Source organism: Amblyraja radiata, chromosome 29 (genome assembly GCF_010909765.2).
Source record: "Amblyraja radiata isolate CabotCenter1 chromosome 29, sAmbRad1.1.pri, whole genome shotgun sequence".
Classification (NCBI taxonomy): Eukaryota; Metazoa; Chordata; class Chondrichthyes; order Rajiformes; family Rajidae; genus Amblyraja; species Amblyraja radiata.
In genome coordinates this window covers 9,333,805-9,477,983 of record NC_045984.1, presented here as the reverse complement: position 1 = coordinate 9,477,983, position 144,179 = coordinate 9,333,805, and the positions used below count along the sequence as shown (strand labels likewise).

General features: G+C 42.9%; 1 protein-coding gene and 1 long non-coding RNA gene across 2 annotated transcripts; one reads left to right on the top strand and one right to left on the bottom strand.

The window, feature by feature from the left end:
• Positions 1 to 25,992: 25,992 nt before the first annotated feature.
• LOC116989292 (potassium/sodium hyperpolarization-activated cyclic nucleotide-gated channel 1-like) lies at positions 25,993 to 143,070 on the bottom strand. The gene is made up of 8 exons (XM_033046518.1): positions 142,310 to 143,070; positions 120,779 to 121,202; positions 83,693 to 83,854; positions 78,380 to 78,598; positions 40,982 to 41,128; positions 37,147 to 37,387; positions 34,213 to 34,377; positions 25,993 to 28,906 (listed from the first exon to the last, which is right to left on the bottom strand). Exons 1-8 carry the CDS (start codon positions 142,978 to 142,980, stop codon positions 27,978 to 27,980), a joined length of 2,958 nt encoding a protein of 985 aa, XP_032902409.1. The 5' UTR covers positions 142,981 to 143,070; the 3' UTR covers positions 25,993 to 27,977.
• Positions 61,184 to 77,739, top strand: LOC116989293. The gene is made up of 3 exons (XR_004416206.1): positions 61,184 to 61,223; positions 75,976 to 75,980; positions 77,671 to 77,739. It is a non-coding gene; the product is annotated as an uncharacterized LOC116989293 (long non-coding RNA).
• Positions 143,071 to 144,179: the final 1,109 nt, after the last annotated feature.

Genomic DNA, 144,179 nt, shown 5'->3' with positions numbered 1-144,179 from the left:
AACTCCAGATCTAGCAAATTCCTGTTATTGGCAAATTTGAAATATTTTAAGTGTTTCCTATTGTTGATGAATTTTACTTTTGGCGAATAGACACTGGAGTAATTCAGCGGGTCAGGCAGCATCTTAAGTTTAGTTTAGTTTAGTTTAGAGATACAGCGCAGAAACAGGCCCCTTCGGTCCACCGGGTCCGCGCCGACCAGCGATCCCCACACATTAACACTATCCTATACCCACTAGGGACAAATTTTACATTTACCAAGCCAATTAACCTACATATCTGTATGTCTTTGGAGTGTGGGAGAAAACCCACACAGGTCACGGGGAGAATGTACAAACTCTGTACAGACAGCACCTGCAGTCGGAATCGAACCCGGGTCTCCAGCGCTGCATTTGCTGTAAGGCAGCAACTCTACCGCTGCACCACCGTGCAGGCTGAAATGTTAAAACTCCTGACTTCAGTTCTTTAGTCTGAAGAAGGGTTCCAACCCAAAACATCACCTATTCCTTTTCTCCAGAGATACTGCCTGACCCACTGAGTTACTCCAGCATTTTGTGTCTATCATCGGTATAAACCAGCATCTGCAGTTCCTTCCAACACATTTTGTTACAAACCATTTTCTTCTTCAGCTCCTAGCCTGACCTAAGGCTGGAGAGCAGTGCAAAATGTTCCTGGGAAAATTGCAAATTTTTTTTTTTTTTAATTATTTTTATTAGAAGTACGGTAAATTACAATAATACACAACACATATATCTTAATACATTTTTTGTACCGCTTCATTTTTTTTAAGCTTTAAGAAAAAGATAGAAGGAAAGTAAAGAAGGTGCGCAAGAGTCGTGAAGTGCAAGAGAGTGTTGGGAAAAGAAAGCCCCTTAGAAAAGAAGTTAGAGAAGGAAGTGAAGTAAGAAAGTAGACCCTAGAATAGAAAGAAAAAGAAAGTAAGGACAATCGCTCTATTATAACATTAAACTCCACAGAAAGACTACCAACCAAGTCTGTTTTTGTTGTTTTACCTCCCATTGCCAGGTCCTGATACCATTTATTTATTTATTTATTTTTAAAATTACTATTGCACCTCATGCTTGTAATAGGTCCATAAACGTAGACCACGTCTTTTGGAATTGGTTTGCTTTACCTGCTAAGAGGAATCTCATCTCTTCCAGATGTAGTGTTTCAAACATATTTGATGTCCACATTTTTATTGTTGGTGTGGGCGCATTTTTCCAGAATTTAAGTATGAGCTTTTTTCCCATTATTAGCCCGTAATTGAGTAAATTCTTCTGATACACGTTTAATTCAGGGATACCTTCCGATATCCCAAACATTATCCATTCTGGTTTTGGTACCAGTTTTATTTTAATTAATTTTGAAAAAATATCAAATATTCCATGCCAGAATTTTTGGATTTTTCTACAAAAAACAAAAGAATGCGCTATGGTAGCTTCTTGACACAGACATTTATCACAGATTGGTGAAACATTAGGAAAGATTTTATTTAATTTAGTTTTTGAATAATATAGTCTATGTAATGTTTTGAATTGGATAAGCGTATGTCGTACATTGATCGAACATTTATGCACCTGTAGTAAATGATTATCCCAGCTCTCTTTTGAAATTTTTATAGCTAATTCTTGTTCCCAGTCTCTTCTAATTCCATCTGTTGTGGGTATTTCTATGTTTAAAATGATATTATATAAGTACGATATTAGATTAGCTGATTCCGCCTTTGTCTTCATTGCTTCATCCAGTAAGTCGGAAGGCATATTATGATAGTCTTTTGTGTATTTTTTCAGATTTTTTCAGATAATCACGAATTTGAAGATATTTAAAACACTGTAGGTACATTACCCACTTCTGTTGTCCACACATTCCATCATTCTCTAATCCTCATCCACTCTACATTTACCCCTCTTCTTAAATTCAGCTCTTAAAAAAATGTTCAATCATCCGCCTTGTGTTATCTCCCATTATACTTCAGTGTCCATTTAGTTGGCACATGACATTCATTAACTGTTGATTATTTAGAACAGCATCCAAAGTAATAGCTGTCTTACAGCAGGAGACTCTGCCCTGAACGTGCATAGTATGGAGAGACTGAAGCTATCTTCACTAGCCAGGATCTCATTAACTGGCCATCAACCCCCGTTATCAACTCATGCTTTTTCCGCTGTTGCTCGTGAAGCCATATGGAAGAAAACGGGTTTTCTTGTGTTTAGTTTAAAGTATAAAGACATAGCATGGAAACAGGCCCTTCGGCCCACTAAGACAACGTCAACCATCGATCACCCATTCTAACCAGTTCTATGTTATCCCACTTTCGTATCCACTCCCGACACACCAGGGGCGATTTACAGAGGCCAATGAACCTGCAAGCCCACATGTCATTGGGATGCGGGAGATACCGGACCACCAGTAGGAAACCCATGCGGTCACAAGGAGAATGTGCAAACTCCACACAGACAGCACCAGGGATCAGATCAGGCTCGAACCCTGATCTCTGGCACTGTCAGGCAGCAGCTCTACCAGATGCACCTTCGATGAAAGCATTAAATTTCAAGAAAGATTCATGCCAAAATAACTTTAACTTGCCGTTGTTAAGTCATGCAATCCTCAATTAGTCTAATATACTGTCTTTAGCACAGGTAAAAATATTTATCACACTCATACATACAGCAATTAACACATTAGCACCTTGAGTAACAAAACTGACAGAATGTTTCTGAAAATAAAAATGGAACAATTCCCATTGAAAACTCCTGCTCCTGGGACCGACGGTTAAGGAATCTACAGGACAGCCCCTCAATGCACCCGAGAGGTTGGACCATTTGACTGACCACACCTTCCTCAAGGCGACAAGTGAGGAGATTAGATACATCCAATCCCAGACCAGGGAGTAGGGGCTAAGGGGCATCTATCCAAAAAGGAACTCTTTCTGGCCCTCCTCCGAGCCGGAGTGGATAAGGAACAGATAGACAGCATTCCCACGAGCACCCTCTATGCCCTTCGGAAAATACGTTGTGAGAAAAATGGGAATTTTGGGCAGAATGAAGAAAACCCAGCCCAAGACGAGAGCCCCCTGGGATGGACCCCGTCGGTTCCCCTACACTAGGGGTGTGGCCAAGGTCCATGGTGGGTTTTCTCGGCGGCCCTCGCTCAACCGGGTGACCCTAGGCCTTATGACCTGTTACCCTCCCCGATGGAGTGGCTGTGTCCCACTACATGGCTGAGAGGATAAATAATAGATCCAAGAAAAATAATGGGTTGAACATTTCAGAAGTAAACTTCGTTTCAATTTTAGTGCATGCTGTCATCCAACTGGATGGGAAAAGTAATAGAACAATTTATAACCAATTCATGCTGCAAATTTCAATGAAAGGAAATAAATTACATTTTATTACATATTCATGATGTACTGTGCTATGTTATGTCGCATTCTATTGACAGGGTTACAGTGCATTATGAACCACAGGAAGGGAGACAGAGACAGGGGAAGAGATGGTCTTGAAGAGATAATATATCAATGGTTTGATTGTTGGACAAGGTGACCGATATGTAATTGGAGGAAGCCTTAAATAATGTGCATTAAACAGACATAATAATAATAATAATAATAATGGATGGGATTTATATAGCGCCTTTCTAATACTCAAGGCGCTTTACATCGCATTATTCATTCACTCCTCAGTCACACTCGGGGGTGGTAAGCTACTTCTGTAGCCACAGCTGCCCTGGGGCAGACTGACGGAAGCGTGGCTGCCAATCTGCGCCTACGGCCCCTCCGACCACCACCAGTCACTCACACACATTCACACACAGGCAAAGGTGGGTGAAGTGTCTTGCCCAAGGACACAACGACAGTATGCACTCCAAGCGGGATTCGAACCGGCTACCTTCCGGTTGCCAGCCGAACACTTAGCCCATTGTGCCATCTGTCGTCCCGACATAATGGGCAGCAAGTGATTGGTGAGCCTTTTTGTTAGTTTAGTTTTATTGTCACATGTGCCGAGGTACAGTGAAAAGATTTTGTAGCGTGCTCTCCAGTCCAGACTTGACGAATGGTCACATTCTTTTTTCCCTGAGGGGAGTCTAAAACTAGAGGGCATATGTTTGAGGTGATAGGGGAAAAATTCAAAGGGGCCTAAGGGACAACTTTTTCATACAGAGGATGATGGGCATATGGAACGAGTTGCCAGAGGAGGTAGCTGAGGCAGGTACAATAACAACATTTAAAAATACATTTAGACAGGTGTGTAGATAGGAGATATTTCGAGAGATTTGGCCAAACAGAGACAAATGGGGCATCATGGTTGGGATGGATGAGTTGGGCCCAAAGGTCTGTTTCCATGCTGTGTAACTACAGGACTATAACCATTTTTTTGCCACTGATCACTCGATTGCAATGTTCTGGCATCTTTTTATTACATTTCAAACTGGATTGATCTTCAGATCTGAATTGAACAAAAAAATAAAATACTGCAGTTGTAGAAAATTTGCATCCGACAACCCAGAAAATCCTGCAGTGCCAGCATGCAAGCTAAAATACAGGTATAGGCAGAATCTATCTATCTCGATATCTATCTCTATCTCGACCTCGATCTCTATCTCTCTATCTATCCTTTCTATTACATAACTAAAACTCTGATCTTGTGCTCTTCCGGTTTGCACGGTTTTTCTATTTGTGCAAAAATGGTACAAGATAGCGCTACGATTGTTTGCCAGATTACTCGTCGTTCTCCTGTGCTGCGAATGCAATAAGTTTCGTTCCGATCGGTGGTATATTGTAAAAGTTATTAAGGTTTAAAAATCTTATAAACTGCGTGTGCACACATCCCTTCAGTCAGCGCCGCACAGATTGGTCTCTTCTCCTGTCAGTCAATGCCATGGCCGGGGTGGCAATGCCCCTTCCTGCCCCACTGGTGGAGGCATCTCCCTCACAAACTCCTCTCTCCCCTCCTCACAGTAACTTGTCTATCGTCTCCCCCACCACCTGCGGCGGCCACGGTGGGAGGGGTTCAGTGGAGGCCAAGTGGAGGCTCTGGTCCCGTCTCTCTCTCACTCATCGCTCACCCTTCTACCCCGCCCACCCTCTGCGGCAATGGCGGTCCCATCTACCCGTCCCCCCGGGTCCGTCTCCTCCGCCACCGCCGTTTCGTTAACTCACACTCACGGCCTTCTCGGAAGAGATCTTCTCCACCAGCTCATCGAAACTCGTGGTGCCCACCGTGACGAACACCGACTCCATCAGGTAGGCAGGTTGGCAGGGTGGGCATGGTGGGGACGGGCCGAGCGGCAGCAGCGGGTGGTCGGACAGGACGGGACAGGCCGAGCGGCGGCTGAGCTGAAGTGGGCAGATGGAGGGAGAGTCGGGTGGTCGAGCAGTTTGCGTGGAGTTTGAGTAACTCACACACACACATGATGCAAACTGGTCCAATCAATCAATCAATCAATCAACCTTTATTGTCATCTTGCAAGCAACAGTTGTACAGTGCAAAATGAAAAGACGTTTCCCAGGGAATAGCGGAGCATCGCACATGAAATTTAAAACATTACACACATAATAACACTAAAAACAATCCAGTCCCTGACGGAACAGTATAAATAGTTAAAAGCAGGTAAAACACAACGTTAAAATACAATAAACCAATCATAAAAATGTCCGGGCAGCTGATTTGAGTGGCCAGTGCCAGTTATTAAAGTGTCCGTGCCAGCCACAGAATCAAGTGACTGTGAGTACAGAGTGACTGTTTAGCAGCCTCACAGCCTGTGGCAGGAAGCTGTTTAGCAGTCTTGTAGTCCGGGCTTTGATGCTTCGATATCTCTTGCCTGATGGCAGGAGATCCAGGTGTATGTGGAGGGGGGTGCAGTTTGTCCTTAGCAATTCTCTGAGCTTTTTTCAGACAGCGGCTCTGGAACAGTTCTTGTACCGAGGGTAGGGAGACGCCAATGATCCTCTCTGCTCCCCTCACTACCCTCTGCAGAGCCTTCCTGTCCGAGCAGTTGCAGGTGGAGTACCACGTATTTATGCAGTACGTGAGTACAGACTCCACCGTACCCCTGTAGAAAGTCCTGAGGATGTTGGTGGGGAGTGAGGCCTGTTTTAGTTTCCTCAGGAAGTGCAGTCGCTGATGGGCCCGTTTGACAGTCCCAGTGGTGTTCCTGGACCAGGTGAGGCCATCTGTAATTTGCACACCGAGGAACTTTATGCTCTCCACTCTCTCCACTGTGGTGCCACTGATGTTGAGGGGTGTATGCTTTGGCTGCGCCCTCCTGAAGTCGACAACCATCTCCTTCGTTTTGTCGACATTTAATTCTAGATTATTTTTGCCGCACCAGTCCACTAGTTGTTTTACTTCCTCCCTATACATTGATTCGTCATCTCCACTGATGAGTCCCACCACTGTTGTGTCATCCGCAAATTTTATGATCTTATTGTCCCTGAATCTGGCAGCACAGTCATGTGTGAGCAATGTGAACAACAGCGGGCTGAGCACACAGCCTTGAGGGGAGCCGGTGCTCAGCGTGATCGAGCCTGAAGTGTTCTTGCCAACACGGACTGAATCGTCAAGTCAACTGGATCTAAACCACAGCTAACAATGAATGACCTGTGGAGGAAGGAACTGCAGATGCTGCTTTTTATGGAAGGAGGGAGGGAGTGACTGAGGGTAGGGGAAAGGAGAGGGAGAGGTGAGGGAGGGATTGGGGGAGGAGAGAGGAGAGGGGAAAGATCCTGGGGAGGTGAGGAGGGAGAGTATATGGGATCGAGGGATAGGAAGGGGGTAGGGGTGGAGAGGGGGAAAGTGGGGGATGTGAGGAGAGTGGGAGAGGAGGGGGAATAGAGGGAGAGGAGAGAGGGAGTGGGGGATAGAGGGAGAGGAGGGCAGTGGGGGAGGTCAGGAAGGATAGTGGTGGGGATAGGGGGAGGGATAAGAGGGGGTTGGGACGGGAGAGGAGTTATGGAGGGGGAGGGAGTGACTGAGGGTAGGGGAAAGGAGAGGGAGGGAGAAGTGAGGGAGGGATGGTGGGCGGGGAGGAGGAGAGGGGAAGAAGAGGGAGGGTGAAGAGGAGGGGGAGGGAGTGCTGGGGGATGGGGAAATGAGTCGCGCCTGCGCAGTTGGGGGCTATGCGTGAGTGGTACAATATTGCGTTGGGGAGGCGGGTTGTATTGGGGGAACGGGTGAGTGGTGGAATATTGCATTGGGGAACGGGTTGCATTGGGGGTCCAGGCCTCCCGTGTGACAGGGACCCAACGGGTCCCACTTAGTCTAGTACTTTATAAAAATCACAAAGGTTCCCAACAAGGGTGGCACTGGGATTGGCATAGAACATACAACATAGAACACAGAACACAGAATATAGAACACACAACAATACAGCAAAGGAGCAGGCCATTCGGCCCTCAACATCTATGCTGACCATTAAGCCCATTTAAACTGTATATCTGCCTGCATGTTGTCTGCATCCCTGCTATGTAATGAGAAATTATATTTTTGGTCAGTCACCAATCAAAAAATGAAACAAAGCACGTCAATTAGTACAGTGCAGTTTAATTTATTGAATGATTGTAAATGAATGGAACTTTGCTCCGGTTTGGTTTTCTCAGCAGTGCCTTCTATTGGTGGTCTCCATTGTCTTGCTGATTTACGGCCATGTCCTGGAGAGGTTGGTGACGGGACTCCTACACTTACATCCTCCAATGGTTCGCTGTTTCCCTGAAGTGAGCTGGCATTAGGAGAATCAGACACTTTTTTACACAGAGGGTGATGTGTACATGAAATTGGTTGCAAGAGGAAGTGACTGAGCCAGGTACGAAAACATCTAAAAGACGTTTGGATGGGTATAAGGATCGGAAAGCTTTAGAGGATAAAAATTAAAAGCGGGCAAATGGGCATAGCTTAGATGGGCGCCTTGGTCAGCATGGGCAAATGGGCCAAAGGGTTGTTTTGCATGCTGTATAACTCTATGACTCTAAATAGGCCAGTAATCCTGACTTCAGTGGCTGCTAAGATTTTAGAGCCCATTATAACGGATGAGGTTTAGTACTTAGAAGTTCATGAATAAAATAGGTCAAAGTCAGCATGGTCTTGTCTGATGAATCTGCGGGAATTCTTTGAGGAAGTAAATAGCAGAACAGACAAAAGATAGTCAGTGAATGTTGTTTACCTAGACTTTCAGAAAACCACATGAAGCTGCCAAAGAAGATGAGACAAAATCTCCATTGGACACCGGGAGCGTCAGAATAGATTGTGGCATCTGTAGAACCTGTGGAAATCATTGCTACAGGCAGCAGTGGAGGCTAGGTCATGGGTATTTTTAAAGCAGAGATTGATAGGTTCTTGATTAGTACAGGTTAGTTACAGTGAGAAGGCAGGTGAATGGGTCGAGAGGGAAAAATAGATCAACCATGATTGAGTGGCAGAGCAGACTTGATGGACCAAACAGCCTAAATCTGCATCTATGTTCTTGTATTTTAGTTTCAAAGATACAGCTTGGAAAAAGGCCCCTCGGCTCACCGAGTCCACACCGACCAATGGTCACCCGTACACTGGTTCTATCCTACACAGATGGGACAATTTATAGATGCCAATTAACCTACATACCTCCACGTCTTTGGAATGTGGGAGGAAACCAGAGTACCTGGAGAAAACCCACACGGTCACAGGAAGAATGTGCAAATTCCGTACAGGCAGCACCCATAGTCAGGATCAAAACCGTATTTCTGGCGCTGTTAGTCAGCAGATCTACCGCTGTGCCATTGTGCCGCCCAGGTCTTTGACAGCCACCGACAGCACAGGTATGCTGATCTTAGCACTGACTGAGTGCAAAGTGACATGAGCATCACCGTGAGAGACAGTGAAGATAAAGGTGATCAAAGGTACACAAAATTGCTGGAGAAACTCAGCGGGCGCAGTAGCATCTATGGAGCGAAGGAGATCGGCGACGTTTCGGGCTGAAACCTTTCTTCAGACTGATAGGGGGGGGGGGGGCGGGGAGGCGGGGAGGCGGGGAGAAGAAAGGAAAAAGGAGGAGGAGGAGGAGCCCGAGGGCTGAGGTAGGAAGGGGAGGAGACAGCAAGGGTTAACAGAATTGTGAGAAATCAATGTTCATGCCACCAGGATGCAGACTCCCCATTTGGTCCTTGGTAGCTAAACATTGTCAGTCCCTAGATGTATCTGCTCTCTCTAATTTCTGTCCTCAAGCCAGAGATGTTCACTGTGCACATTGGCAATAACATCAAATAAACAAATGGCATCAGGAAAACTGTGCGAGAGTGAATTGTAACATGAAGTTTCTGGTCCAAGTTCTCAGTGGGTGGAATTTCAAAGGGAAATTATGATACACACTTCTAGATTGCAAAACAGCTTGCTCATACATAACTTGGGAATTGCTTCTTGTCTGATCCAATTTCCAAGTTATTGTGCACGAAATGAAAGGTGAAAAAACGGAAATACCTGTTTTGTAAATGCTACTGCAAGTGATATGTTAATTCTAGATAAACACTCATTGTCAGATTATGCAATTAGACGCGTCTTTGGGATGCGGGAGGAAACTGAGGCACCCGGAGGAAACCTAACGCGATTACAGGGAGCTAGACAGATAGACACAAAATGCTGGAGTGACTCAGCGGGACAGGCAGCATCTCTGGATAGTAGGAATGGGTCAAGATCATTCTTCAGACTAAGAATCAGGGGAGAGGGAGATACAGAGATAAGGAAGTGTCTGTCAGGTGTGAAAACAAGACATCGAAAGGGGTGGAGATCAAGAATAGATCATTGTTAGCCAGGAGAAAGTAATGACAGAGCAAAGAGATAAAAAGAGATCACAGGGAGAATGTGCAACTCCCTACAGACAGCACCCGAGGCTGGGGTCGAACCTGGGTCTCTGGCACTGTGAGGCAACAGCTGTGCCACTGTTGTTTCATGAACCAAATTTATGCACCAGAACCTGATTGAGGAAAGGTAATTTGATTGTCCAGGTGCACAGACTATTCATTCAAGTTAATTTAATCAGAATTCAGTCAAGGAATGATTCTTCCAGCAACAGGCGTTAGAAGGCCTTATGCTTCAAAATCTGATTTTGAGCAATTATATGGATTTGTGTGGAAACAAATTAAATTAATTATGCTATTTAAAGATAAACAGTGCACGGCCTTGTTACTTTTTTGTGTCTGTTTTACCTTGAAGATTTAATGAAATGCCAGTCCATTGTTCTCAATAGCTATCTCTCAGCAATAATCAGGCACTTGAACACGGCGCACACTGACCTCAGTAACTATCTTCTCTGCACTGTCTTTGGTTGGACTGTGGACTTTTGTTTTGAACTACTATGGTTACCTAGTATTCCAGTTATTAATTTATTATACAATTGATTAGTACCCTTTATATATATTTATCTGTGTGTTATATAGTTTACGGGCCTGTTAAGCTGCAGCAAGTAGGAATGTCATTGTTCCACGGCTGGTACATATGACAATTAAACACTCCTGATGCTTGACTGAATTATGAGACAACAGTGTTGTAAGTTTTTGAATCATAGCCATCATAATAAATGTGAATTATGAGCCAGTTAGTGATGGACTGCAGTTCAGCCGTCATGAGAGCCACTTAAAAAAGATCAACATGATCAAAGTGACAAAACAAATGGAACATTAATATGCAGTTGATGTATTAATCTCTGCCTTTTATCCATTGTTAAAGTTTATGATTGCATGTCTGTGCTTTCAGTAAACAACGTAAAGAATATAACTGGACTGAGATTATGCTTTGTGATTTTCTTAATTAATAATTAAAATGTCCAAAATGTATTAAAGTTATTTCATATGAATTCATGGTCATGTATAATTTACATGTTATAAGGATGTATTTCCAATCTCCCAAACTACCTAATTCAGGAAAAAAACGACACAAAGTGCTGGAATAACACAGCGGGTCAGGCAGTAGGTAATGTTTTGGGTCGAGATCTGAAGAGGGGTACCGACCTATCAATGTTCTCCAGGGATGCTGCTTAACCCTCTGAGTTACCCCAGCACTTTGTTTTTTTTTTTTAAACAAAGCAGCATCTCCAGTTCCTCGTTTCTACCTAATTAAGGATGTACTCCCAATCACCCAATCTACCTCACTCCATCCCTTGCACTTTTTTAAATCTGCACTTTCCTTGTAGATGTAACATTATATTCTGCACCCTGTTTCCTTCCTTTTTTTTGAACTTATGATGTACTCATGTATTGTATGGTTTGCTTGGACTGCATCAAAACAAGGTATTCATTGTGTCTTAGTACTGTGAGTAATAAACCAATACTATTTCAATATTAGACTGTTTTAATCCTTCACCTGCATCATGAATGCTGGGAGTTTATCAGCAGAAACTGAACTTTATAAATTGAAGTACAATGCTAATTTATTTTTAAGACTCTTCGAAGGGCTGCACTGTGACCTTACAATGCCAGAGACCTGGGTTTGATCCTAACTACGGGTGCTGTCTGTATGGAGTTTGCACATTTTCCCTGTGACCATGTGGGTTTCCTCCCACATTCCAAAGACATGCAGGTTTGTAGGTTAATTGGCCTCTATAAATTGTCCCTAGTGTGTTGGATAGAAATATTGCACAGGTGATCGTTGTTTGGCATGGACTTGGTGGGCCTGTTTCCACGCTGTATCTCTAAACTAATCTAAACTAAACTAAACTAAACTAAACTAAACTTAACTAGATTAGCTCACTGGGAGTCCACAGTCCTGCTACTAAAGCATCTTCAGATCACAACCAACACCTCAACAAATGGGCTAAGACATAAAAAGTGGAGATGTCTGTAAACGTGTTGCTTATTGAATGATGGAGGTAGAAAATGGATGCTGAGGTCTAGGAGTGTGGTTGTTTTTGATTTGCGTTATGTCTTATCTTTGGGCAAATTTTGCAGATGACACAAAACTTGGATGAGTGATAAGTAATAGAAACATAGAAACATAGAAAATAGGTGCAGGAGTAGGCCATTCGACCCTTCGAGCCTGCACCGCCATTCAATATGATCACGGCTGATCATCCAACTCAGTATCCTGTACCTGCCTTCTCTCCATAACCCCTGATCCCTTTAGCCACAAGATTTCCACATTGTTTTACTTCCTTTGCTTATTTCAGGTTTGTAAAATATTCAGATTGTTTAATTTAAGAGATGAGGGAGTAGGTACAGGGTTGGTTGTAAAGCTTTTTACAAATCGGATGAAGCTTCATATAACTGCAATATGCCTTTTCTTTATATGTGGCCAGGGAGTTCACTTTAGATCGCACATTCACTTGGTTTTATTGCAAAGCAGTAAGAGGTTCATGACGTCGGTGGCTGTCAAAGTTTGATGATTTATTTAAGATCTAAATTTAGCTCACTGGGAGTCCACAGTCCTGCTACTAAAGCATCTTCAGATCACAACCAACACCTCAACAAATGGGCTAAGACATAAAAAGTGGAGATGTGTGAAAACTTGTTGCTTTTTGAATGATGGAGGTAGAAAATGGATGCTGAGGTCTAGGAGTGTGGTTGTTTTTGATTTGCGTTATGTCTTATCTTTGGGCAAATTTTGCAGATGACACAAAACTTGGATGAGTGATAAGTAATAGAAACATAGAAACATAGAAAATAGGTGCAGGAGTAGGCCATTCGGCCCTTCGAGCCTGCGCCGCCATTCAATATGATCATGGCTGATCATCCAACTCAGTATCCTGTACCTGTCTTCTCCCCATACCCCCTGATCCCTTTAGCCACAAGGGCCACATCTAACTCCCTCTTAAATATAGCCAATGAACTGGCCTCAACTACCTTCTGTAGCAGAGAATTCCACAGATTCACCACTCTCTGTGTAAAAAATGATTTTCTCATCTCGGTCCAAAAAGACTTCCCCCTTATCCTTAAACTGTGACCCCTAGTCCTGGACTTCCCCAACATCAGGAATAGTCTTCCTGCGTCTAGCCTGTCCAACCCCTTAAGAATTTTGTAAGTTTCTATAAGATCCCCCCTCAATCTTCTAAATTCTAGCGAGTACAAACCGAGTCTATCCAGTCTTTCTTCATATGAAAGTCCTGATATCCCAGGAATCAGTCTGGTGAACCTTCTCTGTACTCCCTCTATGGCAAGAATGTCTTTCCTCAGATTATGAGGAGATTATCTCCTGAGGGAGAAAATAATAAATTTCGGGTGGACATTGAAAAGCTGGGATACTGAGCAAACACATGCCAAGAAGAGCACAATCTTTCCCTGAAATGTAAGGTTAAGAATTAGAATCCACCGGCTAAAGTGGTTCTTAACCTTTTTGGCACCAGTACGTGCATACGAGAACAAAATACTGTATGTGGTATGTACCTTTGTTGGGTTCCTAAACATGGGCTCAACAAATTGATATGTTATTTGTGTCCCCTTCATCACCCCCGGCAAAGCCCCAAACGACCCCCATAGGGGGTCACGACCCCCAGGTTAAGAACCATTGGGGATGGTGGATATAGATTAAAAAGTGATGCAGCTGGTAGAGATGCTGCCTTACAGTGCCCCAGACCCAGATTTGATTCTGACCTTGGCTGTTGTCTGTGCGGAGTTTGCATGTTCTCTCTATGACTACGTGGTTTCCTCCAGGTGCCCCAGTTTCCTCCCACATCCCAAATTCATGCGGGTTTGTGGGTTTACTGGCCTCTGTAAATTGCACCTAGTGTGTAAGGAGTGGATGAGAAAGTGGGATAACATAGAACCAGTGTGGCACAAAGTGCTGGAGCAACTCAGTGGGTCGGGTAGAATCTCTGGAGAAGACGGATAGGTGATGTTGTGGGTCAGGAACATTCTTCAGGGTCAGGACCCTTCGTCTGAGTCTGAAGAAGAGGTATGACCCGGACACATCAGTTATCCATGTTCTCCAGAGTTGCTGCCTGACCTGCTGAGTTAATCCAGCACTTTGTGTCTTTTTTCATAAACCAGCATCTGTAGTTCCTTGTTTCGACATAGAATCAGTGTGACTGGGTAATTGGTGGTTGACATGGACTTGGTGGGCTGAAGATCCTGTTTCGATGCTGTATTTTTATTCATGCTCTGGAGCACAGCTGGTTGCATTTCTAAGCCTCAAAAGAAAAAAAAAGGAATAAATGCCTCAGAAGAAAGAGTGGGGAAAATTGCATTAAATTAACTTGAAAGAGTCGCCACAGACTCAACAGACCAATTACTTTTTCTTAAAAGAAAAGACACTGTGCTGGAGTAACTCCACGGGTCAGGCATTATCTCTGGAGAACATGGATAGGTGACCTTTTGGGTCGGGACACTTCTTCAGGCTTTTTCTTTGCTATGCTATTTTCTGACACTTTGGAATAGTTTGATTTCTGATGTTTGCCTTTTGAAAAAAATCTAATTGAAGAAGGACCTTGCCACAACATTTCCGCTTGCACATTTCCTGCGAAATATGTGATGCACCCTGAGGCTGCAGTCTCAGACTCACCTTGTTGCGTCAGTCTAATGCATCCCAAGAGGTTGTCTGATGAATTGGCTGAGATGAAATGAAGTGTGATTAGAAACAATTGCTTGGCGAGGACTGCAAATCGTTGCTCTGACTCATATCCTTGGACTTGTAATGTTTTGAACTGTGCCCACATCCAAAGATAAACAAATTCCCATGGCACTGATAGCAATTACTGAACTACATGTTAGAGATATTGAAGATAAGAGGTGGATAGTAAACAATTCAAATTTTCCTTTTTTCATGTTTCGCTGATGTGTACGCAACAAATGTGGCAGCATGAGGAGAATTCTCATCTCAGACTACTAAAGTCAATTATTAGAATTAGTAAGCATTCAATGTAAAATGGTGATATCTAGGTGGGAACTTGGGTGAGGGAGAGAGTGGCTAGGCTTTGTCAAAGAGACTTGGAATTCTCATCAGTGAGTTGAATGCCCGAAGGGAGATCCTGTGTCCTGTGGGGAAGGGTGGTGGAACAATGTGAGTCAGGAGACCAGCCAAGAGGAAATCATAAGGTTGTAAGGTCATGTGATAGGAGTAGAATTAGGCCATTCGGCCCATCAAGTCTACACCGCCATTCAATCAAGCTGATCTATCTCTCCCTCCTAAATCCCATTCTCCTGCCTTCTCCCCATAACCTCTGACACCTGTACTAATCAAAAATCTATCTATCTCTGATAGGAGCTGTTTGAAATCTTTGTCAGGAGCTGCCTCCACTTAGAGTCATAGTCATTGAGTCATAGAGCATGGAAATAGGCCCTTCAGCCCAACTTGCCCATGCCGACCAAGCTGCCCTATCTACACTAGTCCCCCTTGCACACTTCTGGCCCATATCGCTCGAAATCTTTCCAGTCCACGTACCTGTCCGAATGTCTTTTAAATGTTGTTATATCGTCTGCCTCAACTACCTCCTCAGGTAGTTCATTCCATATACCCACCACTCTCCGTCTGAAAATGTTGTCCCTCGGGTTCCTATTGAATCTTTCCCCTCTCACCTTAAACCTATTTCCTCTGGTTTGTGATCCCCTACTCAGGGTTAAAAAAAACTGTGCATCTACTGTATTCCTCTGATGATCTTGCACATCTCTATAAGATCACTCCTCATCCTCTAGTGCTCTAAAGAATAAAGTCCTAGCCTTCCCATAGACCTGCACTTGTTCCCTCTATGTGTAATATTCCTCCTTCAGAATAGCAAGCCTTCTGTGTGACTGGATTAGTGATTCACTTATTGTGTTCCTAACATTACTGGACTGTGAGGGATCATTAAATGTAATTTGGATTCACCTGCTTTATCATTGGTGTACTATGTCAATAGTGGCCCAGTGGTGCAGCTGGAGAGGTGCTGCTCACTCATCTCTAGAGACCCGGATTCCCATTTGTTGTCTACAAAGTTTGTCTGTTCTCCCTTCGACCACGTGGCTTTTATCCTTGTGCTCCGGCTTCCTCCCACACTTCAAAGATATTCAGGTTTGTCGATTAATTGGTTTCAGTAAAAAAATGTAAATTGTCCCTAGTGTATGTAAGAAAGGGGCTGGTTTATGGTGATCGCTGGTCGGCACAGACTCGATGGGCCAAAGGGCCTGTTTCCATGCTATATCTCTAAACTAAACTAAACTGAACTAATTGCTTCCACATGCAGGCAGAAGATGGTGATGAAGAAGGCTTTTGGCACATTGGCATTCATCTGTCAGAGTATTGAATATAAAAGGTGGGACATTATGTTACAGTTGTACAAGACATTGGCGAAGTCATACCTGGAGTATTGTGTTCAGTTTTGGTCAGGAAAGATGCCATTGACCTCGATAGAGTGCAGAGAAAAGTTACGATGATATTTGCAGGACTTGAGGGCCTGAAGTGTAGGGAGAGGGCAGGCTACGACTTTATTTCCTGGAGGGCAGGAAGATGTGAGGTGATCTTATGTATGAAGTCATGAGGGGGAATAGTCGGGGTGATTGCACAGTCTTTTGCCTGGGGGAATCAAGAACCTGAGGACAAAGGATTATGGTGAGAGGGGAAAGGTGAGGGTCGTCTTTTTTGCACAGAATGTGGTGGGAAAATGGAACAGGTTGCCTGGAGAAGTAGTTGAGGCAGATACAATAACAATATTTAAAAGACATTTGGACAGACACACACGGACAGGAAAGGTTTAGAGGTATATTGGCCAAACGCGGGCTAATGGGACTGGCTTGGATGGGGCTTCTTGATCAGCATCGACGAATTGGGCCGAAAGGCCTGTTTCTGTTCTGTGTGATTCTATGACAGAATGACCTACTCTGCTATAAAGGAATATGAGAGCAATGAAGAATGAGAATTTGAGCATTATACTGCAACCTTCACATAATCTTTTAATGACATTAAAGCATGTCAGTGGTTTTCATTCTGGAACAAATTTCTATGCCTTTGTGAAATGTGAATGTGGAGCTTCTTGGTAATAATGTCAGCTCTTGATCAGATGCCTGGGGGTTCAATCTATACTGAAAGTCCATCAAAAAAACACACTGGTTTATTCCTCCATTCATTGCTGGTTAGCATGTGTGTTGGCTTACAAATCCCAATGGAACCCATTGGTTGTGAAGTGTATTTGGATATCCCAAGATCACTTAAATTGCAACTTTCCTAGAGTTTATTGCCCAGAATTTGGATGAAGTAGGCCAGTTATAGAGTCATAGAGCTATACAGCATGGAAACAGCCCTTTGACTGTCCATGGACATATTGGTATATTGGGTTAATCCCATTTGCCTTAATTTGGCTTTTATCTCTTTAAAACCTTCCAAACAAAGGTTGTAGAAACACAAATAAATTGTGTTCTAAAGATTGAATCTTCTTTTCAAGGATGAAGGTAAAATTCCTCTCAGATAACCAAACATCTCAATACGCTTCAGGGCAGGGTGACACTTTGGGTCGGGACCCTTCTTTGGATGTTGTAGGGAGGAGAGTGAGTCAGCCTCTACTCCCCACCCCCACCCCCAATCCCCCCCCCCCCTCCCCTCCTCTCTACAGTCAGCCAGAAGAAGGGTCCCGACCTGAAATCCACCCAAGATAGACACAAAATTCTGGAGTAACTCAGCGGGACAGGCAGCATCTCTGGATAGAAGGAATGGATGACGTTTCAGGTCGAGACCCTTCTTTAGACTGAAGAAGAGTCTTGACCTGAAACTTCATCCATTCCTGCTCTCCAGAGATGCTGCCTGTCCCACTGTTACCCCAGCCTTTTGTGTCTATTTTCGGTGTAAACCTGCATCTGCAATTCCTTCCTACACTGAAATCCATCCATGCATGTTATCCAGAGATCAATTTAGTTTATATTGTTTATTGTCACTTGCACTGAGGTACAGTGAAAAGCTTCAGATGCTGCCTGACCCAGTGTGTTACTCCTACACTTTGTATCTTTTATTTGGGGACAGTTTCTTCCCAGCTGTCATCAGGCACTGAACCATCTTATCAACAACTAGAGAGTGGTCCTGTGCTACCATGTACCTCATTGGAGGCCCTTGGATTATCTGACTTTATCCTGCACTAAAGATCTTTTCCCTTTATACTGTATCTGTACACTGTGGACAGCTCGGTTGTAATCAAGTGTAGTCTTTTCATTTATTGGACAGCACGCAACAAAAAGGTTTTCAATGTACCTCGGTCGGTACACGCAACAATAAACTAATCTAAACTAAACTAAACTGAACTAAACTAAACCAGCATCTGCAGGTCCTTGTTTCCAAAGATCCTATAGCGAGCAAGATAGATCACTCGACGAAAAAGACGTAGTACGGTCATGGGCAGATTCATGGGTAATTTTCGGCCCCATTTCCGTAACCGGCTTCCGTCTCCGCACCAAAGATCCCATAGCGGAGCAAAGATACTAGTGCGGAGATGGAAGCCTGTAACGGAAACATCCTCGTAAAAATAAAAGTTCTTTGGTAAAAATCTTCTCCTCATTTTCAGAATTATAATTTATTAACACAAACTGTTCCCCCGCAACAGTTGATTACACTGCGAGTCGGGTCGGGTCTAGTCGAGTCTAGTCGGGTCAGGTTACTGGAATGGATGAAAAAAAGGCCCACGTTCCGCTCCGTTGCTTACTACACGTCAGCCCATTGCATTTAGAAGGAGTGGTCTATCTTGCTCCGCTAGAGGATCTTTGCTTGTTTCTACCTCAACGAGCTTGATCTGGAAGTGATTAGACTGCTGTTCTTGGAACAAGTCCAATGTCTGATGAATAGCTTTGTTATGAAAACTAAAGATGAAGCCTACTAGGTTTGTGTGCCTCGGTGATTTTAGTAGAAAAGGACAACTGTTACAGAAGGTGCAGTGAAGGTACAGCCATGGGCATTCATTCCAAATGCGTGTCACCTTGGCACTTGCCTTTTATCTTTGATACAAAGTATGCACTATTGTACCTGCCAGCAATCTGCTATGTAGGATGTCTGAATCAAAGCAAAGTCTCTTCCATCATTGCATGGAAATTGTATTTGAATCTTTGTTACAGTGCTAAGCCAGGATGCCCATTATCATTAGCACCATATTCTGCCCCTCAAAGTTTGATTAATTTGTTCAAATAAAGAGGTGGGAAGAGAGAAAGGAGAGGGAGATTTCATCAGAAGGATATAGAAGTCCTGGTTAATTAAAAAGACGTGAAGATCCCCTCCCCCCCAGGACCATCGTGAGGAGATCATAGACGAGATGGACTTTTTCTTTGCAGCGTCAGAAGCTGATGGGTGACCTTATTGAGGTGTACAAGATCATAGGGTCATTGAGTCACACAGTACAGAAACTGCCCTTCAGCCCAACTTGTCCATGACGACCAGGATGCCCCACCTGCATCTAGCCCCGCCTGCCTGCCTGCCTATGGCCCAGGTCCCTCTAAACCTTTCATATCCATGTACTTCCAAATGTCTATTAAATGTTGAAAAGCATGGATAAAGTGAACACTCCCAGGGGAGACTATGCACAACGTGGACAAAAATCACAATGCCACTCATTACTCATTTAAAACAGGCAGATGACATGTGACATCACTCAAAACAGACATGTGACATCGCTCTGTTCATTGAGCACATCGCCCCACTCCTCTGAGACCCATTGTCACACGCAGACCTTCAGTCTGCTCATGTGTGTGACAGAGACCAGATTGCCAGTGAAATCAGAGTCTGACCACTAAAAGACAACAGAACAGCTTTATGTGACATCCATTTGTGTGCACACTATAGGTCTTGCCTGTGAGGATTGTTAACAATTCCGTGCAAAGGTGTATCGACTCCAAGGTATCCTGGCTCTGCAGAACATCTTGCGAGGACAGGAAAATGGAGGCCACCATTCTCCTTGACATCATGGATGACAAAAAGCGCTGGAGGAACTCAATGGGTCAGGCAGCACAGGCAGGAGGGATTAGTTTATGTTGGTATTATGTTCGCAACAGACATCGTGGGCAGAAATGCCTTTTCCTATGCTGTATTGTTCTATGTTCTAATTAAGCAAAAGAGGACTCATGGTCCACTCAAAACCTCCTGGTCCTCCAGCAGAAGCAACTAAGCATCACCAAGCATTTCTCATTAGCATTCTCCGTTGTCTTTGGATACCTCAAGTAAGGGCTGACCCTCATTCAATGATTCAAACCTGACTTCAGGTGCTGTTTGTGTGGAGTTTGCACATTCTCCTGTGAGCGTGTGCTTTTCCTCTGTAGCTCCGGCCTCCTCCAACATTCCAAAGATGTTCAGGGCTGCAGGTTAATTGGCCTCTGCAAATTTCCTCTAATGTGTAGGGAGTGGATGCAAAAGTGGGATAACATAGAACTAGTGTGAATGGTGATCGATGGTCAATGTGAACTCCATGGGCTGAAGGGCCTATTTCTATGCTGTATCTTGCAATCAATCAGTCAAAGAATTTCATTAGGTGCACTGGCAGACAACATTGCCATTGGCACTTCATGCAATAATCATTTGCTATACATCTGTACTAATAACAGATTTCTAAGCCAAAATATTTAGATGGGAGAGGGATGGAAAATACGCTAGTGCAGTTTGGGATGATTCATATGAAACAATCAAATCGCTGCTCACACTCCTGGGTTAAATCTTTTGTAGGTTAATGCATTCACGCATGCTCACTCACTCTCCCGCTAGATATGGGGTTACCACACTCATTTATTCCAAACTGTTTGCAATTTGCATCTCTATGTCCTCCATCTCAATCATTCACACCAGGAGACATTGAGTAAAGAAATTGGGATGGCACGGTGGCGCAGCGGTAGAGTTGCTGCCTTACAGTGCCAGAGACCCGGGTTCGATCCTTACCACGGGTGTTGTCTGTATGGAGTTTGTTTGTTATTCCAGTGACCGCGGGGGTTTTCTCTGGGTGCTCCGGTTTCCTCACACACTCCAAAGACGTGCAGGTTTGTAGGTTAATTGTCTTGGTGTAAAATTGGCCCCAGTGTGTAAGATAGAACTCGTTGGTCGGCGTGGACTTGGTGGGCCAAAGGCCTGTTTCAACGCTAAACTAAATGGAGTCGCATTTTAAAATTGAGCTGGAAAAATTGAACAATACTAATAAACCAGTGCACATTATTACACTTTATTTTTCTTTGGAATTCTCAACGGGCTTTAAATGAGTGGTTTAATCCAGCACTATTATATTTGTAACACCATTGATTTACTTCAGGCACAAACCTATCAGCAGGAGAAATCTGTGCTGACATATAAAACCAAGCATTTTATTATGGAGAGAGATGATATATTATTCCATCAAACAACATGTTAACACAAAGACCTTAAGGTAAATACGCACATTTTTACGATTGCAAGTGTTATGATAAAATTGATAAGAATATATTATTTAGTCTGATGATAAAAAAAATTCAGGAGCTAAAATTTGACCCAGAGTTGTATGCATATTTCATAACAATTTGTTTTACTTTCATTCTATTATCTGGGAAGCTTTTGGAGTTTAGGTTTGAAAAGATTATTATGTTATTATATTGCTGATAGTGGTAGAAGCGGATACTTGGTTACCACATCTCTGACATTACAACAGTGTGAATACAATTCAAAAAGTACTTGATCGGCTGTGAAATACTCATGAAGGTCCTGAGGTCGGGAAGAATGCTGATTAGAAGCAAGCCTTCGCTGAAGTAGATCAACATTGCAGCACATCTACCTAACATTAACATCACATCATATATTATATTCCAATTAAAAAATAAAGAAGTTGAGAGTATAATTTAAAAAAAATTTGAATTAGACGTATTAGAGTCAAATTAGTTAAATGTTGCATATGAAGGAATTCCTTATCTCCAGATGCATATCCATATAATGAGGCGATATTTGGTTCATTATATCTGTGTGTAAATATATACATATATATTTATGTGCGTGTGTGTGTATATATATATATATATATATATACACACACACATATATATATATATATATATATATATACACACATATATATATGTGTGTGTGTGTAATTAAACAATAGATAGATAGAATCGATATTAATGAAACCAAATATTATATATACAAAGCTAAATAAATATGGAACTTTTTGTTTCACATCTTATTTAGTCATTGTATTTTTCTCTCACACAAAGATGTTCATGTTTGTTCCTTCAGCTGGGCAGCAATATAGATTGAATGCGTGGCCACAATTTGCTCCTAATGCCATTGCACAGACTGCATGCAGTGGTGTGGATTCTATGGGCTGGCTTTATCTGATTTCTGTTCATGGTGTCTGCTGCAATGCTATGCTCCATTTACCGGTTCAGTCCAAAATAAACTAAGATATCCAATAAACAATGCTATGCAAGCACGACATAAAAGGCTGAAAATTAACTATTCTATTCCTAAAGGTCCCGGGACAGTGTTCTAAAAATTAGAATTATTACTAAGGCAGTTTCATAGTGAAATTTGTTGCTTTAACTTACTGATGCTTTGTGTATCAGCCGCATCGATCGCATAGTCCATAAATAATATGTCAACTCAGTTATTATTGTGCTGTGGAAAGTAATGAATGTCTCTGTGTGTCTGGTCATTCCTGATTCCAATATTCTGCTGGCACCACAACAGTGGTATAATAATATTGTCAGGAATAGTAGAAGTCCAATTGATCTGTCATTTTGGATAATGCATGAGATTCGAGGCAACATGGACTGATGGATCAATTGGAAGGAACAAATGACGTCTTGGCTCCAGGGGGTGGTATTAGGACCATAACTCTTTTGGATTTATATTAGTGAAAATGGCACAACTAGAAAGGATAACATCTCAGAGCTTGCACTCCTTAGAAAATCAGCTTCTATCAATCACGCTGCATCAAAATTCAAGGGATGAAACATGCATACAGACATTGGATCAAATTGTGTGATAATGAACAAATCTAAATAATTAAAAGAGTTGTCAGTAAAAACCATGGAATCCAGGTCGATTTCTTACAAACAAAATACTGTGGGGGCTGGAAATCTGAAATTAATGTGGAATATGCTGGTGACACTCAGCAGGTCAGACAGTGGGCGTGGAGAGAGAAACATTAATAATGTATTTCTCACTGTGGTACTACCTGACTTGCTGAGTATTTCCAGGATTTTTACCTCTATTTGAGCTTCAGTTAATTAAGGCCTATGCCAATGATTCAACATATCCCCTTTGAAACATAAAACACACAGTCCTGAGAAAATGGCATCTTTTCCACAAACTACACTCATCCTGTTGATAAGCCCACCTCATTAACAATAGTTTACACCTGATTCATTCAATAAGCTTTCACACAAGTGCTGCACTTTTTGTCCCAATTCTGATTTTGCCCCAACCCAATCCATAGAAGTCAAAGAGAAAATCAACATTGGAAAGCAAAATGAACACTTGATATTCTATGTGCAATAAGAAATTTAGGGGAAAAAAACACTCTTATTCTTTCATTTTCTTCCAAATGTGGGAAAAGATGTAGTATAGAAGAACTAAAGTAGTTAAAGTTTGTAGACAAAAGGAACTGCAGATACTGGAATGTCGAGCAAAACAAAAAGTGATCAGCAGATCAGGCAGCATTTGTGGAGGATAGACACAAAGAGCTAGAGTAAGTCAGCATTTCTGGAGGAATGGATAGGCGACGTTTCGGGTTGGGACCCCTCTTCAGACTTAAGTTTTGTACATTATTTTACAATTCAAACATAGAGAGCTGAGGAACTACTGGTGATTTTTTAGGTCTTAGGCATTGTTAATAAGGATAAACAAACTCTTCCCTTCTCTCCCGTACCACCCCCTCCCCGGGCACTTTCTGTTGCAACCGCAAGAAATGCAACACCTGTCCCTTCACCTCCCCCCTCGACTCCATTCAAGGACCCAAGCAGTCGTTCCAGGTGCGACAAAGGTTCACCTGTATCTCCTCCAACCTCATCTACTGCATCCGCTGCTCTAGATGTCAGCTGATTTACATCGGGGAGACTAAGCGGAGGTTGGGCGATCGTTTCGCCGAACGCCTCCACTCAGTCCGCAATAACCTACCTGAACTCCCGGTGGCTCAGCACTTCAACTCCCCCTCCCATTCCCAATCTGACCTCTCTGTCCTGGGTCTCCTCCATTGCCAGAGTGAGCAACACCGGAAATTGGAGGAACAGCACCTCATATTCTGCCTGGGTTGCTTGCGTCCGGATGGCATGAACGTTGAATTCTCCCAGTTTTGCTAGCCCTTGCTGTCTCCTCCCCTTCCTTAACCCTCGAGCTGTCTCCTCCCATCCCCCCGCCCTCGGGCTCCTCCTCCTCCCTTTTTCCTTCCTTCTCCCCCCCACCCCCAATCAGTCTGAAGAAGGGTTTCGGCCCGAAACGTCGCCTATTTCCTTCGCTCCATAGATGCTGCTGCACCCGCTGAGTTTCTCCAGCATTTTTGTGTACCTTCGATCTTCCAGCATCTGCAGTTCCTTCTTGAAAACTCTTTCAAGCTTCCTTACATTTTATGTTACAGACTGCTAACTACTTTACATTGTAAATGTAATATTGGACATGTGTGTGGCCAACATAATTGTGCAAGAAAATATATTCTATTCAGCACATACATTCAAAAACAAAAATGCAAGTCTTATAATATCTAGACCTGCAACCTTCTCTGTGAGAGTAAGAAAATTGAGTTTATTGAATGTCAGTGCAACTCCTGTGCAGGCTTTAATATTGAAGCCTGCACAATTACAGATTAGTAAATCACAGAACACACAAGGAAAGCACAATATTAGGCACAAAATCTACAAATATGAAACAAAATTTGTTGCAGAAGATATATTGCCAGCATAAACATTTAATAAAATCTCTATCATCTTACGTACCTGAAGTACATATATGGTGCTATCCATGGACTAGCAGTGTAAGGCTAAGTAGTTACTACAAGTGGTTAAAAAGCCTGCCCTTATGAAACATCTAACACCATATTAACATCGATCTGCTATTAAGTGAGGTGAGGCATTTGCTTTTGACATATTTGCATAAAAGCAGTTTAGTTTAGTTAATTAAGGTCAAGAGTTCTACAGCAATATCAAAAAACAAAGTCACTGGTTTTGGAGTATTTGGACTTCAAAGGTTCGCATCACTCATTCGAGAAATGAAAATGAAATGCATTTTAAAATCTAAATAGAAATGTTCTGTGACTGAGCAGCGGTTGTAACGCATGGTCTGCAGATATGAAGGAATTTTGAATGTCGGGACTATGTTTGAAGGTGCTGTCATTATTAATTTCCAGTGGCAATCATACAGTCAAGAATTCAATATTCTGGATAAAAATAAAATGCTTTTTGGTACTATGGCATTCTAAGCTCGGGTAAGAGTGTCAATAGTGTATTCACTTTCACATGTATAAAACCTCTTCTGCATAAAATAAATCAAACTGATCAATATATAACTCAAATCATTATACAAAAGAATTTAATTTAATTTGGAAATCACTCTTACCTTTTAATTTACGATTTTTGGATATGTTAATGATAGAATCCAAAGTTATATTGTGTAAAATCTTGATATGAATGCTCATTACCACTGCAAATGATTACCAGCTAATTTAAAAAATATTAGAAATTGTAAATTCAGTAATAATGGTGTGCGGTTTCATTCAGAATTTTCATGACAAGAATTTACAAGAATTTCACCCCAAATTTCACTGTAAATACACACAAAGTATAATTGATTACAACAAAAATGTACACCTCTACATTTGGATTTCTTTCATTATTCAACAAAATATCATACATTCTTTCATATCACACACATTAGCTGCCTATTGATTTAACATTAATTTCTTAAGGTTTCGTCTCAAGTCAGATCATGTTGTTGAGAGCCATGAATGAACGGCATTCTAGTTTAAGTATAATACATTTTATAATCAATAACCTCACAGCTGACAACACATTATAGATTACTGAGGACAGTACCATAATGACTTGACTGGACAATTTGTAAAAGTGACATTTCCCAGCACTATAGACCTGCACCAAAAAAGTGATGGAGACTTTCACATTTAATGCATCAAGGCTGCTAAAAATCTATTTATGCTACCAACAATTGGCAAACTTTGCCCAATTGTGTTTATACATTCAACAAAAATACCTACCTGTTACATTTTCTTTCTACTCTAAAGATATGGCTGCAATGATTATAGGCTCCTTAGTTTTGAGAGAAAAGCTAATATGATTGTTTTGATAAAAAATAGCTACATTCTTTGTAAAGGCCATTAATAGAGCAGCAGGATTATAAACTACAATGTCTCAGAATATTAACTCAATCAGAAACCAGAAATATCTAAATAATTCCCACAAAGTTTTAGTTTCATGGTGTTATCATTGTACTTCTATTAAAGTGATTTGACTTTAAGTATTTAACTGTTGTTCCAGTTTATTCAGTATTTCCACCATATTGGAGACACAAGGGACTGCTATAAAAAGAAAATAAACAGAAAGTGGTAGAGTAACTCAGCATCTGTGGAGGGAATGAATAAGCCACGTTTCAGGTCAGGTCCCTTCTTCAGACTGAAGACTTTGTTTTTCACCAAATTATTTTGTCTTTATAGGAATGTAAAGGATCACAGCTACATCACTGTATGCAAACTTAAAAAATTAAAAATACAACTCAAGATTATAAATTTGTTTAAATGCAATCTTATGTGCATTAACAATTATGATGTTCATTTTGTCAAAGACAATAATTGAACAAGCAGCTATGGATCTTATATCATTTTAGGTGATAAGTGATAGGAGCAGAATTAGGCCATTTGGACAATCAAGTCTACTCCGCCATTCAATCATGGCTGGTCTATCTCACCCTCCCAGCCCCATTCTCCCACCTTTTGAAGAAGTAAATCAAAGCACCTATCTATTTTCTAACAGCTTCAAATGTTTGTTGGGATATTTGAAATAAAAGGTCTCCATGGTCAGAGTTGTGCTGTGCATTTAAATATTTAGAACGGCTATTAATGCTGTACAGACTTTGTTATATTAGTAATAAAACTTCATGGGAAGTATTTATGAACTAAGTCAACACTCTTATTGCAGTGAGGTGTGCCTTTTCACCATATATACAAAATGGATGACTCAGCTAACTGGTTCAGTTGTTACTATTGCATGTTGAAGAAAAGGAATATACCAAGTTATTGTTGCAACTTGTTCATACTGCCACTTTTACGCCACACAACCGTTTGAACCTGAATAGACTGTTGGGCGATGACACCATGCACTAATCCAATAAGAAAAATGTAAGTTACCTATCGAGTGCATTCTGCTATTCAAAATCCACCAGTGCATTTTTCCACACAGTTTCACATAGAACTGCTTTTGGTCCGAATGGTACACACATTTAATCATTTCCATTTACATAACATCAGGCTTTTTTTTTAAAATCTCATAGGAATCCATCAACTCTCAAGGTACTAGTTATATACAGAAGAGTCAAAGGAAACTATTGATTTAATCTCCCTTAGCCTGTGACGCACCAGTAGATTACCATTATTAACTGGTTTTACTACACTGTACAAGGAAAAACACAACTCCTTTTTAATATTAAAATAAAAACATGTTTTCTAGCTTAGACATGTCCAAAAAAGGTTAAGGTCTGTCTGTTCTGCTGCTTTATGTTACAGCAACAATTTCCTAAAACGTTAAAATGTATTGGGCTAACAACTGACACCTAATTTTACAACAGTACTATGTTTGCAACACTGTAACACCTAATACCATAATAAGACTTTTTTTCCCTGAAATAAAAACACTCACACGGACTAATTGGTAAAAGAAATGAAAGCTAGTAACCCTATCAAAGGACTCTGAGTTTATGTACATTTTCATTTGTTATACGTTTTGACACTGAAACAATTGCACAGATTTGGAGTTTCAGTGTGACAGGAATAAGATGTGTGGGGTGTTTAATTAGTTTAGGGTGTGCAGTAACCAGCAGCGTCTCCTTTCTGGATCACACAACTGTCTGTGATTTCTTTTTGAACCTTGAATCTCTTGTTGACCGCTAAAAATGCACGGTCGGTGCCTGAAATATCACAAGTTGGAGGAGAGCCTTGATTTGCCAGGGTCCGTGTCCATAACGCACACGACTGAATCTTTCTTGGGGACGCCGGAGTCCTGCTGCGCACCTGGCATCCCCGGTGGCTGAAATATTGCGCCCATGGACATTTGGTGGGTCAGGGCCATTCTTGGTGGGACGGATCCTCGCACTGATTCCTGGAGACCTCCCGTGGCCGGTTGCGCGGATATCTGACCTCCCATTGATGATGTCGATTCTCGGGTTGACTGCGGTGGGCTCGAGGTTATTGTCTGGGAGAGATTGTGAGGCAGCGAGGGTTGTGATGCGGACAGTGGTCTTGCCTCTTGGGATAAACTGCCCGTGTGCAACGCTTGTGTGCTCTTGTGAACAGCATGGCGGTGCGATGGGCTGCATATCGTTTGCTGTGTCAGTGATAACTGTGAGCCTGATTGTGCCTGCGACCCGTAATGGAAAGTTCGACTTGCTAGCGGACTTTGGTTTGGAGGGCTGGAGACTGCAGAAGGATAAGGACTTGGTGAGACCGAGGCCAGTTGCTGCTGCGTCTGCGACTGTTGACCGGGGGACACAGAGAGTGGGCTTGCTGAACTCTGGACAGTGTGCAGCCGTCTGACTGTCCTGGGTGACTGCACACCTACAGACCCAATGAAAAGCCCTGTAGATGAAGGACAGAAGCTCATAGCTACAGCCTGCTGGAGGGTAGCAATTGCCGAACTGCTAGCAAGTTGGCCTTGAGAATTGAACATGGGCCCGCCACGAAACGGAGGGGTGAGAGACATGGCAAGAGGCTGCTGTAGTTCCACTTGCTGAACCATCTCTCTATCGTACTTCACAATCTCCTGTATAATCTCATTCTCGCGGTTGTTGAAGACTCCAGAGTTTAAATCATGCTGGACTTTGTGCAGCAAAAGAGAGTTCTTCTTTCCTGTGAGAAACAAGAAAGTACATTTTAGAATGGGTTAGACTGGGTTACACAAATCGAGCTCCAGAGACTCAGGTTCGACCCTGTCCTCGGGTGCTGTCTGCGTGGAGTTTGCACGTTCTTCTTGTGGAAACAGCATGGTAACAGGCCCTTCGGCCCAACATACCCCATCAACACTAGTCCCTCCAAACCTGTCCTATCCATGTACCTGTCTAACTGTACCTTAAATGCTGGGATAGTCCCTAACTCAACTACCTCCTCCGACAGCTTGTTCCATCCACCCACCACCTTTTGTGTGAAACCACCACCCTTTGAGTGTAAGGTGATGCTCCAGTTTCTTCCCACATATCAAAGACGTGCAGGCGTGTAGATTAATTGGCCCCTGTAAAATGTCCCTAGCATGTCAGAAGTGGATGCGAAAGTGGGATAACATAGAACTGGTGTGAATTGGTGATCGATGGTTTGTGTGGATTCGGTGGGCCCAAGAGCAAAACTAAATCTGCTGCAGAATTGTATTGTACTGAAAGGGATGTGAATATCCTCTATTTAATTAGTGGATCAACAAATTCATTTTCTAAAGTGTTCATGAATGCAAATTAAATTAACGATAAAATGTAGTGAAATACAAAAATATGTCAGGAAACAAAACATTGGTGACTGACTATCAGTAAAAATTATGCTATCTTAATTTGGATGCTGTTTTATCAGTTGCTCTTGGGTGCAGAAACATCGTTTGGGGGTTAAGTAAATGAACATTCGTAGCAACACCTGTGGATAATCTCCACCGAAACTAAATGTATCCATGTCCACTACAGTTGCTAGGCACTGTCTTTGTCCTCCCAGCAGTCTAACAGGCATGGATCTATTTAAACCACAGTCTGTTTCATTTAATTGAAGTATACCTCACCAATGCTAATGGAAAAGCGTCATATTGTCATTAAATACAACAATACCTTGAGGGTACACACAATCATATCAGTGTACAAATTCAATCTAAAAGGCTAGAGATTTAGCAACTTAAACAAATAAGTAACAACACAGACGGCACGGTGGCGTACTGTTGCTGCCTTACAGCGCCAGAGACCCGGGTTCGATCCTGACTACGGGTGCTGTCTGGACAGAATTTGTATGTTCACCCCGTGACCTGCGTGGGTTTTCTCCGGGATCTCTGGTTTCCTCCCACGCTCCAAAGACGTACAGGTTTGTAGGCTGATTGGCTTGGTAAAATTGTAAATTGTTCCTAGTGCGTGTAGGATGGTGTTAGTGTGCTGGGATCGCTGGTCGGTGTGGACTCGGTGGGCTGAGGGGCCTGTTTCCGCACTGTATATCTAAACTAAATCAGTGAACAATTCGGATAGAGACACAAGGATCTGCAGATTGTGGATTCTTGAGCAAACCACAAAGTGCCAGATAACCCTGCGGGTCAGGTCACATCTGTGGAGGATATAGATAGCCAACATTTTGGGTTGCGATCCTTCTTCAAACTCAAATTGGATACTTTTCTATGCTGTTACATTTCATATTATGATGAATACATTGTACATACAACATACGAAGGTAACTAATTTTATTACAAATACACAGAAGATTCGATGGGTAAATAAAACCTTGTGAATATCTCTTGAAACATCTTTATAAAGGTCCAAGTACATACAAGTGGTAATAAATTAAAAAAAGAAACTTGCAGCTGATTGCAGAATAGATTACATTGACAATAGTCAATACAATAAAGTGGCAATTATTCTACCAGATACTATGTACTGAAGATAAAAGACTTTGTTTATTGGTTTGAAAACATGCTACATAATAATAACAATTAAATTTGTAAATGTGTAAAGTCTTTTCTCTTTTCTGTTTTATGTGTTTTATGTGTATTTGTAATAAAATTAGTTACCTTTGTATATTGTATGTACAATGTTTTCTTCATAATATGAAATGTATCACATGTGTTTTCATGTGTTTATGTGTAAATATGTAAACTATTTTCTGTTTTAGCCAAGCATAAGTGAACAACTATAATGTCAGTATTTGTAGTATCTTCCTTATCTGATAGAAATATGTAAAATTATGAGAGGGATAGACTGGGTAGACAGTTGGAACCTTTTTACCAGGGTGGAATTATCAAAGACTAGAGGCCATAGGTTTAAGGTGAAAGGTGCAAAGTTTAAATAAGATGTGTGGGGCAAGTCTTTACATCGAGTGTGGTGGATGCCAGGGTTGGCGGTGAAGGCAATATACTAGTGGCGGTTAAGAGAGTTTTAGAAGGGTACTTGGATTTGCAGGAAATGGAGGGATGTGGATCACGTGCAGACAGATGAGATTGGTTCATCTTGATATCATGGGGGAGTGAGGGGAATGGGAGGTAGACAGCTTGGGGGAGTAAGGCGGAATGGGAGATAGCCAGCTTGAGGGAGTAACGGATGGGAGGAAGACAGATTGGGGGAGTAAGGGATGGGCGGAAGCCGGTTTGGGGGCCGAGGGGTCTGTTCCTGTGCTGTTGGATTTTCTATGTTCATGTCCCTTATTATAAACCAGTGCAGGGCATCCATGACAAGGTTGGCAGCATTACATAGTAGAGGAAGTGTGAACTCCCAGGATGAATAAAGGCAAGTTTTGTCAAAGAATTGTTAAAAGCTATTCATACTTAACAAGGATAGAAATGTCACTCTGCCTGATCAATCACCTACAATGCAAAGCAACTTGACCTTGTAGGGAGGAGCTGTAAATACTGGTTTACACTGAAGGTAGACACAAAATGCTGGAGTAACTCAACGGGTCAGGCAACATCTCTGGAGAAAAGGAATAGGTGATGTTTCGGGTCAAGACTCTTCTTCAGACTGAGAGTCTGAAACTCTAGTTTCCCTCTCCCCTAACTCTCACAGAAGAAGGGTCCCGACATGAAACGTCACCCACTCCTTATCTCCGGAGATGACTGACCCACAGAGTTTCTCCAGAATTTTGTGTCTATCTTTGACCTTGTGGGAGATTAGTCAAATCCTCAGGCCAATGAGTCTAGTCAATGAACCACATACAGGGAGACATGGAGAAGCATTGCTGCTTCAGCTCAGGAGCTTGGGGCTGACTTGGCTTTATATCTACACGATACACAAAGCATGACAGCTACAAAGTAAACACTGAAGTGCAATTGTTACTGTTATGTGGAATCAACATATATACAACTAGACCTTTTGCTGTTGCCAGGACAACGAGCCTTTATGGCCGAGTTAAGACTACATTTTTAACATCTTTGAACATAAAGTATACAAGATGGTGTGGGAAATATGGCATAAATTTAAGCTGAGAGGGGCAAAGTTTAAAGGAGTTGTGCAGGGCAACCTTTTTATACAAAGGATGGTGAGTGCCTGGAAATCCCTGCTAGGGTTGGTGGTTGAGACAGACACGATGGTGGGATTAAGAAGCTTTTGGATGGAGGGTTATGGTTGAGCAGGGAATGGAGGGATATGGATTATGCGCAGATAGATAAGAGATGGTCCAGATACTAAGAGATGGTCTTGGTGTCATGTTCACCATGGACATTGTGGGGCAAAGGCCTAATCTTGTGCTGTACTGTTTTCTGTACTATGTCTCTGACTCTTGTGTATTGCCTCAGTGGAATCTACTATTTTACACTCTTGTACTTAAGTATGATTGTGCCAATGTATAGTTAGATCTTTACTGAACAGTATGCAAAAAAAGTAATTTCATTGTACCTAGGTACAATAAAGTACCATTACACAATTGAACCATTGAACCATACCACAGATTATAATTGCCAGTTAGGCTATTTTCACACGAGGGAAGAATGTTGATCAGGACACTAGAAGAATGCAACTCATCATTGAATAATGGCATGGGTTATTATCAGGGCTTCTATGTGATGGTACGCATGGTCAGTGGTGGACTGGCCAGGGTGTCAGCTTGCCCGATGGCAAGTGGGCCCCTGATGAAGTGGGCCCCCTTTGACTCATGGCAACCAATATTTTTAGACCCAGTCCGCCACTGCGCATGGTTACGGCCTACCGGCACCTCTAGAAAGTCAAATGTTACCATTTTATTTCCAGCCAAGTGAAACTATGTTTATTAATCGTGTGCACTGGCATCTTTTGTCCACAAGAGAAAGCACTGGTTATTATTAAAGGATGTCTATTTGAAACCTCATCCTGAAGATGGAACTCTGAAAAAACAGTAATTTGTCCACCTTTTTTTCAGGTTCTGGGCTGTGCCTGCATTTCTAAATCCAAACGAAGCCAACTGCATCTTATTAATCTAAATGTACAAAAGTATGATTTCATCTGCAAAATTACTCTGATATTACTCTGATATGAAATATAAGAAAGAGATACCTTATTTAAGGCCTGTATTAAAGGTATTTTGTGCGAAATTTTACTGTAGTTTAGTTTTGAGATACTTTGGCCCACCAAGTCCATACTGACCTTTGCTCACTCGTTCACGCCAGTTCTACGTTTTCCCACTTTCTCATCCACTCCCTACACACCAAGGGGATATTACAGAGGCCAATTAACCTACAAACCCATTCGTCTTTGGGATGTGGGAGGAAACCGGAGCATCCGGAGAAAAACCATGCAGGCACAGGGTGAACATGCAAACTCCATGCAGTCCGCACCCGAGGTCAGGCTTGAATCTGGGTCTTGGGCACTGTGAGGTAGCAGCTCTACCAGCTGTGCCACCGTGCTCCCCTGATTTATTTCATTGAACGCGAAACGTTTGTTAAATAAAATCATCTTCCACTTCAATATAATAATTTTGTCTAGCTAATGATTCATCCTTCACCATTAAAATTCAGAGATCTAAAATTGAAACAGTAATCAAAAGGAAATTAAATAAAAACGGAAAACTTACCCTTTGGCTAATCAATGAATATAACAATTCAATTTCTGATACTATCTTATGCAGCCATAAATATTATGAATAATACTTTCATTTCATCAGCAATTTATATTGTAATAACTGTGGGAACAGTCAATAGCAAAGTAATTATGTTACTACCATCATACAGAACAAAAACCCAATGGTATAGACTTTTGAATTTACTGTGCAATAGTTTATCGAAACATGATGTTGTGCAAGAAGATTAAATCCTTGTAAATATTTTCTTTCTATAACAAGGCTATCTGTTGCTAGGATACAAAGAATTTCAAAGGTGTAGTCAGGAATATGTATCCAACAAGACCAAGTGATATATTTTTTAAACATTACAATTTAAAATCAAAGTCTATGCCTTCCTGGGTAATTATGTTTAGTAGATTACAAAGAAGACATTGAACAGATGTAAGGGGATCATACCATACCTATTCTATCCAGTCTATCGATGGCAACGGTCTCGAAGGCACGACGCATCATTGGGTATTCTTCCAACACCTCATTAAAATGATCCACGGAGAGAGAGTACAAACGACAATAGGTGTCAGCTCGCACGCTGGCAGTTCGCCTGCCTCTTGTCAACAAACAGATTTCTGCAAATTAGAGAAGAGTTGAACACAGTTGTAGCTTAGGGATGCAACCAAAGCCAGTTTCTGCCTAATTCCCTACCATGAGCCTATTACAGCAGTTCATAACTGCTGGGTGGCCTTTAATTAATGCTAGTAATGTGATAGGAAGGTGGGGAGTGGAGATACATAGAAAAGGGATAAGCCATTCAGCCCCTCAGGGTCATAATTTCATGTCATAGGAGCAGAATGGGGCCATTCGGCCATCGAGTCTCCTCCGCCATTCAATCATGTCTGATCTCTCTTCTCCTCTCAACCCCATTGTCCTGCCTTCTCCCCATAACCGTTGACAGCCTTACTCATCAATAATCTGTCAGTCTCTGCTTTAAAAATACCCAATGACTTAGCCTCCACATCTGTCTACATTGAGTTCAATATGAATTCGATATCGGTATGGTTTATCTAAATATTGACCCCCAACTTGATCTAAAGAGAGAACACAACTTCAAGTGGAATCATCGCTGCATTTGATCAATGGCATGATGTCCAGATTGAAAATGGATTCAGCCTAACACTCGTTAGGTCACAAGAAACTGGATTCTTGAGCAAAATACAAAGTGTTGGGGTCAGGCGGCACCTGTGGTGGGAATGGACAGGGGACATTTTGGGCTGGGATCCAACATCAGAAAGGAGAAGGGTCACAACCCAAAATGTTGCCTCTCCGTTCCCTCCATAGATGGCCTGACCCACTGAGTTACTCCTGCACTTTGTGATTTGGTCATTAAATGTCAGTGGACTGGACAATTTATATAATAATGTCCAAACAATAGAAACTTTATATAACCTTATACACGTTATATAACACTTTACATAACAGGGTTTCCCGCTGTATCTCTAAAGTCTAAACTGTCTATAATAGTGTAGGAGGCAGAGCATTGGTTCCCTTACAGGGAGGGAGTGTTCAGAACTATTAACCAAGGATTAATTTTTAGGCTCTGTAGTTATATTTTTGCTCTCTCATAAATCGTCAGTAATAAACCCCATAAAAGCAATGAATCTAATATTTGTTTCAAAGCAGTTTTTTTTAAATGAGTTTGTAAAAATATACTAATTATAGCACGATCTTACAACCCTGTGAAATAATTATTTCCTTTAATCAGCAGTAGTAGATATTGAAAAGGAAATTTTAACCAGGTTGTTTCATTTTAATTCAACTCAGATGTTCAAAGAAGTTGAAAGGAGTAGACGGGAAATAAAACATGTACAATATGAAAACCTAACTCATCTGAGTTGCTATCACTGCCGTCCTGGAAATGGTACCAAATTTCGCTACTGGCTAGAAAAATGTTCTGAGTAACAAAAAATAAAATATCATTGCTTAGAAACTGGACAGCAATATTTGTAATGCATTGGTAGAGCTGCTGCCACACAGCACCAGAGACCCATGTTTGATCCCAACCTCGGCTGTCTGTGTGGAGTTTGCACATTATCCCTGTGACTGCATGGCTTTTCTCTGTCAAGTCAACTTCATTTGTCACACACACACATATGAGATGTGCAGTGAAATGAAAGTTGCAATGCCTGCGGATTGTGCAAAAACAACAGAACAGAACCGAATCAGTATTTCCACCCATATTCCAAAGATATGTGGGTTTGCAGGTTAATTGGCCTCAGTGCATTGCCCTGAGTGTGCAGGGAGTGGATGCAAAAGTGTGATAACATAGAACTAGTGTGAACGGGTGAACGGGTGAGCGGTGGTTAGCGTGGACTTGGTGGGCCAAACTACCTGTTTCCATGCTGTATCTTTAAATTAAACTAAACTAAAACATCACTGGGTGTATTCCCAATGGATCCTCGCTATAAATCACAAACATTGTTTAAAAATAGAGTGCAACGAAAGATGCATTAAATTATGACTGTGTTGCAAGTCTTTACATTTCTGTGCATTATTCTGCCCCGGTTAGCCTGCTTCCCCACACTCCCTCTCTCACATGTAGCCCCACACCCTGTACTACTCGCCGGATGGCATTTCAACCAAACACAGCATTGCGAATGTGTTTAAGAAGGAACTGCAGAAGCTGGAAAATCGAAGGTAGCAAAAATGCTTATTCTCCCAAAAACACTTTTGGATAATTTGACCACAGACTGAGTGATTTGGACTCTGTATGAACATTCCCCAGAGAGTGATGGATATGTTTAGTGAAGTGTTCTGATGTCAACAGAAGGGCCCTTTATATGGTGCCTAAATGCTCTTTGCCTTCCAACGACTGTTAAACCAGAATGGTGCAGCTGGTAAAGCGTGAACCATGGTATCACTGCAATGGCATTCGACACAACTGCCTCCTTCATTTATTCCACTGCATTTCGTTGTCTCTGTACTGTACACTGACAATGGCAATTAAAGTTGAATCTGAATCTGAATCTGAATCTGACAGCCCTGAATGAACAAGGTTGGCTAAGGGAGGCACAAAGGCTGAAGGTGGCCGGGCGAGGAGAGGGACGATGGTTTGCCGGACGATCCGGACAAAAGCGACGGCTGGAGGCCCTGCAGAAGCCTGGGTCTCGCCTGGATCGGGCGCCGCTCCAGAAGTCCGAGCTGTCGACTCGACTTTCAAAATGGCGCTAAAACCTGGCAACTCTTGCATGCTGTCTCAGTGGACTACTTCCATGCACTTTGTACTAATTGGGGATTGTGCTTGGGTATGGCAGTACTTTACTGAACCGCATGCAAAAAAAAAGATTTGTTATAATAAAGAACCATTGACCATTGAACTTGGTTTGAAATGAGATACAGACCTCCAAAATATGAACCATCTGAGAGTTTCATTGCCTTGCTGCCCTTTGTGTGGACACTGACCACCCCATGTTGGATAAAGTACATCTTTTTCCCTATCGTCCCCTCACGGATGATATAATCTCCAGGCTGAAACACTTCGAACTTCAGTTTGGTCAGCATTGCGGTCACGAATATCGGATCGGCATTGGCAAAGAGAGGCATGGAGGCCACCAGCTTCCTGCAGTTGAAATTCACTATTTCCTGCATTGGAAGATAAAGAAGTGCAAGTGAGTCTCTCTGCTTTTTCAGCATCAGAATGGTGACAATTACAACAGCCTGCTTGACAGAACCGCGCAGCGAATTGCCTCACTGGCAAAATATCTTCTTTATCTTATGGAGACACGAGGGACTGCAGATGCTGGAATCTTGAGCAAAAGAACAAAGCAGTGGAGAAACTCAATGTCAGGTAGCATCTGTGGAGGGAAATGGACAAACAAACAAAAAAACACAAAATGTGCAGGAAGGAACTGCAGATGGTGGTTTACACTAAAGATAGACACAAAACTCTGCGGCTCAGGCTGCATCTCTAGAGAATAGGATTAGGTGATGTTTCAGGTCGAGACCCTTCATCATACAAAAAAACACAAAGTCCTATTCAGCGGGTCAGGCAGCATCTCTGGAGGACACAGATAGGTGACGTTTTGGGTTGGGACCTTTCTTCAGACTGATTGTAGTAGGTAGGTGAAAGCTGGAAAAGAGGTGGGCGTGGAACAAAGCCTGGCAAGTGATAGGTGGAAGATAGACACACAATGCTGAAGTAACTAAGCAGGACAGGCAGCATCTATGGAGAGAAGTAATAGGGGACATTTCGGGTCTGGACCCTTCTTCAGACCCGAACCGAAATATCGCCCATTCCTTCTCTACAGACATGCTGCCTGTCCCGCTGAGTTACTTCAGCATTGTGTGTCTATCTTCAGTGCAAACCAGCATCTGCAGTTCATTCCTACACAAGCGATAGGTAGATGCAGGTGGGGGTGTTTTTTTTAGTGAAAGATGGGTGGACCAAGGCTAAAGATAAAATATGAGACAAAAGAGTGTAAGATAAGGAGAGGAGGAATGAAATGTGAAGCTAGAAGAAGGGATATAAGTGGAGAGGCAGGGGGGATGGGGAAAGACAAAATCATGATTCAGTCTGAGGAAGAATCCCAACCCCCCCTATGTATATTAAAAAATACAATACAATACAATACAATCTATTTCCCTCCACAGATTCTGCGTTATTCCCACGTGATTTTTTACAATTCCTTATCTCACGTTCTAGTTAATGAGCAAAATTGTTCTCTGAGGTGATGCAAACTTGCACCTGGGAACCACTCTGATTAGATTTCAGTTGTCCCTGAGATAGCTCTGCTTGTAAACAGATTGTAAAATAGAATTCTGCAATCTATCTTTTGCTTTAATCAAGTTAGTACACTGCCAACAGTACACGTTAGTACACTGCCAACGACATGTTTAAATTATATTTTAAGTGCATATTATAACCAGTACTTTATATGTTTGGATTTTTGTTAAACATTTTACTGGGTAACAAAATGTGAGGTTGTTCAACAAAATCAAGCTTCAAATAATTTTAGAGAAATATTCATCCATCAGGTGTTTGCACGGGGCAGTGCTGGCTGCCACAAGTGCTCAGAATTGCTAGTACCTATTTAGTACGCTGTCCATTTTACATTCTGCCCGAGAGAATCTATAGTTTATAGCTCATGCATGTTCAAGAGCTAATTTTTATGAAAAGAAAATCAGCTGGGCTTTCTCAAGATTTCACGACAGAAAATTCTAGGATTCAGACTACTGTCAAAATCCCTATTTTCCATCTTCACCACGTTGATCAAGTGAAGATCAGACACTTGCCTGAAGAAAACTGCAAAGATAAAGCTACATCATGTCCTTTAAACATTGATTTGGCCAAACCAGACAACAACTGAGCGTATAATCACCTAACTTCAATGGTTTAGAGTTTAATCTGCGAACATGTCTGCATATGTTTGCACCTAATTTAAATAGCTTTATAAGTAACAGGAGTTATGTATAATTTTGTACAGATAAAATGGATTTATTTTAATCTCCATAACAATTACATCCAAATAGGATTAACCGGAGTTACTGGTCCTTGGAATATATTGAGGTTCATTTTCTAAATATTTGATATGAAATCATTAGAAAATGTTTTCAACCAAACCCATCTTACTTTTAATGTTCATGCTATTAACGAAATTTTCATTTAAAATGGTGGTGGACAATGACAGGAAAACAACAAACCCTCACAAGGGTGCAGAATATAAGCTATAATGTTAATATTTCTACTAGACTTTAGAGACACAGTGCAAACGTAGGCCCTTCAGCCTATCGAGCCCGTGCCAATCAGCCCATTACCATGTATACCAACACTATCCTACACACTAGGGACAATTTACAATTTTACCCAAGCCAATTAACCGACAAATCTGTACGTCTATGGAGCGTGGGAAGAAACTGGAAAACCCAGTGAAAACCCAGACAGTCACAGAGAGAAGGTACAAACTCTTTGCAGAAAGTGCCTGCAGTCAGCGCCACTATTCTTCCTCTTTAGAATGCTGATCGCATTGTTGCACATTTCCACCATTTTCTGCCTTGCAGTAATTACAATTTATTTAAGATCATAAGGTCATAAGTGATAGGAGTAGAATTAGGCATTTCAGCCCATCAAGTCTACTCCATCATTAAATCATGGCTGATGTATCTCTCCCTCCTAACCCCATTCTCCTGCCTTCTCCCCAGCCTCCCTTTATTGTATTCATAATTTTTTTTAAATTTTAATAAAATAAATTCTACTTTGGCCTCATATTGTAATTACCTGTTGGCTATCTATCTCAGTTGGCAGGTTTGGATGGTGCTACCTGCAATCGAACCATGCTGACTCACCCTTTCAGCTGTCAGGTTAAAAAGACTATCTGACTGCAGGAGTTCACAGGTGGCAGGGCACCCCAGAGAAAGTCAGAATGAGATCTCATTAAATTGGTACAAGGGCACTTCTGACTGTCAGCATGCCTCATACAAACATGGCAGGGATGAAATTCTCTTCAAGCTTAATTGCAGATTAAATTGATTGATTGAAAGATACAGCTTGGAAACAGGTCGTTCGGCCCATCGAATCCATGCCGACCATCAATCAGCTACTCGCAACAGTTCTACGTGATTCCACTTTCGTATCCACTCCCTACACACTAGGGGCAATTTACAGAGGCCAATTAACCTACAAACCTGCACATTTTGGGGGATATGGGATGGGGACGTGGATAAGCCTTTCCCATTGAGAGTAGGGACGATTCAAACAAGAGGACATGACTTGAGAATTAAGGGACAAACGTTTAGGGGCAACATGAGGGGGAACTTCTTTACTCAGAGAGTGGTAGCTGTGTGGAATGAGCTTCCAGTGGAAGTGGTGAGGCAGGTTCGTTTTTATCATTTAAAAATAAATTGGATAGGTATATGGATGGGAAAGGAATGGAGGGTTATGGTCTGAGTGCAGGTAGATGGGACTAGGTGGGAGTAAGTGTTCGGCACGGACTAGAAGGGCCGAGATGACCTGTTTCCGTGCTGTAATTGTTATATGGTTATATGTGGGAGAAAACCGGAGCACCCGGAGGAAACCCACATGGTCACAGATATCAACCAAGAACAGGATCTTGTTGGGTTTACATGCAATAATCAGCCGAATATATTAAGTATCCAAAGCACTATATACCATTATTTAAATGATTAACAAAAATCAATGCATACTGTATGACATGCCAGTGCTTATAAATTTCAACTTACTTCTCTGAGTGGTTCACTTAGCTCCCCCAGTATGTTATCTTCATCAAACATTTTCCCCTGGTATCGATGTTCGTAATAGTCATGAATCTTCTGCCGGAAGTCAGCGGGTAACTTGTGAAAGGACATGTACTGCTCCACTTGCTTGTACTGTACAGAAAGAAAGCCTGTCATTGGATACAGTATAGTTTCAGTCAAGCAGAAAACAGTGCTAACTAGGAGTGTCAAATTAGTGAACAGAAATACTCTTACTGGGCACAGGCGCGTATCGAACAAGCTACAATTATTTGCAGTCAGCACGTGGATAATAAGCAATGTTCCTGATAAGTGTGTAAAGTACACAAAAGAACTGGAAACCCGTGCCCGTGACCGGACTGGTTGGCGTACAACCACTAGGAAGGCGGTCAGCAGTTTCAAAGTCAATTGTCGAAGCCGACTCGTTAGTGCCAGAGGCAGGAGGAAGGCTGCAGCCCTAAATCCTCCTGCAGCGGTCTTAATGTGCCCCCACTTGCGTGTGTGGCTCGCACATCAGACACGTGAGCCACACTCGATCCCACAAGACATGAGACTGCAGAACCATGTCGTCTACGATGGGCCACCACCTCTTGATATTACCTCAGAGAAGTTGGATCTAAGTCTTCATTCAGAATTAATGGCAAATTAAAAAACTCTGAAGCATATTGCGAGGTGCCACATAATGATCAAAATACAGTGAACGCCTTGTAGTTCATTGTTCAATTCTATGATTTCTGCTTCAATCTTACTTTATAGAACTCATAAATCATTTAATATTTAAAACGTAATAATCAAACTGATGTTTGAATTGCAGGAGCCCGTTCCTATATCTTTTCCAATAAATATTGATAAACAGTAGGGCCAACCAATGTATAATACAGCAATTACAATGAATCAGAGAGTCATGATAGAATCGTATAGCATGGAAAAGGGCCATTCAGTCCAACTTACCCACACCGACTGCTAGGCGCCCTTCTGTATTTATCTTATCTCCCAACCCTTGGTCTGCAGCACACTAAGTTCATAAATTCATTAGTTATAGGAGCAGAATTAGGCCATTTGGCCCATCGTCTACTCCGCCATTCAATCATGGCTGATCTATCTTTGCCTCTCAACCCCATTCTCCTGCCTTCTCCCCATAACCCCTGGCACCCGTGCTAATCAAGAATTTATCAATCTCCACCTTAAAAATATCCATTGACTTGGCCTCCACAGTCTTCTGTGGCAATACAGACTCACCACCCTTTGACAAAAGAAATTCCTCCTCATCTTCTTTCCAAAGGTAAGCCTGTCACCATGCCTAAATGATTCAAGAAAATGCTTGTCTAGAAAACTTTTTACATGTGGTCAGCAAACTAGTTTCAGCCATTCTTTTGGCAGAGTTTTCTAGGCACTTACCACAAAATATCCATTGACTTGACCTCCGCAGCTTTCTGTGGTAAGTTGGAGCACATTGTCCCAACTTCTGTATTCGATGCCTTAACTGATGAAAATCAGTATCACATATGTCTTCCTAACCATGTTATTCATCTACCTGTGATGCCACCTTTAAGGATCTCTGTACTTGCTCTCTGAGGTCCCTCTATTCAAGTCAAGTTGAGTTTATTGTCATTTGCACAGGTAAGGTGAAGTACAGGCACGATCAAAATATTACTTGCAGGAACTTCACAGGCATGTAAGTTATATATGAATTATACTAGACAGTGAAAAGAAAAAGTGACTGTGAAAAACAAGACATAAAACAGAATTAAAAAATGAGTTTTGACTTGACTATCTTCCACACTATAAATAACTCCACCAATCTTCATGTCACATGCAAACTTATTGATTGAGCCGATCTAATCACGGAAACAGTACTCTACCATCACTCTATGGGTCCTACTGCGAAGAGAATTTGGATCAATTATTCCGACTTGTCCTGGATCCCATGGACCCCCTAACCTTTGGAACCAGTCTCCCATGTGGACTGTGTCAAGGGCCCACTTTAATCACGCCTACTGTCCTGCCCTCTTTGACACACTTTCTCTTCAAATAATTAAATCAAATTGGTCAGACAGGGTATGCCCTTGACAAAGCCCTGTTGGCTGAAAAATAGTCCCCACCTGAAACGTCACCTATACTTATTCTCCAGAGATGCTGCCTGACCTGCTGATTTACTCCAGTACTTTTTGTCCTTTTATGTATTAGCCAGCACCTGCAGTTCCTTGTTGGCCATCTCTGCTTAGTCCCTTTCTTTCCAAGTGATCATTAAGTCTCTCCCTCAAAATATTTTCCAGTATCTACACCACCGCTGGTGTTAGCCTCTAGTTACCAGTCTTTTCCCCGGTGCTTGTCCTGAAAAGGGGATCCATGTTTGCCTTCCTTCAATCTTCTGCTACCTCACTTGCATCGAGTGAAGATCTAAAAATCTCAGCCAGAGCCCCAGTAATCTCTTTCCTTGTCTTCTGCAGCAGCCTTTATTTACAGATTCACCCTAAACCTAAGATAGACACAAAGTGCTGGAGTAACTCAGTGGGTCGGGCAACATCTCTGGAGGAAAAGGACGGGCGACGTTTTGGGTCATGACCCTTCTTCAGTCTCAGGTGGCGTGAAGAGCTGGAGGCGAGAAAAGACCAGGACCAATCAAGGCGAGCCTGTCTGCCAATTATGTTTTTGTAACCACTTTTAGCCTTCTTAATTATACATTGGTATTTTAATCTTTGCTATTGTTTTCATTTGATGACAGGATATTGCCTTAGGACAATAGTGCTATATTTTAATAACCTCGTAGAATAATTGACACCTAAATAAACTGTAACAATTCTCATCAAGTCAAAAGATTCAAGTGGGGTTTATTTGTCATAGGCACCAGATATAGACAAGAACAATGACATTCGGATGTGATGAGACTTTACAGGCACATTAAATGCAACAAACACAACAAAAATAAATAATCAATAAATCAGCAGTCATTTGAGTAAACTAGACCATGCTCGAACAAAATTCAAAGTGTGTAGAGCAAAGTCCATAGAGGTTCGGTGATGAGGTAGAGTTGTGGTTAGCGTTGTCCAGGGTGGTTCAATAACTTGTGTGCTAGTGACAGAAGTGGATCTGCAATCACATATTACAATCGCTCCGCTCTTTTAAATCTATACTCCGACAGCACTTCACGTTATTCCCTCTATTATGTATCTGTACACCGTGGATGGCTCGATTGTAATCATGTATTGCCTTTCCGCTGACTGGTTATGCCCCTGTCCCACTTAGGGAACCTGAACGGAAATCTCTGGAGACTTTGCGCCCCACCCAAGGTTTCCGTGCGGTTCCCGGAGGTTTTTGTCAGTCTCCCTACCTGCTTCCACTACCTGCAACCTCCGGCAACCACCTGCAACCTCCGGGAACCGCACGGAAACCTTGGGTGGGGCGCAAAGTCTCCAGAGGTTTCCGTTCAGGTTTCCTAAGTGGGACAGGGGCTTTAGCACACAACAAAAACCTTTCACTGTACATCGGTACACGTGACAATAAACCAGACTCATAAACTCCTGATGGGAGGAACCTGGAGGTTATACTTCCCAGGTTCCTACACCTTCTTTCCGATGGTAACAATGAGAAGAGAATATGTCTGGGATGATAGGGCCATTGATGATATCAAGTACTTTCTTGAGGTAGTGCTTCCTGTATATGGGGAGGTCAGTACCTGTGATGGAACGGGCAGTGTTCACCGCTTTCTGCAGCCACCTTTGTTCTTGAGCAGTCAAATTTCAGAACCAGGTCATGGTGAAACCAATCAATATGCTCTCCACTGTACACATATGATGTAGTATTAAGCAAAATATCTAATTTCCTCAATTTTTTGGGCAACACAGTGGCGCAGCAGCTTCACAGCGCCAGAGACCCAGGTTCGATCATGACTATAGCTACTGTCGGTATGGAATTTCTGCCTGACCCTGTGACCGGAGCGTGGGCTTCCTCCGGGTTCTCCGGTTTCCTCCTACACTCCAAAGAACACCAGGTCTGTAGGTCAATTGGCTTCGGTAAGTTGTAAAATTGTCCCTAGTGTGTTGGATAATGCCAGTGAACGGTGTGATATCTGGTCACCATGGACTCAGTGGGCTGAATGGCCTGTTTCAGCACTATATGTCTAAGGTCTAAAGTCTAGAGGCGTGGGTGAGCTTTCTTTGTGGTTGCATCAATATGCAATCCTCATGGATGGGGTAGGTTTAGAGGGATAGGGGCCAAAAGCAGGCTGGTGGGACTCGTGTAGATGGGGCATGTTGGTCGGCATAGGGCCGAAGGGCCTGTTTCCACGCTGTATGACTATGACTTTCTTGATTATCTGCACAATTCAAATAGAGATTGGCTGAATGATACCCTAGGACACATTTTGTATTGACACTCTGCATTTGACACTCTTGGGAAGCAGTCCTTTTCTTATGCTTTCTGATTTTGTCACACCTGGTACCAAGACAAAATCCTACCTTATGGCAAGCAGAAAATTGAAAATTGCTTTTAATGTACCTTAATCAGCTTGCATAATTTAACTGGTGAGGTGGCGCGACCGACGTTTGCAGTGGCCTCTGCAGTCCGTCTGTCTTTTTTAAAATTTTTGTCCCGTTGAGTGTATAGTTTGTAATGGTTTATATATTGTTTTTAACTGTGTATATGTGGGGGGCGGGGGAAACTTTTAAATCACTTCCCTGTACGAGGGCCCGACTTTTTCTCTGTCGGGTCTCCGTTGTCGTTGGGGCCTAGCACCGTGGAGCGGCCTCCAACCGGAACGACCTGGGGGCTCCAGTTGCGGAGCCTGCGGAATTACCATTGTGGAGCTGGCTGGCTTCGAAGCGTGGAGATCTGTGGTGGCGCGCAGCTGCGACCTGACTCCGGAGCTTCGGAGGCTCCAGCCGCAGGCCCGGTGGATGGTGCCATCGGGAGCTCGCGGGTCCCTGGTGTGAGACCGCTTTTCGGAGCTCCCGCAAAGGCAACTTCTCCCGCCCGAATTGCGGGGTTGAAAACGACCCGGAGCGCGGCCATACATCGCCCGGCACAGCCTTAACGGCCGCGGGACTTACCATGAAGAATGGAGAACAGAGAAGAGACAAGACTTTGTCTTCCATCACAGTGAGGAGGAGATTCACTGTGATGAATGTTTGTGTGAACTATGTTGGTTGTGTGCCTTGTTAATTGTTTCTTTTTGTTGTATGACTGCAGAAACCAAATTTCGTTTGAACTTAATTTGAGGTTCAAATGACAATGAACTAAATTGTAATTGTAATTGTAGTTATTAAGATTAGTTCTGGTTCAACTTAAGGCATGGATAGTGTTCTGTAATTTACGATCTTATCAATATTATTTTTGACTATTTTATAACATGAAATATTGATAGAAATTTTTTTATTTGGTGTCACTCTTTGAGACGGGTAGGTCACGGTGCTATTTTTATACTAATTAAACCTCACTGAAGCAAATCTATTGTCAAGTGCGTTCTTCAAGCAGAAATAATGAGGCCAAGCCAGAAAGCAAGCTGGGCCATTAGAAAATGCACTCAATATAATACGAAGGATCTGGCCATTGGCCCTAATTAGCTTCCCTGTGACATTAAAGAGTCCTCACTGTTTGCATAATGATGTGCCCATTATTTGAACCTGGTAAAGTCAGTCTGTTGTCATTCAAAGAGATGGAACTAAAATCAGACGCTGAAATGGTGATAAGGCCTAGATAGAATTGGTAATGATACAGAAAGGCAGGGCCTTTGCCTTTCTAGACCTGCAGGGCCCATTTCTGCTCCTACTTCTCACGAGCATGAACATTTGTTCCTGTTTGGACACCACAGTCTTGGCACCGTGAACCAGGCCAGGTCCAGCATTAAACAACCCAGACACCATTTTGTCCCACAGGCCCACAGGAGTGCAGAGAAGATTTACGAGGACGTTGCCAGGACTCGAGGGCCTGAGTTATAGGGAGAGAACGGGCAGGCTTGGACTTTATTCCTTGAAGCACAGGAGGAAGAGGGGTGATCTTATAGAGGTGTATAAGATAATGCGGGGAATGGATAGGGGAATGCACAGAGTCTGTTACCCAGAATTGGAGAAACAAGAACCAGATGACATAGGTTTAAGGTGAGAGGGGAAAGATTTAATAGGAATCTGAGGGGCAACCTTTTCACACAGAGGGTGGTGAGTATATGGAATGTATTTCCAGCGGAGGTAGTTGAGGCACTTACTATAATAACATTTAAAAGTACTTGGACAGGTACATGGACAGGAAAGGTTTAGAGGCAGTCTGAAAAACTGTCCCGACCCAAAACGTAACCATCCTTTTTCTCCAGTGATGCTGCCTGACCCACTGATTTATCCCAAGACTTTGTGTCTATCTAAGATTAAGAAGGGTATGGGTTGAATGTGGGCAGATGGGACTAATGTCAATGGGGCATCTTGGTTGGAATGGGCAAGTTGGGCCGAAGGGCCTGTGTTCCTGCTGTCTGATTCTATGCCTGTTTCAGTCCAGGCAGTGATAAAACCTTCTTTTGCTGCTGCAAAATGTCATGGTTCTCCTGTCCTCAAATTAGGCCAAAGCAGGTTGTGTTGAGCTGTGTCTGGGCAGAGTGCCTGCAATGTAACTCCATCTTGATGGACATGCCTTATTCAACCTGAATCGCTGGAGAGGTGAGTCAGTGCCCTACCAGCCTTGTCACTGTGCTGCAATTCATTCAGGATTGACAGTATTAAATCTCCCAGCCAAAGCTCTGAAGATGAGGAGTTGTAGATAATTACCAATTACACCGATGGTCAGTCTTCTGTGTCACTGCTCCGCAACTCCACCTGTTGCCAACCGCCCACACATGTCTCTCTCAGAAAGCCTCATCGCCTTTTACTCTTGCTCTGTCAACCCCTCTCCTTCTAATGATAGACACAAAGTGCTGGAGTAACTCAACGGGTCAGGCAGCATCTTTGGAGAAAAATTCAGAATTATTTTTCAGAAGAAGGGTCCTGACCGGAAAAGTCACAGGAACAGGCTCTTCGGCCCAACTTGCCTGTACTGACCAAGATGCCCCATCTAAGCTAGGCCCATTTGCCCAGATTTGATCGAATGTGAACTATTCCTGTGAACTATTCCTGTCCATGAGCCTGTCCAAATGTCTGTTAATCATTGTAATTGTTGCTGCCTCAACCATTTTCACTGGCAGCTTATTTAGCTAAATTTAAAATTGTTATAAAAATGAGTATAAACATTTTCTCTGGAACACTGGAAGTTGTGGGGAGACCTGATAGATATACATAAAATTATGAGAGGCATAGATAGGGTAGACAATCAGAATCTTTTTCCCAGGATGGAAAAATCAAATACTAAAGGGCATAGCTTTAAAGGGAGGGGGACAAAGTTTAAAGGAGCTGTGTGTGGTAAGTTTGTTACTTAGAGGGTGGTGCATGCGTGGAACGTGCTGCCGGGGGTGGTGGTTGAAAGCTTTAATGGTGTTTAAAAGCTTTTGGATAGGCATATAGTTATGCAGGGAATGGAGGGATATGGGTTTTATGCAGGTAGACAAGTGATGGTCCTGGCATCATGTTCGACACAGCCATAGTGAGCCAAAGGGCCTATCCTTGTGCAGTGCTGTTCTATATTCCATTAAATTTAAAAAGATTTATGGAAAACGCGTTAGAACATTATTACATTATTAAAAACAATAACATAATGTAAAATCAATATAAATTACTGAATTTATCCTTGCCCCTATCAAGTGCCAGGTCACGAAACCCCATTCAGATACGTGAGGATTGTAGACCTCTGCCATCTCCTGGCATTGACACTGGTGGAAAGTAGCCACAGAACAGAATGACAAATGCATTGACGATTATCACATAGCTTGTCCTGGCCTGTAGACAACGTGCATGAGCCAAGGTACTCACCCGCCAGCAACTGAATGCCAACATTTCCCAATTGACAGCTTAATTTAGTTTTAGTTTTAGAGATACAACACGGTAACAGGCCCTTCGGCCCACCGAGTCCGCGCCGACCAGCGATCCCCGCACATTAACACTATCCTACACATACTAGGGACAATTTGTACACTTGTACCAAGTGTACAAACCCAAGCCAATTTACCTACAAACCTGTACGCCTTTGGTGTGTGGGAGACAACCGAAGATCTCGGAAAAAACCCACGCGGTCATGGGGAAAACGTACAAACTCTGTACAGACAGCACTCATAGTCAGGATCGAACCCCTGTCGCTGCCTGTCGCCGATGCTGCAAGCGCTGTAACGCAGCAACTCTACCGCTGCGCCACCGTGCCACCCCAAGACATTTAGACATGACCGGCACATAACCAGTGACGGTACACACTGGCAAGCTACCGGCACCACTAACGTGACACGCATGTTTATTAATCATGCTTAGCTCATGGATAACATAAATGAATGAATTTGAACCTTGAGTTAGTTTAGTTTATTGTCACGTGTACCGAGATACAGCGAAAAGCTTGTGTTGAGTTCTATCCAGCGGAAAAACAATACATGATTACAATCAAGCCATTTACAGTCTGCAGGTAGAGGTGTTTAAGAAGATCATAGTTAAAGTAAGGAGGAGTAGATATTTAAGAGTGTGAATCGACTGTAATATGTGATATGTGATTGTAGATCTGCTTCTGTGGCTAGCACACAGATAGTTGCCAAGGGCTGGGCGACATCTGGAAGCAGTTTAGACTGAGCGCTCAGTTATTATAGGGCAGCACTCAGGTGCAGTGGGTAGAGCTGATGCCTCACAGCACTAGAGACTCAGGTTCAATCCTCGAGTACTGTCTATGTGGAGTTTACACGTTCTCCCTGTGGCAGCATGGGTTCCTCCACATCCCAATGACAACTAGGGTTGTAGGTTAATTGACCACTATAAATAATTGCTCAGACCAGGCAGCAAAGGAAAGAGAGAAATCGTTATCATTTCAGATTCATGATTTTTCATTAGCGCAGAGTAGTCCTGATGAAAGATGTTTAACTTGAAACATTAACTCTCTCTGCACAGATGCTGCAAGGCCTCCTGAGTATTTACAACATTTTCTCTTTTTATTTCAGATTTATTGCATGTGCAATGTTTTGCTTTGGACATGAAATCTTGAAAAGGACAATTAAAATGCATATTTCTTTCATTATTCTGTATTTGACCGCATCGCTGTTTTATTATGGGCCAGGTTGAACTAGGCCTGGCCAGCAAGTCTATAGCAAATTTTAATAATATTATGATCTGAATATTAAGTAAATCAATAAATCAATAAAAGTGAGAACTGAAATTTTACCAACATACTGAATTAATTTTATTTACAGTCTCCATTAATATTGATCCATGATTTTAGATGATGGGATTATATGCTGATGTAAAGCAATGGAGATTTGTGGTATGTGCAGGGTCTGATCAGAAGGGAGATTGGAAATCTGATTGTTAGCAAGACCAAGAAGCTGATCGTTGACTTCAGGATATTAAAGTGGGGGATCCAGGAAACTGTCTTCATCGACAGGATGGTGGTGGAGAGAATCAACAGTTTCAAGTTCCTGGGGGTACATATTTCTGGAGATTTATCCTGGGGCAAAAGAGCGTCACAGTGGCACAGCGGTAGACTCGCTGCCTTACAACGCCAAGGACCAGGGTTCGAACCTGACTACGGGTACTTGTCTGTACGGAGTTTGTACGTTCCCCCCATGACCTGCGAGGTTTTTTTCCAAGATCTTCGGTTTCCTCCCACACCTCAAAGGCATACAAGTATGGAGGTTAAATGGCTTGGTATAAAAATGTAAATTATTCCTAGTGTGTGTAGGATAGTGTTAATGTACGGGGATTGCTGGTCGGTGCAGACTCAGTGGGCCGAAGGGCCTGTATCCATGCTATATCTCTAAATTAAACTAAGCACATGAATGCAACCACAAAGAAAGCTCATCAATGCCTCTCCTTTCATAAAAGACTGAGGAGATTCGGTGCATCGATCTTCTACAGGTGTTTGCTAGAGAACATATTGACTGGTTGTTTCATGGCCTGGGTCAGCAACTCGAATGCCCAGGAGTGAAGTAGACTACAGAGAGTGGTAGACACTACCCAGTCCATCACGTTACTCCTACTGTCCAAGGGATCTAAAGGAGGCAATGGCTGTAAAAGGCACCCAATATCATCAAAGACACACAGCCACTTGGCCACACTCTCATATCACTACTCTCTTCAGAAAGATAGTACATGAGCCTGAAAACTGTCACCTCCAGGTTCAAGAGCAGTTTCTTCCATTAACGAAAAGGTTTCTTGAACACTGCACAACACTAACCTCAGCGAAGATGATTTTCTATGGACTATGTTTTTTGTTGTACTGCAGACTTCGGTTTTTCTCTATTATGGATACCTTGTATTATGATTTATCAATTTATGGAATTTTTGATAATTATATATTTATCTGTGTATGGTTGCAATTACGGGCCTGTTAAGCTGTAGCAGGTATGAAACATCTAGTCCCTGAGCTGCATCCATCCCAAATTGATAGATGAAGCAATGACATCCTTCAACTTCATAGGCAAAAATAAATCACAATTTTCTAGAGCTAGCTTAAAGTAAAAATAGCTTGAAATAAGATTTCTCCTGATTTATAGTTTGTGCTTTACACGGTAAAGTGATAGCTATTTTCTGCTATCGATTCATTCCCAACTCAATAAACAAGCCCAAATGTCTTTAGTTTAGTTTAGTTTAGTTTTGAGATATGGTATAGAAACAGGCCCTTCGGCCCACTGTGTCTACGCCGACAATCGATCACCCGTTCACACCAGTTCTATGTTAACACACTTCCTCATTCACTCCCTACATTAGGAGCAATTTTACAGAGACCAATTAACCTACAAACACGCACGTCTTTGGGATGTGGGAAGAAACCAGAGCACCCAGCCAAAACCCATGCGGTCACAGGGAGAACGTGCAAACTCAACACAGACAGCAACCAAGATCAGGATCGAACCTGGGTCTGGCACTGTGAGGCAACGGTTTCCCCATAACCTCCGACATTCCAGACAAAACAATCCAAGTCTGCCCAAACTCTCCTTATAGCTAATACCATCTAATCTAGACAGCATTCTGGTAAACCTCTTCTGCACCCTCTCCAAAGCCGCCACATCCTTCCTATAATGGGTGACCAGAACTGCATGGAATATTCCAAATGTGGCCGAACCAAAGTCCTATAAAGCTGCAACATGTATTCCTGACTCTTATACTCAACTTGTCAGTGTTCTTCTGGATTTAATGGTGAATCCAATGATGGCAAATCAGATGCTTGGCATTTCATCAACAACTATGCATAGGAAAGGTTTAGACTGACAAGGGCTAAATGGGGACAGGTGGGACTAGTGCAGATGGGGCATCTTGGTCGGCACGGGCAAGTTGGGCCGAAGGGCCTATTTCCATGCTTTATGAGTCTGTGACTCTATAACTCACCCGGCCCTTCCAAATTGAAATGAAACACCTTGATACCACCCATTATGATTTGATTAAACCCCTGAACTTTACCAGCTGATGCATGGTTTGTGTTAACGTGCTATTATTTTTCCAGTAACATTTGGTTCATGATGTATAAACTGTGAGAGAAATGTTCTTCTATGATTTTTAACGAACATCAATTAACATTTGATTGGTTGTTCTATAGCTGCTGTCACTTTAGAAGCAATCCTAACAAATTTTCTTTTCAACCTGTCAGCATTATCTGCTGCAATCTATTATATTTGAGTTTATCTTGCAAGTATCCATTGGTATAATCTGCTCTCGTACCAAATAAATTTTGATATGAATCATACAAGGGACAAAAATTGAATAGAACAACTGTATTCACCATTTAGATACTTTCATTCACTTTTCAGGATTCAAACATCACTGAACGACTGCACTCCTTCTGGTAAAGGTTCTCCTTCAGTGTTAATGGGCAGTGCCTCCTGGGATGAGCTTCACGTTTCGAGGTGTAAATATCATTAACAATTTGTCCTAGTACAACTACAGCAATGCTGTGGTCAAGAAACCACACCATCACCTCTACTTCCTCAGAAGGTCAAGGAAATTCGACATGTTTAGTTTAGTTTAGTTTAGAGATACAGAATTGAAACAGGCCCACCGAGCCCACACCGATCATCATTCACCAGTTCCCACCAGTTCTATGTTATTCCACTTCCTTATCCACTCCGCACACATTGGGGGCAATTCACAAAGACCAATTACCATGTAAACCCGCATGTCTTTGGGATGTGAGAGGAAACTGGAGCACCTGGAGGAAACCCATGTTGTCACAGGGAGAACATGCAAACTCCACACAATCAGCACCTGAGGTCAGGATCGAACCCCGGTCTCTGGCGCTGTGAGGCAGCAGCTCTACCAGCTGCGCCACTGTCCAGTGACACTTTGTCACTGTCTCTCATGACTCTTGCCAACTTCGACAGATGCACGATTGAAAGTATCATATCCATATACTGGAATCCTGAGCAAAACTCAAAGTGCTGGAGAACTCAGCAGATCAAGCAACATCTGTGGAAGAAATGGACAGACAATGTTTCGGGTGGGAACCGTTCTTCAGACTGATAGTTGTTGGGTGGCGGGGGGGAGGATGAAAACTGGAAAAGAGGGGTAGGAGTGTGATAAAGTCTGACAAGTGATAGGTGGATGCAAGTGAGGGGAATTTGGATGGACAGGTGGTTGGAGAAAGTGACAAAGTCTGGTGTAAAGGAGAGAAGGGCTTCCCGCACTTATGCCATTTTTTTCGGCGACTTGCTGGCACCCGCCATAGTTGCAGCAGTTTGCGGAAACTTTTCAACATGTTGAAAATCCAGCGGCGACCAGAAAAACGTACGACTCTTTGTGCGAATACTCACGACCATACAGGCGTCACCCTGCGACATAGTCACCCCAAGAGTCGTACCTTTTTCTGGTCGCCGCTGGATTTTCAACATGTTGAAAATTTTTGGCCACCTGCTGCAACTTTGACGGGTGCCGGCAAGTCGCCGAACAAATCGCATAAGTGGGACAGGCCCTTAGGGCTGTCAGGTAAGGAGAGAAGGGAAGCGGAATATTAAAGCAAGAGGGAGGGGTATAGGTGGATAGGGGCAGGAGAGGGAAACGAGGTGGGATAAAAAGGAAATGAGATACTCGTGGATGGGAGATGAATGTACAAAGAAGGAGAAAGAAGCAGGGTGATTGGAAGAGAGGGAGATAGTGGGGGAAATGAGTGTGTACTGGGGTGGGAGTGAGGCACACAGGGAAGAGAGAGTGGGCAAGGGACTATTACTTGAAATTGGAGAATTCAATGTTTATACCATTGGGTTGTAAGCTACCAAAGCAGAATGTGAGGTGTTGTTGCCCTAGTTTCCATGTAGCCTGATTCAGGCAATGCAGATGATGTGCGTCCGTCCATCTGCGAGAGATGATGGTGCGGGATTGGCGTTGTCCTGCTTGGAGAGGGGAATGTTTCATCTGTGGTTGCATTTTCTGCTGCGGCTGACCCTCCCATTGCTTCCAACACGTGACGTTGTCTCTGGCCATTGGACTGGGGAGCGTGTTGCTGTTGACCATTTTGTGGCGTTGGCGCCCAGGGCCGAGAACCACATGCTGCCACGATGCTTCACACCTGCCTGGAGGTCCTTTCTCCACCTACCCTGGTTCTCAGCAGCCACTTCCCGCTTGTCAGTGCTGCCAATGTTAAAATTTGTCATGTCTCTTTTAGTTGTATCCCCTCTGTAAATCCTTGGGGAAGCATCCATTTCCCATCCTGGCCACGGCCAGAAAGGTCTGTATGAGAAGTACCGGCCTGGCCTGGCCTGCTCCATTGCCAGAGTGAGACTACATACAAAGTGGTGGAAGTGTGGCCATTTCTTTGCTCTTCTTTGTTGAGAGTGTTACTTGCCCTTGAGCAACCCTTGCCTGGATGTTGTCCAGAGTTTGCTGCATGCAGGCGTGAGCTGCTTCATTTGCTGATGAGATACAAATGGGATTAAAAATTGCCTAACCATCAGCGAATATCTACCTTTCTGACCTTGCGATGGAAGGAAGGTAACTGAAGCAGCAGCTGAAAGTGCTTGAGCAGAGGACACTGGCCTGAGGAATTCTTATAATGATATTCAGAGGGTCAACTGATCAGACTTCAACAGCCCCAACCGTCTCCCCTTGTGTGAGACATGGCTCCAGCTTTCGCAGTGTTACTCCTTCCACGGTCATCGATTTCTATTCTACTGGGATGCATCGATACTACACTCAGTCAAACATTGCCTTGATGTCAAGGGCAGTCACTCTCACCTCACCTCTGGAACGCAGCTCTTTGGTTTGCGTTTAGTTTATTGTCAAGTGTAGCGAGCTACGGTGAAAAGCTTTTGGTGCGTGCAAACCAGTCAACGGAAAGACAATACATGATTGCAATCGAACAATCCACAGTGTACAGATACATGACAAAGGGAATAACGTGAACATCCATTCATCACTTCTAGCTGAACTTGGTTGCATGTGTAGAAACAAGGAACTGCAGATGCTGGCTTACAAGAAGAATGACACAAAGTGCTGGAGTAACTCTGCAGATCAGGCAAGATCTGTGGAAAACATGGATAGATGAAGTTTTGGGTCTGGACTCTTCATTATGCACATGTGGCAGCCTTTCTTTTAATGCTAGCATCAGCCTGGTCGGTGATAATGCTTCCTAGTCACTCTTGGTGATGGACACTGAGGTCCCCCACATACACTGCATGCTGTGCCCTCGCTATGTTCAGGGCTATTTCTAATTGTTGTTTAACGTGGAGCTGCATTCATTCATTTGCTGTGGGATAAATATACTTTACTTCAGACACAATAAGCTGGAGTAACCAGATTTTTGTGTATATCTTCAGTTTAAACTAGCATCTGCAGTTCCTTCCTATACTTTATTTTACTTAAGCGATATAGCGTTTAAACAGGTCCTTTGGCCCAACCGAGTCTGTGCCAACCAGTGATCACCCGTACACTAGCACTATTCTACACACTAGGGAGAATTTAAAAAAAGCCAATTAACCTACAAACCTGTACGTCATTAGAGTGTGGGAGGAAACCGGACCAACCGGGAAAAATCCATGTGGTCCCGGGGAGAATGTACAAACCCCAGGTAAACACAAAATACTGGAGTAACTCAGCAGGACAGGCAGCATCTCTGGAGAGAAGGACTGGGTGACGGTTCTGGTCGAGAACCTTCTTCAGACTCTACATTTGTGTTTTTTTTGTGTCTACCTTCGAATTAAACCAGCATCTGCAGTTCTTTCCTACACACTATGTACGAACTCCATACAGACAGCAACCATAGTCAGGATCGAACCTGGGTCTCTGGAGCTGAAAGGCAGCAACTCTACCGCTGCTCCACCGTGCCGCCCTGAACTGGTTCAACTGAATTGCTTACATCTTAAAAGGCTGTTTAACAACCAACCACATGGGATAAGTGTGGAGACATATGTAAGACTGACAAGGTTAAGAGTCAGATATTCTTCCCTGAAGGACATGAGTTGACTTTTTTGTCATGCGGTAGTTTTTAATGTAGTCATTGCTAAGACTAATAGTTTCTTCTGCCAAATTCCAACTTAGTAAATTAATTTAAATTTCATAGGTGCTGTGCTGTGATTTGAACTTGGGTCTCTCGACTAGTAATCAGGGTCATGCATTACAGGTCTGGTAATTTAACTGCTGTGCCATCAACCGATTTATTCAATGCAGAATTAGATGTATTTCAACAATGGAACTGCTGATGCACAATCTTTGTAATTGCTCAGTGGCTTAAGATGCAGATAAATAAAGAACATTCAAAATTAAAGCGTCTGCAGGTGCAGGAAATCCAAAATATAAGTATTAAAAGTGTGAAATACTCAGCAGATCTGGCCGCATCAGTTCAGAAATTGTTTTGTTTGATCTGTAATTAATCTTAAGCAATGAAAATATAACATAGAACAGTACAGTTCAGGATCATACCCTTTGGTCCACAATGTCTGTGCCGAACATGATCAGGAGATAGTCCTTGCTGTCTCCTTGCTGTCTCCTCCCCTTCCTCAGCCCTCCTGCTGTCTCCTCCCATCCCCTAGCCTTCGAGCTCCTCCTCCTTTTTCCTTTCTTCTCCCCGCCCCCCCCCCACCCCCGATCAGTCTGAAGAAGGGTTTTGGCCCGAAACGTTGCCTTTTTCCTTCGCTCCATAGATGCTGCTGCACCCGCTGAGTTTCTCCAGCTTTTTTATGTACCTTCGATTTTCCAGCATCTGCAGTTCCTTCTTAAACACATGATGAGGAGATAAACTAGTCTCCTCTGCCTGCACTTGATCCATACCCTTCCGTTCCCTGCATATCCATGTGCCTGTCAAAAGCACCAACATCGTATCTATCTCCAGTACCAGCCTTTGGCAATGCATTCCAGGCACCCACCACCCTCTGTGTAAAAACTAGCCCCGCACATGCCCTTTAAACTTTGCCAATCTCACCTTAAAGCTGTTCCCTCGGCTCTGACATTTCCACCCAGGGGAAAAAAAGGCTCTGGCTGTCTATCCTATCTTTGCTCTTCATAATTTTAGATGCATCTGTCAAAGTCTCCTTCAACCTCTGGATTCCAGAGAAAACAAACCAAGTTTGTTCAATCTTTCCTTATAGTTAACACCCTCTAATACAGGCAGCAATCCGAGCAACCTCTTCCACACCCTTTTCTAAGCCTCCTCATTCTTCATGTGGTTTAGTTTAGTTTTAGTTCAGAGATACAGCGGGGCAACAGGCCCATCGGCCCACCGAGTCCGCACCAACCAATGATCCCAGTACAGTAACACTATCCTACACACTAGGGACAATTTACAATTTTTACCGAAGCCAATTAACGTGAACAAAACTGAAACAGGCACAAAAAGCTGGAGTAACTCAGAGGGTCAGGCAGCATCCATGGAGAAAAGGAACAGGTCACACCCCCCGTCGGGCAACCAGAACTCCTTGCAATACTCCAAATGCGTTCTGACCAAAGTCTTATAAAGCTGCATCATGATTATATTAAACATCAGATTCAGCAAGGATCAGGCAAAAATAAACCAAGGAGAAGCAGGGCAAAAGTATCAACAAAAATTTTTTTTTAGTTTAATAAATTTAACAATAATCTAAGTAATGTGTTTTACTGTAGGAACAGCAGCTATTTCCTGGGCCCCATTTATGAATCAAATTCACTCAACATATACTGTTTTCCCGGCAACATTGACCATTTTAATATGTGTGATAAATTGGACACCTTTTCAATCAGGGTTAAATTCATTAGAAGAAAATTGCACACAGTTTCATGGAGTGTCCTTGCAAGTCGAAGTCTTCTGAGCGCGTGACTGGAATTGTCGTTTGTGTGCTTTACATTTCAGACCCATTAAGACATCCTCCAAGATAAAATCTGCTTGCACATAAGTGAAAGCTTTCCTTGGGCTTATCGGATGATGACATGAAGTAATGCTTTTACCCACTAAACTATTGATCTGCAATTGGTTACCCTGCTACATGAAAGATGATGATAAGCTGGAAAAAATGCAGAAATGATTTCCGAGAATTTTGCAAGGACTCGAGGGACTGAGTTATAAGGAGAGAGTGGACGGTCTGGGACTTTATTTCCTGGAGTGTAGCAGAATGGTCTTATAAAGGTGTATAAAATTAGGAAGGGCATAGATAGGTTCAATGCATTTAGTCTTTTGCCCAGGGTTGGGGTATCAAGAACCAAAGGACATCGATTTAAAGTAAGAGGATAAAGATTTAATAGGATTTTAATAGCAACTTTGTGGTAAATGTAGGGAATGAGCTGCCTGAGGAAATGGTTGAGGCAGGTACAATAACAACATTTAAAATACATGTTAACAGTAAAATGCAGAGGAAAGGCTCAGATATGTGGTACACAGCAGCAAATGGGACCATTGTAGATGGAGATCTTGGTCAGCATGGACGTGTTAGGGCAAAGGGCCTGTTTCTGTGCTGTGTGACTCTATATCTCTACAATGTAGTACTGGTACTCGATGGACAGAAATGACCCAGGCTGCAACATAACATAACAGTAAATTGTTATATTATTGAAAAATGAATAGAGATTTACGTTGTTATTGGTAAATGTACAGCATTTGTATATATTATACCGCATAACTCAATGGTGTTTATATGCAGGGGAGAGAACACCTTGGACTTGGTTTACACCAACACCCCAGAGGCTTACAAGGCAGCCCCCCGCCCTCACCTGGGCCACTGACCACATTTCAGTGTTTTTAACACCAGCCTACAGACCACTGCAAAAACAAGTCAGAGCAGAGAGAAAACACACCAGGGTCTGGCCAGAGGGAGCGGCCTCAGCACTGCAGGATTGCTTCCTGCACACTGACTGGGATGTGTTCAGGACAGCAGCATCCTATGATGACCTCATCAACATCGAGGAGTATGCAGATACTGTAACCAGCTACATTGCTAAGTCACTGTCATTCAAACCTTCACTGCACGTGGAAATGAAAAGCCATGGATGACAGCAGAGGTGCGCTCGTTGCTGAGGGCCCGTGATGCAGCCTACAGAGCCGGTAACACAGCTGCTCTTCGATCTACCAGGACTGCACTGTTAAAAGGGATCAAGGCAGTGAAACGTGCCTATGCAGAGAAAATCCAGGGACACCTCTGTGACACAGGAGACACCAGGAGGATGTGGAAGGGAATCCAAACACTGACGGGGTACAAGGCAAGGCAGCAGGTAACTGACACCGACACTTCTCTTCCAGACAAACTGAACAATTGTTTTGCACGTTTTGATGCAGCTAACACCACACCCAAGGGGTGAGCCAGCCCCTGCTCACCATCTGACCAGCCAGTCCTGATCATAGACTCAATGGACACGCGGAGGACCCTGTCCAAGGTCAACCCGCGGAAAGCAGTCGGACCCGACAACATCCCAGGACATGTGCTCAATGAATGTGCTGATGAGTTAGCAGATGTGTTAACAGACATCTGCAACATCTCCCTTAGTCAAGCCATTGTCCCCACATGCCTCAAAACTTCCACGATAATCCCAATAGCAAGTCAGTGGAGAGGATGAAACAATGTACAGGGAGGAAGTGAAACACCTAGTGGATTGGAGCGGCAACAACAATTTAGAATTAAATGTGGACAAAACAAAGGAGATGATTGTCGACTTCAGGAGGTCGCAGCCCAAACGCACACCCCTCAACATCAGTGGCACCACGGTGGAGAGAGTGGAGAACATAAAGTTCCTCGGAGTGCAGATCACAGACAGTCTCACCTGGTCCAGGAACACCACTGGGATTGTCAAACGGGCCCATCAGCGACTGCACTACCTGAGGAAACTCAAACAGGCCTCACTCCCCGCCAACATCCTCAGGACTTTCTACAGGGGCACGGTGCAGTCTGTGCTCATGTACTGCATCAACATGTGGTACTCCAACTGCAACTGCTCAGACAGGAAGGCTCTGCAGAGGGTAGTGAGGGGAGCAGAGGATCATTGGCGTCTCCCTACCCTCTGTACAAGAACTGTTCCAGAGCCGCTGCCTGAAAAAAAGCACTGAGCATTGCAAAGGACAGACTGCACCCCCTCCACACACATCTGGATCTCCTGCCATCAGGCAAGAGATACCGCAGCATCAAAGCCCAGACAACCAGACTGCTAAACAGTCACTCCACAGGCTGTGAGGCTGCTAAACAGTCACTCCACCTGATTCTGCTGCTTTTTTTGCACTGACACTTTAATAACAAACTCTGGAACTGGCCACGTAAATCAGCTGCCCTGGACAATGTATGACTGTTTTTACTTGTGTTTTATTGTTGTTGTTTTTTACCTGCACTTTTTTTAACTATTCCTACTGTTTTTAACAGGGACTGGATTGTTTATATTTAGGTGTGAAATGTTTACGTTTTATGTGTGATGCTCTGGTATTCCCTGGGAAACTTCTTCTCATTTTGCACTGTACAACTGCTGCTTTGCAAGATGACAATAAAGGTTGATGATGAAGATGCTTTATAGATATAAAGTGTATCTGCATAAATATGGATATTGGCAGCATGGTGGCACAGCAGTAGAGTTGCTGCCTTACAGCACCAGAGACCCAGGTTCAATCCTGACTACGGGTGCTGTCTGTACGGAGTTTGTACATTCTCCCTCAGACCTTTGTAGGCTTTCTTCGAGTACTTTGGTTTCCTCCCACGCTCCAAAGACAGACAGGTTTGTAGATTAATTGGCTTGGTATAAATGTAAAATTGTCCTTAATGTGTGTAAGATAGTGCAGGGACGACAGATGGCACAATGGGCTAAGTGTTCGGCTGGCAACCAGAAGGTAGCCGGTTCGAATCCCGCTTGGAGTGCATACTGTCGTTGTGTCCTTGGGCAAGACACTTCACCCACCTTTGCCTGTGTGTGAATGTGTGTGAATGTGTGTGAGTGATTGGTGGTGGTCGGAGGGGCCGTAGGCGCAGAATGGCAGCCACGCTTCCGTCAGTCTGCCCCAGGGCAGCTGTGGCTACAGAAGTAGCTTACCACCACCGAGTGTGACTGAGGAGTGAATGAATAATGCGATGTAAAGCGCCTTGAGTATTAGAAAGGCGCTATATAAATCCCATCCATTATTATTATTATTAATGTGCAGGGATCGCTGGTCAGTGCGGACTTGGTGGACAGAATTGTCTGTTTCCGTGCTGTATCTCTAAACTAAACTAAACTAATATCACACATTGTACCCCTGGGAAGAAAAATGGCCTGTAATCTGAAAATAAAAAGGATGTCAGACACAGATCTGAGTTTCCACTCTAATTTAGAAATGTGGCTCTGGCAACAATGAAACATAGTTTTGTGGTATTGGTTGCTGAGACAATCACCTTACCATGTGAATACTGTGAAGACTAAAGGTCGTAGAGTTATAGAGCATGGACTAAGGGAGTGTGACAGAACTGAAGGTACAGCCTGCGGATGTGAGGTTAGGCTGAAGCTACATCTGTTCTCTCAAAGGAATGGGGAAGATCCAGTGGTTGAATTGTGAAGGAAGAGAGCGTTATGCCCCACCAATATTTATTCTTCAATTAATGTCAGTGAAACTGATTTTCTGATCATTATCAGAAGCCTGCTCTGCATAAATTGTAGCAGCAAGGAACTGCAGATGCTGGTTTGCACAAAAGGAGACAAAGGTTCTGGTCAAGCAGCATCTCTGGAGAACATGGATAGGTGATGTTTCGGGTTGGAAAAACCTGAAGAAGGGTCCTGACCCAAAACGTTCTCCAGAGATGCTGTCTGACCCACTAAGTTACTCTGGCACTTTATGTCCTTTTCTGCACAAATTGCTTGCTGCTATAAAGTATATTTAGTGCACACCTCAATTTCAAATATTTTTGGACAACCTCAGACTATAATATTTGATATAAATAGAAGTCTTTAATTTGGGTACACAGTGTCTTTCAGCCAATTATTCCCAGCTTGGATGTCTATTTGAAAAATTAAACTCTCAAATTTTGAATTTGGAAATAATAAATTGGAAAATATTGAAGCTGTACATTTAAAGTCCAACAGGTTAGAGAGCCTTCCACAAAAAGGGACTTGGGAGCACTGGTACAGGACTCCCAAAAAGGTAATTTGAAGTCGAATCGGTTGTGAGGAAGCCGAAGGCAAATGCAATGCAAACATTTATTTCAAGAGGACTAGAATATAACAATAGGGAGGTAATGCTGAGGATTTATGGCACTGATCAGACCGTAATTGGAGTCATTGCAGTAATTGCAGTTTTGGGCCCCATATCTGAGGAAGGAAGTGCTGGTGTTGGAGAGGGTCCAGAGGAGGTTTACGAGAATGATAATGTTTTGTTTATAGGGACAGTGCATATTAATGAACATTTTGCATGTAAATATGCGAGATTGTAGCCAATCAGTAGCTAATTTCCGTCTCTAGTCCCAGGCAAAGGTAGGTGAAGTGTCTTGCCCAAGGACACAAATCCCAGAAATGATCGGGTTAACATATGATGAACGTTTGTCGGCACTGACTGACACCGACACTTCTCTTCCAGACAAACTGAACAATTGTTTTGCACGTTTTGATGCAGCTAACACCACACCCAAGGTACTCACTGGAGTTTAGAAGGATGAGGGGCGACCTCATTGAAACTTACGGAATAGTGAAAGGCCTGAATAGAGTGGATGTGGAGAGGATGCTTCCACTAGTGGGAGAGTCTAGGACCAGAGCCCATAACCTGTTTTGTAAAAAAAATACAGTTGCAGAGAAAAAAATCCTGCAACCACTATGAGGTAGGTTGGAAGATTGGGTCCAAACCCTAACTTTTGGAAGGACCATTCAGTAGTCAGATAACGGAGGGGCAGAAACTGTTCTTGAATCTTGTGGTATGGTCTTCCCTCTCCTCCAGCTCTTCACCCCCCAACACCTACATTCAGTCCGAAGAAGGGGACCGACCTGAAACGTCACATAATTTTTCTCCAGAGATGCTGCCTGACCTGTTGAGTTAATCCAGCACTTTGAGTCTATCATTAGTGTGAGATTTGGATTTGGTACTAACATTGAATTTAAAGAACCACAATATGTAAGGGTAAATAAAATAAAACATTCTTAATTCTTTTATACCATGCCGTTTTGAACAATGGATAATGCTACATTACGGATATCTTTATATTTATGTAAAATAAACAATATTTCTGCAAAACTTGCATGGTACTTGATCTGATCTGCCAAATAATTTTGCAAAGTGGTACAAATCTGTCAACAAACGGGCAAGTTCTGGACTGTGTCTCTAGCACAGAAGCCAAGGAACCGCTGCATTGTAAGATGAGCCTTTGTTGAAATAACAGAGGAAACTCCTATTTAGCAGGATCGTGGAAAGTAAAAATGCAGCTCAGAGCAATTGTTGGGTTTGGGTGGGAATGTTTAATTATATTCAAATAGTAAGTCAAATTCCTAACTTGATGTTCCAATAGCGTGGCACAGAGGCGCGGCTGTACAGTTGCGCCTTACAGCGTCAGAGACCCGGGTACGATCCTGACCTCAGGTGCTGTCTGTATGGAGTTTGCACGTTCTCTCCGTGACCACATGGGTTTCCTCTGGGTGCTCCAGTTTCCCCCCACACTCCAAAGATGTACAGGTTTGTAGGTTAATTGGCTTTGGTAAAATTGTAAATTGTCCCTAGTGTGTAGGATAGTGTTAGTGTACAGGGTGATTGTCGTTCAGCGCAGACTCGGTGGGCCGTAGGGCCTGTTTCTGTGCTGTATCCTTAAAGTCTAAAGTGGAAAACATTGAAGATGTGTATTTAAAGTCTGACATGTTAGAGCCTTCCACAAGGTGAATGGAACGAGCTGCCGGAGGAGGTCGTTGAGGTAGATACTATCACAACATTTTAGAAACATTTAGACAGGTCCATGGATAGCATAGATTCAGAGGGATTAGGGCCAAACGCAGACAGGTGGGACTAGTGTAGATGTGGCATATTGGTCAGCATGGGCTAGATGGGCCAAAGGGCCTATTTATAAGCTGTACGACTCTCTGACCATGACATCGTCACTAACATGCATCCTTCAAACTCACTTCTTATTTATTACATGCAAGTCTTTCAATTGATAAAAAGCAGACAGAGCTTCAGTTCCTTGGCAACTCAATAACTGGATAAACTTTGATTTTCTGTCAATTGCTTTAATTTAGTATCCTCTGTAGCAAGTCTGCAGTTGAAGGTAACAGTGAATGAGGCTGGAGAATCAATAACTGTAGCAGTGCATCATCATGCAGGCTGCTTATATCATAAGATCATCCAAAAGTCTATACGAGTCTTGCTTCTGCAGTCATTTTCCGTCCACTGTCATATAATGTATATATATTTTATGTTTTTATGTGTTGTGTGCATCTATATTCCTGTGATGCTGCTGCAAGAAAGGTTTTATTATACCTGTACCTCATTATACTTTTGAGTATGGCAGTAAACTGTAAGTCGACATGTATTCAAAGCTGTTACCATCATTAAAAAAACTAAGATATTTTCCAATAATTAGTTACTTTTTCTAGGGTGAGGCATAATTTTCGATTGTATTTTCTTTCAAATGGAAACAATGATTTGATTTGGTTGTAGCAGAGGACCAATCAAAAGCAAATTGACGTTCTTGAATTCAAACATATTCCAACCACTTACAAAAATGATTACTCAGTCTATGTGTGGAGAAACTATTGGATATTTATATATAGACATAAAAGAACTGCAGATGCTGGTTCCCAAGATGGCGGCATGGTGGTGCAGCAGTAGGGTTGCTGCCTTACAGCGCCAAATACCCGGGTTCGATCCTGACCAAGGATGCTGTCCGTATGGAGTTTATACATTCTCCCCATGACCGAATGGGTTTTCCCCGGGTACTCTGGTTTCCTCCCATGCGCCAAATGCGTACAGATTTATGGGTTAATTGGCTTCGGTAAAAAATTGTTCCTAGTGCATAGGATAGTGCTAGAGTATGGAGATCACTAGTCGGTGTGGACCCGGTTGGCCGAAGGGCCTATTTCCCTGCTGTATTTCTGAACTAAACTAAACTAATCAAAGTGATTGATTGAAAGATACAGCATGGAAAGAGGCCTTTCGGTCCATCGACCCCATGCCGACCATCGATTGCCCAGTCACATGCATTCTATGTTATTCCACTTTTTCATACAGTCCCTACACACTAGGGGGCAATTTACAGAGGCTGTTGATCCTGCAAACCTGCACGTCTTTGGGATGTGGGAGGAAACCGAAGCACCTGGAAGAAACCTACGTGGTCATAGGGCGAACATGCAAACTCCACACAGACAGCACCCAAGGCCAGGATCGAACGCGGATCTCTGGTGCTGTGAGGTGCCTGCATTTGGCCCATTTCCTTTTAAACCCTTCCTGTCCATATAATCTGCCCAAATGTGTTTTAAAACTCGCAAATTATATCTGCTTCCAGAGCTTCTTCTGGCTTCTCATTCCAGATACGGACCACCCTCTAAGTGAAAAACATGACCCTGAGGTCCCTCTTAAATCTCTCCCCTCTCATCGTAAGCCTGTGTAGAAACAATTTCAGAAGCAGTTCAGGAGTGAGCTATATCAGCCATAAAAAGCAATCTGCCCAAATAAAAGGTTTTGTCAGCTTAAATAAATACAGCCGGATACAATGCTGTAACACAGAATAATTCACCCATGGGTTATTTGCTGCAATCACAGTTATTCACTAAAGGCTCCATTATCACCCATCTCCTGCCAAGGTCTGAAGAAATATATAGTACTAGTGAGGGAGTGCTGAAAACGGAACGGTTAATCACTGGCACTCTGAGGCTCTATGCAGGGATTATTTGGTGTTATTCAAACCACATATTGATAAGAGTCAATGATGAAAGTGAACTATAAATTGGATGTTGTCCTCCTTTCATTCTGGCCCTACATTTCACATTATAAACAGAATAACTTCAGAAATGTTTCAAGAATGTATTTAATACAATTGTGTACTGGCAGGGAATACTGAAAGTAATAACATCCGGATATAAATGTTGGGTGTGTAGGAAGGAACTGCAGATGCTGGTTTATACTGAACTTGGACAGAAAGTGCTGGAGTAACTCAACAGGTCAGGTACCATCTCTGGAGAAAAAGGATGGGTGACATTTCGGGTTGGGACCCTTCTTCAGAGTCCGAAGAAGGACCCCAACCCAAAATGTCACCCATCCTTTTTCTCCAGAGATGCTGCCCCTGCTTTCTCCCCCCCCCCCCCCCCCTTCTCAGTTCTCCATCAGCCCACTGTCTCCACCTCTTCCTTTCTTCTTTTCACTTATCGTTGCAGAGATAGGGGTTAGGGATGGGTGGCTAGTTCTGAGTTCGTGCAGTTCTCCTGGTGCCCTAAACGTCACAAGGAAAAACATGGGCTGTGTCACAATTGGAGCAGGATTCCCATGCAATTTGAGGAGCTCTACAGGAACCCAGATTTCGTACCTCCCTATTCTTCGTGGAGTCCAGACTCTGCATCTTTTTTATTCCCTAGCAAGTCCCGTATCTGACAGGTCTCCTAATGAAATGTTTTTCCTCACCAGTCCCTGTAATTTATTTCAGAAAAGTTTTTAAGCAGTTTGCCTTTCTTGGGGATCCATGCCAATTGATCAGAAATAATTACTCGAACACTGCTGAATGTCCAGCATGGTATCGCATCCTGCAAACTCGCAAAACAAGGGCAGCACGGTGGCGCAGCGGTAGAGTTGCTGCCTTACAGCGCCATAGACCCGGGTTCGATCCTGACTACAGGTGTTTGTCCGTACGGAGTTTGTACGTTCTCCCCGTGATCTGTGTTGGTTTTCTCCGGGATCTCCAGTTTCCTCCCACACTCCGAACATGTACAGGTTTGTAGGTTAATTGGCATAATTGTAAATTGGCCCTAGTGTATGTAGGATAGTGTTAGTGTGCAGGGATCGCTGGGCGCGGACACAGTGGGTCGAGGGGCCCGTTTCCGCACTGCATCTCTAAACTAAACTAAACTAAACAAAGCAAGGAGTTCAAAATTACATCATAAAGTATGACAACAACAAAAGAAAAGCCGTGACCATTGGAGACACAAGGAATTGCAGATGCTGGATATCTTGAGCAAAACACAAAGTGCTGGAGGAACTAGCTAGTCAGACAACATCAGTGGAGGGAAGATGGACACAAAATGCTGGAGTTAAGGGACTGTCCCACTGCGGCGACCTAATCTGCGAGTTTAGACAAGTTTGCCCTCGACTCAAACTCACAGAATGGTCGACACAAGGTCCTCAGAGTCCTATGAAGTCACTGAAACTCTTCTGCATGCTCGAGGGAAGTTCCCGAATACTCGTGGCCTCAGCTAGGTCGTGGAAAAGTTTTCAGCATGTTGAAAAAATTTCCGCAAGTAAAATTAGGTCTGCATGGTTCTTTTTAACTTGTAGTGCAGTGGAGCGGGGTCACTATTTAGTTACAGGCAGTCGAGGGCAGCCGTAGGCAATCTCCTTCGCTGACCGGGCATTTTGATTGGCTCATTGGAGTTTTCAGGACCAGGGAAAACCGACCCGTAGGTTAAATGCCCGCTAAACTTTATTATACTTCTTAAAAGTGTCTTCACTCCTTCTCCCCCCCTTCTCTCTCATTCTCTCCCCTTCTATCCCCCCCCTCTCCACACTCCCTAAAGGACTTACCGTACACTGTGTAGCCGTTTTTCCTTCCTCTTCATCGCGGGTGTGAATTTCAGACAGCGCTCCCCCGCTTTCCCTGGCCCCCGCCTTTGCAATGTGTGTGTGTGTGTGTGTGTGTGTGTGTGTGTGTGTGTGTGTGTGTGTGTGTGTGTGTGTGTGTGTGTGTGTGTGCGCGTGTGTGTGTGTGTGTGTGTGTGTGTGTGTGTGTGTGTGTGTGTGTGTGGTCAGTCGATCCAGCTCGCGGTTTCAACGCGGACGGTCGATCCAGCTCGCGGTTTACCAGGCGAGTGCCCTCGAGCATGAAGGTCGAAGACACTCTTCTTAACTCGCGGATTAGGTCGCCGCAGTGGGACAGCCCCTTAAACTCAGCGGGACGGGTAGCATCTCTGGAGAGAAGGAATTGGTGATGTTTTGGGTCGAGACCCTTCTTCATCAGTGGAGGGAATGGGCAGACCACGTTTCAGATTGGAGCCCTTTTTGAGACTGATGCAGGAATCACAGAGAGGGAGCAGTGAGAGAGATCTCACAGACTCCCAGCGCAGAGTTTCTAACAGAGGGTGGCACGTTGGCACAGCAGTAGAGCCGCTGCCTCACGGCGCCAGAGACCCGGGTTAGATCCTGACTACAAGTGCTGTCCGTGTGGAGTTTGCATGTTCTCCCTGTGACCACATGGGTTTTCCCCTGGCGCTCCGGTTTCCTCCCACATTCCAAAGACGTGCAGGTTTGTAGGTTAATTGGCTTCTGTAAATTGCCCCTGGTGTGTAGGATGCGATAGTGGGATAACGTGGAACTAGTGGTCAGGGAATCAATGGTTGGCATGGAATCGGTGGACCGTCGGGCCTGTTTCCATGCTACACCTCTAAACTAAAAAACTAAACTATGACGAGGATAACTTGTAAGTATGTCGGCATAGTTTAAGGAGTGTTTGCAATGGAGGAGTCCGAAGAAAGGTGCCGACCTAAAATGTCATTTGTTCATCTCCACAGATGCCTCCTGACACCGTTGAGGTCCTTGAGCTTTTGACTATTATCCAGAAAGTTCAAATCAGCTTAGATCATCAAACCTGCCTGCTTTGCTGCTATTATTGATGTTATTGTCAGTCCCATGGTACTTTAGACCATGTTTCTGCCACGTTAGCTTTTTGTATTGGTTCCCCTTGCCAACACTTTGTCATTGGGAAACAATGATATTCGCAGCAGGAGACAGACAGCTGCTATTTTGTAACTAAAAAATGCAACCAAAAATATCCTGCAATTAATTCAAAGGCACGTAACAAGAAAGAGAGAGAGGGAGAGAGGGGTTGGGGGAGAGAGAGAGGGGGAGAGGGAGAGAGAGGGGGGGAGAGAGGGAGAGGGGGGGTAGAGAGAGAGGGAGAGGCGGGGGAGAGAGAGGGGGGGAGAGGGGGAGAAGGGGAGAGAGGGGGGGGGGGTGTAGAGGAGGAGAGGGGAGAGAGGGGAAGAGAGGGGGGGAGAGAGGGGGCAGAGGGGGGAGAGAGAAGGGGGGTGAGAGAGGGGGGGAGAGGAGGGGAGAGGGGGAGAGAGAGGGGAAGAGAGAGAGAGAGTACAAATCAGGGTTCTGATAAGACATAATGCATTTCTAATTAACTGGTCGGTGAATATCAACACAATCACTATGTATGCCATATGGACCACGTGCAGAAAGAGGAGACTAGTTTAACTTGATGAAGGGTCGTCGAGCTGAAATGTTCCCTCTTCACAGATTGATATCTGACCTTCTGAGTATTTTTCTTAAATTCTGTTTTCATTTATTAAATTGTCACTTTGGTTAAATTTGTATTTTTGCCTTCTCTAACCAAATGTTGATACAATCTTGTTAAGATCAGCTTGCAAATAGAATCAAATACTATTTGAATTTGTCATCTCTTTGTTTACTTTAACATTCAGAACTTTTATTCTCTTTGGTTCAAATTGAAGACTTTGCCCCACTCATAAAATACTTAGGCGTGTTAGGTCCCTATTCTATTTCATGTTTTATCATGGATTTTACTCAGAAAGGCAAGAAACCAAAATTATTGCCTATTCCTTTAGTTTAGTTGAGAGATACAATGCAGAAACAGGCCCTTCGGCCCACCGAGTCCGAGCCAACCAGCGATCTCCGCATATGAACGCTATCCTATTCAGACCTGGGACAATCTACATTTATAGATAACCAACTGAATACAAACCTTGGAGGAAACCCACGCAGGTCACGGGGAGAACGTACAAACTCCATACAGAAGGCACCTGTAGTCAGGATCAAACTCAGGTCTCTAGCGCTGTTCACGCTGTGAGGCAGCAACTCCATCACTGCGCCACCGTGCCCCCGTTGTTATTGAAAAGAAGAGACTGGACAATAGTAATGATTTACACTGACTTAGCTAATAGCAGGACCATCACTGGATAAGTTCCTTACAGTTTACTGAAATGCAGTGATTTAAAAAAAAATGTTTTAGTTTAGAAATACAGCGCGGAAACAGGTCCTTCGGCCCACTGAGTCCACGCCAACCAGTGATCCCCGTACACTAGCACTATCTTACACACTAGGGACAATTTTACAACCCAGGTCTCTGGCGCTGTACGGCAGCAACTCTACCACTGCGCCACGTGCTGCCCAGTGATGTCGTAACAGTCTCGAGTTAATATTCCCTAATGCAGCCAACTCTGGTGTTCAGTATAATGAAAATGTTCCTCAAACCCATAGTGGCATTTAAAAGACCCTAGGTTAGGCATTTGGATATGCAGGGAATAGAGGGATATAGGTTATGTGCAGGTGCATAAGAGGCAGTCTTAGTATCATAGTCAGAACAGACATTGTAGGCCAAAGGGCATACTCTTGTGCTGTATTGTTCTAGGTTCCGAATCAAAACCAGATGCCTTTGCTTACAAGGATTTTATTTGATACCTCTCCATATATTACTACTGCATAAATAAGCTTCAATAAATGTGAAAAGTTTAATCACCTTTTAATGTACCCTTGATGCAGTCAGAGTATTGTTAATGCTCTATTACTGTACTCTTGTAATTAATGTACTTCTTCAGTAATCTCATGGCATTCTCTCGAGGCGGGCTTTTAAGCTTGGAAACAAAAGCTTTTGAAACAATAGTCCACTGTAGTCTGAGACAGGGGCTAGTCCAACGGTTAATTTATAGATTGCATATATGGTCAGCATGGATGAATTGAGCTGAAGGGCCTATTTCCATGCTCCACGACTCCATGCTGAAAGCTCTCTTATTATCTAACTACAGTAGAAACATAAAAATAAGTTAATGTATTCATTTGTTTTACAAATGCTGTATTAAATAAAGAAGTACATTAAATAACTATCTATTCTCTGTCGAAAACAAAATCGATATTCAACTCAGTTGGGTGACATCCAGGATTCACATTCCTGTTTTTTCATCGTTGACCAATTATTTTTTCCATTTAAAAAAAAATTGGAACCAACTCACAATTATTTTTGGAGGTTTGTTCGAATGGATCTTATTGAATTAACAGAAATGTGTTGTGAGTTTGGTTTGGCTGTTAACTGCGCTTTTTGGCAGACGGTCAGGGCTTCAGAATACAACTAAATTGATGGACCATGCAAGTGAGTGAAGTTCTCATTGGAACAAGTGGAGGGCAAGTGCAATGACACCTGGTGAATCAAATAGGGGCTCAGTTAAAAAAGATATGCTGGATTGATAATCTTATTACTTTAGATTGAGGATATGGCAATTTTGAAATGTTGACTTTGAAAAGGAATTAACATTAAGCTTCCCTCCACATTACCTCTCTCTCTTTGGCTCTCCTCTCCCGATTACAGATTTAATAGGAAGGTTAGATATACCACTAGGCTCTGCTTAGTTTAGTTTAGAGACACAGCACAGAAACAGGCCCTTCATCCCACCGAGTCCGCGCCGACCAGCAATCCCCGCACACGAACACTATTCAACACAAACTAGGGACAACTTACAATTTTACCAAGCTAATCGGCCTATAAACCTGTACATGTTTGGAGTGTGGGAGGTAAATGGAAAACCCACGCGGTCACAGGGAGAAAGTACAAACTCCGTACACAGCACCTTTTGTTAGGATCAAACCCAGTTTTCTTGTGCTGTAAGGCAGCAACTCTACTGGTGCCACCGTGCCATCCTGCCATTTAATAAGTGAACCAGTCAATGTTAGCATCCCACCTCCTTGTTCTCTGACTGAAAATCTACCAAAGTCTTGAATATACTTCATCACTGACCATCCGCACTTCTCTCACTCACTTAGACTCGAGACCCTCTGAAAAATGCAACTACTCTTCACTTCAGCCTAAATGTCTGACTGACTGTTTCTCTTGAGACCATGCCTTTTTAATGCAGCTACTCCAGTTTGAGGAAGTGGTGTCTCAGTTTCTCTCCTGACAATCCTTCAAAGAAAATCATGCATACATTTTCCACATCTAACAATAGCCCAGAGCCCTACGTGTCTTCACTGGGCCAATGAAGCTTTCTGTGCGGTTAGAAAGATTTTCAAAGCTCATATGTCTCCCCCTGCCATAGAGCCATAGAAGAGGCATCACATTCAAAAATAATAATGTAGTCATCACACACCACACACACATACACGTACACACACACACACCACACACACATACACGTGCACACACAAACACACACACACAAATATTACACACAAACATCACATACACATACACGCACACACACATGCATACACGCACATACACACACAAACATAAACACACACATGAAGACCAGACACACACATCACAAACATTTTAATATGCTAATAATCAAACTTTGAACATTTAGAGTCAGAGTCATAGAGCTGTACAGCATGAAAACAAGCCCTTCAGTCCACCTTGTCCATGCTGACCAAGTTGGCATATTGGGCTAGTCCCATTTGCCTTCATTTGGCCCATAACCCTATAAAGCCTTCCTATCCATATGCCTTTCCAAATGTATTTTAAAAGTCATAATTGTATCTATTTTTATATTCTTTAACCCTTATGGAAAAAAACACGAGTTCTCTTTATCCATGCCCCTCATGACCCTGTACACCTCAATAAGGTCACCCCTAAGCCTCATGTTCATAAGTTGTAGGAGCAGAACTAGGCCATTCGGCCCATCAAGTCTACTCCGTCATTCTATCGTGGCTGATTTATCTTTCACTCTCAACCCCATTCTCCTGCCTTCTCCCCATAACCCTTGATACCCTTACTAATCAAGAAGCTTCATCCTAAGCTTCAAAGGAAATAAAATCCTAGCTTATCCAACCTCTCCCTATAGCTCCAGCCCAGAAGCCCAGGCAGATCCTAGGGAATCTCTTCTGCATCTTTTCCTCCTTAATGACATCGCGTTTTGTGCGATTTGAATTTGTAGACTTTGTCGTTGATCTACCTTACCTGTGGCATTTTCTCCATTTGAGCACATTGTAGAAGAGTTCTGGACTGTGCTGTTTAGGGAACCTTAATCAATGTTGCCCTGCACAGTTGGGTTTAGACCATCGACAGAGGATCGGTGTAGGAGACAGTTGTCTCCACTGCACAAATGTAAAAAGCCCCTTCTCACCCCATGCCCTGCCACTCCCCTCCCCCAAGCAGATCAAATCTGAATGGTTGAAGTCCATGGGAGGTAACGTAAATTAATTGCACTTGGTTTATAAAGTATCCAAATCTTCCTAAGATTTCTAACTGAAATTAGTGGGTGATTACCTGCTTGAGGTAATCTACTTGATTAGTACAGTTATGGGAGGAAAGCAGGAGAATGAGGTTGAGAGGGAAAGATAGATAAGCCGTGATTGAATGGCGGGGTAGATTAGATGGGCCGAATGGTTTACTTCAACTCCTAGGGCTTATGAACTTGAGGGAGCTCCGTTGATTTGATGCAGACTCAGTCCACATTCTAGCTCTCGATTTGTACTTTATCTTTAGTATCAGAAGGACACATAATCCGCTTTGCAACATTGCTAATGGTGTAATGTGAATATGCCATCAATGACCTTTCTCCCCATTTTCTCTTTGAAAGGCTGTCATGCCTATATTTCTATCTTATTATAACTGAGTTCTCAAAAGGTCAGTCCATTGGATTTTTTCTGTGTTGCTTCCCCGATCTAAATGCCTCCACTTGCTCTCTGTGTTCCGAAATGAATACAAAACTCTCATTGCATACTTCCCAATTAACAAAATGCCCACTGGATTCTCAAGAAAGTAACTTTGGTATCTTTAGTTAATCCTCAAAACATACATCAGTCCAATTTAATTTGATTGGAAGACCCTTCTTATCGCTCGGTAGACAAAAGAACTGGATAAACTCAGCGGGTGAGGCAGCATCTATGGAGCGCAGGAAATAGGCAACGTTTCGGGCCGAAACCCTTCTTCAGACCTTCTTATCGCTCAACTGGTAATTCCAGAATTTCCCTGATTTGTACGAATCGGACACTCCAAGCCACTGAGAGTGTTCTTCCGACGCCAGAGTACCTTGAAACATCGGGCCCTCGGCGACTGCGGAGGCCTCAAATAGGCCCCCGACCACGGGTGGACAAGGGGAAGAGGACTGAACTTTTATTGCCTTCCCTCACAGTGGGAAACGTTGATTCTGCTGTGGGGGATGTTTTATGTTATATGTTAAATTCTATAGTGTTATGTTGATCTTATTTGTGTGCTGCATGGTAACTCAAATTTCACTGCACCATTTGGTATATGTGACAATAAATGTCCTTTGTCCTTTGTCCTCCTTTCAAAAGGACACCAAGTACTGGAGTAATTCAGCGGGTCAAGCAACATCTCTTGGAAACATGGATAGGTGGCGTTTCGGGATGGGACCCTTCTTCAGATCCACTGAGTAACATCCAGCTCTTTGTGTCCTTTTGTTTGAGCCAGTACCTGCAGATCCTTGTATCTACATAAAAACTCCTCTTACATTGTCTCACTGTTAAATATTCAGTTTGCTCTGTTAGATGTGCTAACAGTAGTGTGCTATTTCTCTCATAATCACACATACCAGTTTCAATGCTATTCCGTAATGAAACATTCCCCTTTGTACCTTTGTACCCTAGGAGAAATAATGTGCACTTTCCTGAATTTTATTTTAACCACCACTTATATACTCTACCAAGCTGATTTTGTAATGAACCTCTTGAGGTTTATTTTTTCCCTTCCAACACCTCATGTCAGGTCGGGGGGAGTCCCCCCGCCACGGGTACCATGTAATCCCGTGCTACCTGCTCCATGGTCGGGTAGTCGGCGACTAAACCGTCTCCCCCACCTGGTTTGCCAGGTGAGGAGGGGGCTGTGGACCCTCAGCAGGACCAAAAACAAGACCTGCCATAGGGCGGATGAGCTTCTAGCGAGTTAACGGCCGTCCACACTTCAATAGAAGTTGCGATCACTGTCGTACATAACATTGGAAGGAACGATGATAAAGCACACACACTAAAATCCTATACTTCCAGCGGTGGAAGTCCACAGGAACTGGAGGACAGAGATGTGTGGTGCGTCCAACACCGTTCCCGTCGGAAACCAGCACCACTGTGTTGCTAATGTATTCAATGATGATGAATGAAGGAAATTAACACCTCAGTACCATATGTGTATATGAAGATTTTGCATTAAGTTCAAATCAAGACACAAATGTGAAAGAAAATTCTTTCAGTGCTTCTTCTATTACAATATAAGCTGGTCAGCTGGTTCCTTCTGTCCAGTTTCACATCCATTCTCAAGTTTTGTCTTGTTATATGACAGGTTTTCATGTCTTGTTATAGGATAGGTTTTCATGCAGAAATGTGTGCAAGGTTACGTTGGAGCCAAGATGTTCCTAACATTGTGGAGGTTTACATGGATACCACGTCTCAAAGAGAATCAAAATCAGGCAGGGTATTCCTGCTGAGAAACAATATTCATCACTGTTTACTTACCTACTTATGATGACGTGGAAGGATGTAATTCAGCCCATCTAGTCAATGCCAGCTCGCAACAGACAATTCAATATTTCTCTTTCTCTTTCTGTTGCCCTGCAACTTATTCGCTCCCATATGTCTACCAATGTTGTCTTGCTGGTATTTTTACCACTTAACCTCGACTAAAGGGCAACTTACAGTAGCTAACCCTATGAGATGTTAGCAGGGAATGAAAGGAGCCTTTGCGATCGCAGGGTGATTGAGCACACTCCTAACATGCAGCAGCCAAGGTGAAGACATAAACCAATTCCCTGCGATGGAGAGATAACATGGGAGGACATAGGTTCAAGGTGAAGGGGAAAAGATTTAATAGGAATCTAAGGGGTAACTTTTTCACACAAAGGGTGGTAGATGTATGGAACAAGCTGCCAGAGGAGGTAGTTGAGTCTGGGACTATCCCGATATTTAAGAAGCAGTTAGACAGGTACATGGATGGGACAGTTTTGGAGGGATATGGACCAAAAGCTGGCAGGTGGGACTAGTGTAGCTGGGACATGTTGGCTGGTGTGGGCAAGTTGGGCCAAAGGGCCTATTTCCACACTGTATCACTCTATGACGTTAACAGCACTAACTGCTGCAACCCCATCACTCAATTACTCCATTGTCATACAATTGACCTTCCAACGTAAAAGTCTCTGAAGCATTGTTTATGCAAGAAACATTGGTACTATGAGTTTAATAGGAGAAAAGGGCACAATCTTACCATACACATCACACTTTCATGAAAATGTGTGATGACTTGCTATTTCACCAAGGATATTACAAATCTCAGCTACTAGTAGATGTATACAATTTTTTGAGTAAATATATAGATTATATTAATGTACACAGTTGACAGTTGTTCTCCTCCAGGCTAAGACTTTGAACGATTATCTTGTGTCATTATTTTGATCTTTATGCAGATGCCATTTTGGTTGTTCCCTATATGTGCACTGAGCAGGCTTAAAGAAAATGCCTAAACCTCCTGAAGGAATAAATTCAGCATCCGCCTTAATTGTCTGTAAACCATGTGGTTTAGTCTAGAGATACAACATGGAAACAGGCCATTCGGCCCTACAAATCTACACTGACCATTGATTACTCACACACTAGTTCCATGCTATCCCACTTTTGCATTCTACACACTAGGGCCATGGGCAGTTCACTGATTTCTGAGAGAAGTCCAAGAATTGATGTGTCAAATGGTTTCTTTACTTTCGACTTTAGACGAGATACAGCCTGTGCCGACCAATGATCAGCCATACACTAGTTCTTTCCTACAAGCCAGCGACAATTTACAATTTTATCAAATCCAATTAACCTACAAACCAATACGTCATTGGCGTGTGGAAGGAAACCGGAGCACCAGGAGGAAACCCACTTGGTCAGAGAGAAAACCTAAACTAAACTAAATAGGCAGCGCGGGGGAGCAACGGTAGAGTTGTTGTCTTACAGCGCCAGAGACCCGGGTTCGGTCCTGACTACGAGTGCTGTCTGTATGGAGTTTGTACGTTCTCCCTGTAACCTGCGTGGGTTTTATCCGGGAGCTCCGGTTTCCTCCTACACTCCAAAGACACAGGTTTGTAGGTTAATTGTTAAAATTGTAAATTGGCCCTAATGTGTGTCAGGTAGCATTAGTGTACGGGTATCGCTGCTCGGCACGGACGCAGTGGGCCGAAAGGCCTGCTTCTGTGTCGTATCTCTAGAGTCATAGAATCATAGAGTGATACAGTGCGGAATCAGGCCCTTCGGCCCAACTCGCCCACACCAGCCAACAATGTCCCAGCTACCCAAGTCCCACTTGCCTGCGCTTGGTCCATAACCCTACAAACTTGTCCTATCCATTTACCTGTCCAACTGTTTCTTAAACGATGGGATAGTCCCAGCTTCAACTACCTCCTCTGCCAGCTTGTTCCATACACCCACCACCATCAGTGTGAAAAAGTTACCCCTCGGATTCCTATTAAATATATTCCCCTTCATCTTGAACCTATGTCCTCTGATCCTCGATTCCCCTACTCTGGGTAAAAGACTCTGTGCATCTACCCGATCTATTCCTCTCATGATTTTGTATACCTCTATAAGATCTCCCCTCATCCTCATATGCTCCATGGAATCGAGACTCTGCCTACTTAACCTATCCCTATAGCCCACACCCTCTAGTCCTAAACTAAACTAAAATTAATAAACTCCACACAGGCGGTTAGGATAGTCAGGATCGATCCTGGGTCTCTGACGCTGTAAGGGAGCAACACTACCACTGCACCAGTGTGCCACCTATGTACAATATTAAGCAGACATTACCACCGGCCCAACACACATCTATCATCGTCCTACCTTTTCTTGGTATTGACGGCGGGAGGAATCCAAGGACTGGATGAGAGCAGTTGCATGACCAATGAACATGGCGTAGCAGGTGGCACCCACTATCATGCTGAGCATTGTCAGCCAGATGTCGGACATGCTCTGTGGAGCCTGCCGTCCATACCCTATGCACAGCATGTGGCTCATGGCTTTAAACAGCGCATAGGAGTAGAGCTCACTCCAAGAATCATTCTGTGCAGGAAAGAAGATTGAAAACAGTAAATCCCAAAAATGTGAAAATACACATTAATTACATTTGTTGTAGGAAGGAACTGCAGATGCTAGTTTAAACTAAAGGTAGACACAAAATGCTGGAGTAACTCAACAGGACAGGCAGCATCTATGGAGAGAAGGAATGGGTGACGTTTCGGGTTGAGGCCTTTCTTTTCTGTAGTTTAGTTTAGTTTAGTTTAGTTACAGCGTGGAAACAGACCCTTCGGCCCACCTAGTCCGCACCAAAACAATCACCCCGTACACTAGTTCCATCCTGCACACTCGGGACAATTTGCAGAAGCCAATTAACCTCCAAATCTGTACGTGTTTGGGACATGGGTGGAAACCGGAGCACCCTGTGCAAATTCCCTACAGACAGCACCCGTAGTCAGGATCGAACCCACGACTCTGAAGCTGTAAGGCAGCAACTCTATCGCTGCGCCACCGTGCCGCCCTATAGTCGTCTCTGCCTCTGTTTGCACTTTTGACATTTGAAAGTCAGAAGCCAGCCAATTATAAAAAGGCCATTGCTAGTTAACCTGATATATTAAGATATGAAAAGGTATGAAAAAGAAGATTACAGTTAACAGGAGATTATGGTCAAAGCAAAAGGCAGCCAAGAAAGGGTTAAGAGCATTTGAAAGTATCATATATCATCTTCCCGATGGGGTTACTGATTCTGGATGAGAGAAACCCTTGAGCCAGTGGACAATGTTCCCTTGGGCAATGGAAAAGGATAAATCACTACACAGAGATTGATGAATCTTAAACACTATTGTCTTTAAAGGGAAAGAAGATGAGTGCCTGGAACGTACTGCTGGAGTTGGTGGTTGCGGCAGATAAAATAATGTTTTTTAAGAGACTTTTGGGTAGGCATATGTATATGCAAGGAATGGAGGGATATGGATTATGGGCATGTCGATAAGAGATGGCCATCCTTCATGTTCGGCGCAGACATTATGGGCCGAAGGGCCTGTCCTTGTGCTGTACCGTTTTATATTCTACCGGCGCCTACTTAATTATTGATCCAAGTTTAAAATATCTTTAAAAATCCTGCTTGATGCAAACAGCTCAATGGTTTAACTGAACCAGATGCCAATGGTGTCAATGTATCAGGCGAGCTCTTTGTAAGACGTGCTCAGAGAGAAAGAAGTAAACGATAAAGAATTTTAGATGTCTTCATATTTAACGTTCTGTGAACTTTGTTTTTAAAGCAGCGTTGATTTCAACTTGAAAATGTCGAAGTCTGAACTACACAGTTTTTTTCCAAAGGGTTAACTTCAGTTGAATCAATTACAAAGTGGGGATTGGCCAATTCCAATTATCTTATCGAAACAAGGAACTGCAGATGCTGGCAACAGATGAGCTGAGGTCTGATTCAACCTGATATATAACCTGATCAGTTCCCCTGAAGGGCTGATTGATTTTTCATTTATTTTTCTATTTCTATTTTTCCATTTATTTATTTTTCGGGATTTGAGCATCAGGGAAAGGTCAGCATTTACTGCACTTCTATTACTGTCCTTGATACGGTAATGATGAGATGCCTTCTTGAACTGCTGCAGTCCTTCTAAAGTGTCCCCGACCCAAAACGTCATCTATCGATGTTCTCCAGAGATGCTGCCTGACCCGCTGAGCTACTCCAGCACTTTGTGCCCTTTCCAATTATCTTATGCTGAGCTACATTCTCTCCCCTTTGACTTGAGCTAGAATGGACCATGTTAATTTCATTGATAGAATAATTTAAGTTGCAATCTTTAAAAAAAAATTATTAAAAATTGACTATCAGGAAACGAGCTTGAACAGCATTTTGATAGCACTTTAGGAGGGTTACTGATACATGCAATAAACATCTTTGCACCACATTTAATTCATGCCTTATATTTAACGACAATATTTATATGGAGTGAATAATGTCCATTTTATTATTTTTAGATACCAAGCCTTCATCTACTTGGAAGTATTAAAGTTGATAGGACACTAAGGACAAAAGTATTAAATGTCATTGAATCTACTACCTACAATATATATGTCCAATCTCTCAGTCAAATGGGATAGAAGGTATGGACATTTGTAAATGGAGATATAATTTTTTTTTTAATCACTCTGGTTCTTGTATCCTTATGGTACAACTTTAACATTCATGCTAATAGGTAGGGATTATTTTCATAATAATGCAAGTGCTATCAGTCTAAATAATGAAATTTAGAAAAAAACTGCAGATGCTAGAAACCTGAAATAAAAAGCATTACATTATTAAATAGCAGGTCAGGCAGCATCTGTGGAAAGAACAACTTAACATTTTATTTGCACAGTGGCATAGCTGGTGGAGCAGCTCCCTCACAGTGCCAAAGACATGGGTTCAATCCTGACTTTGGGTGCTGTCTGTATGGAATTTGCATGTTCCCCTGAGACCACGTGAGTTTCCTTCGGGCACTCTGGTTACCTCACACTTCCCAAAGACGTGTGGATTTGTACGTTAATTTGCCTCTGTAAATTGCCTCTTAATGTATAGGGAGTCATTGTGATAATGGGATAACATAGAACTAGCGCGAACAGGTGATCGACGGTCAGTATGGCTTTGGTGGGCCAAAGGGTCTGTTTCCATGCTGTGTCGTTCAATCAATTTCAAGTTGATGACCCCTTATCAGTTCCTCCTTACCTTAATTTGCTTGGGTTTGTTTACTTGGTATAAGTTTGAATTGCCCCTAGTGGATGTAGGATTGTGTTAATGTGTGGGGATCGCTGGTTGGTGTGGACTCGGTGGGTCGAAGGGCCCGTTTCTGCACTGTATCTCTAAACTAAACTAAACTTTGTGTTTTTAATTTCAAAATTCATTTAGAGAGTTTGGAGGGCGTCACAGTGGCGCAACATTGGAGTTGCTGCCTTACAGCGCCAGAGACCCGGGCTCGATACTGACTACAGGTGCTGTCTATACGGAGTTTGTACCTTCTCCCTGTGACCACGTGGGTTTTCTCTGGGTGCTCCGGTTTCCTCCCACAGTCCAAAGTCATACAGGTTTAATTGGATTTGGTAAGTTGAAAATAATTGCCCCTAGTGTGTGTAGGTTAGTGTACTGGGTTAGTGTACTGGGTTAGTGTACTGGGTTAGTGTACTGGGTTAGTGTACTGGGTTAGTGTACTGGGTTAGTGTACTGGGTTAGTGTACTGGGTGATTGCTGGTCGGGCCTGTTTAAGCTGCATCTCTAAACTGTAAAGTCTAAATTACCAGTTATCTGCCATTTTCAATTATCACCATGAGAACATCTTGATGAAGGCAAATAATAGAAATCTTCAGTGAAAGCAAAAGAGGGCAAAGAGAATTAGTGATGTTAGAAATCCTGGTAAATAGTACTCAGAAGGAGTTCTCTCCTACCACTGAGCCCAACCCAGGAGGGACTATTTTAGTTTTAATGCAATGTAACATGAAGTCTGAGCTGCTGGTAGGGCAATGCGATCGGATTCACTTACTTTAATTATGATGAAGTCTCATCTTCACAGCATGGGCAAAGAAAAGTTGTTTTCTTATTTAATATTATAAAGCATGCTCTGAAGAAAATATTGCATAATTGCAGTCTATCCTAAGTCACATTGTAGAGGTAAAATAATTTGCTTGTTAAGATGACATTTTATTGCTATTGGCATTGGTCTATTGATGCAATTAAATCAGATCATACTATGCATGAGCACGATCATGCCGCACCCAAGTATAACAGGTCGTGCAAAGAGAAAAATACCAGAGTGTAGACAATAGTGTTACAGCATTGTATTGGTCCAGCTACAGAGATTATCATCAATTTGTGTTCAGGACAACCTCCTTATCAATTCCCCACCCATCACCATATTTGTTGGACAGGGACTAGTCCATCACATTGAATTAACCATGACCTGTTACAGACCTGAAGATTGGTATCAGGTAGCTTTTTAGCATTCAGTTTTGGTGCATGAAGTTATTGATTTCTCAAATCTTCACACATCCCTCCTATCATGGGGCAGCACAGTGGTGCAGCAGTATAGTTGCTGCCATATGCCCCTGTCCCACTTAGGAAACCTGAACGGAAACCTCTGGAGACTTTGTGCCCCAGCCAATGTTTCCGTGCGGTTCCCGGAGGTTCCCGGAGGTTTTTGTCAGTCTCCCTAATGGTCGAAGGTCGTTTCCGCTTCTTCTATGTTCCGGCGATTATTTCAAAAAATTCAAAACCGGCCACGACTAAAAATAGGTTGCCGTTTTAAAAATCGGTAATTTTTTAGTCGAAGCCGGTTGCGATGCTAGTTGAAGGTGGTTGCCGGAGGTTGCAGGTAGTGGAAGGTCTTACCTTCAACTAGCATCGCAACCGGCTTCGACTAAAAAATTACTGATTTTTAAAACGGCAACCTATTTTAGGTCGCGGCCGGTTTTGAATTTTTTTAAATAATCGCCGGAACATAGAAGAAGCAGAAACCACTTTCGACCATTAGGGAGACTGACAAAAACCTCTGGGAACCGCACGGAAACCTTGGGTGGGGCGCAAAGTCTCCAGAGGTTTCCGTTCAGGTTTCCTAAGTGGGACAGGGGCATTACAGTGCCAGAGACCCGGGTTCGATTCTGAAAACGGGTGCTGTCTGTGCGGAGTTTGTACGTTCTCCCCATGACCTGCGTGGGTTTTCTCCGGGTGTTCTGGGTTCCTCCCACACTCTAAAGACATACAGGTTTGTAGGTTAATTGGCTTCAGTAAAATTGTAAATTGTTCCCAGTGCAATTAAATAATATGGTGTTAATAGGATAGTGTTAATGTGCGAGGATCGTTGGTCGGTGCAGACTCGGCGGGCTGAAGGGCCTGTTTCTGCGCTGTATCTCTAAACTCTAATCTGGATTTGGGGAGGGAGACATAGGAAAAATATTCCTATTTTAAAAAAATAGAAATTGGAAATTCAATGTTCATGCAGTTGAGTTGTAAACTACCCAAGTGGAATATGAGGTGCTGCTCCTCCAGTTTGCTTGTGGCCTCAAACTGGCAATGGAGGAGGCCGAGGACAGAAGGTCCAGCCAAGATTACAAAATAATGGTTCATATTAAAGCTAAATTTCTACTTACCACCATTTTATTTAAAGACACCCAACAATCATTTGGAAAGTCTTGTAGCAAGGGCACCAGAAACTGCAGACATCCATCCCAGTGGCACAGAAGAAGCATCATTCCAATTAGATTAAATATTCTCATCACCGCACTGGCAAGGTCATAAGTCATGTGGAATATCTTTTGGCAAGAGAAAGAAGTGTAGATGTAATTACAGTCTTTGCTTTCATGTTCCAAAACATTGCGACGCAAGAGATAATTGGAAAGTAAAATGCAAATGTGAAAATTTGCACAAGTGCCATCCATAAAGCAACTAAAATTAAAATCTGGCAATTAACACCGGAGCCTTCAATTGTTTATCAGCTTAAATTAATGGGTGTTTCATTCACAAAGATAGCCATAAGCATTGATTAATTTCAACAAATTCAGATACACTAACATTACACAAAATAACAATCTCTGCAGATGCTGTGCACAATTATTTCGAAATAAAGAATACAAATTATCATATTATTAATATTACAATATTAATATTACAATAAAAATCAAATCAATATTACATGGCGAGCGAAGTAATAATATTCATTACATATATAACATGTTTCTAATTGCAACTTAAGAAAGTCTTGTAATCTTAGAGCACTGATTTATTAATCCAAAATATGAATAATATATTTATTGCAACTTTTATATTGTTTCTAAATATCTTAAGCCTGCCTAAGAAAATAATTAGAAATTCCTTCTTAATTCATATTTAAATAAATCAGACAGACAGACAGACAGACAGACAGACAGATAGTTAGAACATTTAAGAAGCATAAAGACATTTTGTATAACTTAAGTAAACTAGTAAACTCTTATATATTGCCTTGTCCCTGGTTATTATTTGCATAATCTGAAATTGAATTAAATATAGCTATCCATGTACTGACTTGCTTCAGTTTGCTCTGCAGTTTAATTATTATCCATTTTTGCCTCTAATAATTCCCACCAAATCTTTCACAATAAATATTTTTGACGTGAATATAGTTTAAAATAAAATGCCATTCAAATAACTGCTTCAATGTTTAGAAGACACAGTTATATATCAGATAGTAAAGAAAATGAATGAAAATTTACACAATGGGATTATGTTCTGCTGTAATTTCAGAAATTGGAACAGACAGTACCACGTAGGAGGCAGATTTAATTCAGCGTGAAAACATTAATATGAAGTTCAAACATTCATGACGCAGCTATATAGGACTTTGGGTCGGCTACATGTGGAGTATTATGTGCGGTTCTGGTTGCCCCATTACAGAAGAGATGGGAGGCTTTGGAGATGGTGCAGAGGAGGTTTAGCGGAATGCTGCCTGAATTAGAGGACTTCAGCTACAGGGAGAGGTTGAATAAACTTGGATTGTTTTCTCTGGAGCGTCGGAGGATGAGAAAAAACTTGATAGAAGTATATAAAATTATGAGAGGCATGGACATGGTAGACAGTCAGAACCTTTCTCCCAGGGGGAAAATGTCCAACACTAGAGGGCATAAGGTGAGAGGGGGAATGTTTATTGGAGATGTGCGGGCAAGTTTTTTTTACACAGAGAGTGGTGAATGCCTGGAACGCACTGCCAGGGGTGGTGGTGGAAACAAATATGATAGTGGTGTTTAAGAAGCTTTTAGAGGAAGGATGTGCTGGCTCTGGAGAGGGTCCAGAGGAGGTTTACAAGAAAGATCCCAGGAATTAGTAGGTTAAGCGTTTGTCGGCACTGGGCCTGCACTCACTGGAGTTTAGAAGAATGAGGGAGGACCTGATTGAAACGTACAGAATAGTGGAAGGCTTGGATAGAGTAGATGTGGAGAGGATGTTTGCACTAGTGGGAGAGTTCAGGACTAGAGATCATATCCTCAGAATTAAAGGACGTTCTTTTAGGAAGGAGATGAGGTGAAATTTCTAGAGTCAGAGGGTGGTGAATCTGTAGAATTCTTTGCCACAGAAGGCTATGGAGGCCAAGTCAGAGGATATTTTTAAGGCAGAGATAGATGGATTCGTGATTAGTACAGGTGTCAGAGGCTATGGGGAGATGGTAGGAGAATGGGGTTAGGAGAGAGAGATAGATCAGCCATGATTGAGTGGCGGAGTAGACTTGATGGGCCGAATGTCCTAATTCTACTCCTATTCCTTATGACCTTATGAGCTTAGATAGGCACATGCAAGTTCAGGGAAGAGAAGGGTATGGATCATGTACAAGCAGATGACAATCAGTTGAACTTGGCATCATGTTCGGCACAGATATTATGGGCCTAAGACCCCATTCCAGTGCTATTCTGTTCCGTGTTCTTTGAGGAAGAACAACTAGTCCAGGAATTAAATTAAGAGGAAGTAGATTTTTTGGTTCCTAAATTACAAAAGAATTTCTTCCCTGACACTGGATCCAATTCAGTGACCCTTTCACAAATTTTAATTATTAATAGATATGCCATTTCCCATTGTAACCAACGTGATCTCAGCTCAACACAAGCCACCAGTGGACATCAAGACCTTATTGAAAACTGGCAGATCTGGGCAGGCACAGCATCAAGCAGGCTGCAGGATGATTTGGTGGTAGGAAGATAGCTGGAATGTTTGAATAGGGGTGAAAAAATGGGAAGGAAGTCCAATATAGCACTGACCACTCCTCATTGCTACAAATATAATTTTCCAAGCTCCCTCTTGAGGCCCCTATTTCAGGATCACGTTATTCCCTTCATCATGTATCTGTGTACTGTGGATGGCTTGATTGTGGTCATGTATTGTCTTTCCACTGACTGGTTAGCACGCAACAAACCCTTTTCACTCTACCTCGGTACACGTGACAATAAACTAAACTAAACTAACTCTCACTTCTTGATTTTCCAGCAAAGTTGGTAATCAGGAGACACGCAAATGGCAGATGCTGGAATCTTGAGAAAAACACAAAGTGCCCGTGGAACTTGGTGGGTCAGGCAGCATCTGTGGAGGGAAGGGATAGATGATGTTTCCATGCTGTAACTCTAAAGTCTAAGCCTTTCACCGTGTCTTCGTACATGAAACAATAATGAACTTAAAAATAGCAATAAGTTTGTGATGTTGAGGATATAAGGTCACGGCTAATAGGGTGCTGAGAGTTGTAGGACAACTGTTCAAAATCCCTGTCAATTATTTGGATGGAAGGATCGACTACATTCAAGTTTGATGAAGAGACAAAGAGAGTTGGGAGAAGTAGGTCGGGAGGTGTCAGAGGATGTTGACAGTTTATATGAATGTTTGAGGACATGATCGATGGAATATAGCTTGGAAAATATGAAGTCAATGACTCTGGCAACCCCCCCCCCCCCCCATAAAAACAATATATATTATTGGTGAGGGATCAGAAAGGGTTGGTATTCAGAGGGATCTGGACAACTTTTTGCACAAATCACAGAAAGTTAATATGTGGGTGTGGCAAATAATCAGGAAGGCATGTTGGTATGGACTTTGTTGTAAGAGGATTTGAATGCAAAGGGTACTGGAATTAGTTAGGGGCATGGTGATAGTTTCAAGAACTCATAGTTCCAAGCTATATTCCAACATGCCTACCACCAAATCCTGCTTGATGCTGTGCCTGCCCAGATCTGCCAGAATATGGTATTAAGGTCTGTTCTCCATAGTATGGAAGGATATGCTTGCAAATATAATGAAGGTTGACCAGATTGTGAGAAAAGAGGTGTCAAAATGGTTAAAAGAAAATGTTGGAGTAACTCAGTGGGTCAGGCAGCAACGGTTTAGGGTCGTTTAGGGTCGGGACCCTTCTTTAGTTTGAAGAAGAGTCCCAACCCGAAATGCTGCCTATCCATTCCCTCCATAGATGCAGCCTGACCTGCTGAGTTACTCCAGCACTTTGTGCTTTGCTTGAGATTCCAGCATCCTTGTGTCAGAAAGGCTAACCAGATTGATCTGTGGGATGGGAGGATTGTCCGATCAAGAATACTGTAGTAGACTAGGCCGATGCACTGTAAAGCCAAGAAATATCTAAATTCTTATTTGATAAGTTAAATGCAGTGATGATATTTCCCTTAGCTGGGGTGTCTGGAACTCAGGGTCACAATCACAAAATAAGAGGCAATGATAAACTGTAATGTGTAGAAAGGTCTTCACCCTGTGGGGCGTGAATCTAGTGGAGGCTCCGTCACTCAGCATATTGAAGATAGAGACTAATAGATTCTTACAGAGGCCAATGAATCTATAAATCGTGTTAAAGAATTATGTTGTTAGTTAGGAAAGTGATATTGAGGTAATAGATCAACCATGATGCTGTAGAATCAGGTGTAAGGGGCTGTTTTGTCCAAGTCTGCTTATCTTTCTTATAAATGAGGGCACATGCAAAAGACTATGTTTTACTGAGTGACAGATAATGCTGGATATCTTATTATGCCACGTATCTGCACTGCCAATGATATCCCAAAGTGGACCCCACTCTTTATGGCATAACACTGGGGAAACCCAATTCAGATTCTGCACCAGAATAACACACAACTGAAGATGTCCACAATATCAATCAGGATGTAGGTCTGTATATTAGGATATCTAAACTTCTGGGTGGAAAAAATACTTTAGTTTAGTTCTTAACATTTTTCATGATTTTTATGTCTTTTTTATGCATTTTACTTAATTTCTTGTTTTATTTTTATAAGGAACATTTCTTTAAATCATTTAGTTCCACTTCAATATTTTTTAAGAGATTCATTAGACATCCGCCCAAACTCTTTAGTTCCCTTTCTGGATAGGAAATAAAAGTCCCGCAAGTTTCATGTGAACGTGCAAACCATCAACCAGCATCGAGAAAATATCGGAGGTGTGATTGGAATCCAGCGGAATCTGCACAGTTATGGTTTTAGTCACTGACCCAGATATAACCGTAAATGTTTTCCATGATAGTAATTTCTGGGTCATTGTATTAAATCAAACTTACAGATAGAGAAGTTGAAGATAACCATTTCTGATTTTACTTCGGAGTCACGTGAGGGACTACGTGAAGAACCCCGCCAGGACGCATGCGTGTCATATCGCTACACGCATTGCAAAACGTCATACGCGGTGGAAAGACGTTCCCCCGCGGCGGCAGTTTAAAAGCCGCTAATTGCAGGTAAGCGTTTACTCTGCGGTCTTTTTTGTTTCCATTTCCAACTACAGGTAGGAACATGGATAAAACAAAGAAGACAAGGGCTGCGACTAAGCTGGGGAGGGAGGACCGCGGAGCAGCGGGCAGCCAGCAACAGCAGCCGATGGCACTTGGATCACCCGTAGTGGGATCAGCTGTACCCAATGTCGCCTCCGCACCGGCCAAATCCACGCGGCCGGGCGGCAAGGCTAGACACAAAACAAACAAGGTCGTGGACTCAGCGGAGTCCGACTTTGAGCCACCGCGGGCGGCCAGCAACCTAGAGCGCTGGAGCCGAATGGAGCGGTGTATGGAGCATTTGCTCCAACGTGACAGACTCCGGGAGATGGAGTCGGGTCACTGTGGGCCCTATGATGAACCCACAGCAGTACCTTTTCAAGGGCTGCACAGTGCTTCTACCTCATCGGAGGGGAGCACTGCGGGTCAGTTCTGGGCTGACCTGGAAGAGGGGTCCGCAGAAGAAAAGACAAGTGTGCATGGGGTGCGGGAAAAAGAGAACCTACTGGACATGGTGGCCAATTTTATACAGCCGGACCAAACTGGACAAAATCTGGAGCCAAAGCTTGCTGCCAGTATAGACTACATGTCTCTAAACCAGTTACAAGAGCAGGCTGTACTGGACACCACAGGAAGACACCTGGCACCGGGCAATTGCATATCTCTGAACGATCTAATAGTTAACAACTGTATATGGAAACACATTGGAACAGGAGTCAGGAGTATGGATGTAAAATTGCAAAAAGTACTGAAATTACTGACCGCAGGGATAACAGCATTTGCCCCTACAGTGGACGACAGGGACATGTCCCAGGACCAACAAGATGCACTGGCACTATTCTGCAATACCCAGCATGAAATAAATAACATCAGGAAAAGTGCCATTCAACCCACACTGAACCCAAAATTCGCGGGACTGTGCAAACCTGGGACCACGGAACCACCCATACTCTTGTTCGGAGGCAACCTATTGAAGCAGGTAAAAGAGCTCGATGAGGAAGCCAAAACCTTGGGATTAATAAAAGGAACACCAACAAAAACCCACTACAGCCAAAGACAGCACCCCTACGCACCCACCAGCAGAACTGGTGAAAGCTCGAAGGCACGGTATTTCAAACATGAGTCTTTTTTAGGCCATGGCCCAGGCCGGCCTTCTTGGAAGATGCGGGGACCTCCAACGCCAGCCAAACCGAAAATCCAGACACCAGCGCAACAACAACAGCAGAAAAACTACAAAAAGAAGTAAACCTGCCACTGGTAACAATGGAGGTAGGTGGATCTGGTTCCCTAAAAAATATGGAGAGCATGGAGGTTGGGGGGAGACTACACTGGTTTTTGAATGCATGGAGCATGTTAACAACCGATACTTACATCTTAAGCAGTATCCAGGGATATACAATAGAGTTTATACAAAAGTACAGCCCTCCAGTTCAACATATACCAAACCGAGTGTTCGTGCTCACTGATAAAGAAAAATCAGAGGCACAAGCTGAACTGGAGCGGCTTTACATAAAAGGTGTAATTGAAAAAACTCAACACGAACCATTAGAATTCGTGTCCAATATATTTACCAAAATCAAAAAAGATGGTGATTGTCGCATCATCATCGATCTGACAAAATTGAGTACATTTGTACAATATATTCACTTTAAAATGGAAACCTTTGTTACTGCTAAACAATTAATTTCCAAAGGTTACTTCATGGCCAGCATCGATTTAAAAGATGCTTACTATACAGTGCCTATACGAGGTGACCACAGATGTTATTTAAAATTCAACTGGATGGGACAACCCTGGCAGTATAAAGCACTGCCAAATGGGCTATCATCAGCCCCCAGGCTGTTCACAAAAATTTAAAACCAGCCCTAGCATTTCTACGGAAACATAAACACATGATTATGGTGTAGTGGCCTGCTTCAACGCAACGGCGTTATTATCCATCACGATGCGTGAATCATGTTGGGGTCACCAGTGTAGTGGCCTGGTCAAGGTCAGGAAAAGACCGGACACCCGGCGGATTCAAAAGAAGCTTTTTAATTCCAGCAGTCCGAGTACACACCACGACACCCTTATCTCTACCCCTAGGGAGTCGTCAGGAAACCCCGTGGCAGACCAACGCCCCTGTCCCTCAATCGGCGAGGGGGATGATCCAAGGAGTGGCCTACCCCCCAGGGACCGCCACAATGGCATATTTAGATGACATACTCATTGTGGGCAAAACTTTGGAATTGGCCATACAAACTGTAACAGCCACAAAACAGTTATTTGAAAAACTGGGATTTATCATCCATCCAGTTAAATCTAAACTAACGCCTTCCACTACTATGGACTATTTGGGATTCACCATTGACTCAGTTCACATGACGGTGACACTACCTAAGGGAAAGGCTAGAGATTTAATAGAGGCTTGCAATAACCTCATTGACATCAGAAAACCATCCATCAGATTGGTAGCAAAAGTAATTGGTAAAATGGTGGCTGCTTTCCCAGCCACACAATTTGTACCTCTACATTACCAAAACTTACAGAGAGCAAAAATACAAGCGCTCAAAATTAATGCAGGTCACTTTGACAGACCTATGAGACTACCAATCCAAGCCAAAATGGAACTAATATAGTGGATAGACAACATCTGGCTTTGTTCCAACCCAATCATTGTCAGTAACCCTTCCATGGCACTACAAACTGATGCCAGTGCACTTGGGTGGGGAGCCATCAATACCATCACCAGCTGTGGAGGTAGATGGACTGCACAGGAGGCATCTTTCTTACTCACATTGGGCATAAACTACTTGGAAATGTTGGGTGCATTCCATGGCCTAAAGTCATATTGTACTGGGTCATTTCACCAGCATGTTAGACTACAAATAGACAATACCACCGTGGTAGCATATATTAACCACATGGGTGGAAACAAATCGATATCATGTGACAATCTGGCTAATTCAATTTGGCAATGGTGCATCCAGAGAGATATTTGGATATCAGCCACTTACCTACCAGGAAGACTAAATTTAGTGGCAGACACCAGGTCACGCAAATTTAATGAAAACACCGAATGGATGTTGAACAAAAAAGTATTTGCTGATATTATAGCAAAATATGGAACACCAGATATCGATCTATTCGCATCAAGACTAAACCACCAGATACCAAACTATGTTTCATGGGAACCAGACCCTGGGGCAGCAGCGACAGATGCATTTTCGCTGCATTGGGGGAAATTATTTATGTACGCATTCCCTCCTTTCTGCCTCATCAGTCGGGTATTCAGGAAAATACAACAAGACTCTGCGTCTGGTATTTTGGTAGTACCCGATTGGCCTACTCAACCATGGTTTCCAGTGGTACAAAACATGGTATTAGAACCATGTATTACCATCCCACATAGACCAGACTTATTGCTACATCCCGTAACAGGGGATAGCCACCCATGCCATAAATATTTGAACTTATTAATTTGTAGAGTTTAAAAACACCACTACTGCAACTGGGACTAACGGACCGAACAGCAAACATGATCTCGGCGGCCCAAAGACAATCGACTAAAAAACAGTATCTGGTCTATATCAGGAAGTGGGAAATGTACTGCATAAAACAACATCACCAACAGAAACACGAACATCCCGTCTGTTCTGGAATATCTGGCAGGCCTCCACTATGATGAGGGGCTCAGTTACAGTGCCATCAACAGCGCCAGAAGTGCCCTGTCGACTTACCTATGGCAAGGGACAGAGCGTTACTCTGTAGGGACTCACCCCCTGGTAACTAAGCTCATGAGGGGAATTTTTAATACTAATCCCCCAAGAACCAGGTACTCCCAAATTTGGGATGTAAGCATTGTCCTGAAGACGCTCAGAAACTGGTTTCCAGCATCAGCTCTGTCCCTACACAGACTGACTTTAAAAACAGTCATGCTAATGGCATTGGTCACGGCACAGAGGGTACAGTCACTGCATAAACTTAGACTGGACAACATGACTTCCTCACCTGACAATATTACGTTCCACATCTACGAGCTAGTAAAGCAGAACAGACAGGGACCAGCAGGCCTCAATATACAATTTAGGTCATACCCTACAGATGATCGTCTCTGTATAGTTAGACACCTGTCATTATACATAGAGAAAATAAAAATCCTAAGAGGCAATGAGAAGGGACTTCTGGTCAGCCACAAGCAACCACACAAAAGAGTGACGGTCCAGACCATCTCGAGATGGCTGAAACAGGTGCTTACACAGGCTGGGGTGGATACTAACATTTTAAAATCTCATTCCACCAGGGCTGCAGCTACATCGGCAGCAATACAATTGGATGTGCCTATGGACCAAGTCCTCGAAGCAGCAGGATGGTCAGGGGAAAGAACATTCCAATTATTTTACAATAAACCAGTAATGAAACCTGGAACGTTTGCAGAAATTTTTTTAAGTTCTGTAAATTAATTCAAACCCATAAAAGGATTATAATTTTGTGTTAATAAATTTTATGATTTCAATGTTGAATTCATGTCCAAATTATGTTAACACTATTCCTCCCACAGTCAAGGCAGACGTGATGCATGGACTCGTTTCCACGGCATGAAATCACAGAGCTTTAAAATCTTCACGTAGTCACTCACGTGACTCCGAAGTAAAATAGTAAGTTTAAACGAGAACTTACCAGTTTGAAGTTTGATCTGTATTTTATGAGGAGTTACGATGAGGGATTACGTGCCCTCCGCTCCCACCCTTGATCATATACTTAACTGGTATCTCTTCTCTAATCTTACTATGTTTAGTCATTACAGTTATCTGTGATTTCACACCGCTGCTTTGAAGAATGACACGCATGCGTCCTGGCGGGGTTCTTCACGTAATCCCTCATCGTAACTCCTCATAAAATACAGATCAAACTTCAAACTGGTAAGTTCTCGTTTAATCTTACTATTAAACGTCACAACTGGATAAATTCACTTGCAAGGACAGCTCCAGCAATACCCAGGAAGCTCAACGCCATAAGTTCACGTTCATAAGACATAGGAACAGAATTAGGCCATTCAGCCCATCGAGTCTACTCTGCCATTCAATCATTGCCGATCTATCTTTCCAACTCAGCCCCATTCTCCTGCCTTCTCCCCATAACTGTTGACACCCTTAAAGCCCTGACTCACTGTACGAGTTCATTCAAGAGTTCTCCCGAGTTTGCCCTGATTCGAACTCGGAGATTTACGGTAATGGCCACTCGTATGTACTCGGGGCTCTCGTGGACATTTTTCAACATGTTGGAAAATCTTCACGAGTCTTCCCGAGCTTACTGCGTTTCCCGAGTACCTGCCGTTAGCGTTAGGAGCTGGTAAGAGACGTCCCCGAGCTCCGACGTACCCGCTACGTTCATTCTACGTGCTTACCATGAGTTAGATTTTTTTTTTAAACTTAGGAGAGCACTTGAATTAGCTCGCACAGTGGGACAGGGCTATAACTAATCAAGAACCCACCAATCTCTGCTTTAAAAGTACACATTGATTTCTATGTAGGACAATGGATAGACACAAAATGCTGGAGTAACTCAGCGGGCCAGGCTGCATCTCTGGATAGAAGGAATGGGTGACGTTTTGTGTCAAGACCCTTTGTGTCAAGACAAGCAGCTTTATTCACCATCAACCATGCTAAACATTCATTCCCTTCATTACAGTGGCTCCATTGCACATCAAGAATCAAGAGTGTTTAATCATCATATGCACAGGTAACATACAAAGAAATTCTTACTTGCTGCAGCTTAATATATTTCTGCAAATTAAGCAAAGTGCAGAAATATATATACAATCATTAATAATACAATAAATTAATAATCAGTAAAAATGAGATAACCAGACCTTAATAGTCCAAAACACTTCTGTGGTGAAACTAAAACAAGGTTTATATTCGATCATAGTTGCTGAGGTAGGGTTGTGGGCAGGATTGTGCAGTGGATTCCAGGAACCTGAGGGTTGTTGGGAAGAAGTTGTTCTTGAACCTGGTGATCACAGTTTTAAGCTCCTGCACCTTCTTCCCGGTCATCACACAAGATAAAAGCATGGCCAAGGCGGTGTGGGGTCTTTGATGATATTGGCTGCCATTTTGAGGCAGTGCTTCCTTCCATGGTGGGGAGGTCAGTACCTGTGATGCACTGGGCAATGTCTGAGCAAAAAAAACATTTTCTGCAGCCTCCTTCGTAACATCTATATCTACAAAATATATGCAATTACTCACCCAGCCTACTCCAGCAGCGCCTTCCAAACCTGTACCTCTACCACCAAGAAGGACAAGGGTAGCAGGCACGCAGAAACACCAGCTCCTGCAGGTTTGTCTCTGAGTCATACCCCAACCTGATTTGGAAATACACTGTCTTTCTGTCATCAACACAGTGTCTACATCATTGAACTCCTTACCCAACAGAAGTAAGAGAATCCTTTCACCAGAAGGACAGTAACCAAAGTTCAGTTTAGTTTAGAGATACAGAGTGGAAACAGGCCCTTCGATCCACTGAGTCCGCACCGACCAGCGGTCCCCGCACACCAATACTGCCCTATACACATTAGGGACAATTTTACATTTATAGTAATACCAATGAATCTAAAAACCTGTATGTCATTGGAGTGTGGGAGGAAACCAAAGATCTCGGAGAAAACCCACGCAGGTCACGGGGAGAATGTACAAAGTCCGTACAGACAAGCACCCGTAATCAAGATCGAACCCGGGTCACTGGCGCTGTAAGGCAGTAACTTTACCGCTACGCCACTGTGCCAAAAGTCCAATAAATGCTGACCTTTCCCGAATGCTCAAATCCTGAAAAATAAATAAGTGGAAAAATAGAAATGGAAAAATAAATGAAAAATCAATCAGCATATCAGGGAACCTTGTTTGAGGTCATCTCTTGCCGGCCCTGGTTTGTCCTGTTTTTTTCCTAGCTTTAACTCCCCCCCTCTTCCCCCACTATTTCAATCAGTCTGAAGAAGGTTCCTGACCCAAAACGTCACCTATCCATTTTCTCCAGAGATGCTGCCTGACCCGCTTGAGTTACGCCAGCACTTTGTGTCTATCTTGGGAAAATAACTTGTTGCTTGGCCAATCTCATAGCCGACAGTGGCATTTTTAATCATCTTGAAATCACTACTCCACCGATATTAGCGTTAAGTGATGAATGGAACATTGTGAAGTGCTATTATGCAATATTTCAAGAGAAGATTATACCTAATTATTTTCAACCGGTTTAATCCCTCTGTTAAAACATTAAAGAAAATTGCACAGTTATTTCAAGATGGATACGAACAAACATTACGTGTGAGTTCTTAAATCAGTGCAGACTTAACGTACAGGGTGTGAATACTTTCTGCAGCTTCTGAGATGTAGACAGCAACAAATCAAATAAACAGTGCCTAGCAACAGAAGGAACACTGGTGATGGTTTTGATGGAGGTTCTGTATTCAACCATCTGTGTTCAATGTGAAGCACTTCCTGTTGTGTATCCATTTCCCAGCAACAAGTCACCACCAGAGTCACAGCATCAAGATCACATTGCACTGATTACATCAATTATATACAATATGAAGACATCATTTTGCTGCATCAATACTAAACATATTTTCAGTTTCTTTAGTCAGAGTGGTGAATCTGAGGACTTCATTATCACAGACGGCTGTGGAGGCCAAGTCATGAGGTATTTTTAAGGTGCACATTGTCGGATTCTTGATTACTAAAGGGCCTGTTCCACTTAGGCGATTTTTTTAGGCGATTTGTTAGGCGACTACAGGTGACTCAGCCACATGGTCACCAGGGTGTCGCCTGTATGGTCGTGAGTAGTCTCCTCAGTCGCCCAAAGAGTCGTAGCGTTTTTCTGGTCGCCGCTGGATTTTGTAATGTTCAAAAATTTTCGGCGACAGTCAGCGCCAGTGGGTTTGACGCCAATGAGTGTAGCTTGACTTCTCCTGACGTAGGTGCTGCCATAGGTTGTCGCCAGGTGACTACGGTTGTCGCTGGTGCTGACTTTGGTGAATTCCATTGATGACTACTTACGTCAACCTACGTCAACCGGCGACAGGCACCGGTGACTGAATTGTCTTCAGTCATCGCCGGCAGGGTCGTGGTTTGTCATAGCTTGTCGCGGGTGGACATAGGTTGTCACAGGTGTGGTCATAGGTGGACGCCCTAATGGGTCGCCGGTTGTCGCTAGCTTGCTGTAGTTTGACGTCGACGATGGTGGTAGGTTGTTGTAGCTTGTCGTAGACATTGTCATAGGGGGGGTCCAGTCACCGGTTTTTCAGCAACCTGCTATGACTATGACAGTCGCCGGTATCACCAAAAAAATCGCCTAAGTGGGACAGGCCCTTAAGGATGTCAGAAGTTATGGGGAGAAGGCAGGAGATTGGGGTTGAGAGGGAAAGATAGATCAGCCATGATTGAATGGCAGAGTAGACTTGATGGGCCGAATGGCCTAATTCTGCTCCTATAATGTATGAACTGATGAGTACAAAGACAGAAGAGCCTGGGCAACACAGTGGAGCAGCTGGCAGAGCATCAGGCACCTGGGTTCGATCCTGACCTCAGGTGCTGTCTGCATGGGGTTTGCATGTTCTCCATGTGACATGTGGGTTTCCCCCAGTTGCTACAGTTTCCACCCATATCCCAAGACATGCAGATTAATAGATTAACCAGCCTCTGTAAAATTCCCCAGGAGGGCAGGGAATGCATGTGAAAGTATAACAACATAGAACTAGTGTGAACGGGTGATCGATGGTCGGCGTGGACTCGGTGCTGTACCTGTCAATTAAAAGAATTGCTCTCAACAGAGGTACAAGAGTTTACAAAAAAAGGCAACACAAGATCAAAGTTCAAACTTGCAAACTAATCACTAAAATAAGCAAAAATTACAATTTTGCTTTGGATCACATTTAGAAAAACGTCACATTTTAATCAAGGCATAATGCAATGTTGCATTTTATCATGGCATAGTACTGAGAGCAGTACTGGAATTGCTAAATCAGAAATAATGTGAGTGTGGGTAAGAGTCTCTATAGGATTGGGGAGTGAAGGAAATGGAAGCAGATGGTGTTACAGAGAATGATGTCAGGAGAATTGGTGAGTGATAATATATGTGAGTTTGATTCTCAGCTCACCACAGCTGTCAGTCAGCAATCAGGCAATGGATGACAGAGGTGACAACTGCTCAGAGAATAAATTAATGTGATCACAGGAAAATGGTTGAATAAAAAACAATATTTAAAAAATATTTGTGCACCTAAACTGGTGCAATGTTTAAGTCGAGGTAAACGTTATTAATACCTGAGGGCCAAATTTACTGAAAGGTCATTGTTTTTTGTCAATTGTTGAAACTTACGTAAAGGCTTTGGTTTAAGATTAGATTTTAGAGATACAGGTTGGAAATAGGCTCTTCGACCCAATGAGTCCATGCCGACCATCGATCACTCATTCACACTAGTTCTATGTTGTACCAATTTTTCATTCACTCCCTAAACACTTGGAGCAGTTTTTATTTTGCATAAAGGCCAATTTAACTACAAATCCGCACGTCTTTGGAATGTGGGAGGAAACTGGAGCACCTAGAGGAAACCCACGCGGTCACAGGGTGAACATGAGGGCAGCGCAGTGGCGCAGCTGTAGAATTGCTGCCTTACAGTGCCAGAGACCCGGGTTCGATCCTGACCTTGGGTGCTGTCTGTACGGAGTTTGCACGTTCTACCTGTGGCCTCATATTTTTTTCTCCGGGTGCTCCGGTTTCCTCCCACATCCCAAAGACATCCAGGAATGTAGGTTAAATGGCACCCGTAAATTTCTCCTAGTGTGTAGGATAGAACTAGTGTATGGGTGATCGATGATCGGCGCAGACTCTGTGTGCCAAAGGGCCTGTTTCCATGCTGTATCTCTAAACTAAAAAAGGTAAGAATGACATATTTCCTTTCTTGAGGGCATTACTGAATTTTACCACAACCCAGTAGCTTCATGGCAAACGTTACTGAAGTTAGCTTTCACCCTCCTTCAAATTCCCGATTTATTTAAGTGCTTGATCATTTATTTCCAAAGCTAGGTTTTAAACTCACATCTCTGGGTCAATGGTCCAGAACACTGACTGCTAGTCTAGCAAGTTAACCTATATTTGACCACGCAGCACAGGAAACCATTAAATAATACAGCAAAACCTGGTATAATGCATATCAAAGTTAAGATTTTCACAGCATATCCACGTTCTGCAAGTCACCCATGCTTTCAACATGCCTTCACCAGGATGTTACCTGGCTTTGCAGGCATGAGTTATAGAGGAGAAGTTGGATATATTGTGCTGATTTTCTTTGCAGCATAGGAGGTTAAGGGGTGACCTTACTGAGGTGTAAAAAATCATGAGGGGCATGGATAAAGTGGACGCTCATAACTTTATTTCCAGGATAGATGATTCTAAAACTAGAGGGCATAGGCTTTGGATGAGAGGGTAGAGACTTAAAAGGGACCTCAGGGGCAACCTTTTCACTCAGAATGTAACCTATACTTGGATTGAGCTGCCAGAGGAAGCTATAGAAGTGGATCCAATTACAACAGTTGAAAGACATAGGTAGACACAAAATGCTGGAGTAACTCAGCGGGTGAGGCAGCATCTCTGGAGAGAAGGAATGGCCGATGTTTCGGGTCCAGACCCTTCTTCAGACCGATGTCAGGGGAGGGGGCTGGACAAAGATAGAATGTAGGTGGAGACAGCAAGATTAGTGGGAGAACTGGGAAGGGGATGGAGAGGGAAAGCAAGGGCTTACTGAAGTTAGAGAAGTCAATGTTCATACCGCTGGGGAGTAAACTACCCAAGCGAAATATGAGGTGCTGTTCCTCCAATTTGCGCTGGGCCTCACTCTGACAATGGAGGAGGCCCAGGACAGAAAGGACAGATTGGGAATGGGAATGGGAGTTGAAGTGCTGAGACACCGGGAGATCAGGTAGGTTAAGACGGACTTAGCGGAGGTGTTCGGTAAAACGATCGCCGAGCCTGCGCTTGGTCTCGCCGATGTAGAGAAGTTGACACCTGGAACAGTGGATACCGTGGATGAGGTTGGAGGAAGTGCAAGTGAGCCTCTGCCTCACCTGGAAAGACTGTTTGAGTCCTTGGATGGAGTCGAGGGGGAGGTAAAGGGACAGGTGTTGCATCTCCTGCGGTTACAGGGGTAAGTACCTGGGGAGGGGGTGGAAACGGTGGGAAGGGAGTTTCGGAGGGAACGGTCTCTGCGAAACTGTCAAGTTCTGACAGTTGAAAGACATATATGGATAGGAAGGGTTTCGAGGGATATGGGCCAAATGCAAGTGAATGGGACTAGCCAAATATGCTAACTTGGTCGGCATGAACAAGTTATGCCTGCACAAGGTATGAAAACTGTACAGCTCTATGACTCCATGACTCTATCTCCGTGAAGTATGTTTCCACGTGATTTAAAGGGCACTTCTGAGAATAGTCCAGATGTTGAGTCACCAATGTCCTGTGTATTCCAGCATCTGCAGCTTCTTACATCTCATTAATTTTATATTCCATTCCCCTCACCCTCATTCCTAATAGTGTTCCCGTATTCTCGCCTTTTGTGAAGCATTCACCAGGAAGCCTAAATTCTACTGCAATTTGAGCTTTGCAGTCTCTCACCATTTGGATATGAGATGGTCAGAGGGGATAGCTCTAAGGTGAGAGGGTGAAGGTTAAAAGGAGATGTGCTGGGTAAGTTTTTCACGATGGGGAGTGGTGGGTGCCTGGAATACACTGCCAGGGGTGGTGGTGAAAGCAGATACAATAGCAATATTTAAGAGGCTTTTAGATAGGCACATGGTCATGCAGGGAACAGAGGTACATGGATCACTTGTAGGCAGTAAAGATTAGTTTAACTTGACATCATGTTCGACAGGGACATTGTTGGCTGAATGGCCTGTTCCTGTGTTGTACTGTTCAATGTTTTATATTCTAATATGCTTGTTTTTATTAAAAAGTATTACCACCTTGGTTGAATTACCAACAGTGTCCAATGTCCTACAAATTGGGCAGAATGGTAGCACATCGCCAGAGACCTTGGTTCGATCCTGAATATGCGTCCTGTCTGTATGGAGTTTGTAAGTTCTCTCTGTGACTGCATGGGTTTTCTCCGGGAGCTCCGGTTTCCTCCCGCATTCCAAAGGCATACAAATTTGTAAATTGTAAATTGTCCCTAGTGTGTCGGATAGTGCTAGTGTACAGGGATCGCTGGCGGCACGGACTCAGTGGGCCGAAGGGCCTGTTTCGCGCCGTATCTCCAAACTAAACCAAACAAAAAGTGATAAGGAAAAATTTGTAACGTACAGATAAATCTTCTAATTCTTTAATGCAGATTCATAGGTTACAAAATGCCTCACAGAAATGTTTAATTCTGTTATGGCCAGACCTCAATTCCTCAACACTTTGGTTCCTGGCTCATTATTTAAAATCAGTTTCCACACAAGGACAGACGCTGGAGGTTCCAGTGTGTGCTATTTTTTATAAAGAATGAATTTACAATTTTATTAAGTGTGACACAATGAGGATATTTTACTGCAGGGGGGAAGCCAACATTTTGTAAATGGAAACCTATCTTTGAGATTAGCCAGAAAAATAACCGCTTTGGTGCCGTCTCTTAGTTAATGTAATTATCTGATTTCTCAATTCCAGACTGTCCAAGATCACAGGACCGCATAGTTGTAGAGTTAGAATCATAGAGTCATATGGCTTAGAAACAGGTACTTCACTCAAACTTGCCTATGTCGGCCAACATGCCCCATCTACATTAGTCCCACCTGTCCAAGCTTGGCCCATATCCCTCTAAACCTATCCTAACCATGTACCTGTCGAAATGTCTCTTAATACACTGTTATGCTAGTATCAGTGATCCTGGTACAACTTGAACATTGCAGTGGTTCACCCAATGTTAACATGCAGGAAGTATACAGATACAATGTGTTACCTTGAAATAACAATATCCATTGTATAGCTTGGTTACTATAGTAAACATCCCTCGGCTCTTCAGAAGAGAGTTATTAACCAACGATGCAGAGTCCCCTGAGAGATATTAGGGCAAATGAACAAACGATTTGTCAGAGGTAGGTTATATGAAGTGGCGCTGGAGGGGAATGTTGGTACAGAGTTGAGGGGACTGCCAGAGGAGAGGTCAGAGAGCATGGCTGATAATGCCATTGCAACTTAATTTTGGGAATGACCATGAAGCCAGAATTAGAGAAGTGCAGATATTTAGAAGAGTTGTAAGGTTGGAAGTGGTGGCAAGAAAATGGTGGTGGTTGAAAACAAGGTTGGGAGATTTAGAACCAAGCTATAATAAGCAAGGAGTTCACACAGGTCAAATGTAATTGGTGCTAGTGTGGATACTGGCAGTAAAATGTTGGAATGTGTGTGTGTGTTTAGTTTAGTTTATTGTCACATGTGCCAAAGTACAGTGGGAAGCTTTTGTTGTGTGAACAAAGGGTGGTGGGTCTGTGGAACGAGCTGCCAGAGAAAGTAGTTGAGGCAGGGACTATCACAACATTTAAGATGCAATTAGACAGGTACATGGATAGGACAAGGCTTAGAGGGTTATGGGCCAAATGCAGGCGAGTGGAACTAGAGAAGATCGGACATGTTGGTCGATGTGGGCAAGTTGGGCCGAAGGGCCTGGTTCCACACTGTGCAACTCTATAACTATGACTAACTAGTCAGCGGTTTCCACCCACATTCCAAAGACGTGCAGGTTTGTCGGTTAATTGGCTTCTGTAAATTGTCCCTCGTGTGTAGTATAGTACAGGTGATGGTGGTCGACAAGGACTTGGTGGGTCGAAGGGCCTGTTTCCACGCTGTCTATCTTAAAAAAAACTAAGATCACACATATAGGAACAAGGAACTGCAGATGCTGGCTTACACAAAAGGAGAGGAGAGGCAGGACAAAACATGGTAGGTAGACAGATGATTTCCCCCCTACTACAATCAGTTTGAAGAAGGGTCTAGACCTGAAATGTCACCTATCCATATCCTCCAGAGATGCTGCCAGACCCACTGAGTTACTACAGCACTTTGTGACCTTTTTATAATCCAGGATCTGCAGTTAGCTTAGTTTGGAAACAGGGCCTGTGACCCACTGAGTCCAAGCCGACCAGCAATCGCCAGTTCACATCAATTCTATCCTACACCACACTAGGAACAATTTACAGAAGCCAATTAACCCACAAACCTGAATGTCTTTGGAAAATGGGAGGAAACCAGGGCACTCGGAGAAAGCCCATGGGGTCAGAGAGAACATTCAAACTCCACACAGACAGCACCAGAGGTGTGGATCGAACCTGGGTCTCTGGTGCTGTGAAGCAGCAGCTCTCCCAATGCTGCCCATAAAGTTCCTTGTGTCTACAGTGCCTTCAGCTAAACTGGTTTAGACATAGTGACTGCAAGGTCCTTCATATTATTTATTTTCGCATATAACTTGTTTGGGCTTGCTAGTTCTCATCCGCAGTCTGCATGGTGACAAATATTACGCAGAGTGGAAAATTGAAAATCATAATTAGGCCCTGAATTTAGAAAAATAATTTATTTTGTTCACATAAAAACTAATGCATCTGAAAATGAAACTGTCAAAGTATCATCAGAAAAAGGGATTATCGTGGCTTGATGCGGGAAGTTCACTTTGTAAAAGCAAACATATTATTTTTGTTTCCAAACTTCAGCATATAACTAAACCTGGCTCTCATGCCAGTTGAGCTGGCAAACAGACTAGGCACTGTCTTAATTCCTGCCACCCCAGTGCCTGGCATACGTCGGTAATTATGTCAGCTGTGACTTTGCGTGACTTGGCACTGAAGTGTCGCCCTTAGTTTGGTATTTGAGCCGAAACTGAGTGCAAGACTCACTCTAAGACACAGCCAGGCTAAGGAGTGTGGTTTGCCTTGATGGAACAGTCTTTAGACCTTAGATTTTAGACTTTAGAGATACAGCGCCAAAACGGACCCTTGGGCCCACCAAGTCCGCACTGACAAGAGGTCACCCCATACACTCGCACTAATCTACACACCAGGGACAAGTTACAATTTACAGAAGCCAATTAACCTGCAAACCTGTACGTCTTTGGAGTGTGGGAGGAAACCGGAGCTCCCGGAGAAATGTGGTCACAGGGAGAACGTATAAACTCCGTACACTCAGTACCCGTAGTCAGGATCGAACCTGGGTCGCTGGTGCTGTAAGGCAGCAACTCTACCACTGCGCCACTGTGCTGCCCAAAGATGCAGAACCAGAATTCCATCTGCCCTATCTGGTCTTATGGCTTCAGTGGAAAAAGAACAGGGGAGTTTAATTTTGTCAAAACATTTATCCCTCAATCACAATTGGATTATTGTTTGGGAAACTCTGCAGGATGCAAATTGGTTGCCATGTTTGCAAACAATGCAAGGGACGACATTTCAAAGTCATTCATTTCAGTTCAGTTCAGTTTATTGTCACGTGTACCAAGGTACAGTGCTAATCAGTCAGACAATTCATTTCCTATAAAATCCTTAAAGCCCTGTCCCACGGTACGAGTTCATTCCAAGAGCTCTCCCGAGTTTGCCCTGATTCGAACTTGGAGATTTACGGTAATGGCCGCTCGTCGGTACTCGGGGCTCTCGTGGACATTTTTCAACATGTTAAAAAATCTTCACGAGTCTTCCCGTGCTTACCTGCCGTTAGCGAATCTTCCAGAGTACCTGCCGTTAGCATTATGAGCCGCTAAGAGACGTCCCCGAGCTCCGACGTACCCGCTACGTTCATTCTCCGTGCTTACCACAAGTTTGATTTTTTTAAAACTTGGGAGAGCTCTTGGAATAAACTCATACCGTGGGACAGGGTTAGGTTACGAAATACTCTTTTTTGTACAAATTGCTTCCTTTTTCCCCCAATTACATTATCATCTCCATAAGAAAAAAGAAAAAAAATTGATAATGCAGACAAATGAAAAGAGGGTGTTAGAAACTCATGCAAGTTATTTAGTTCAAATAAATTTAACCAGTTTTACAATATCTTGATCCTTTAAAAGAGGCTTTGTAAAGAAAGTTGTTGTTTACAATTTTCACCATCGTTTTCAAATGAATATGTCTGCTTGAGTGAAGCACGAAGCGCTGGAGTAACTCGGTGGGTTGGGGCAGTGTCTGTGGAGGGAATTCCTGTTTTTCCAAACAGAGAAACATGGGATAATGATGTATAAAAAAGATATAAAGTGCCGGCTTAATTCAGCGGGTCAAGCAGCATCTCCTCCAGAGAATGTGGCTTAGGAGGCATTTCAGGTTGAAGCCCAAAATGTCACCAATTCATGTCCCCCAGAGATGCTATCTGACCCGCTCAGCTACTTGACACCTATGTATCTTTTCCTGATTTGTCAATCTCAATTGTATCAGACAAGATGTGTAGGAAGGAACTGCAGATGCTGGTTTAAACCAAAGAAAGACGCAAAAAGCTGGAGAAACTCAGCGGGTCAGACAGCATCTCTGGAGAAAATGAATAGGTGACATTTCAGGTCGAGACCCTTCTTCAGACTGAGAGTCAGGAGAAATGGACACGAGAGTGATATAGAGAGATATAGAACAAATGAATGAAAGATATGCAAAAAAGTAACAATAATATAGGAAACAGGCCATTGTTAGCTGTTGGGTGAAAATGAGTTACAGACAATGAGACTCAACAAGACGACTTTGAAGCTGATACAACTTGGTGGGGTAGGGATAGGGGTGATGCAAGGGTTCCTTGAAGTTAGAGAAATCAATATTCAAAACAGACTGAAGAAGAATTCAACCCAAAATGTTGCCTATTCATTCTCTCCACAGAAGCTGCCTGACCCGCTGACATACTCTAGCACTGTGTTTTGCTCAAGATTTCAGCATATGCAGTTACTTGTGTCTTCCTCTGTACCCATATCGCAAGCCATTTTGGATGGCTGTACTCCATCAAATCTCATCTCTAGATCTCCTGAATTTAATTCCTCCTCTTGTTGGCAGTTACCCTATCAGCTGTTAATTCATGAAGCGCTGAAAATCCTTAACTTAACTTGTCTGTTCGTTTTTTTCATCTTTTTGTTATTTTTAGTGTTTGTTAAAAGTTTGATTTAATGTACTTCTGTTTGTTTTATGTGGGGGGGGGGGGGGAGGGGGGTGGGGATCGGGGGAATTTTTTTTTCAGGTTCTTACCTTCCCGGAGATGCGATCATTTTTTGGATCACATTCTCCGTGTTCTGCGGCCTACCATTGCTGGAGCTGGAAGCCGCCTCGGACTGTCGTGAGCCCCACCGCGGGGCGCGGACTTAACATCGGAGCGCATCCCTTGCCTGGGGTCAATCCCACCGCGGCCTAAGGACTTACCATCAAGGGCTCACAGTCTCGGGAGAGGCAAGTCGGGAAGCTCCAACGCCGCAGAAGGTTCGACCAGCTCCGACGCGAGGCTTGATCGCCCGGCGCGGGGAGCTGACAACCCCCCGATGCGGGAGCTGAACGCCTCGACGCGGAGGGCCCGAACGCCGCCGACTACGGGAGTCAAGATCATCCCGTTAACGGGGGCTCGAGGCCCCCGACCAAGGAATAACACAAGGGAAGGACTTGAACTTTATTTCGCCTTCCATCACAGTGAGGAATGTGTAGGAGTCACTGTGGTGGATGTTCATGTTAAAATGTGTTTTTGAGTCTTGTTGCATTTAATTGTATGACTGACCTGGCCAATGAAATTCCTCGTATGTTGCAAAACATACTTGGTGAATAAAATCTGATTCTGATTCTGATTCTTTTCCTTAACTTAATTGGTGATGGCCGAGACCACCAGCCAGGAGGGCGACGGCTCGGAGGAGAACAAAGTCATCCTGCAACTGCAGCCGGTCCAGCACGGCGTGTGTGAAGAAGGCGTTGAGTCGAATTGTAATGCTTTGGTTGTTTCTATGGAGACTCACACTTTTCTGAAGTTAGCAAATGGGGAAGGGATTGGATCTGACTCCATCACCATCTATGGCAGCCGGCCAGAAGACTTCCTGACGGGCTGCGGCTGTGGACTGGGAACGCGGCCAGACGCCTTTATCTTGTGGGGCGTCGACAGCGGTGAGACCTTGGCAGCAGTGAATCCTCGCGACAATGGGACTTTGGCGGTGGGGAGACTCGCGGCGACGGTAATGCCTCGTGGGGCGACCCACGTTCACTGGCCGATGAGAGCGTGGAGGACCACCGTGAAGGAGGGGGGAGAACAATGGGGGAGCCAGCGTGCCCTAAGTGGCCGCTATTTGTATACATTGGGTCCGCAGCAAAGAATTTCACTTGTCACATGTGACAATAAAGTACTCCATTCTTTCTACTTCCTCGCCTTCATTTGAGCACTTTAAACCTTTCCACTGTCCAAGCATTTAGTCCCTTGTCTCAGTGTCAATTTACGTAGGTTGGTGCCATGGTTTGTTTATCACACTCCAGTGAAGTATTTTGTGGCTTTTTGATACATCAAAGGAGGTCTATTTATATACCTTATAATTATCTTTTCTAATGATTTCAGTCACAATCAGGGTTCTGTTCTACTTATCACATTTTGTCCTGTATTTAGTACAATTTGTGCAGAGTTGTGCATGTAGCCCAGTCCATCACATAGACCGTAACCCCCTCCATCAGCTCCATCTACACTTCACGCTGCCATTCTCATTCTGGTCATTCCCTTTTCTCCCCCTTCCCGTCGGGCAGAAGTTACAAAAGCTTGAATGTATGTACCACCAGATTCAGGAACAACATCTACTCATCAGTTATCAGACTACTGAATAGTCCTCCCATAAGCTAGGGTGTAGTCCCGATCTTCCAGTCTACCTCGTTGCGGACAATGGACATTTTCTTAGTAACTGTAGTGCTGTAAAACTATTTTCTGCACTTTGGTATTTTTCTCTTCGTTCAACCTATTGTACTTGTGTATGGGTTGATTATACTCAAGCATAGTGTGATTTGTTTTGACTGGATAGCAAACAAAAGCTTTTCACTATATTTCAGTACATGTGACAATAGTAAACCAATAGTAAGACCAGGTTAAGGGGAAAAAATGCACAAAGTGCTGGAGTAACCAGTTCTATTCTTATCTCACACCTTGTCTCTTGCCTTTGTCCAACCATCTGCCTATATTTTCCAGCTATCTGCCCCCTACCACCACAATCAGTCTTGTGTCCATCTTCAGTCTGAAGAAGTGTCCCAACCTGAAACGTCACCTAACCATGTCCTCCAGTGATGCTGCTTGACATCTCTGAGGATGTCTGAGGAAGAAAGCATGCAGGTACAGCACGCAGTAAAGAAAGCAAATGGCAGGTTGGCCTTCATAGCAAGAAGATTTGAGCATAGGTGCAAGGAGGTCCTACTGCAGTTGTACAGGGCCCTGGTGAGACCACAGCTAGAGTATTGTGTGCAGTTTTGGTCTCTTAATTTGAGGAAGGACATTCTTGCTATCGAGGGAGTGCAGCGTAGGTTCACCAGGTTCATTCCCGGGATGGCGGCTCTGCCATATGATGTAAGAATGGATCGACTGGGCTTATATTCACTGGAATTTAGAAGGATGAGAAGGGATCTTATGGAAACATATATAATTCTTAAGGGATTGGACAGACTAGATGCAGGAAAAATGTTCCCGATGTTGGGGGAGTCCAGAACCCAGGCTCACAGTTTAGGAATAAAGGGTGGCCATTTAGGACTGAGATGAGGAAAAACTTTTTCACCCAGAGAGTTGTGAATCTGTGGAATTCTCTGCAACAGAAGGCAGTGGAGACCAGTTCAATTGACGCTTTCAATGAACGTAGGGCTAACGGAATCAAGGGATATGAGGCGAAAGCAGGAACGGGGTACTGGCTCAAAGGGCCGAATGGCCTACTCCTGCACCTATTTTCTATTTTGCTAGGATGTGCAGGCTCTGGAGAGGGTCCAGAGGAGGCTTACAAGAATGATCCCTGGAATGAGTAGGTTAACCTATCATGAGCGTTTGTCGGCACTTGGCCTGTACTCACTGGAGTTTAGAAGAATGAGGGGGGAACCTCATTGAAACATACAGAATGGTGATAGGCTTGGATAGAGTGGATGTGGAGAAGATGTTTCCATTAGTGACTAGAGTCTAGGACTAGAGGTCTTTTAGGAAGGAGATGTAGAAAAATGTCTTTAGTCAAAGGGTGGTGAATCTGTGAAATTATTTGCCACAGAAGGCTGCGGAGGACAAGTCAGTGGATATTTTTAAGGCAGAGATAGATAGATTCTTGATTAGTACACGTGTCAGAGGTTATGGGGAGAAGGCAGGAGAATGGAGTTAGGAGGGAGAGATACTGTAGATCAGCCATGATTGAATGGCTGAGTAGACATGATGGGCTGAATGGCCTAATTCTACTCTTATCCCTTATGATGTTATGACCTTATGACCCAGAGTTCCTCCAGCGCTTTGTGGGTTTTTTTTTTGTAAACCAGCATCTGCAGTTCCTTGTTTCTCCACATTAAGGGAATATTGATCTAAAACTTGCAGTCAGCAGAGAAGGACTAGTGTTTAAACCTAAGTGCAGGAATTTGCCTGCAAAGCTCCAGTAGAATCTGGGGCATAGTCTCCTGATTTGCCAATGTCAGTTGTATTCAGGATCAACTCGGGAGTTCCTGTTAATCCAGCAATTGTGATTTCATTAACTTGTCTGAGTGGCGCAGCGGTAGAGTTACAGTGGTAGAGAACCCGCCTGAGATCCGGGTTCGATCCTGACAATAGGTGCTGTTTGTACAGAGTTTGTACAGTCTCCCTGTGACCTCATGGGTTTTCTCTGGGTACCCGGGTTTCCTCCCACTCTCCAAAGGCGTGCAGGTTTGTAGGTTAATTAGCTTCTGTAAATTGTCCCTAGTATGCTGGATAGAACTAGTGTGCAGGTGAATGCTGGTCGGGGTGAACTCAGTGCGTCGAAGCGCCTGTTTCCATGCTGTGTCTTTAAACTAAACTAAACTAAAATATATCACCTTAAAGATATCTCACAGACAGTGCACCAGGGAGGAAAATATTTAATTCATAGCTAAATATATGAACAATTAAAAAATACAGTAGTTAGATTACAATTACTCGTTCACACTAGTTATATGTTATTCGACTTTCCCATCAACTCCCTACACATCAAGCACAATTTGCGGAAGACAATTAACCAACAAACCTGCACGTCTTTTGGAGGAAACCGGAAAACCCGGAGCAAACCCACGAGATCACAAGGAGAAAGTGCAAACTTCACACAGTCAGCACCCGAGGTCAGGATTGAACCAGGTCTCGGTTGCTGTGAGGCAACAGCTCTATCAGCTGCACCACTGTGCTGCATTTAGGAATTTAGAAAAGAAAAGCAGAGTCATAATTGAACTATTAATAAAAAAGAATGAATACTGGCAAGTTAGGAACAAGATGAGCGTTGTGATTCTTCGCACAATAGGTCCATCATGGAGGGATGTGTCCAGTTTCATTTCTGCAGAAGATTGCATACTGGCAATAACATTTTCACCCACAGCGAAAACCTCCATTCTTGCTCAGAACAATAGAACCATTTACCCATTACCATTTATGTTCATGGAAGATACATTTCCCCATTTCGCACACTGATCAAAGTGATTATCAATTAGCCTGAAAGACAACTGTTGTTACACTGTGCCATTACTTGCATATACAGATTTCTTTCAGTAAACTATCTAAGATATCCAAATCTATGTTTACTAGCTAAGTACATTTTTGGGCAAGATGGTGCTTAGCAAAATATTAAAGTAATAGGTTTGACAAAACGGAACATGTTCTCTTGTTAAAAATAGTTTCAAAGGGCTAGGATGCCAAGTCCTAATTAAAGGCCATAGTACATATTAAATGCAAATTAAAACAGACTTCCAGCAATTCCAGCAATTTGCATTTCCAAAAAGTCAATCCATTTTAATTTGAAACTTAATTATTAATTACTGATTATATATACAATTGGTTCATCTCTGATTTTGTCTTCAATAACAACTCTGTCCACGGAAGCTAATTCAGGGTTTTTGCTGCTGTTTGCCCGAATTTGGCCAACTACACATAGGCAATAAATTGAAGGACAATTTTCTGGCATCGACAGCTTATACAAGTGATCAGTGTTTACGCACTTGGCCAGGATCTTGAGTTATGCTTATTAGAAATAAATTACATCACGGTCTGGCCTACCTGCACAGCAAGGGTGGCACGGTGACGCAGCGGTAGAGTTGATGCCTTACAGCGCCAGAGACCCAGGTTCTATCATGGCTACGGGTGCTGTCTGTATGGAGTTTGTACGTTCTCTCCGTAACTAAACAAAACCTGCAGTTTAAGATCAAGAGATTGCAGAGGGCAATGAACTTAACCCGATCCTTCACGGCCATAGCCTTCCCTTGCATCAAAAGCATCGACATGAAGTGCTGCCTCAAGAAAGTGGACACAAAAAGCTGAACTTACTCAGCGGGACAGGTAGCAACTCTGGAGAGAAGGAATGGGTGATGTTTCGGAGTGAGAACTTTCTTCAGACAAGTTCTGACTTCAAGAAAGTGGTACCTATCATCAACCCACCATTCTGGCCATGCCCTCTTCTCACTGTTACCATCGAACAGGAGGTTGAGAAGCCTAAAGTGCTCACTGTACTCATGCATATGACAATAAACTAGTATTTGAATGCCTCATATATATCTGGACAGGTTCACCTGATTTAAAGTTGGTTACTAATGTTAAATGGAAATCGGTGGAGTTACATTGAAACAAGCCACTTTCGTGACAGGGCTAGGATAAACATACTAGATGTTGAGGGGCTGCAACCTTGGTTCCCAGGCACATTGCTTCAATGATCAATTGATCAAACATCTTGGTCTACAATGGGGTTGTCTATTTTTCTTATGTTCTGTCCTAGGGTGGATACAGTTATTAACTGTAAGATTAAGATTAAAGGAAGCTAAGTAAATCACAAAATATGGGAATTGGGTGAAATATGGATTTGGAGCATAGGATCAGCCATGATTTAATTTAATTATGGAGCAAGCACAAAATGCCACGAGGTCTATTCCCAATTCTTATTTTCTTATCTTGTTTTCATTTAGTTAAGGAAAAAAAATAAAGATCGAGACTCTTACTGCAGCACCACGCCACGGTTGCAATGAATGGCAAAGAGAGAAAAATAGGTAGGTAGTGATTAGAAAACAGAAAATAGAACAAACAAAAGTAAAGGGTGGCACGGTGGCAAAGCGGTAGAGTTACGTAGAAACATAGAAAATAGGTGCAGGAGGAGGCCATTCGGCCCTTCAAGCAAGCACCGTCATTCATTGTGATCATGGCTGATCGTCCCCAATCAATAACCCGTGCCTGCCTTCTCCCCATATCCCTTGATTCCACTAGCCCTTAGAGCTCTATTCAATTCAATTCAATTCAACTTTATTGTCATTGCACAAATACAAGTATGGGTACAACGAAATGCAGTTTAGCGTCAGTCCGTAGTAATAGTGCAATATAGAAATAAAAATACAGAATAAGCAAACATTGTGGACGGAGAGACTGGAGAAATCTATCGGCGGGACTCCGAGTTCAGCAATGTGATAGTGTTGTTGTAGAAGCTGTTCCTCATCCTACTAGTACGAGACTTGAGGCTCCTGTACCGCCTCCCTGATGGGAGGAGGGCAAACAGTCCATGGTTGGGGTGGGAGGGGTCTTTGATGATCTTCCCGGCCCGTCTCAGACACCGTTTTCGGTGGAGGGCATCCATGGCAGGGAGCGGGGCACCGATGATGTACTGAGCGGTTTTCACCACCCGTTGTAGTGCCTTCCTGTCTGCTACCGTACCGTGAAGCAGGTGGTCAGGATGCTTTCGATGGTACAGCGGTAAAAGTTGGTCAGGATCTGGGGGGACAGGTGAGCTTTCTTGAGCCTCCTCAGGAAGTAAAGGAGCTGCTGCGCCTTTTTGATCAGCTTGGAGGTGTTGAGGGACCAGGACAGATCCTCCGAGATGTGTACCCCGAGGAATTTGTAGTTGGAGACGCGCTCCACCTCAGTCCCGTTTATATGGATGGGGGTATGTCTGCCCCCTCTATCTACCTCTCCTAAATCCATCCAGTGGTTTGGCCTCCACTGCCCTCTGTGGCAGGGAATTCCACAAATTCGCAACTCTCTGGATGAAAAAGTTTTTTCGCTGAGGTGAGTCTTTCAATGGCCTCCACTTTATTCTAAGAATGTGGCCCCTGGATCTGGACTCTTAGTTAGTGTCTTACAGTGCCAGAGAGCCAGGTTCGATCTTGACCAGGGGTGTGGTCTGTATGGAGTTTGTGATCTAGGCGAGTTTTCTCCAGGATCTCTGGTTTCCTCCCACACTCGAATGATGTTCAGGTTTGTAGGCTAATTGGCCTCAATTGTAGACCTAGATGATTGATTGGCTTGGTAAAATTATAAATTGTCCCTAGTGTGTAGGATGGCGTTAGTGTACTGGGTGATCGCTGGTCAGCATGAACTCGGTGGGCCAGAGGGCCTGTTTCTGCGCAATATCTCCAAACGAAAAAACTAAACTACAGCACAGGTACGGCCCAAAATGTCTGTGCAGTACATATTGCCAAGATAAACTAATCTCAGGATGAAGAGTGTGACTAAAAGTGTACAAACAAGGTAGATGAGGAAGTATGGTGAGATGCGGTCAACTCTCTTCAACACTGTTATGCTCATATGGAAGTGTCAAGGCCGCTCAATAATCTTTTTGAAACTCGGCACCCACGTGCGTTGCTATGGGCAACCTGTTAGTGCTACCTCAGGTGATCAGATTTCACAATACATACTTGCCAAATACGTAACAAAATATCCTAGCATTTCGGTAAATAATGGCTAAAATATCCATTTCCCACAAAATGATGTGCATAATATAATGTCTAGATCAAGTCTCTTGGGGATTGTTATTAATACACGTTTCTTCCATATTAAAAAAACACTTTACCAATATTTTCTCCAAAATCCCCACCCCACTCCCCCCACCACCACAATCACATAACCCCCACCCCACCTAAATCTTCTGATTTTTTCATTACAAACATTTTAATATCAAAATGATACCAACTGGACTAATCTACAATGAAAAATAAGCAGCTCATGTTGAGATATTTTATGATCTACTGTACAATAAAGTACGGTAAAAATATGAGAAAATTGAATTGCTACAGTTAATGAATCCCATGAAGGAGAATAGCTGTTAACAGTTGTTTCCGGTGGCGCTGCGAGTCGGCTGCCTCGCCTGCAGCGGGTTCGTTGCTTCAACTTTTATTGTTTTTTTTAGTTTGTCCAAAAATATGTTTTAGTGTTTCTCTGTATGTCTTATGTGAGGGGGTGGTGGGGGGGGGGGATAGAGGGAAACCGTTTTCGGGCACCTACCTCGATGGAGAAGTGACTTTCTTCCTTGTCACTTCTTCGCCCCACACCAAAATAGTTTGAAAAAATTAAAATATATTACACTTTAAAAAAAAATGTGTTTAAAGCATCTAGAAGCAAAATAAATAATTTAAAATATTTAAAAAACTTAAGTAATCATTTAAAAAATAACTTTTTTTCCTATCATAAAGGACTAGGATGCTCATTGAAATTGCGAGGGTCGCTGAACTTGCAGTGGGTCCAACCTGGCATGGGATTTAAGAGATAGTTTCCCAAATATAATTCTCAAGAGTCTGAAGAAGGGTCCCGACCTGAAACTTCACCTATCCATGCGCTCCAGAGATGCTGGCTGATCCACTCAGTTACTCCAGTATTTTGTATTGTTTGTTTCTCAAACATAATGCTGGGGACTTGAGCAAGACAGAGCGACAGTACTGGAGAGACAGACGCATCTGTCTGTAATTCCAAAATATCTGCCTTTGGCAGTGCATTTTGCAAATCTGGAACTGAAATGTGATTTGAAGAGCAAAATGATGGCAGTTCCATTTGGGATCATTAGTATTAGCCAAACAATGTGAGAAAAATATACTCAAAGAAAAGACTTACATTTTTACAGTGCTTTTCACACCATTATGGAGACATTGCAAATTGTTTCATAGCCAATAAAGAACTTTGTCTCAGGTTTAGGAACAATTTAGGAAATACGCAAACTGATTTGCACAAAGCAGCTCCACAAACAACAGTGTAATCACGCACCCAATTGGTTATGCTGATTGAGGGGGAAGTACAGGGCAGAACAGCACAATGGCGCAGCAATAGAGTTGCTGCCTCACAACGCCAGAGACCCAGGTTCCATCCTGACTGCGGGTGCTATCTGTACGTAGTTTGTACGTTCTCCCTATGGCCGTGTGGGGTTTCTTCGGGTGCTCTCTCCGGTGAGAGGGATAGTTTAAAACTGATGTGCAGGGCAGGATTTTTAAACAGTGTTTAGTAGGTGCCTGGAACGTGTTGCAATGGAAGGTCACAGAAGCAGATACAGCAGCAACTTTTAAGAGGCATTTAGACAGACGCTTGAATAGGTAGGGAATAGGGGGATAGGGACAATGTGCAGGCAATTGGAATTAGTTAAATTGACAACATGGTCAGTGCTAACATTGAGGGCTGAAGGGCCTGTTATTGTGCTGCGCTGGTCTGTGGTCTAAAAATGTTCAAATTCCTCTGGCTGTTATTTCACTGTGTCACTTTCCACTTAATAAATGGGGTCAGTCTGTCCTTGTTATAGAACGAAGAGGAATTAGGTGCAAATGGAATCCGACAGTGATAACAATAAAAGGGATTTCCACTTTATATCTTAGATATCCTAAGTAGTCAAATGAACAGAGGAACAGTAAACAGTACGAGCAGTAAACAGGCCAAACAGTACGATTTTATTTATGATCAGGAAATTTGATTTACTGCGATAATATTTTATCTTTAACATAAACATTGTTATGTTTAAATATGAATATAGTTTAGTTTAGTTTAGAGATACAGAGCACAAACAGACCTTTTGGCCCACCCAGTCCGCACCGATAAGCAATTCCCGCACATTAACACTATCCTACACGCACTAGGGACAATTTACAATTTTGCCAAGCCAATTAACCTACAAAGACCCGTATGCCTTTGGAGTGTGTGAGGAAACCAGAAATCCAGGAGAAACCCCACACAGGTCACAGGGAGAACGTACAAACTCCGTACAGACAGCACCCGTAGTCAGGATCGAACCCGGGTCTCTGGCATTGTAAGGCAGCAACTCTACCACTGCACCACCATGCCATCCCTATTTAAGAGTTAAAATCTGCATTTAACATTGGAATTAACCAATAGGAAAAACTGGGATTCAACGGATCGGCGACATGTACGAAATGGGAAACTTGTTATCATTTCAACAATTACAATCAAATTACAAGTTGAAAAATAACCAATACTTTAAATATCTTCAGAAATATCTTCAGACTTCCTGAAAAAATATATACAAGGATACCAAACTTTAACTCTAGACTCATTGGAAGAAGCAATGAACAATAAGGCTGAATCAAGGAAATTAATATCATATTTATACAATAGTATCTTAAATAGAGAATTACCACAGACAGAGGCACTTAGAGAAGAATGGGAACGAGAACTTCTGATAAAAATCCCAAAAGAAACTTGGGAAAAACACTTGATATATATACATAAATGTTCGATTAATGCAAGACATAATTTAATTCAATTTAAAATTCTACACAGATTATATTATTCGAAAACTAGATTGCACAAATTCTACCCAAATACTTCCCCCATTTGTGATAAATGTTTATTTCAGAATGCCACTATAACACACTCCTTTGTTTCTTGTATAAAATTATACAAATTTTGGAGCGAAATCTTTGAAATTTTTACAAAATTACTTTAGATAAAACTTGACCCTAACACTGAATTGATTATATTTGGATTACTGGAAGACGAGAATAAATTGAATAAGTTTCAAAAATCAATTTTTAATTATGGTTTAATAACGGCAAAAAAACGTATATTGACATTTTGGAAAAATACATCGGTACCAACGCTTAAGATGTGGATTTCAAACATGTTGGAAACCCTACGTTTTGAAGGAATACGATTCCTCCTAACAGACAAAGTAGACCAAATCGGTCTCCATTTGTCGATTTCTTGGAAGCATATGGTGCAATACAAACGTAGAAATGATCCGTTTCAGGACTGGGTGAATGGTGGCCAAGAATAACAAATAGCTATTCTTCTGCTTTCTACCTCTGCTTCTTTTCTCTTCATTCTCTTTCTTTCCCCATTTTCCTTTTCTTACTTTCTGATATCACACACGTTTCTATTTCTTTTCTATTCTTTCTCTGCCTCCTTTTTATTGTTAAAATAAAAACAATAAGAAGCTGTACATGAATTGTAACATGCCAATATATACTAGGTACCTAAAAAGGTACCAGATTATTCTACTTACTTCTAATAAAAAAAAAAAAAAAAATTAAAAAAAAATAAAATTAAAAAAAACATTGGAATTCGATGAAGGTGGCAACTGGAGGCCCTGCAGAAGCTTGTGGCTCGCCTGGATTGGTCACCGCTCCATAAGGACAACCCCGCGGACCGGACTTTGTAACTTTGCAAATGGCACCCAGTCTGGTGACTCAAAAAAGAGTTTCACTGTGTCTTGCACATGTGACAATAAAGCACCATTGAATCCCATTGGAAAGTGGACAAGGTGCTTGAGAATAACACAAAGTGCTGGAATAACATCTGCGGAGGGAATGGATAGGCAATGTTTCGAGTCAGGACCCTTCTTCAAACTGATTGTATTAAGAGGGAGAAAGCTGGAAAAGAAAGATAGGGTGGTACAAAGCCTGGCAAGTGATAGGTGCGTTTTAGTTTGGTTTATTTTAGAGATACATTGCGGAAACCGGACCTTTAGCCCACCGAGTCTGTGCTGACCAACAATCCCCGTACACTCGCACTATCCTACACACACTGGGGACCATTTAACAATTTTACCAAAGCCAATTAACCTACAAACCTGTACGTCTTTGGTGTGTGAGAGGAAACTTACTAAGTTATGGGGAGAACATACAAACTCCATACAGACATGCACCCATAGTCAGAATCTAACCCGGGTCTCTGACGCTGTAAGGCAGCGGTTTTACCCCTGTGCCACCATGCTGCCCCTGTGAATGAGTGGGTGAACAAAGGCTTATTTCTTTCAGGCAATGAGGGGTTAAATATTGTATTGTAAAGGAAACCATTCTGTAAAATCACTGCAATCGTGCTTGGAAGAGATTAACTTTAAAAAAATTGTGATAAATATTGCCACAATGCTTTCAACCTTTCAACACAATGGCCTTAATTGCAGTCTGAACTGACTCTCGACAATTATTTTCTATTTTCTATTGCATTTCCAGGATCTGCAATGCTTTAGTTTTGAATACGCCATTCAGTCCTACATTTTCAAACATGCATCCTGCATATTTTAATTGTGGATTTAAAAAAAATGTTGTGCAGCTTTGTCCCATTACGCCTGTAATCCCAGCCTTCTTCCTGGAACTCGCTTTAGTGGAGTCCTATGTGATTCAGTCTCTGATTTTCCCATCCAATCTTACTGAAAATTTGCTAACCCTCCATGATCCTCTTCACCCCTTAGATTAATCTGAAATTGGTGGCATAGGGAGTATGAAACAAACAGAAATTCACACATTGTGCCTGCATTCTCCCAACTGCTACAGTTTATTCATATGTTAGCCAGAGTTCACATTCAAAATTCACTAGTGACTTGAAAACATATCAAAGATTTGTAACTGACAAAAATGCACACCCTGTCATCAACACAACAAACCAAATGCAGAACTAGTAGAAGGAGGATCTGAAGAAGGGTCTCGACCAGAAACATCACCCATTCTTTCTCTCCAGAGATGCTGTCTGTCCACTGAGTTACTCCAGCATTTTGTGTCTATCTTTGGTTTAAACCAGCATCTGCAGTTCCTTCCTGCACAGAACTAGTATTCTTGAGACTGGAAAATATATTGCAATAGATCCTCCTTTGAGTCTTTTTTTCCTTTTTAAGGGAAATCTATATTGATCTTGAGCAAAAGTATTTTCAAGGAAATCACACAGAAAAGAGAATTATTTGTAGAAATTAGAATGCTATTGTTATTAGTTGACAGAGTGAATTATGAAGTCAAATTAAATTCAATAGGATCCATGGCTTCAAAAAGGTAACCAATATCATCAAAAACCTCCACTATCCTGGTAACCCTCTCATTTTGCTACTGACATCGGGAAAATGGTCCAAGAGTCAAAAATCAGTGACCACCTGGTTCAACTTCTTCCTAGCAACTGTCAGGCTCGTGAGCACCGCACAACACTAACCTTAGCAACGGTGATCTTGTATGCACTGCATCCCCGGTTGCACTGTGGACTTTAGTTGTGCACTATCTGGTTACCTGGTATTACTGTTATTAACTTATTGTAATAGTGATTATTATCTATTTATTTGTGTGTTGTGGCGCTAATGGCCCGTTCAGGCGCAGCAAGTAAGAATTTCATTATTCTGTTGCTAGTAGATTGACTATTAAGCACTCTTGAACTTGATTATAAATATTAACGACAAGACTGAAAAATATGTGTCGTATAATCGCAATTCAAAGGTTGGCTACATGGATTTTGTTAGTTCTCTTCATGTGCTGCTTCTTAGCTGATATAATGCCACATTGATTCCGCTTGATTCAGACATACCGCGGAGATTTGGCAACAATCATGCATATATGGTATGTAGATGAAGAAGGAAGGTGATACCTGGCACAAATATTAGTGATTATGTTTTATAAATAAATAGTATAAATATTTATTTTAATATGGCCAGCTTTGTAATGTAGGAAACAACAGCAAGATTGCGCACAGCAAGGTCACACTACAAGCAATGAAGAAACGGCATGATCATTTGATTGATTCCCAGAACACAGTGACAACGTCTCTGCTCTTCCCTGAATTACGGCTTGGAATACTTTATATCAATATGAGATGGAAGAAATGTCTCACTTTGATGATATTTCCAACAATGCGACTTTCCACAAAGTTGTCAACCTACATCATTTGCTCAAGATTTCAGTGTGGACTTAAAGTATTAATATTGTAAGCAATAACCAAAAACCATTTTGTTCTTTGTTTCATTCCTCACCACTCTGCGTGGCCTTGCTATTTAAACCTTCCCACATTCCATCCTATTGTAGACCTTTTGATTTGTTCTCTTCTCCCATCCCATCTTTGGCTCCATCTTAAACCTTATTTATCCACAGCTCCTCCCACGTGTGATGAAAGGTTGTGTACCCGAGACATTAATTTTGTTTCTCTTTCCACATTCACCCTGCTGAATATTTCAGTTTTTACACTTTTTATGCCAATAAATTTATCCTCATTAAGTCATAAATATCCCAAAAAAGTATGCATATTTCTGAATTAATTGTATTAACAGGTTCATAATGTGCATGACAGAATGTCCAACCAAAATGTAATCAAGAACTGGACACTTATATACAGGAGATTAGTTAGTAACTTTGTCAGTGTCCTTTACATGGCAACTATTTGCATACCTTGGGTAGACAAAAATGCTGGAGAAACCCAGCGGGTGAGGCAGCATCTATGGAGCGAAGGAAATGGGCGACATTTCGGGCTAAAACCTTTCTTCAGATGCTGCCTCACGCGCTAAGTTTCTCCAGCATTTTTGTCTACCTTCGAATTTCCAGCATCTGCAGTTCCTTCTTAAATATTTGCATACATTGGGTAAGCAAGCAAAGAATTTCACTGGGACTTATCACATGTGACAATAAAGAATTAATTCATTCATTTATTCATTCATTCATTCATAGTTCGCAGCACTGCTAAAAGGAGCATTGTTGATTTCATTTAATATCTTTAGAAAAAGGCCTGTAATTAATTTATATCTCATCAAATCTAAATTACTACAGTTGTAATGATGTAATAGAACTGAAAAAAAGAGCAAAGAGTATTTATTTGTAAATAGTCTTACCTCTTCCCATTGGTGGATGTACCTAATCAATCTCGAGAGTCTCAATAATCGTAAAAGGCTGAGAATTTTTGTAAAACGTACAATCCGTAGAGCTCTGGCAGTTTTATAAACTTCTGAATCAATTCCTTTTTCTACTATCAAAAATATATAATCCACGGGGATTGAGGAGATAAAGTCTACAATAAACCAACTTTTTAAATAGGTCTTCTTAATTTTCCGTGGGTCCAGAATGATCTCAGTGTTATCTTCGAAAACAATTCCAGTCCTGAAGTTTAAGACCAAATCCATAAGGAAGAAAGTATCAGATACAACATTAAAGATAATCCATGGGGTTGTGGTTTCTTCCTTGAAAAAAGTGATTCCTACTGGGATAATTATGAGATTTCCAACCATAAACAACAACATTGTGAAATCCCAGTAAAACCTGAAAAGAGAGATAACAATTTAATTAACAGCCTCCAAAAAAAATAATCAGACCCAGTATCCTTTTAAAATCTAAATGTTAGGTATAAAGAATTTGTAAACATTCCTTTGAGAATCATTGAATCTCATTACTTAAAGGTTAATAAAAATTTAATGATAATAACAGATCTCTATGATATTTCAGGTAATCTATAACTCTATTATGACATTAAAAAATAAAATGCAATACCCACCAGAATATTTTTGGCATTTCAAATAACTCTGTCTAAATTGAGTGGATTTTGATTTCCACTTTACTTGGTCAATCGTTCCACAATGTACCACTCTTAAAATAAACATGAGTTCATTGCTTAATTTTTCTTCTCCTTACTTTAAATTCTATTCTCATGTTCTATAAGCCTGACTCACGGAATAATATTTGATCGAACTTGTCTTTGTCATTTAATATTTTAAGAACCACATGAGATCTCACTTAAACCATCTTCTATCTGAACTGCTAAGGTCAAATCTCCCTAATATTCCATTTTGAAATCATCTCATCAGTCCCCGCTATTCTCTCAAGTGCACATCCCTGACAGACTGGAGTGAAAGAATTGTGCATCCTTCTCCGAATTATAAAAGCGTGCCATAACTTCTTTGGATTTAAGCTAATATTACCCACTATTTGTTCCATATGGAATATTTGCATTACTGATATTACATAATTCCTAATATAAAGTCTGCTTTTTGACTGCATTTTTTTTTTACGAGCTCACATCTTGAGGCATTTCAGTCATTTTTGTAGGTGAGAAACAACTTTGATTCAATTTCATAAACTCCTTGAACCTCATAATTGTTGGGGTGGAAGATTGCAACCTTCACGTGGTCCGCCCTGTTTCACCGAATGCAATCAACCTGGTGTGCACAATCAAATACAATCAAATAGAACAAGTTGTACGACAACTTAAAGCTGTGCACGCCATACGCAAGAAGAAGAAGAAGAACCTCATAATTGTTCCACAAATCTCATTCCCTCTGTAAAGTCTCCTTTTTGACTGCAATTTTTTTTTAAAGAGCTGTAGGTATTTTTAGGTATTCCAGTCATGTTCCTGGGTGAGAAACAACATTGATTAGCAATGTTGGAATATTTGGACCACTTTTCAAAACCATAACAAGAGATTTTCTTTTCCCTTTGTTGAGTCTCCCAAACTCACCTCTCTATAAGATTTTGACGTACAAGTTATAGGTATTGTTGGGGCAGCCATTTTGTAGAACTCCATGCTGCCAATACATGTGATTTTACCTGTGATATTGGAAAAGAGGAGGGCTGGCTACATTCCAGTTGACATCGAACCAGCGGTTTTGTGACAAAGCGGACTGAATCCGGTGTCAAAGATCATTCTGTACAGGTTAGAGGTTCAATTGCATCTGCCCTGATGTGACTGTCATAAAATAATTATAATAGACCGAGTGCAATAAATCCTGAACATCGTTTTCAAAACATGGTTCTGTTTTAGAAAGTTAATTCATTGCTTTAATAAAAATAGCCAGTATGAGTGACATAGGTGGCCTTTCCTGTGAAATATGGAGCCTTGTGAACTATAAATTACACTGTCTCTCCAGATGAGTAATTACCTGAAAGGCCATGTTATTACATTAACTCCAGCCCTATAGATAGAACTGTGTCTGTATTGGTGAAAATATAGCTATTCTCTTTAGCTTATATCCTTCATTTATTTATTAAAACAAAATTCAGAGATTTTAGTGAAATACCTTTTTCTGCTGAGTATATCCAATGACCATCAGCATTTTAAATGCCAACTTAATTGTTCATCTTCTTGTGGAACCAACTATTTTCCTTAAGCAGTTTACATCTATTGTTTCATCAGAAAAAAATCTATGTTATTTCCCACCAGAAACCTACAGGTTTCTCTCAAGTGCTTGTACCGTTCTCAAATAAAGAAAGCAAAAAAATGTTAGAAAATATTAGTATTAATAAAAACCTTCACACTTTACACCCTCTTGATGTGCCACCATTTTATCTCACTGAAAAAATGTTTTAAAACATGAAATGAAGGACTTGAAAATGTCTGTCAGCAGAATGTGTGTCATGCAATGAGTTTCTCATAGTGAAAACTATCTTGATTTTATCTTCTCGAATACCCATGTAAGACAAATTATTTATCCTACATGGCGTTTATCTGAAACATGGTCGATCCATTCCCTCCATAGATGCTGCTTGACCCACTGAGTAACTCCAGTACTTTGTGTTTTACTCAGGATTCCCGCACCCGCAGTTTCTTGTGTCTCCAGAAGACAAATTGTTGTTTGGATTTTCATGTAACCAACCATGGTGACAAAAGTAAAATGCACAGCAAATACTACAATTTAGGCTATGTAAAGATGGTTTATTAGGGATGCAAGCATATCTAATACACCTAAAAAAGAGCACAAAGTATTAACATTCTTAATGTAGCATGTCTATTTGGCAGCATCCCATGCACATAATACTTATATTGTTAAACCAACAATAGTTGTAGTTATATAATTTTATTATTACTGTATCAGCTGATTAACAAATTATGTTTTGCTTCTGTTACTTCAATCACATGATTTGAACAAGAAAGTTGGTGTTCCATTGATTTGTGTAATGGTGATGCTGAGAACTACTTTAAAAGCTGTGTTAAAAGCCAATAATATTATTTACTAAAATTGAATCCCAATAATGCCAACAACATGTTGGGACCACCAGAAGACTAAAACATCATTAAATAAAAATAGTGTATGGTCTCTTCGAGGCCTAGATAGATTGGACGTGGAAAGAATGTTTCCAGTAGTGGGAGTGTCCAGAACTAGATGGCACATCCTCAAAACTAAAGAAAGTAACTTTAGAATAGAGATGAGAATTGGCACATGGAGAGGAAAGGTGGAAAGAGATATTACCAATGCTGGGTAAATGGGACAAACTTAGTTGGGGCATTTGGACAACAAAGACAAGTAGGACCGAAGGGCCTGTTTCCGAGCTGTATGACACTTAGTTGTATGAATGAAATAATCAAAATCATAAAGGCAACTGCTTGTGACTTTTTAGATAAGAGAAATGGGAAGCCTTGCATATTCTTCCTTGCACGTCATGCAGAGTTCTGCTTGTTTCAAGTGATAGATTTAAATATGGCAAAGAGTCAACTCTCGTGTTGGCACTTGGCTAAAACTGAAGTAATTCAAATAAGCCATGTGAGAGTTGCTTAGCTTGATGTTTCACAAACTACAGTCAAATTGCGATGATAGTGAAGTTAGGAGCATAGTCACAGAAACAGGCCCTTCAGCCCAACTTGTCCATGCCAGCCATGATGTCCCATCTCAGCTAGTCCCATTTGCCTGCAAATAATGTACATCTGGATAAACCTTTGCTATCCATGTACCTGTCCAGTGTCTTTTAAATGGTGTTAACATAATTTCCCTCTTAACCCTCCTCACCTGCCTTCTCCCCATAATCCCTGATACCCAGAGCAATCAAAAGTGATAGGTGGATACTGGTGAGGAGGGTGATTGGCAGATGGGAGGAGGCAGTGACAAATTTCTAGAGGTGAAAAGGAGACAAAAGGATGTGAGGTAAGGAGAGAAGAGGAGGAGTGAAATGTAAAACTGGAGCGAGGGATATGGGTGGAAGGGGATGAGGGGGAGAGTCAATTGAATCTTGACAGAGGACAAAAAATACAAAATATCATAGAGAAATATCATAATCATGCTGCATGGAAAGCAGCTATTCATCCCAACTTGCCCATGTGGACCAAGATGTCCCATCTACACTAGTTTCACCTAGCCACTTTTGCCCCATATCCCTCTAATCCTTTCCTTCGTTGCATCATTGCTCAAAGTCCACTGATTCAAATAGTCAGTGAAATTGTGTCCACGTGTTTTTGGTTCTTTATTCTTTATTGACTTAATTGTTTCCCTTCACAAAAGAGACTTCAAATTGTGAATGAACTGAACACTAAAGAGAAAGGGACTGAACAAAGGAAAGTAGACGAACGAGAACCGTCGGGGAAAGAGGGGGAGGGGGGGGCTGCTTTAGGTGAATTCATTCATGGAATATCACAGGCAAGAGTTAAGTTTGCATTCGATCGGCACTCAAAAGTGTGGCAATGTGATATGGAAAGAGGTAACCTTAACGATTAGTAAAATGTAGGCATAATGCTGTAACAAAGAAGGGGCACACCTGTTATCGCTGGTGTCAAGGCGGCAATGAATCTCTGACAGATTGTGGCTAACACCATCGATTTAAGGTCACCAATGTACTTCAGCTCTCCTGGATCAGGTGACAGTGTCTCCTCCGCAAGGTCGGCACAAGGAGAGTCTGACTGCAGGAATCGCTCGTTTTTAAAAGGACCAGACTAGTGGGACATCTGCAGGCTTCCTTCTGAAGAGCACAAAACCCCTGTGTCTCAGACATGGGGAAGTAGGTAGTACTTCTCTTTTCTGAGCAGTAAATCACCTGCTCTTTCAACCGGGGAGATCCCCACCTCAAACTGCTGTTATGAATGTGGTTCGCTACACCTAACCATCAATTCTGAAAAAAAAATAGCAAGGTTGACTCGAGGAGTGTCGGCATCCTCGCTGCATACTGATGATCGAATGCACAAGATCGGCAGTCCGATAGTGCAGATTCAATTATAATTTCCTTTATACCAATATGCAACAAATGTGCACAACATTCAATAACTTTCTACAGTTATCAATGCTTTAAGTGGGAATCCGGTAATAAAATGTATTCAAACACTGACTGCTCTACTTAGCGTTCCTTGTGTGTTATGCTGGCAATCATGATGTTTGCATTTATTTGCATGTTTGCATGTATTCGGTGTGTTTTATCACACTTCCCGTGAATGAGAAAAAAAAACTAATTTAAATATAGAATTATTCCATCAATATAATTAGATAGTTAAAATTATGTGGTTCAACTAAAATTAGCAATCAAATCCTATACACGTGAAATAAAGATGCATGCAAATATTACTAACATAATTCTCTTTAAGAAGGTATATGCCTAAATGTGTATAGTTCCTTGATTTCACTGCTGAAGTGATTCAGAATACATATATTTCTTTTGAACCCAGTGTAAAAATGTATAGATTATTTTTATCTTCAATTCTGGTGAGCCCATTTAAATGGGAATAGTACTGGGTTTTAGAAACATAGAAAATAGGTGCAGGAGTAGGCCATTCGGCCCTTCGAGCCTGCACCGCCATTCAATATGATCATGGCTGATCATCCAACTCAGTATCCTGTACCTGCCTTCTCTCCATACCTCCTGATCCCTTGAGCCACAAGGGCCACATCTAACTCCCTCTTAAATATAGCCAATGAACTGGCCTCAACTACCTTTTGAGGTTAAGACCACCAGCTTTTAATGGTTATCCATGCACCTTGTTCGTGCTCAGAGAAGAAGTAAGTTGACAGGGAACTGAGGCTAAAGCCACAAGGAATCGCAGATGCAGGGGATGGGAGGAGACAGCAGGAGGGCTGAGGAAGGGGAGGAGACAGCAAGGACTAACAAAATTGGGAAAATTCGATGTTCATGCCCCCAGGATGCAGACTCCCCAAGCGGAATATGAGGTGCTGTTCCTCCAATTTCCGGTGTTGCTCGCTCTGGCCATGGAGGAGACCCAGGACAGAGAGGTCGGATACAGAGTGGGAGGGGGAGTTGAAGTGCTGAGCCACCGGGAGGTCAGGCTGGTTATTGCAGACCGAGCGGAGGTGGCGACAAGTTGGAGATGGTACAACAAGTAATCCGCCGTCAGTTTCGCCACCTCCAACATGAACCCACCACTCGCCACATCTTCCCATCTCCCCCCATATCTGCCTTCTGCAAAGACCGCTCCCTCCATAACTCCCTTGTCAATTCTTCCCTTCCCTCCCGTACCACCCCCTCCCCGGGCACTTTTTCTTGCAACTGCAAGAGATGCAACACTTGTCCCTTTACCTCCCCCCTCGACTCCATTCAAGGACCCAAGCAGTCATTCCAGGTGCAACAGAGGTTTACCTGCATCTCCTCCAACCTCATCTATTGCATCCGCTGCTCTAGATGTCAGCAGATCTACATCGGTGAGACTAAGCGGAGGTTGGGCAATTGTTTCGCCGAACACCTCCGCTCGGTCCGCAATAACCAACCTGACCTCCCGGTGGCTCAGCACTTCAACTCCCCCTCCCACTCCGTATCCGACCTCTCTGTCCTGGGTCTCCTCCATAGCCAGAGCGAGCAACACCCGAAATTGGAGGAACAGCACCTCATATTCCGCTTGGGGAGTCTGCATCCTGGGGGCATGAACATCGAATTCTCCCAATTTTGTTAGTCCTTGCTGTATCCTCCCCTTCCACAGCCCTCCTGCTGTCTCCTCCCATCCCCCAGCCTTCGGGCTCCTCCTCCTTTGTCCTTTCTTCTCCCCGCCCCCCGCCCCCCCCACCCCCGATCAGTCTGAAGAAGGGTTTTGGCCCGAAACATTGCCTATTTCCTTCGCTCCATAGATGCTGCTGCACCCGCTGAGTTTCTCCAGCTTTTTTGTGTACCTTTGATTTTCCAGCATCTGCAGTTCCTTCTTAAACACAAGGGAATTAAAGTGTTTAGCAACTGGGAGATCAGGTAGGTCCTGGCGGACTGAGTGAAGGTGTACAGTGTCATGATCGTGCAGTCTACGTTTGGACTCGCCGATGTATAACATGGAGTCCACATTTTGAACCACGGATACATTAGATGAGGTTGGAGGAGATGCAAGTGAACCTCTGCCTAACCTGAAAGGACTGTCGGGGTCCCTTGTCAAAGTCGAGGGAGGAGGTATAGCAACAGGGATTGCATCTCCTGCAGTTGCAGGTGAAGGTACCTGGGGAGGGGATGGTTTGGGTGGGAAGGGATGAGTTAACCAGGGAGTTGCGAAGGGAATGATTTCTGTGGAAGACGGAAAGGGGTGGAGATGGGAAGATGTGACTAGTGGTGGGATTCAATAGTGGAAAATGTTGGAGGATTATGCTTTGTATGCGATGACAGGTGGGGTGAAAGGTAAGGGGACTAGAGGGACTCTATTGTGACTAAGGGGTGGGGGAGCAAGGCGGAGCTGTGGGGTACCGAGGAGACACATCTGAGGGCCTCATCTATGATGGAAGAGGGGAACCCCCATTCCCTAAAGAATGAGGACATCTCAGATGTCCTGGTATGTGACACCTCATCTTGGGCGCAGCTGCGATGTAGACAGAGGAATTGGGAATAGTCTTTGCAGGAAGCAGGGTAGGAAGAGTGTAGTCAAGATAGTTGTGGGAGTCAGTGGGTTTGTAATACAATACAATACAATACCGTTTTTTGTCATTTGAACCTCAAATGAAGTTCAAACAAAATTTGGTTCTAGATGTTTGTCAATAGTCTATCTCCTGTGATGGAGACAGTGAGATCAAGAAAGGGGAGGGAGATGGTCCAAGTGAATTTGAGTGCAGGATGGAAATTGATGGTGAGGTTAATGAAATCCATGAGTTCAGTATGGGTGCAGGAGGTAGCACTGATCCAGTTGTCAATGCAATGGAGATAGAGTTCGGGGATAGGGCCAGTGTGCGCCTGGAAGAGGGATTGTTCAATGTACCCTAAAAGAGGCAGGTATAGCTGGGGCCCAGCTATGGTGCTGCTCCTCGTGGCGCAATGGCAACCCGGGTCTTGACTCCGTGGTGGTCGGGCAGGCGGCATGGTCCAGTGGTGGAGCCTCGGGCCTGTGGGCGTTTGACTCGAGGAGTGTCGGCGGAGGGATCGGTCTGGAGGCAGGCAGGTTTGTGATCCTTAGTAGAGTCCAGGGAGGCAAGGAAGCGTTTGTTGAGGCTGGGGATCTGGCGTCAAATGAAATACAGTTGGGGTCCATTGCACGTCTGGGTGAGTGAGGCCCGGAGCAGCGGGGGAGTCAGAGCGAGGGCCTGCTGGTGCCGGCGCATCACAACCTGTGTGGAACGCAGGGCACGGAAACGGAACTGTTGTGAAAAGCGCAGATCAACTGTCGGAACCTGTAATCCGGGTTGGGTCTGAACTCTGAGGTCTGGAACCGGAGATGGAATCCTTGAGGTACAAGATGGAGGCACAGGCAACCAGCAAGAAAAGGTGTATAAGCACCAAGCACCAAGAAAAAACAAAGTGCTGGAGTAACTCAGCGGGTCAGGCAGCATTGGTGGAGGGAATGGATAGGTAGCATTACAGGTTGAGACCCATCTTCAGACTGATAGCAGTTGGGGAGAGAAAGCTGGGGGGAAAAATCATAGTGGGACAAAGTGTGGCTATTGAGAAGTGGATACAGGTGATGGGGGTTTAATTGGCAGATGGGTGGAAATGAAGTTGTTTCATTTAAAAAGGTAAATCATGTGGAATAATGGGTATCTGATGGATAGAGTCATACAGGGTGGAAACAGACCCTTCAGCCCGACTTGCCCACACCGACCAACATGTCCCATCTATCTGCCTGCATTTGGCCCTTATTCCTCCAACCCTATCCAATCCATGTACCCGTTCAAATGTTTCTTAAATGATGTGATAGTACCTGCCTCAACTACTTCCCAAGGCAGCTCGTTCCATACACCCACCACCCTCAGGTTCCTATTACATTTTTCACCCCTCACCTTAAATCTATGTTATCTGGTTCTCGATTCCCCCACGTTGGGTAAAAGACTGTGCGTTTACCCTGTCTATTCCTCTCATGATCATATACACCTCTATAAGATTACCCCTAATTCTCCTGCCCTCCAAAGAATAAAGTCCTAGCCTGCTCATCTTTTCCTTATTGCTCAGGCCCTCGAGTCCTGGCAACATCCCTGTAAATGTTCTCTGCACCATTTCCTGCCGAACAACATCATTCCTAAAGCACGGTGATCATAGATGAACACAATATTCTAAATGTGACCTCACCAATATATTGTATACCTGTAACATGACCTCCCAACTCCTAAACTCAATGCTGTGACTGCTAAAGGCCAATCTGCCAAAAGTCTTCTTGACCACCCTATCTACCTGTGACGCCACTTTCAAGGAAGAGCTATTTCTCCAACAGCATTGCCCCCCATGATACACGTGGAAGTAAATTTTGAACTGATAACCTTTGGCCGCTACATAGTATCTGTTGGTTCAAGTTCCTCATTAGCACGCTTGAACATCCTTCTTTCACTTATGTTTATGTGATGGCACATTAGTTGGTGGAAGGAAGTTTAGAAATTCAACAGGAAAAACATACAGTCTCATCAATGTCTGGCACTGTGAGTAGATTTGTACTGTAGAGGTTGTCAAAAGAAGGTCTTTATTCATGACCAGCATTTTTGATGCTAAAATTGCTCTTTCGTGCAACTATTGATAATTCAAATTGTATTAAGCTACTTTTGGAGAGAAAAAACATAAAAAACATAAAAAAACAAGTTGGCACACGTTTTTCATCAAAATCACTCCTGCTGAGTCTTTGTATTTAATTTCCGCATTTCCTGATTTGAGTAAATTTGAGGCAAACTCTCTTGCAGATGGATCACCAGTCAATTGTGCCCATAATTTAAAATATAATCCTTTAACATGAATTAATGCTGATGTTAAACGATATAAATATCAATTTATAAATATATAATGCTTTATTACAGACTTTTAATTCACCTGCTCTGGTAGCTCATGAAATTGCTGGTAATATTTGATGAGAACCTACAAAAGTAGGAACTCCCGTTAATTTATTATTCTGCCTAAGATCTTGCAGCAATTGATCTAATGTTTCAATGATTCTACATCACAAGAGTTTTAAAAGTTCTAAATATAGTTCCCTGGAAGGAGCATCATGATCAGGAGATAAAGAAGACTTTTTGAAAGCTGGACTTCATCAGTCCTGGAAGTGAAGGTAGAGGTTGGGACATTACGTTACAGCTGTACAAGATATTGGTGAGGCTACACTTCGAATGTTGTGTTCAATCAAAGGTACCCTGCTGTAGGAAAGATGCCATCAAGGTGGAAAGAGTGCAGAGAAGAACTACAAGAATGTTGCCAGGACTTGAGAGTCTGAGCTATAGAGGATGGGCAGGCTGGGACTTTATTTCCCAGAGCACATGAGGCAGAGAGCTAATCTTATCGAGGTGTATAAAATCATGAGGGGAAAAGATAGGGTGAATGCACAAAGTCTTTTTATGTGCGAGATATCAAATATAAGAGAGATTAATTTAAGGTGAGAGGGGAAAGATTTAATAGAAACATGAAGAACAACTTTTTCATAAAGAGGATGATGGGTGTATGAAACATACTGCAGACGAAGTAGTAGAGGTAGGTACAATGACAACATCTAAAATATATCTGGACAGGTACATGGAAAGGAAAGGTTTTGAAGGATATAAGTCATATGCCATAAGTGATAGGCTTAGAATTAGGCCATTCGGTCCATCAAGTCTACTCCGCCAATCAATCATGGCTGATATATCTCTCCCTCCTAACCCCATTCTCCTGCCTGCTCCCCATAACTACTGACACCTGCACTAATCAAGAGTCTATCTATCTCTGACTTAAAAATATCCACTGACGGCCTCCACAGTCTTCTGTGGCAAAGAATTCCACAGATTCACCACCCTCTGACTAAAGACATTTCATCTCATCTCCTTCCGAAAAGAATGTTGTTTAATTCTGAGTGCTGGACTCTCCCATTCATGAAAAGATCCTCTCCGTATCCACTCTACCCAAGATGGGCCCAGTGCCGACAAACACTCATCATAGGTAACCTACTCATTACTGGGCCCTGCCATATGGGCCTAACATGGGCAGATGGGACTAGCTTCGATGCGCATCTTGATCAGCATGGAAAAGTGGGCCGGAGGGTCTGTTTCCAGCAGTACATCTATAACTCTATGACTGCTTTGTGAGCCATTGCACATCCATCCTAGGCAATACGTTTAAAAAAAATTAGATTTTTTTCTTTCTTTTTTCAGTTCCCTGATGAATGTTGGAGACACTCATTTGTCAAATTTAAACAGAGTTTAAAAGCTGAGTGTGCAATCTTCCCCTTTGCCAAATGTTTTGAAGCAATGTCTGATGATGCCACGGCTGGGGGAATCATTTAGTCTTTGAACTTTAGCCAAAAGTAGATCAATGTTTTTCTCGTTCCACCAGAAATCCAGCATCCAAAAATAAAAATGATAATTGGTTATGGTAAACAGCTTCCATAACAATATCTCAGCATTTATTTGGAATCTCACAAAACCTGGTTCATTTTCTCAGATATATTCATTTAACTGGTTTAAATCATAGCTGCAGAAACTACGTTCACTTTTTTTTTTTTTTAGTTTTGTTTTGTGGTTCAGATCAACAAACCAAAGGTAGGCCAGATCCAGCTTCATATTTTGTACCTCAAAAATATCTGGAAAAAAACCCAGTGTTTAATGGAAGGGAATTAAGATTAGGTCCCTTTGGGTTATGGAAGGCCCTAATTGGGATCTTAAAAACACTGCAAGCGCTGTGCTTTTCTTTATGCTAAACATAACCAACAGGCAACATGTCTGAAGAAGGGTTTCGGCCCGAAACGTTACCTATTTCCTTCGCTCCATAGATGCTGCTGCACCCGCTGAGTTTCTCCAGCATTTTTGTGTGCCCTGTCAGATCTCTCGACTGGTCATTGGGCTGTGCGTGGGACTTTCTGTTGTATTATAAACCTTTAAATAAATCGTTGTAATTGATTTCCTGTAGTCACCTGTCTAAATTAGCAGGCACTATTGCTGTGCTTAATGTCAAGTGATGGGAAACACAGATCAAAAATAACAGGGAAACGTTGAATTGTCATTAAAATTGAGTTTTGAGTTTGAGTTTAGTTCATTGTCATTTGTACAACAAAAAATGTCCCTGTTGCGTGCTAATTGTGGATGTTGGCTGCAGCCCCTGCTTCTAAATGGACGGGGGTTTGCATTGACATTTACAATGCAGCGAAAATCCAGTGGAAGTGGCAAGGAAAGTAGGCGGGAGAGATGAAAACGAGAGAAAAAGGGCCAGTCTCTCTGCGTGTGGCTACGCTTCAGGACCACAGACAGCTCCACTGTTGAACTCCGCTGGGGTTCCAGCTTCAAGCAGCAGGCGCCACCTGGTAGATTGTGCGCTCGAAGGATTCTCTGCCTGGAGAGCGAGCAGGAAGCCTTAAACTCCCCAGCCAGATGAGACTATTCCCCACTGGCCACCGTTGCGATGCGACGTGCGAATGAATAAACAAAATACCGAGGGCAAGATTGTAACTCATTCCGGATATCCCACTCTCTCATTAGTTGCCAGAATTCGCAACGTTGTCGAAATTACTCTCTGGTGCAGAATGAGTTCAAGGTCATTTCAATGTGAAACAATTTTGGAGAAATGTTTTTCTTTTGTTTTTTCTAGTTTATCACTGTGCGAAACGCTATATTTGGGGGGTTTTCTGCACAGAGTAGTCGTTAAAACAATAAGGAATAATAAACAAAGCGTGAATGGGGAAGAATAGTTTCTAAGAGAGAACATGGGAGTTGAGATGGGTGAGGGAGTTAATTCAGATGTTGTGAACTTCCTGTTAGTCAAGGTGAAGACATTTAGTTTGAGGAATAAGGTACTTTTCAGTTTTATGTGGAGGCCAGTGCCATTTAAGGTAGATTGATATTAATTGCTGAATTTATGCTTTTGTGTTATGGTTATAGAAGCTATAAATGGTTATTCATAGCAAAAGTATTTGAGTATAGGAGCAGGGAGGTTCTACTGCAGTTGTACAGGGTCTTGGTGAGACCACACCTGGAGTATTGAGTACAGTTTTGGTCTCCTAATCTGAGGAAAGACATTCTTGCCATAGAGGGAGTACAGAGAAGGTTCACCAGACTGATTCCTGGGATGGCAGGACTTTCATATGAAGAAAGACTGGATAGACTCGGCTTGTACTCGCTAGAATTTAGAAGATTAAGGGGGGATCTTCTAGAAACTTACAAAATTCTTAAGGGGTTGGACAGGCTAGATGCAGGAAGATTGTTCCCGATGTTGGGGAAGTCCAGAACAAGGGGTCACAGTTTAAGGATAAGGGGGAAGTCTTTTAGGACTGAGATGAGAAAATCATTTTTTACACAGAGAGTGGTGAATCTGTGGAATTCTCTGCCACTGAAGGTAGTTGAGGCCAGTTCATTGGCTATATTTAAGAGGGATGTAGATGTGGCCCTTGTGGCTAAAGGGATCGGGGGTATGGAGAGAAGGCAGGTACAGGATACTGAGTTGGATGATCAGCCATTAGCCATGAGCCATGAGGTGCAGGCTCGAAGGGCCGAATGGCCTACTCCTGCACCTATTTTCTATGTTTCTATGTAAGCTCTATTGTACATTGGTTCCTGGCAGATGCATGACTCCTTCTGCTGGATTTGAATTCATTAAATTAGACGAAGGACCAATTTCCAAACGTCACCACCAGATATTATCACGTTTGCATATCTATATCCATATCCACATTCATATCCAAGGTAGACACAAAATGCTGGAGTAACTCAGCAGGTCTGGCAGCGTCTCTGGAGAAAAGGAATAGGTGATGTTTCAGGTTGAGACCTTCAGACCCTTCAGTGTCTGATGAAGGGTCTCGACCCGAAATGTCACCTATTCCTTTTCTCCAGAGATGCAGCCTGACCCGCTGAGTTACTCCAGCATTGTGTGTCTATCTTCGGTGTAAATGAGTATCTGCAGTTCCTTCTTATACATTTCATATTCATGGTGCGATTTGCCTACTGATTCTACTGGTTTGCAATAATTTTGGACAATATGCACATTTCCAATTCAAACCTAATGACTTTGTTTGCTATCATCTTATCAAAGTGCAGGTCTGTAGCCACAGGGGAAGCAATTCGCAACTATATTTGTATTTGTTCATATTAGGAGAGGCAGCCTTGTCTGAATATTTACCACACATTATTCATGGCATTCAGACATTAAATCAGTGCTATTATATTTTATAAACAGAATTTAAACTCTGCTTAGAAAATAGCACTGTCATTGTGTCGCAAAGTAATTGTGACTGAAGTTTACCAGCTGCATGAAATAATATTCAAAATAAAAGCACCTGATAAAGATTTTCAATCACACCTCTGAATACTGCACATGTTTATGTAGATGAATAGACAAGTTAGTTTAAAATCTTCCCTTGTTCATTTCCAAGTCTCCTATAAAGGTAGGTTTCCGAAAACAATAAATGTGAAAAGTTATTGATATATTGCAAATATGAATTACTGAAAGAATAAATTGATTTGGAGTCTGTTTACCAGCAAGTGTTTACTCATTTTATGCTCTTGATGAATCTGTGCTTGGACTCACCAGCTTGTTTGCTTAAGTTTAGCAATTCACTTTACAATTGCATAATGCCTATAATCCCTGAGATTGGGAATTCAGACACTGCGCCAAAGCAAAATTCTACCATTGCGCCACCATTGCTGTATATGTATACAATGTAATTTGAGTGTGTGTGGGAGAGGGGGTGAGGGAGAGAGAGAGGGGGGGGGGGGAGAGAAGGGGAGAGAGAGAAGGGGGGAGAGAGAGAGAGGGGGAGAAAGAGAGGAGGAGAGAGGGAGAGGGGTGGAGAGCGAGAGAGAGGGAGAGGGGGAGAAAGAGAGGGGGAGGGAGAGAAAGAGAGGGGGAGGGAGAGAGAGAGGGGGAGAGAGCCATGATCATATTGAATGGCGGTGCAGGCTCGAAGGGCCGAATGGCCTACTCCTGCACCTATTTTCTGTTTCAATGTTTCCATGAGAGGGAGAGAGAGAGAGCGAGAGAGAGAGAGAGCGAGAGAGAGAGAGAGGGAGGGAGGGAGAGAGCGGGAGAGAGAGGGAGAAAGAGAGAGAGGGGGAGGGGGAGAGGGAGAGGGAGAGGTGAGAGAGGGGGAGGGGAGAGGGAGAGGGGGGAGAGGGCGAGAGGGAGAGAGAGAGGGTGAGGGAGAGAGAGATACTTCATGCTTTAATAGTAAGATTAAACGAGAACTTACCAGTTTGAAGTTTGATCTGTATTTTATGAGGAGTCACGATGAGGGATTACGTGAAGAACCCCGCCACGACGCATGCGTGTCATTCTTCAAAGCAGCGGTGTGAAATCACAGATAACTGTAATGACTAAACATAGTAAGATTAGAGAAGAGATACCAGTTAAGTATATGATCAAAGGTGGGAGCGGAGGGCATGTAATCCCTCATCGTAACTCCTCATAAAATACAGATCAAACTTCAAACTGGTAAGTTCTCGTTTAATATTACTATTTTACTTCGGAGTCACGTGAGTGACTACATGAAGATTTTAAAGCTCTGTGATTTCATGCCGTGGAAACGAGTCCATGCATCACATCTGCCTTGATGACTGTAGGAGGAATAGTGGTAACATCCCCCTGACCATCCTGCTGCCTTGAGGATTTGGTCCATTGGTACATCCAACTGTATCGCTGCCGATGTAGCTGCAGCCCTGGTGGAATGAGATTTAAATATTAGTATCCACCCCAGCCTGTGTTAGCACCTGTTTCAGCCATCTTGAGATGGTCTGGACCGTCACTCTTTTGTGTGGTTGCTAGTGGCTGACCAAAAAGTGCCTTCTCATTGCCTCTTAGGATTTTTGTTTTCTCCATGTATAACGACAGATGTCTTATTATACACAGACGGTCATCTGTTTGGGTATGACCTAAATTGTATATTGAGGCCTGCTGATCCCTGTCTGTTCTGCTTACTAACTCATAGATATGAAACATAATATTTTCTGTTGAGGAAGTCATGTTGTCCAGTCTTAGTTTATGCAGTGACTGTACCCTCTGTGCCGTGACCAATGCCATTAGCATGACTGTTTTTAATGTCAGTCTGTGTAGGGACAGAGCTGTTGCTGGAGACCAATTCCTGAGCATCTTCAGGATAATACTTACATCCCATATTTGGGAGTACCTGGTTCTTGGGGGATTAGTATTAAAAATTCCCCTCCTAAGTTTTGTTACCAGTGGGTGAGTCCCAACAGAGTAACGCTCTGTCCCCTGCCATAGGTCTCTTGTTCCTGCACCCCTTGCACACTTGTCTTTCCTTCTGCGGACCCCTCTTCCAGGTCAGCCCAGAACTGACCCGCAGTGCTCCCCTCTGATGAGGTAGAAGCACTGTGCAGCCCTTCAAGAGGTACTGCTGTGGGTTTATCATAGGGCCCACAGTGACCCGACTCCATCTCCCGGAGTCTGTCACATTGGAGCAAATGCTCCACACACCGCTCCATCCGGCTCCAGCGCTCTCGGTCGCTGGCCGCCCGCGGTTGTTCAAAGTCGGACTCCTCTGAGTCCACGACCTTGTTTGTTTTTGTGTCTAGCCTTTCCGCCCGGCTGCGTGGATCTGGCCGGTGCGGAGGCGACATCGGGCACAGCTGATCCCACTATCGGTGATCCGAGTGCCGCTGGCTGCTGCTGGCTGCCCACTGCTTCGCGGTCCTCCCTCACCAGCTTTGTCCTTACTGCCGTGGAGTGGATCTGGCCGGTGCGGAGGCGACATCGGATCCCATCTAGCCCACCAGCTTTGTTGCAGCCCGTTGGTTTCTCCACCTGTAATTAGCATGGTAAAAACACAAAAAGACCGCAGCTCTTACCTGCAGGTCCAAGTTAAAATTGTCGCTACGGGGGAACGTCGTTCCACCCCGTCTCCTGCCGTTTTCGACTTGTTGAAAAAGTAGACGGCCCCATTTGAATAGTCTTCCGCCCGGCCGTGGTGTTCTGGCCGGCGCGGGACCAAAAGTCGGCACAGCTGATCCCTTACGGGGCTTGTGCCTTCAGCTGCTGCTGGCTCCCGCAACTTCGCGGTCCTCCCCAGCCAGCTTTACTCGCAGCACTTGTGGACACTATTTTGTCCAGCTTCCCCCCCGTGTAAAAACAGCGCGGGACAAAAACTACCGCAGAGTAAATCAGTTACCTGCAGGTCGCGGTTTCAAACTTACCGCTGCGGGGGACGCTCCACCCCGCCTGTCGTTTCGCAAGCGTGAAAGCGATATGACACGCATGCGTCGTGGCGGGGTCCTTCACGTAGTCACTCACGTGACTCCGAAGTAAAATTATCTGTTCACCCATATTTTTAGCATAAAATCGCCATTCATCGCTGGAATCATGGGAGGCAATGCTGCCAATAATATCTGATGATTAATTTGCTAAAACTCCTGGCAAACTCTCTTACTTTGGAATTGCTGTGGGATTCATTTGAAAAACAATCAAAGTATCGAGATACTTGGCAATGAGGTGAAAGCAAGTCTTCATCTTATTCATCTCTGCTTCTGACTGGATGTCTGTTTTATACCTGAGCTATCTTTATAACTCAAATTATCACTTGCACAGTGTAATCACCAAAGGTCTCCATTATATTTCTGTAGAACAAATGAACAAACAAGGCAGTGATTGAGATTTTAATGCAGCTGATTGTTTAGTTAACAATGTTGTTTTTATTTATGGATGCCTTTGCACAGCCTGTGGAGAGGAACATGCAGGGTAATAGATTTACATTGTTTTGATTCATAAATGCTTTAATAGGCAAACTGAAATGTTAATATATGAAACATCTTCACAATAAACTTTACTGTATAGGTTGCCCATACTTCTATATATTAATCATCTTGTGTACCACACACTTTGCAGTTATTATTTTACAGTGCCTTTGGTAAGATATTCCTAGTGCTGCAACTGTTAATATATCATTGTCAAACGTGGTGGCAACTATTCCACTGGGACTTCAGTTGAGTCTAAACATGCACTTAGATTCATCAGGAGCTGTGGTTGGTGCATTTATCTCTCTCCCTCTCTCTCTCTCTCTACCTACCGCTATCTTGCTTAATCTCTCTCTGCCTCTTCCTCTCTTTATATCTAAGCCTCTCCCTCTCTCCCTAGCACACACATTACATAACCTACAACATACAGGGATATTCCCTGCAAGGCATCATTATCAAAATAGAATGGCAGGAAACAATTCATATTTAATTGGTGTTATTGCATATTAAAATGAACATAAACATATGGAATGGATATCTCAAAAGGCCAACCTTTCTAAAATGGATAACATCAACATTAATTTTCATAATAAATAGCTGTCCACCTTCAATCCAATGCATTCCCCTATTGCATGACCTTTACAATCAAAAATGACCTCAGATATGCCTATTTTCAAGTTCCATTCAACTGTGAAGCCTGAAAAAAAAATTACTTGGTAGTTCCAAATGAGAGAATGGTGCATTGTGCAAATCAAAGCTTAAAAACAAATGAAACCCTTCCAAATCACTTCAAATAAAGTTTTCTGAAAGTGAGGAATGCAAAATTAATAATCCATTGTTCAAAATATGGAAACATAACATTTGTTAATTGCATAATTTATATGCAATCTATTCCACCACTGAATGGAAATTAGACCAGCGAAAGCTTCTTGCTTCTTTTAGATTAATTGGTGGACATTATGAACATAAGGAGAAGGTAAAGGGTAAGACAAGAAGATACAAATAAATTGATCTCGGTGGAAAACATACAAAATGGTGTGAAAATGGCTAAAAAAATCTCACATTTGGAAGCAATCAATGATTATCTGATATGACTTATTGGAACCAAAGAAGACGTTTTATGGTTTATGAAAAGTATCCAAATATTTGCCTGGGCATTGCTGTTGGGATAAGCTGAGTGGTAAGGATGTTATTATTACAATTATGACTTTTAGAAGATACGTTTGGCCAGATATAGGGATTGGAAGGGTTTAGAGGGATATGGGTCCAATACAGGCAAATGAGACACTCACCCAATATGCCAACTTGGTCAGCGTGGATAAGGTGGACCAAAGGGCACGGTGTATAGCTCTGTGGATCTATTCTGCATACTGGTAACTCACTGGTTATAAATCTGTGAGTGACCTATACCACACTTATGGAGATACAGATCAAAGCAATTCCAGTTAAATTATAGAAGATTTTGTTGACATTGTGTGAAATCGTTCATCTTTACTCAACAACCCTCATTCATAGGGGACACTATTAAGTAAATAAATTGACATGATTGAGAGTTAAACTATGCCAAGAATGGTGTCAAAGAAAGATGAACAATAAGTCGGTGCTTTATTCAAATAAATACAAAGTGGTTTTCATTTATGTTGGTTAGGCAACAGAAGGAAACTGTAAGTGTAATGATGGGCAAACAGACTTAAACTTGTGCAGTAGTATCTACCATAAAATATGGATATGTGAAAATTGACAGATGTATGTATTTTTTGCAATGAAAAGACAATAGTTATAATTTATAAGACACAACATAATGGGCCTTTATGTTTTGCATTGGTAGGAGCTACTTTACACCAAAATGCCGCTTAGACTAGTTGGTATTAGTTTACAAGGAGAGTTTGAGCAAATTTGGATTGTTTTCTCTGGAGTGCTGAAGACTGAGGGGGAGACATAGTAGAAGTAGATAAAATAATGAGACATGGTAGACAGTCAGAACCTTTCCCCTGGGGTGGAAATATCAAATACCAGAGAGCATAGGTTGAACTTGCGACGGGGTAAGTTTAAAGATGTGCATGGCAACATATTTTTTTGGGTGGTGGATGCATGGAACATGCTGGCAAGGGGGGCAAATACAGTAGTGGCATCCATTGCTAACGGAATCAAGTAGTTTGGGGGAGGAAGTAGGAACAGGGTTCTGATATTGGATGATCAGCCATGATCATATTGAATGGCGGTGCTGGCTCGAAGGGCCGAATGGTCTACTTCTGCACCTATTTTCTATGTTTTCTAAGAGGCTTTCAGATAGGCACATGGATCTGCGGGAAATTGAGGGATCTGGATCACGTTAGGCAGAAGAGATTGGTTTGTCTTGGTATCGGGGATATTGTGGACCATTGGGACTGTTCCTGTGCTGTACTTTTCTATGATCTACGTATAATTCCAGATTAGTTCCAAATGAACTGATTTTTAAAAAAAAGATGTGTGAGAAGCCGGTAAACAAAACATTGGTTGAGGTTCCCAGGGCTGTAAAGCCTCCAATTATTGTTTTTATTTTTTAATTTTAAAACGAAGCAATTTTGCCTGCAGTGGGGAGAGCAGAATGTGTTTTTTTTAAATGCGCCCCCCACCCTTCTCCGGGGAGCCGAACACACGCCCGTCCGCGACTCCACCCGGAGAAGCTGCTGATGAGACGGCTCCGCCGCTCCAGGGGTGGGGACGTGGTGATGAGAATGCTGCCTCACGCCCCAAGGACACAGAAGCCTCGGATATGCATCAATGACATTTTTTGTGTGTGTAATGAATCCTCAGGTCACCTTTACACATTTGGAGTCCACATTTCCTTGTCCCAGACAATAAAGTGAGCGTCCCTTCCTGGAAAGAACTAAATGTCACCAAACACTGTGCTACTTCTGCAGACTATATACAAAAGCTGAATATAATTAGCCGGTTTAAAGGGAAACGGCGCCACAGTGTGTGGTTAGCAATGCCTGGAGACCATTGGGAGATATATAGGGCGGTGAGAAGTTAAGTCTGCGGTCTTTCTATCCCCCTGGACCACCTCCCGCCGGGAGCTCAGCGGCAGCTTACAGCAAATATACTTGGTTTACAGGCACTTCACCACCCCTCCCCACCCAGAGCAGAGGACAGTTTCCGTTCACTGCGGCCGTCTGGCCTCTCCTCCGGAGCTAAAACCTGATTCGCTTTTTGAAGCACGCACTTACTCTCCGACCCCGTGCGAAGGAGACAGGGGCAGGAGCACAAAGTGAAAGGGGGGCGGCTGCATTGATGACTGGCTGGCTGGGTGTTTGCTAAATAATCTCCAATGTTATTTTTGGGAGTGCCTTGTCAGTGGGGATGAACAGGCAACTCATTTGAAGAGGTTCGTGTCATTTGAAGAGGCGACCTTCAATGTCGTAGGTGTGGCGAACGATGCAATGGGGGGAGATTTTGTTGTTTAGCTTTGCAGTCGTTATGTGCAAGTGTGTTTGCATCAAGTTTAATGGCGGGGCGGTGGGGGGCAGATGTGTGTGTGTTTCACTTGCACTTTATGTGCAATGTGACGAATAAAACCGTATTGTATTGTATTGTGTGTGTGATTGTGTGAAACAGGCAGGTACAAGTACGGTTTGAGTGCATCACGTTTTAACGCCCAGTTGCAACACTCACCGAAAGTCACTGTAAGGGTGGATAACCCAAGCCCCGGCCGACTTCACCCTCTCTTGCTCCCTCTCCACAGCCTTCTGGCTGCCAAACATTCGCAGGGAGAACTTGTTCACCCCGGGCTGTAGCATGGCCCCAAACTGCCTCTGCAAGAAACTCGCCTGGCTGCCGAGCTGGTCCCCATCCTCGGCCACAATCTGCTCAGCGCCATCCGATTTCAAGAAGCTGACGGAATTCCTCGCCCGGGGCTGAAGCTGGGATAATTTCCTGCTCGGCACGGCGGAGAAAGCCACTTTGTTCTCTTTCTTGTCCCCGCTGTGGGTGGAACCCCCTCCCTCCATGTCCGACTTGGTCTCCTCGCCCCTGTTGAGCTCTGCCCTGCTGATGGACGACTGGCTTCCTCGGGTCACCCTGCAGTCGCCGTTCGTGTTGCATTTCATGCTCACCACCGTCTCCACCTCTCCCTGCTTCGGCTCCCCTGGCTTGCTCTCGCTGCTGCTGTTCCCCCGGCCTCCTCCTCCCTCGCCTGGGGGTGAAGGCATCGCCTTCATCCTGATGCTTTTGCTGCCACTGTCCTCCTCGTTGTCTTCCTCCTCGTCCATGATGCTGCCTTTGGGGTCTATCTGCTGAGGTAGGCTGTAGAGCCGCCTTCGCATGGCGGGACGCAATCTGTCCATGGACGCTCATAGGGTTGGGAGAGGTAAGCGTTGACGTCTTATGGGCAGGGTGTACGTGACATATTTGTTCACGCGTGGAGCCGGGGACGTGGTGCCCTCTCCCTTTCTTCTCTAGAAGGTGAACCGACCCGGCGAGCTATATCTTAGAAGGAGGTTCCTAAATCCCTGTCCACTATCTCTTAAGGTGGCCAGTTTCAAGTTAGACTAGATAAGGGTGAGGGGGAGAGAGGTCATGAACATGTTGTTTCGGCTGCAGAAATTCTCGAGGGCTGGTCTTCTGATGCAAATTGCCCGCAATACATTTTTTTTTGCAAGGGACAATTTGGGATTACCTGCGAAAAGGGGAATATTTTATTTAATTAAAGGTAGGGTTGTATTACCTAGCGCTCTCACGCGTGCGTTTGACATTGGCCGCGTTTCACACAACGATAGGGGTTCGTTTACACATTTTTTTCCAACACTTGCAAAATGTATCGAATTAACCCAGAGCTTGGGTGCAGGCGGGAACCAACCACCACCCAGAAAGTGCACGGGAAAGCTTACACCAGGAGTAATTTTTAAAATTTAATCCACGCCCTCTAAAATTAGTTGATTTAATTCCTGGTACAGCAGCGGCGATCTGGGTATGAGGTTTTAGGGGTTGGTTGGGAACTTGATTGAAATCATGGTGTATGTGAACTCACACAGACAGAGGGTAGTGATTTTTTTAAGAAGGAACTGCAGATGCTGGGAAATCGAAGGTAGTCAAAAGTGCTGGAAAATTCAGCGGGTGCAGCAGCATCTATGGAGCGAAGGAAATAGGCAACGTTTCGTCCCGAAACGTTGCCTATTTCCTTCGCTCCATAGATGCTGCTGCACCCGCTGAGTTTCTCCAGCACTTTTGTCTACCAGAGGGTAATGATGACTGGAGCAAAGGCACTACTGTTGAATGCGTGCTGCATTTCCTTAAAGCACCGCTACTGGTATAGAGACAAACCGGTCTCGGAAAAAAGTCCATAACCATGCTTGAATTATTAACATCATCTTATTAGTCATTTGCAACATAGAAAATAGGTGCAGGAATAGGCCATTCGGCCCTTCGAGCCAGCACTGCCATTCAATATGATCATGGCTGATCATCCAACTCAGTATCCTGTACCTCGATTAGAGATACAGATTAGAGGGTAGATTAGCAGATGGGGTGAGAATCTATGACCAGA

Bases quoted from the DNA above. Each gene is read 5' to 3' on its own strand.
- LOC116989292 (XM_033046518.1), bottom strand. From the start codon at position 142,980: ATGGACAGATTGCGTCCCGCCATGCGAAGGCGGCTCTACAGCCTACCT. The intron at 83,855-120,778 runs GTAAGACTATTT...TCTTGCCAAAAG, and splicing joins ACATCCACCAATGGGAAGAG to ATATTCCACATGACTTATGA. The intron at 28,907-34,212 runs GTATGGTATGAT...TGTTTCTCACAG, and splicing joins CGATAGACTGGATAGAATAG to GAAAGAAGAACTCTCTTTTG.